The sequence below is a fragment of the Diadema antillarum genome, unplaced genomic scaffold, assembly GCF_040938485.1.
Source record: "Diadema antillarum isolate AM-2024a unplaced genomic scaffold, OU_Dant_1.0 seq00001292_RagTag, whole genome shotgun sequence".
Taxonomy (NCBI): Eukaryota; Metazoa; Echinodermata; class Echinoidea; order Diadematoida; family Diadematidae; genus Diadema; species Diadema antillarum.
In genome coordinates this window covers 1,009,867-1,154,045 of record NW_027272071.1, presented here as the reverse complement: position 1 = coordinate 1,154,045, position 144,179 = coordinate 1,009,867, and the positions used below count along the sequence as shown (strand labels likewise).

Sequence of the window (144,179 nt, the reverse complement as noted above, 5' to 3'; positions counted from 1 at the left end):
TCGTCCGGCGTCCGTCGTGCGTAGTCCGTCGTCCGTCGTCAGTCGTCCGTCGTGCGTCGTGCGTAAACTTTTACATTTTCATCTTCTTCTCGAAAACCCCAAGACTAATTTTCATCAAACTTGGCAGGTAACATCCCTAGGGGGTTAGGAACTCTATTTGTTAAAATGGGCACCATGCCCAACCCAGGGGGCCCCCAGGGGGGCCCAAACCCCCCAAAATTAAGGAATCTGTAAAAATCTTCTCCTCTAGAACCAGAAGTGATAGAGCTAAGTTAATACTATGAGTTAGTACATTGATGACTGTAGTTTCAAGTTTGTTCATGGCAGAATCAGGGGTGCCCCCCTTGTGACCCAGGGGAGGGGGTGGGGAGGGGTTCTAATGGGGCCTAAATTGTACATTTTCATCGTCTTCTTGAGAACCCCATGACTCATTTTCACCAAACTTGGCAGGTAGCATCCCTAGGGGGTTAGGAACTCAATTTGTTAAAATGGGCACTGTGCCCCACCCAGGGGGCCCCTAGGGGGCCCAAACCCCCCAAAATTAAGGAATCTGTAAAAATCTTCTTCTCTAGAACCAGAAGTGATAGAGCTAAGTTAATGCAATGAGTTAGTACATTGATGACTGTAGTTTCAAGTTTGTTCATGGCAGAATCAGGGGTGCCCCCCTTGTGACCCAGGGGAGGGGGGTGGGGAGGGGTTCTAATGGGGCCTAAATTGTACATTTTTATCTTCTTCTTGAGAACCCCATTACCCATTTTCACCAAACTTTTCAGGTAGCATCCCTAAGGGGTGAGGATCTCAATTTGTTAAAATGGGCACCGTGCCCCACCCAGGGGGCCCCTAGGGGGCCCAAACACCCAAAATGAAGGAATCTTTAAAAATCTTCTCTAGAATCAGAAGTTATAGAGCTAAGATAATACTATGAGTGAGTACATTAATGACTGTAGTTTCAAGTTTGTTCATAGGAGATCCAGGGGTTCCCCTTTTGGGGGCAGGGGTGGGGGGGGGGGGGGGGGGGGGGGGGGGTGGTTGGGAAGGTCCAAATGGGGGCCTGAATTGTACATTTTCATCTTCTTCCTGAACACTTCATAATGGATTTTCGTCAAACTTGGCAGGTAGCATCCCTAGGGGGTCAGGATCTCAATTTATCAAAATGGGCACCATGCCCCACCCAGAGGGCCCCAGGGGGTCCCAATCCCCCCAAATTAAGGAATCTTAAAAAATTTGGGCCCTTATTGTACATTTTCATCTTCTACATGTACTTGAGAATGCCTGGTCAAATTTTGGTAGAGCTGTAAATAATTTAGATTAGTGACTGCGTGAAAGGTGAACTTGCGATACTCAGGTGAGCGCTAGACCCGCGGGTCTCTTGTTTGTTTAATTGATATAAATTAGATTATTTCAACTTTTAACCATTGAAATGAATCAATTCTAATGTAGATAAGCTTGAAAAAGTGCCTCCAACAAATTTTGGCAAAAAAAGAGTAGAAAACAAAAGATCGAAAAAACAGCAAAATACATAAGAAATTAACAAAACAATAAAAAACAAAAGAAAAGGATTTTGATTGCGCTATTTTTTTACAAGAAAATTGTTTGATGTGTCTTGAGCAACTCTGACACAAAAATTTAATAATCCTTCAGTCTTTTTGATGGAGTTATAGGTGAAAATATGATTTCATGCATTAATTTGCATAATTGATTTATTAAAAAATATGAAATCAACATTTTTCTATTGTATGACCATGTAATCTTGTAGTTGACATCCGGCTCTATGTTCAGGCAAAATTGTTTGATGTGTCTTGAGCAACTCTGACACAAAAATTTAATAATCCTTCAGTCTTTTTGATGGAGTTATAGGTGAAAATATGATTTCATGCGTTAATATGCATAATTTATTTATTAAAAAATATGAAATCAACATTTTTCTATTGTATGACCATGTAATCTTGTAGTTGACATCTGGCTCTATGTTCAGGCAAAATTTTGCGGAGATCGCGCGATCGGCAGCCGAGATCTGAAGGGGGGGTCAAATTGACCCCCCCAGTAAAAACTTGGTCTCAAATAGCCCAGTTAGAATAGGGTTAAAGAACATACTCATTGGTCTGGAATTGAATGCAGGACCTCATACAGTATCCCCAAGTACAGAGTCTTATTTACCAGGTACCAGTGGACCCAGTAATGACTAGTGGTAGATTCTGTATACTTAACCAACTCATGACCATTTTCAAGACAACTACCCTCCTCCCCCTCCATACATCTACCCCCAGGGGCAATTACCCCTAGGGATAATTATCCCTAAGGACAATTGACAATTACCTATCCCTCGATAAATGGTCCATTGGAGTAGTTGCCATAGGAGTAATTGTTGTGGGGGTAGCTGGAGCCATTCAGTAGTTGTTTGGAGGGAAATTGTCTTAGCATCCTCAGAAACTCCACCCCAAATTGTCATTTACATTGTGTTCAAATAGGTGTGCTGATGGTAATGATGGAGACAGGACATTTGCTCCAGCAACAATTGCCTCGGTCTTCTTTTCTCCAAGGGGTATCTGTATGATAGGATTAGGGTTGTGATAGGGTTCTAGGTTTAGTTTGATGTGAGGATTGGGATTAGGATTAGGGTTATGTTTGTTGTAGGTTTGATGTTTGGCTTTCAGCGTGCAAATATTTCATGGGAGCAAATGTCATGGAACCTGTATTGATTGTCCCGGCATAGACTCATAACCAGACCTGTGTGTTAATAGGACTAGACACAGTTGCAACTTCTTGGGGGAATTCTTGTGTGATGATGCCAGTGTAATAAATGCATAAACATCTGGCCCAGTAGAATTTAAATCTGTCGTGCTTGATATGTGCTGATACCAGTGTATGATTAAGTAGGTGGTTTCCTTCCTTCATCTGTAACCTGTGTACCACTAGTGAATGAGATATTTTTGCCAGTATTGGTCAGTATACACGACCTTTCTCCTCTCTCCTCCTCAGGACGCAACTATCACCATGACAGAGATGACCGTCACCATCACAGACACAGGTCTGTCTCGCCGGACGACAGGTGAGTCCCAGCTGCAACAACTATCACTCCAGGACCCTGTTTCATAAAGCTGTTCGTAAAGTTATGCACCACACAACAAACAGCTTAAATATGGCAAGCCAAGTGGGTTCCTTATCATTGTTAATTTCAAAAGCTAAAGTTTAAATTTACAGATGATAATGATTAATCTTTCATTTTAAAACATGTTTTTAGTTAAAGTAATTTTTGCCCCAGTGTAGATGAAATATTGACGTACAGTCGTTCTTTGTTAAAACGCAAGGGAAGACAAATGGGCACACATATTGGTACTTCATATTCCAGTCATTCATAAAGTCATGCATAACTTTACAAACAGCTTTATGAAACAGGGCCTACTGTAAAAGTGGTTTCTTTCGCGTACAGAAACTTTCGCGGTTTCCATCGATGCCGACTTTTTCGCGTGTGTTTAAATTCGCGGTCGGCAATGATAGCGTTGTAACAAGCCACGTGTTCAAAACATTTTCGCATGATGTTAAATTCGCGGTTCAACCTCAAAGCGCGAAAAGCGCAAAAATAAAACCACCGCGAAAGAAACCACTTATACAGTATTGGCATGTAAAAATTATAGTTGCTGACCACTACCATGCCGCTGCCAGTGTTTGGTGGGTGTGGATATACATCACATCACTTTCTAACTGGGCAAACTGACAAGCTAGCATGTCATTGGGATAAGACGCTTAGTTATAAAATGGGTTATAAAGAATGTAGCCAATCAGAAGTGCTGAAATGAGTCGTGTGGTCTATTTATTATTTTGCTGATGCACAGGAGTGCAAAAAGTGAACACCAAAAATGCATATTTGTGCTGCGTGTATCCTGTGCCAGGTTACCGATTGCTTTGTGCAGCTATATATGTGACCTTGTAGCACAAAACCACAAAAAGTGGTCAGACGTGGATTCTTAGGTAAGGTCAGATTCTGAAAGAGCAGACTTGAGCTTTAAAGTGGTGTACGTGTAATGCAATTTAAATGGAATCTCATAACCTATCTAAATAATGGAAAGAAAACACACATTTTGGAAAAGTGTGTATTGAGGAAAACAGCCCTGAAGTATCTACTTAGGTCTATGTAAGCGCTTAATCAGACCGTGACCTGTGATTGTGTGCAATGAATTGGACAAAATAAGAGAATGTAAAACTTCACACCAACAACAACAATGGAACTGAATTACTATATTACAAAAAAGTGTTCTAGAAAAAACTGCTAAGAACACAATGTCATCTGCATGACCTGTCACAGACCAGCCCCATTGTATTGCAATGCAAAGATTTCCTAGCTGCATGGATCTGCATAGATCCATTTATAAAACAAATAATGCACAGATTTAAGTCCATGATATTAGTAGAGATGTAACACATTCATTAGCTTGATATAACCCCACCTCAATCATATGGCTAACTAGAGTGTAAGAAGTGGTGAAGAACCTCAACATTTTGTACATATCATTTGTAGGAGGAACCACTATCCCTCTAACAACCTAGATAGCATATTGTGTGATTATCCAGAGGAATCCGCTAATTCTTATATTACCCAGCCAAAGAAATTTTAATCAGGTGAACTTATTCAAAGAGTGCCAATGATTAGTCCAATGACAGCCATTATTTCTGTAAGACACACTGAGTTTTGTGGAAAGCTGAGAGAGATGTCTGCATGATCCAAAGAGGCAGATTCTGAGTAGAGAATACTTGTTGAGGTCAAGTATGCAAATCAGGTATGATTCTCATTGTAAACCAAATATTGCTGAGTCACTCTAAAGTAAGATCTCCATGTAATTCTATGTAGAGAGAGAGATTAAGAAAAATACCCACATAACGAAGACAGGCAGGGCAGTCTCACCCTTTGAACTTGTTCCTCCCGCAATTCTGTGAGAGCCTTCAATGCCCTCAAACAGGATTCTTTTGGCCCGTCGACAGAGAATGTACAGGGTGGTAATCAGCCTGTGCAAGCAGTCGAGCGTTGCATGTGTCCTCTTTTCACGGTCAATTGCATGTGCCATCGAACAATGCAAAATATCGTTGGGACGTGACATACAGTATGAATAGAGTGTGCGCTGATGGGCTCACAAATTCTTTTGTTATACACTGTAAGGGCACCCAAATGGGGACAGCGAAAGTCAAAATCTATGAGCTCAGCCGTGATGGCTATGTACAGTGTATGTCTTCATACAAGTCTTATAGCAAAACAAGCATACTACTACATTTGAAAAGTGAATTACATGTAGACCAAGAACTCACACAGTTTTGATACACAAAAGAACAGATACTGATGGAAGTAATTTTTCTGGCCAGCATAACACATATAAACTTAAATTTAGGCCATGAATGTTGACACTCTTGTCTACATTTTGGGAATCTGGTATACCAGGTTCCCATATATGGGTTGATGCCACGGGAGCCTGGTTACAAGGTTCCCGTAAGGAATGGGTTAACTCTTTGTGTGCAGAAGTTTAAGCCCCCTGTGTGCCACATTATTCTGAAACCGCAACGCACGAACACTTTCCTCAAGCATTGTTTTTCACAGCCATTATCTTTTGAAAATAACTTTTTAGTGTTTATATTGGAGTGTTTAAGTGTTTATGCTACATGTAGAAATGCAGTAGAGCAAATTTGTAGGAAAAAAAATTACAACTTTTGCTATTGTGTAAATTTTATGACAAAGCTATGGCTATGATGCTTGTAATGCACTGTGGAATATTGCAATTTATCAGTCGGTTTGTGCGCAGTTGTGCTTTTTAGCGAAGTTGGCAAGCCTTCGACCGAGTCAGGCATATGATGGGGAGGGGGGCTATCACTGTTTAATACTCTAGACCTTGCTCATCATAAAGGGAGTGTTATGTTTGTGTGGATTAAAGTTCAGTGCACATGTGTTGGAAGGATCAGTGTCAAGGCAAAATGCTGCATTCAGAGGTTAAGGCAGTGCATAGTAGGCATGCTACATCACACCTATTGGCTGGCCCTGAAGATCTCCCTTGTAACTCACTGTAACCTCTGTGGTTAGAGTTTGTGGTTTATGACTCAACAGAGCTATAAGGGAGCATGTTACATGTGATTTGCTCACAGTGATTAGCACTGCAGTGAATGATGGTCTAGAGGGAGAGGGGGAGAGGAGGGTGGCGTGCCATGCACAGAATATGTATGTGTGTGTGTGTGGGGGGGGGGGGTAGTATGCCATGTCAGACCACCCCGCCCCCCCCCCCCCCCCCCCCCCATCTACCATTCTTCTGGCTTTAACCCTAACCAGGCCCAGCTTTTTGGGGTGTTCTGTGGCCAGGGGAGGGTTGATTCAACCCCCCCCCCCTTCCCCGAAATCTCGGCCGTCGATCGCGCAATCACCCTGACAATTGGCACTTACATTACCTGTTGCGTAATCTACCTTACTATAGAAGAAAAAAATTGAATTTTTCATTTTTTATATTTTATATTAATTAATATGCATGAAATCATAAATTTTGCTCTAATTCAGAAAATAAAGCTAATGGCATCCTAATTTTGGGTGACATTATTCCTTGTAGCATTCCTAACAATGTACTTGAAAAATAAAATCTGGTATCAAAACTAATTTCTAATGTATTTTATTGTTTTGTGAATTTCTTACGTATTTCTTTGTTTTTTGACCTTTTGTTTTATCATTCTTTTTTCGCAAAATTTATGACAGAACTTATTTCAAGCATAATCACGCTGAAAATAATTGATTTCAGCCTGTGACAGTGAAAATAATCATATCTTTATGAATAAGGTGAGAAAACTCAATTTGCATTTATAGACTTTATACACAAAATCACGTTTTTGAGCCATTTTCGATCTGACAGGCATGTATAAAAGGTTGTGCAGCGTCATAACGGTATGCGCGATTTTCGCAAAAATGGTGTCAAAAGATGTGCGAGACTTGAAAGTTAAAATTCAGCGAACGGCGCAGTCAAAAAAATTCGCGCGGCGGAATAGTCGCGAAAAATGTCGAGGGGGGATTGATTCAACCCCCCCCCCCCCCCCCCCCCCCGGCCCTTTTAGGGTTAATTTTTATCTCACTTGAGTCAATGGATCAGGCATGCTTCTGCATTTACTCTTTGTCCATCTGACATTGTGCATTTTCTGTAGTCTTTTTTTTTTGTGTGTATTTTCATTATGTCTGTATAAGATCCATTGTTCAATTTTACCATAACTTAGGGGGAATTACTGCTATTAGTAGGGCACACAAGGTTTGAGGAAGATGGTTCAGACCGTGTCCTCTATGAGGACCAAGGGACAAGGGCCCAAAGGGCCCATAATCTTTAGATTTCAAAGATCTTTCCAGTATGATCCACAGAGTGGTTCAACCGAGTCATATTGCATTTTTGTACCCTTAGTGATAAAGAGTTTTGATTGAAGTACATGTAGTAGCCCAGTCAGGTGTTCTTCTTTTCGCATAATAGAGACCACAATCAACTACATTGAAGGGGGTAATAAGTCATAGCAAAGTCCAATCCTCCTTTTGCTGAATCTAATGCCCTTTTATGAGTTTCTTCATAGTGTGTTCTGATCAGATTGGGCAAAAATCATCCTTAGGGGTAGGGAGTGTCATTATTGAAAAGATACTGTTCACCATTGTGGCCTGGGAGCAGGCTTCTGAGGGCCATTACACTCTAAATTTCAGTCATCATTCTAACTAGGAAAACTGGTGCATTGTATTCAGATCATGGAAAGAGCTCTGTATTCTACACAATTAGATATCTATTACAGCTATACATGTACTCTTTAAATCCTCTATACAATGTAGATGCCAAATATTTGTGGATGCAGTGCACGCTCACAGCCAAATTTGATTCAAACACAGCATGTGTACACAGTATACGATGCTATGCGTGAGGTTGTGCCATACCATGTGTGCTCTATGAATGGGATAAGAATGGAAGTAAGGTGTGTGTGTGTTTAGGCAGGTGTGTGGTATTTTCTGCTGCTCCTGGTTCCGCTGTGTCTGTTGATTTAGTGACCAGATGTCATTGATGTTGAGGCCATTGTTTTGTGGTATGATTTCTGTTGGTTATCATGATATCAACCCGTATAGAACGAGTTCCAAGTATATTCTCAGGCAAGCATCTGTGGGAAATGCGTGTTGTACCAAAATCAGCCCATCCTCAATGGGTAAAAAAATAAATAAATAAATAAAAATAAAAAAGAGAACAACAAATTGTAGATGGGATATGGGATATGTTCTGTTTTTGTTTGTTTGTTTGTTTGTTTGTTTTTATTTTTTAGGGAGGGGCTTATTGTCCCCGCCGAACGAGTTCGAGCAGGGGACTATGAAACGGGCTCCGTACGTGTTTGTGTCCGTGTGTCCGTCCGTGTGTCCGTGTGTTCGTGTGTGCGTCCGCGTGTATGATCAAAATGTTCAATTTGCTACTTCTCTGTCATTTATGAGCCGATTTTGATTCTGTTTGCTTTGTATGAGAGCACTACATGGGAGCTTTGAAGCTTCTACACAGAATTTCAGTTGTGACCTTTGACCTTGACCTTTGACCTATATTGTACATTTTGCTACAAAATGCTACTCCTTCGCCATTTCTAACCCGATTTCGATTCCGTTTGCTTTATGTGATGGCACTAGTTGAGGGCTTCAATACTTGTACGCAGAATTTTGACCGTTGACTTCTTTGACCTTTGACCTTGATTTTTGACCTATATTGTACATTTTGCTACAAAATGCTACTCCTTCGCCATTTCTAACCCGATTTCGATTCTGTTTGCTTTATGTGATGGCACTAGGTGAGGGCTTCAAAACTTCTTCACAGTTTTTGACCTTTGACCTTTGACCTTGATTTTTGACCTATATTGTACATTGCATGGCTACAAAATGCTACTCCTTCGCCATTTCTAACCCGATTTCGATTCCGTTTGCTTTATGTGATGGCACTAGGTGAGGGCTTCAAAACTTGTACACAGAATTTTGATCTTTGACTTCTTTGACCTTTGACCTTGATTTTTGACCTGTATTGTACATTTTGCTACAAAATGCTACTCCTTCGCCATTTCTAACCCGATTTCGATTCCCTTTGCTTTATGTGATGGCACTAGGTGAGGGCTTCAAAACTTCTTCACAGTTTTTGACCTTTGACCTTTGACCTTGATTTTTGACCTATATTGTACATTGCATGGCTACAAAATGCTACTCCTTCGCCATTTCTAACCCGATTTCGATTCCGTTTGCTTTATGTGATGGCACTAGGTGAGGGCTTCAAAACTTGTACACAGAATTTTGATCTTTGACTTCTTTGACCTTTGACCTTGATTTTTGACCTGTATTGTACATTTTGCTACAAAATGCTACTCCTTCGCCATTTCTAACCCGATTTCGATTCCATTTGCTTTATGTGATGGCACTAGGTGAGGGCTTCAAAACTTCTACACAGAATTTTGACCTTTGACTTCTTTGACCTTTGACCTTGATTTTTGACCTGTATTGTACATTTTGCTACAAAATGCTACTTCCGGCGGGGACATATATTACGCACCGCGTAATTTCTACTTTTCCTTGTTCTGTACTGTATTGATGCATTCTTTTATTATTTGTTGTTTGCATTGATTATTGATGTTTTATGCAGTATACCATTTGACATTGATATCTATCCTGACCAATGACCATCTTAATGGCTTGCATAGATCCATTGTTGTCCTTTTTTTAATCTGGATATTTTCATCTTAGTGCTTGCATTAGGGGTGTTTAAATCCACGCTGAACACACAAACTCAGTCCGTCGCTATTTTCTTGTTGCCTGGATGCACAAACTCTGTTGCTATTTTCTTAGCAACAGTTAACATTGTGTGCATACATCGTAGGTTAGGGATAGGCTTGTCGCATGATGGGTTTGCTGCATCCTGTTGTATTTGATTCTTTTTTTGTTCAGTTTCAAAGTTTGTCCTGTTCTTCTTCCTCCTTCCATGCAGACACCGGAGATCTCACAGGAAGTGATCGGAAGGGACTGGTAGAAGCTCTCCAGGAGTGGGTCAGGGGTCGATCGTTTCGTCAGACCTCGGACTTTTGCTGCAAGGAGGGAGAGAGGGCCAGGCAGGAAGGAAGGAAGACAGTCGATTGGGGCAGGCGTATCATGACTATCATGGTAGCCTTCGCAGGAATGTTCCTACAATTTCCTCTTCTTCTTTTTTCCCTTTTTTTTTTTTTGGTGTGTGTCTGTGTTTAACGATGCATCTTGAGCAAGGCTGGACAATCTTTACAAGCAACCTTGGCTCTGTATCTCTTCGTGTAGCAAACCGTAGCATCTTATCCAAGGCCATGTACTACAGAAGCAGAGAAGAAGGTCGCTGGCGGGAATTCAAGTTCTCAGGCAAATGTTTGAATTGGGGCTCTTACAAATTAATTTCCTGGCCCTTCTGTGTTTACAAAAAGTCGCTTTGTAGATAAATTTCTTTCTTTACTTTTTTATTCTTCTAGGAATTTTCATGTTGAAATGGGTTATATGAACCCAGGGTTGTGGTAGTTCAATCTTAGTTTTTCTACTAACAGGTCAGCTGTTTTGTAGAGATGGAAGCTCTTCTCCTACACAAAATGGTTGATTTAAATAATATTTCCTTATGCCTTCATGGGGCTTAGCATCCAGGTTGCAGGCCTTCAACACCCTTTGCATCTTTACTGAACTCCCCTAACCCTGTAAGTACTGGGGTGTGTTTTTGCAGAAATTACCGTCTTGTCATTAATATGGCACCTCTGAAGTTCACAGCATATTCTTTTATTGGAGAATGATAATAAAAGTATGGAATTACTTGAAGTTTTGGGGATCTGAACAAAATCAGTAAGGGAATTTTGCAAGAATTTGCCAATTTGAAGACAGAATGAGGAACTTCAAGCTCCAGAAATGCATTGGCAACTTGAGAAAACCACTTCTAAATTTTAAAGGCAATTCAGAAGCTGTGTACACTCTGAAACAGAATCAACCAGCTGTAAGTGATCAAAGAGTGGGCTGAAATGAAAGTGAATGTTTTTATTCTTTCTTTATTATGAGAGTGCTAAAAAAGAAAAGAAAAGAGAAGAGAATTAAATGTTGTAATGATAAGAATGAGCACCAAGCTGCAGAATTGAAATGTAGTTCTGAAACATGATAACTTCATAGACAACTTCATGTGTCTAATGAGATGAGCAAAAGTTTACAACAAAGTCGGACATATGACATTGACTAATTCGTGGTAAATTGCCTGTACATAAGATATGTCACCAAGTTTTTCTCTAAATTATAAATCTGATTTGGTTGGCTCATTGACCTTTTTTTTTTTCCTTCTTCTTTTCAAAATGGGTTTGCGCATACCATTTTTGCTGGTGAAAATATACATGATTAAGAACTTAAACAGCAGCTCTGGATTACATTTCAAGCCACATCCTGGTTTCCGACACAGTATAATGCAAGGTAATTCCTGGATTTCCTCCTGTTTTTCTTTTGAGTGCCTTTGACACTAAAAAAGAAAAAAATGGCCTGTTGGGAGGGAGTGTGTGTGCCATAGCCATCACGCAATGAATTGTTAAAGCAGCTTTCACAGTTTATCGGGGAAATGAGCAACTTGCGGTTAGTCTCTTCTGAGACTGTCCAGGTGTTTTATTAAAGGAGGCTGCTGTTGCTTTTCCCTAGAAATCGCCTGTGCTCATGTAATATTACATAATGATCACGCCGAGGCTGCATGATAAGTTTACTATACGGATACAGCTTCAATGTCAAGCCACAGTGATTCTAATTCACTCAAGGCTTGAAAGGGATGGTATAGTATTGGTTGAGGTGAGAATTCAGCTTGTAACTTTTTGCGAAATACTTAGAAACCACTTTATGATATGTTAAAATGCATACAATTTAAGAGGAATTCAAAGTTTATTCGATGAGAATCACTTTTGAAATGGCTGAGATATCAAAAAACAAAGTAAAACAAAGCGGTCTTAATAAAAGGCGGCTCCCACCTTTTATTAGGATCTCTTTGTTTTGGATATCTCAGCCATTTCAGAACCAATTTTAATCAAATAAACTTGTAATTCCTCTTAGAATTATATGTTTTTTCATATTTCAAAAGAGATTTGTCATTATCTCAAAAACTCATAATCAAAAAAACATTGGAAACCTCAAACCCCATCTCAACCAAAACCGTATCATCCCTTGAAAGTGCTATGTGAAAACAGAGAAGGCTCCTGTAATACATTGAAGTTTATTCGAAATTGTATGTAATGTTTGGGACGGGGTGTGTAGTATTAGGATTGTAAATGGTAAGTTGGTGGGTCTCTTTGCTTAACCCTTTTCCTTCTAAAGTCATCAGATGTCATTGGCCAAATCTAAAGACTGCTCACTACTTTATTTATATCAGAGGGTTAAGAAAGTGATCTGCAGATTGCAGAGCAAGGAGATGAATGAGTTTGCACATTAACAGTGGACATTTTGAAATGACTATCATTTGCTCTAATTTACAATATCTGGTTGAACAGGCGAGTCCCATTATATAGATGCCATCGGGACTGGCAAATCTCTTTTGTTGTATAGAAATTTTGCTATAGTTGAACAAAAAAGTTCATAGAATGGAAATATAGAGGATTCATTTTGGCACCTGAATTGATACTTTATCGAAACAAGACTTTCATTACAACCGTGTTCATTATAATAGAAGTGCACTGTACCGCATTGGGCAAATGGTGAGTTTGAAATCATAAAAGCATGATAAGAAAAGTCCTCTTAATATGATTGAATGACAGTGTTACACGATAAACGCTTGGTAATGAGTAGGTGGAACTGAAACTATGAAGTGACAATCGATCACATTGAGTGAAGCCAAACATTTTTATAGTTACCCGGTAGTCGATCAATGCTTTGAAGAGTATGACAGAGCAGATTTGGGAATGAGAGTTTAATGATTCCATCTGGAGCTGTAATGGATTGGATTGATGGCTTCAAGCTGAGATAGGGAACATGATGTGATGTTACATGCAGGAGCGACCCACTGTACATGTTAAAAGAGACCAAAGCCACAGAACTTGGTCACCAGGCCACTCGCTACTAAAATTCATCATTTGTTGTTATTGTTGCTGTTGCTGTTGCTGTTGTTGTTGAATGACACGAGCTCTTGTGAAAGTCAAGAATCCTTCATCTCATTGATGCTGAATTTTAAAAAAAAATTAACCCTATTTCCGCATTCATCAAAATTTTTCATCATATGCTGCAATGAGATATGAGATTATTGAATTTTTCCTTCTGAGAAATCTTGAATATTATGCAGCAAGTGATCAAAACTATCAGATTTTGCTCAGCATTGCCAAGCCATGAAAATAAAGTAATGAGCAAAAAAACGGAACAACAACCCCAAAAACAACAAAACAAAACAGCAACAACAAGTTGTCATGAATGAACAGAATATCTTGTGGCTGCATACAGCAATGGTTGGTTGTGGATTGCATGCATGTTTTGTTTCCCACGATGTCAGAATCCACACTCTCTATCAGCGACATGAGGGGAAACAGCTTTGCCTTGAGTTGATGTTGAAGGCCAAACCTGTTCTTGTCAGGCTATGCTTTGAGGTTGAATGATAACTCCATAGCTAATTGATCTTAATATCTATAAGGTTACAAGTCAGTCCTTGGGAAGAATGATAGACTATAGTTACGTTCAGACGGCAGGCCCTAACCTCGAGGTTAGGAAACCTCGAGCTTTAGCTTCTGCTCCCCGTAACTACGAGTGGGTCCCACTCGATGTTAAAACCACAAAACCGGAAGTTTCAGCCCACACAACAAGGCGTCTATTTATTCTTTAGTCCAACCCTGTCGGACTCGCTTGCAGGTACTCTTTTTCTCTGTCATGGTATGCAGAGATAGCACTGCACTGATGACTTTATGCCTTTATGAAGATATTCGTCGAAAACATTTTTTAGCGTCGGAGAAGAATATAGAATACAGTAGCGAGTTCGATGTGTTCAGTTTCAGAGATCAAGCGCATGGGAAGAAAAGATGATGTTGTTGTGTCGTGCGTCATAGGTTTTTCACGTGTAGTGTATTTGTGGTGTACGTTTGGGAGGTTGACCCGGAAGCAGAGGGAAATTGTGGGGGCTGGAGTTTACGGCGAGGTCACTCTTAACTTCGAGTTCGTTGTTTTTTGTGTCCACACGGTGCTTAACTACGAGTGGGGACCCCCCGCGGCTCGTGGTTAGAGCGCTAACCATAAGATTTCTCGTGGCTCGAAACATCGAGCAAACCTCGAGGTTTGCTAACTACGAGTGCGTCTTCACGGTCCCCAACTACAAGCTCTAACCTCGAAGTTTCCTAACTTCGAGGTTAAGAGCTCCCGTCTGAACGTAACTTATGTCTTTCCCTGCAAATACAGTAAACATGGGATACCAGTCAGTATGGTATCACTTGAATCAAAAGCAAGCCATTTCAAAGTTGTCAATTTAGGGCAAAAGATCTTTTCTAATGAAAAGTGACTATCAATATGTGTTTTGTTTTATTTATTTATTTATTTACTTCGGTTATAGAAAACATGGTTATAGCGAAATTCTCGTTACAACAAAATCGGAATTCAGTTCCCCATATCATCATGTGTATCATCTATATATCTTTGTACATGATACTTTTCAGTTATAGAAAATTACCGGTCCTGAGGGAATGGTTATAATGGGAGAACACTGTATGAATACAGATGAAAATACAATTGTACACGTATATTAACTTCTTTTGAACAAGGGTCCCCATTTGAGTGAATTCCCATTAGCTGCTGGTAAGTTGCAGGACATGGGGATTATCTTCTGTACGAGTGGTCGTCTTACGATGTTACGGTTTGCTTATTGTGTCATGTCTTTGATATAAAAGTACATTCTATCATGATTCATTGAATTGTACAGCTGTTAATGTTACCGTTTAATTTGAATAAAGGATAAGTTATGTGCTCTTATGGCCAATGTTGTGTTTGTTTCTTGTGTCTTTAATCTGGATCAACATTTCACAGTCATATTTTCATGAGTGAGAGAGAGGTTTTGAGAAAAGACATTGCATAGCAGCTTAATTTTGGCAATCAAACAAGTAACATCATGACTTACAATTTGTATTTGTGTCTAGTGATATCTGTAGGTGAATAATAACCTCATGGCAACTTCAGGATCTCAAGGATATCCATGTATTTATTTGTTTTGATTTGAAAGGTCACTGTTAGGGCAGATATAGAATACAAAGTATACATGCAGTTGGACATCAACAAAAATGTTTACACATTCTTTTTTTCTTTACCGATTTCTTATCAGATGATTGGAATTCAATATTTTGGCGAAGAAAGCTAATCTCAGATCCTGGCTTGTATGCATAGATAGCATTTTATTCTAACACATTATTTTTATTCCTGAGAAAACATCACTTGATGTCATCCTTCAGTCTTTACCAACTACATGTATATGTTTTTTAGACTATATACCTTAACTAATGCGCTCGGCACTCATTACCATTTTCTTGGACATTACCTTTTCACTGTACTGTATTCACTTTTCTGTTCTTCTCTTTAAAGGACGAGCTCACCTTCATATACACAAGGACTGAGAGAATGCAGCAATATTAGTGGAACACGTCAATGAAAGTGTGAGGAAAATCGGACAATCCGTTCAAAAGTTATGAATTTTTGAAGGTTCAATGCCGCCATCGATGGATGACAAGACTACTGCAGCTTGTGACGTCACATGCATAGAATAGTATAAAGAAAATATGAAGAAAATTCAACATATTTTCACTTTTCTCACATTATAAAAGAGCACTGACTTGCCTGGAGAATAGATTACCGCTAACAGACGTTAGTAGCAAGTTGCGGGAATGTTTAGGTGTACTTTTTCAAGAAATGACATTTTGTAGAATTCTCTTTATATTCTCCTTCTATTGTTCTACGCATGTGACATACACTGTAGTAGTCTTCTCGTCCAGCAGTGATTGCACAGAAACTTCAAAAATTAATAACTTTTGAATGATTTGTCCGATTTTCCTCAAACTTTCACTAATGTGTGTTCTACTATGAAAAATTGCTGCAGTCGCTCAAGCCACAAGTATAATTATGAAGGTGAACTTGTCCTTTAATTCCCATCAATCATGTTTTCTCGTCTCTGTATATTACTGTATTGTTAATCTTTCTTCTTATCTCTCTGCCCCTTTCAAGAGCAATGTTGTGTATTTTTCCTCCTTGTCCTTTCCTTCTTTCTTTCCTCTTGTCATCTTCTTTCTTTCCGTCTTCCTCTCCATCCTCTACTTTTTCCATTCTTTTCTCTGTCTTCTTTTGTTTCTTCTTTTCTTCTAACTTCGTTTCCCCCTCTCTTCTACTTTTTCTTAGTTCTCTCCTCAACCCCCCACCCCACCCCCCCCACCCCCCCCCCCCACCCCCGATTCTCGGAGACAGTCTCTACCTTTTTTTCCGTGTCGATCCCACCTTGCTTATTATCATTCAAATTAGCTTGCATTATGAGGACCATGTTTTGCATGCAGTGGCCTCGTTTCTTACGTCAACAATGTTATTCTGAGATATATGTCCTCCAAAAGAGATTGATGTGGTGAAAGGACCGTTAATTTCTTATGTACGGGAAGCTTTACAGACGGAAGCCACCACACACGCTTCCTAGTAACAGCGCTGCAAATTGCGGTCCCCTGTGCAATGCCACATACCCATTCAATACTCCCTTTTTTGTGTAATGGATGATAGGTATAGACGTGAGGCCTATATGATTGTGTACATGTTTCTTGACGATGTTTCTTCACATGTTTATGCTAATGATAGGGTCATATAAGGTGATCTGCCCGGCAATTTACACGCTTGGTTACGCCATGGACCGTTACGCAAACAGAGCTATCTGTCACATTCCAGCCGGGAGTGATAATCACGCATTATCTTCTAGGTATTCTGATAAGGATCGTGGTTCGTTAGACCCATTCATAACACAAAGCTTGACCAACCATGTGACAATAATGTATTCCCTTTCCAGACAGAACAGCCTAGTGATCAGTAGAAAACATGACAAACAAAACAATTAAACCGAGATTTGGCGCCAGGAAAAACGCCAAGCTTTGGACTGCGAAACAAAGTATTTATCATTCTACGTCAAGTTGGGCGAATTCAGTTTGTTTCCCAGTCTGCAGACGTAGAAGTAGTACAGTAGCAATAGGTAAGAAGGAGTGGCAGTAGTGCTGGTAGTAGTAGAAGTAGCAGGGGCCGCTGAACGATTTTTATTAAGTGTGTGGTGGGTGTGCGAGTCGATGAGAGGTCGAGGGTCAAAAGAATCTCATGGGGGGACCCTCAGGAACTCATGGGTTTTATGATTTTGTCATTTTCGTGGGTCTTTTTTTTCCGGGGGGGGGGGGGTAGGGGTGGGGAGGGGTGGAGAAGTGTGGAGCCTGCAGCCCCCTCCATCGCTCCGCGGCCCCCTGAGAAAAGTAGAATAGTGTATCATGGGGTAGCAGTTACTACAAGTACGTATACTATACTAGTAGAAAAAGTAGAAGGAGTATAGTTAGAAACAGAAGTGCAACTTAAAGTTGTAGAAGAATTACTTATTTTTGTCGTAGTTGTGGTGGGACGAAGTCATTACGGTGTTGTAATACTGGTAGTTGTAGTGGTTGTGGTGATTTAGGTTTGCTGCTGGGTTGTTTGTTTATATTTTGTGTTTTTGTTTTTGTTTTTTGTTTTTGTTTTACTCGTCCCTATATTTGCACACAATAATTTGTATGCATAATTCATTATCTGTGCTCTGTTTGCTCAAGTACCATATCCGTCACATGGACTTTGTCATAGATGTATTGGGTACATCATAATAATCTCATAAATATAGACTAGTACGGAGGACCCAGCAATATTTGATTGAATTCATGTTCCTGTTCGTATAAAATGCACTTAAGAACGCATATATTCCAGTTTGTGTGTCATACGTATCCAGATATATACCAATATAATACATACTTCAAGCATGCTTTTGTGGTTGTCAGGAGCGACAATTATCAAAAAGAATTGCATGTGAGTTAAATATGTTTTTAGATTGGTCTATTGTGCCCGAAACAGTGGAAATACTTAATGCATTCATCGACCAATATACCACCTTATTTAGATATACCAGTTTTATATGCCTTTTCAATAATATAGCAAGTCTAACGTGGTCCTGACAACTATCTTCCTACGTTAAACAATGTGGCGAGTGAGGAGAAGAAGAAGAAAAAAAATCCGATTCAAGAAATCCATTAACAATTTTTGTTTTGAATAACAGATGTGACTGTAATAAAGGGGGGGGGGGGGGTTAGTTATCATGATCAAGATGGGATTCGTTTTTGTTGATTGTAGTCTCAAATAGTACTTATTGATGACTCTTTAAAAAAAAAAAGAACGGGGAGGGTCCCCTCACTTATAGGTGTCTGAGGTGCGTAATAAGGTTTTTGTTTTCTTTCTTTGTTTCTTTGACTTTCTGGGCTCATTTTTTCTCACTCTAAGCTCCCTTTCACAGACGCACACACAGACAAACGCACACACAGACACAAATGCGCGCACGCACACACATACATCCATGTACATATACACGCAGTGTGTGCACACGCGATCTTACACCCGCACATCAAACGAAAAAAAAAAAACAACGGCATCATAAAGTCACCAAGATTTGACTTTGTGACAAGGATACTAGTTTCTTTTTTTTTTTCTTACAAAAGGGCTTCCATCAATCACCTAATTTTTTTCATATTTTTGGTTGACCGAGGTCATTATCAGCTGGGAACACATGGTTACACAGGCATAAATCAGCATGTGTGTTTGAAGACCTATCATTTCTCAAGAGGACTGATTTAGCCGGAAGTATGGAGCTCTGTTATACAGAACAGGGTATTATACAGGTATAGCGTGCAGGACATGCCAGGGGTGTATAATCTTGCTCTTCCGTCTTAAAACCCATTTTCTGACGCAATTCCTTTCCCGACTTCCTCTTAATTGTGGCTTCTCTTTTTATAGCTAATCACTTTAAAGCAAAAGTGTAGTTTGGGTTGCATTGAAGATTCTTGGTTGCAACTTTTTGCGAGATAATGATTAGAAACCACTTACATGAAATATCAAAGTGCTTGCATTCTAAGAGGAATTAAAGGTTTATGTATTAAATCGGGTTTGAAATGGCTGAAATTTTCAAAAACAAAGTAAAACTAAATGGTCCTAATAAAGGTGCGTCCCACATTGGACCACTTCATTTTCAAATATCTCAGCCATTTCAAAACCATGTTGTTTGTTTTTTAATGAAATAAACTTTAGATTTCTCATGAAATTGCATCTCTTTATTATTTCATAAAAGTCGTTTCTGATTTGTATATCATAACAAGTTAAAATCTGAATCCCCATCTCAACCAACTGTTACTATACCATCCCTTTAAGCCACCCTCGGCAGTTGGTATAGGCTTGTAGATCACGGAAGCTAATCTGACAGCGGGTCATGTATAGAGAATACCAACAAGCACTTTGGCCGGATGTGGAAGCATCGACCTGTAATGCGCCTCCAACTCCACAAGATACTGCCTGATGAATTTGTGTAAAATCTATACCAATTTCTGTAAAGTTTGTTTGTTGATCCTACAACGGTTGCTATCCCAACGATTGTTTCCGTCGAGGCAACGAAAGTCAACAATATATTGTTATGAGTGTTCATATCATACACAGCTGTAGGATTTTTTCCCCTCAGTTTTTGTTTTGTTTTGGTCGTTTGTTTGTTCGTTTGTTTATTTATTTTGTTTATTTTGTTTATTTTTTTTTATTTATTTATTTATTTATTTTTTTTTTTTTGGGGGGGGGGTGTTTTGGTCGTGAAAAGGGTCCAATCACGCATATTACCATGATATAGAAATTGACCAAATACGAGTTTTTAAAGTTTACTTCGAAAGTAACAAATCACCCGAGACTATATTCCATGTTTGATCCTAACTCTTTAATGCACCACATGATATACCTCGTACTTTTGAGTTATCCCAATTTTTATTCTTTCATTTGATATAGAAGTTGTTATAAGATGTCATACATATCATTACTGTATTTATGTATGCCAATATAATTCTGCGTTTGCAATACAATGAGGCAATACTGCTTTGTTATTATCGCACTATGCATACTGTTCATTACCTTTTATATTACCTCTCATTGGCCACACTTATGTCAGTCACAATAAGACGAAGCTTTGAATTTCTTAAAATTGACACCGTTAAGTATAGGCCTATGCTACGAAATTAAAGAGCGAAAAATGTTGAACGCTCTTGCGCGTGAATGCTTCTTTTTTGCGTCTTTAAAATACTTGTCCAACTTTTCGGTCAGGTTTGGTAGAAAAATGTTTTCAGAACTGCGAGTACACCATTATCGATATTTACGTTTGTGCACTCAATCTTACATAACCAAAGATTATTTGTATTGAGAATTTAAGGCTCGACTCCACACCATGTATAGAGTTAAATGTTTTGTAGATGTAGTATAGGCAAACAGAGTGGAAACTATTAATATAAGTCATTGAAATCGGCTAATCAAAAACTATTTTACTCGACTCAATTTACTCGATATCGTCGTATACCTCTCCTAAACCCTCCTTTATTCAATTTGTACACAAAACCATCACAAAACAATCATGTTGTAGTCAATATTTAACCGGCTGCGCATCCTTTCCGGATTCTTGTTATTGAGTGGTTGACGATCGAGGAATATATCATATCATATCATATCATATCATATCATATTATATCATATCATATATCATATAATTTCATATGTCATATCATATCATATCATATATTATATGATATGATATCATACCATATCATATCATATGATCATATCATATCACAATAACATATCATATATCATATCATATCATATCATATCGTATCATATCACAATGTCCTTCCAAATGTCTTGATGGTCAGACAGTAACACATGGATAGAACCTGCTTGGCTGATATTTTTTGCCAAGATCTATACCTGCGAAGATTTCAGTAGTGTCATTTATGATCACTACATTTGCTCCATGTATATATTCGTGCACGTGTGCGTTTCGGTGTATATATTGTAGAGATTTATGTTATCATTATACAATCTTTTTCGTTCTTTCTTTCATTTTCTTGATAATTTGTAAATTGATTTATTTCTTTCTTCATCTATCCATCAATAGTCTCATCCTTTTGTGTGTCACTCATTTTCATTTATCTTTTTTTTTCTATTGATGGATTAAAATGTATTTTACTCCATTAGGGAAAACTATGTCCCACTGAAGTCCTGAATACACAGCAAACAGTAAGGATGAACTACTGTAGGCTACACAATACATCGATCACAGTCCCTGTAATTCACACGTGCACACTTACAAACGTCTATATATCACAACATTCCCTTTACCTCTTTTGTATCAATTTTTTTTGAAAATTTATACATTAAGAAAATATATATTATTTATACACTCATGCATTCACGCGCACAAACTCACGTAACAGACATGAATATTGCACTACTGCTGCACCACCATCAACAAAAATATATCCTGTTGTTAAAGAGCGGAATGAACCATCGTCACTAGGATTCAAACCCCGTTGTATGTCACCACACTGAATATTATTATGATGTTAAGATGTCGATCAGGTGGATAAACCGATATTCTTGTTTGTTTTGGTCCGCAAGTCATTGTTTTCAAACGCTCAATATTTTGCAAAAATAATATCGGATTCAGTTTGAGGCGTGCGGTATCGAAACTCTATACCGCCAAAGCAGAAACTAAAATGAATAAACACACACAAACACACATACGCACACCCACATACACAAACATGTTTATTCCAAAAACTCGTAGGCAAATGATACTTGGTACCTTTCCTGTGCGTGGGCTAGTGTTGAATTTTCATGGATTTCTGTTTTGAATCAATTTGGTATACCATGCATTGTTTTGATGATTCAAAGCGGATTGCTTTCTGAATAAACACGACCAATTCAAGATCTTGCACAAGTTTTGACTCCATCTGGCATGTATCTATGGCAACCGTTTTGTTTACAGTAACCGCATCCAAGTGGGCGGCGATGGGCTCTTTAAACGCTCAGCGAATAAACAATTAGGCTGTGATGTTCTGCTGGAAATCAATTTAAGTATCTAACATTTCTTTGTATGATCATAAGCAAAGTTTTATAAAAAGGCCATGCTGATTTTTTTTTCCTCCGGAACGGTTGCTATCCAAGGTAGATTAAATGGAATGTTGAAGCTGTCTGTTTATTTCTCTGTTCCTCACATGTCAATGACACAATGTCATCTAGACATGAAAGAGGATATAGGCCTTCTTATTTTTGGAGGGGAAAGGAATCCAAACTATCTATATACAGACTAAAATTGTTAATCTCTATTCCATATAGATAGGTCAACCGGTAAATGCTAGGACAGAATATTGTAAAAGGACATTAGGGGTGCCGTGCAATATTATACAAATAGTGAATGGTCACGAGTGCAATGGGCGAAATCTCGTTCCATTGCACGAGTAAAGACCATACACTATTTGTTTTATACAAGGTCCAAGTAGATCTTTTTGGTTGGGATTGTTGGGTAGGTCTAAGTAGGCCTAGAAGTCTATATATGTATGAAAAATATAGCCATACTTACATGTGGATCCACTGCGATTCTCTTTCTGGCTTGTGCTATCAGTGTAGATACAGATCATACACGTACACTAGTACTACGTAGGCCTACATACGCGCATGCATGTACCGCACACGTACACTACGCTAGCTGCATGCGATCCTCAATATGCAACACACAGTACATGCAGTACCGTACAATTTCTCGAACCGTGGAATAGAACGAAAAAATCGAACCAAGCTGCACGCAAAAATAGAACCAAAATTGCACGGCGCGTCGAATGGAGTACTTATTGAATATCACGTCACCAACAATCCTCCAATCAAATTACACGGATCTACTTGGACGTTGTATAAAACAATCTCCCTCCTAATTTAAAAGTTGTTTGTATTATAGTTCTACTCATTTTCTAGTGAGTTAATGTCATTTGTTTTAGATGTTTTACAATTCCTCCATAGTATAAGGTTGTTGTTATTTTTTGTAGTTCACCCAATTGCACTTTTTCTGTTTTCACTGATGTATACATGCCATTTTTACAGTTTGAATCTTTTTATCCCAATATTAATTTCATGTTATGACCCCATGAAAGAACAGCCATATCTTCGTAGACAAGAGCTGATTTGGCGATCCTACCGTACACAGTCATTGCTTGTTTTTTCCCCCTTCCTTTCTTCCATTTTCCTTATGATGTATATCAACTTTTAAGTACAGGGCCTACATGTTCTTCTGTTGATTTTATGTTTTTATATTGCCTGTCATACTTTAACTGTACTCTTTTTGCATGAATTTACGGTGAATGAATAAATCAAATCAAATCAAATCAAATCAAATCAAATCATATCACATAGACAATTGCGTTGACGCAATGTGTCCATTATGCATGTGTTTTCGTTCTCTTTTGACGAACTAGATTTATAATACATCAAATGGATAAGATACATGAGTTCTATTTTTCTCATATTTCAACATTTTAATGTAAAGTCATAGTAATACATCCACATGGGACAAGAGCAAAATGACTTTTTAAACTTCTTTCGAGTCATGTTTTTGAAATCACACTGGATTATTAAATTGGATATTCAGTCTATTGATAGAAGAGTCAAAGACACCGAGGTGATTAGTCGGTTTGTGGAATTCACCTCCGTACTTGAGACAGTCTGTTCCGCTCTTGAGAACCTCCCTCCTCCCTCCCCCCCCCCCAAAAAAAAAGAAAAAGAAATAGTCTCCTTGTTCCAAGCTTTTTTTCTGATAAATATACCAGTGTAATCTTTCAGCCAGTTTATCCCATTCGGCTTTCGTTGAAAGCTGAGTGCATGTGGTGAAATCACGGAAAGTATTTAGACACTTTATTTCTGTCATATATGCATTGAATATAAACTTTTAAACAACACAGATAGATTGCTAATTAAATGACAAAAATAACATAACACAGGCTGGAACTCAGACTAGTTTTTCTTTCTCTCTATCTCTGTAATGCTGCACACAAAAATATGGAGCTGTAAATATGATAATGTTTTATGGGTTAAAGACATGGCAGTGACCTGGCAATTATCAACCTGAGGTCGATCATACCAGCAACAAATTATGTTTTTCTTTCTTGTCGGCACAAAGACAGAGCATAAAGCACACCAGCAATCCATGGTCTAATAGGAATGCATAAATAGTATAATGTAATATCGTAAATATACTATCTTCTCTCTCAAGCTGTTTTATTTTGTAATCAACAATTTATAATATTTTCCCCCGCTCTGGAATAGTTCACTACAACACTACTACGCCACTACACTACTACACTACTACACTGCTACACTAGTAAACATGAAATGTTATAGTGTTAAATCGTGTTGCGTTGTGTATTGAACCCAAAGTTTATAATCAATAATGTCAGAGGAGTGTAGCTAGCCTGCCCCTTCGTGAATGCAGTGAAATGGGAATTCTGTGATCAGCTAAAATTAGATGTTGTTTTGTGGCAGCAATGGTAACTTTGTTTTGTGGCAGTACTGATTTCACACGTGAGAGCAATAAGCTATAAGAACGGTCATTATTTTGTAACTCTAAGAAAAAAATAATCTTCCAAACAGGCCTAAACAGTATACCTACATGGAAAATGACAAACTTCAAAGTTGTTTACATGTTTGGCATCTGAATTTTGACTGATTCATTGTTTAATTGGTTGATTTGTTTGATTGATTTATTGACTGATTGATTGATTGATTGATCGATTGATCGATCGTCGATCGACCGATTGGTTGGTTGGTTTATTGATTGATTGATTAACTAATTGTTTGTTCGTTTTGCTCAAACGCCGCTCGTTGGTCTTTGAAGGTGCAGCATATTCTTATTACGAAACATGAGTATTCCCTTTAAAATTGAAGCACAACATACCCATCAGCTCTCCGATGAGGTGTATGGTTATTATTTTTGTCGAGGAATTTCCTCGTCACACAGGCAAAGTAAACTAGCTTTTATCGAGATGGCAATCTTTATCTTTTTATGAAAGTTAGTCCTATTTACCTAAGTATTTTGGTACGGCAGAGTGACAGGGCGATGACTGATGTGAGCTTTGCTCCTCATTCATTTATTTGCACATAATTATTAGATACAGCATGAAAATAAACGCTGTTATCATTACTTATTTTCTGTTATGGTTTTGGTTCTGGATTTTGTTTTATTTTTATCTTTGTTTTTGTTTTTGTTTTTGTTTTTTTGCTCTGCTGCTTGTTTTTTTTTGTATCGGTATTTGCTGTTTTTTGCGTTTTTTTTTCTTTTCTTCCTTTTTTTTTCTTTTTACTCGCCATACACTCCCTATTCCAATGACGGTATGATGAATGTTGGTTGAATGCATTAAGGCGTAACCATGGCAACGAACACTCTGCAATCGGAAGGTCGCTAAGTAGAGTATTTGCTCTTCAAACAACGGTGATGTGAAAGCTCGAAAACTTTTGCACGTCTGTGTGTGTGTGTGTGTGTGTGTGTCTGTGTGTGTGTGCGTGTGTGTCTGTGTGTCTGTCCGTCTGTCTGTCTGTCTGTCTGTTAGTGCCCATGCCACTGTTGAGAGGGGGGCAGGCTGTTGCCTTTCTCATGATGATGCACTATATTTGAGTTGGCTCACCCCTTCAGGAGATGGAGAGAGAAAAACAAAAAACAAAGAGGACGAATGGCTGGGAAAAGTTCTGTCATAAAGGTGCGAATTTCTCTCCTCTAATGAAATTACATGCTCTCCTGCATGCATGACTCAATCCTTTGTGCTAACCGTTAAAGGGATGGTACAGTATTTGTGGAGATGAGAATTGGGCTTTAATTTTTTGTGAGATACCAAGAAACCACTTATGAAATAGTACAGAGCACACCATTTTTAGAGGAATTGAAAGTTTATTTGATGAAAATCGGGTTTGGAATGACTGAAACATCCAAAAACAAGGTAAAACAAAACAATCGTAATAAAGTGTGGGTCCCACACTTATTAGAATCGCTCTGTTCTGGATATCTCAGCCATTTCAAAACAAATTTTCATCAAATAAACGTTGAATTCTTCAGGAATTACATGCTCCTTCATATTTCATAAGATGTTTCTCATTATCTCACAAAAAATGTTAGAAACCTGAAATGAGATCTCAACCAAAACTATACGATCCCTTTAACTCACTGCTCACGCCTGACAATCGGATCGCCCTGATTCGTCCGATCATACGAAACGATTAAAGAGCCATATTCCAGACGATTTATATAATTTACATCATGCAGTACAAAATTCAATAGTGCAAGGTAATGATTTATGGAATTTATTTAGGGTTTGAGCAGATAAAGCAATACTCTGAATAACTCCCAAACATAATACATTGAACAAGGATAATGACATAGGAGGCTCATAATAAATCCCGCAGAAACGTAGCAATTCCATTACAATACCACTTGCTTATCAAGTTCACCTGTGTAGAAATCATGCATACTTTCTTCTTTTGTGCTGCTTCCTTGAGCACCAAATGTTATCCTCCTTGTCCATTGTGATTTGTTATGAATTTTGCAACCATTCTTTTCCTCGTCCCAATCATCAAAAATTCTGAAACTCTGTGCCCAGTATAACCAATAGTTGTTCAAATGCCAAATTCTGAAAATCATCCGAGGTATTTGTTCTTTTCTACCAATTCGTCGGTAATATGTGGTATACATATTCAGATAGGATAGATCGTAAGTGAATTGCATATTTTGCATTATCCCGAGACTAACAATATACAGACCATTTCACTATTTGAAAATATTAGTGCTTGTTGTATACTTTGGAGGACGTAGAAACAAGTGCAGGATGTATTAGCTCCGAAGTACGAAATGCTGTGATATCGGAAACCGACGGAGTCTTCTGCAACGAGGGACACTAACCCCTTTAAACGATGTTCACTGGGACTCATTACACTCAAATCAAAGATGACTCATCCGGACACCACGGAATACATGTATCATGTTCCAAATGTTGCGAATATATAACCGCAAGCGAAAAGCCATGGCAGGCCGAGGTTTATACCTGCTACCTCGATTTATTCCTCGGGAGCCCAGCCCTCCCATTTGCGTGCTGTCTTCGTCATCATGTGGATTTGTGCCCCTGTGATATTACCTCAAAGAGTATTCATTCTCACTTGTGGACATGAAATGATAAACTGAATGATAATGTGTCCTTAAAGCTCTAGGGAAAATGTGGATGGGTTTAAGAGCGGTATAGAAACTTAGAGAAAGTCTTTGAAAGTGGTGTATGTTGTGTATAGTCTTAAAAACAATGACGATATCATCATGCATGTATATCATATCATATTTAGTTAAGTTCAGCCATAGGTCTATCACTGTTTATATTTGTAATGGAAGACCATAAAAGGTAGCAAGCCAAAGTGAGAATTCATGTAAAAGCATTTATACCCTGCTATAAGTGATCTGCCTGCAAGATAGGAGCATTTTATTGCCAGTATGATTAGATTAGTGTCATTCTTTACCTCCTACGTATTATGATTGTACATAATCTCCTGACACGTTTGTCATTTTGTATAAAGCTCTTCCGCTATTTTAGAGACAGAGAAACTTAAGAAATATAGAAGTGAAGAGAGATATGTTTAGAGCATTATATAAAAACAGCGTTTTGCGATTTGTCGCCGCTCTGCAGTGATAAATGAAACCTCACTCAGTTCAAAAAGAAAACAGCGAGTTAATTGCACCCGTCCGCTGCGACTGCACTTGTATGGTTATCACTAAGTACTCAGTAGTTGTCAAGCTTTTTGTTTCGTGCTGCATGGTGTCCATCTATCCTAGTTTGTAATAAACCACCCCTGCTGTATCGCATCGTGATATGGGGATATCCTCGAACTTTCAGTAAGCTCTAATGAAGAGCATGTAGAGGTACAGCTGCGACTGCTTCAAAGACGGTTGCAGTATATCATGGAGTGGGTGACTCTTTCTCCAGAGCACAACTTCCTTTTCCTTAGCAGACGACAGGGTGCGCGTGTCTTAATTGACCCGTGACAAGGCCGCGTCCCTAGATTTCATTCTGGAAAGGTTTGTGCGTAGCTGCGAGAGCAGGGAGGTGGCGAGAGCTACTGAATAGGGGGTGTAGGACAGGGGTGTAGATTGATTCACCTATGAATAAAGGAGGTATATGATATATGTCTCCTTGATTGACCAGTTAGAAAGGAGCGATGTCATAGGGAAGGGGTGACGTCACAGTGAGGAGGGATGTAATAATGACGGTATTCAAGTGTTTGCACCATGGGTATGAGTCTAGAGCCCTGCCGTCGCCGAATGTTTCCCATTATCACAGTATGTCATTCAATCTTTATCCAAACTTGAGAAGTATCCTGGTATAATTACAAATTAAGCTTTGCGTTTCAGATGTGCATTACATGGACCAAACCATGGTCTGCTAAAGAATCGAGCGTGACTGCTGGACAAACTGCGGCAGAACCAAGCAAGAATCACTCCCAAGTTTAAATCGCCGTATGCTCTTTCAATTTTGACGGAATTTACAAGTATTTTTTCGAAGGTTCATTCTTTTTCTCGTCATAATTATTCTATACCTTCTATTCCTACTAAGGACCCGTCACCTATGCACATACCAAGTGTCATCGATATCACATAAATTCTCTAGATATTCTGTGGACACGCCTTACCCCCCCCCCCCCATTTGTAAAAATAAGTAAATGAATAAAAATAGAAAACTTTCCCTTCTTTTCTTTTTCTTTTTTCTTCTTCTTCCCTGTCTGCCCCCACCCTGATCTCTCCCCATTGCCACCCTCTCCAAACTCAAGTTCAAGTTTCTCAAAATAACCATTAAATCCGCCGTTGTACGGTAGCAGACTGCATAACACAAACAGGTTTTCCCTTTCTTTTTCGACTGTTTTTTTTTTTCTTTTCTGTCACTGTGGGGTTTCTGTTTTGGGTTTTTTTTTTTCATTCTTGTTAGTTATGAGGATATTTGATCAGGTCACTAGATGGGCGTGTCGTCCTCGGCATATCCGAGCACCCTGCGCAGACTCGACATTCATGCTCCAAAACACATTGATAATGACAACCCACATCAAATCGCGTGGGCACATAACGAATTGGGTTTACTCTGGAGATAAGTTGTGACTATCGGGACCTGTTGTCCTCACGCAAACGTTCCTTGCGCCGAAAACTGTAAAAACGCTTTACCACTTTTGCGTGACGCATGTGCCGGAATAACATAGTCGCAGCAGACTACTAACAAAAACGCGGAACGAGGGATCAGACATACAAATCGAGTCGTCTGGCGATTTCAAGCCTCACTCTGTTCAAACCTTCCTGCTCTGAGCTCGCTGAACGTTTTGTGTCTCGGCACTGCTTGTTTTCGGCGCTTTAGCGTAACCCCTTTGCAAGCTCTCTCGGTATACTCTCTTGTGATTTTTTTTAAAGCGAATCTCTTTGCCAAAATGTCGACTTCAACCAGGGCAGCACCGAGTGGGCTCAGGAAAGACATGCAGCAGAAGGTGATTATGACTGGGAATAATATTGTACAAAACTTGGTTCATGTCAGGATCGAGCAAACTTGCCGTATAATGTTCATGCTTACATAAAAAAGGTCATTGTCGGCAGCAGACGGGCTGCACAAAATTATGACGCTGTATGCTTTCCCTTCACGATGTTTCTCTCTTCGGGAGTGTTCATCGTTGTTGTTGTTGTTGCTGCCAAGGGGGGAAATACAGCAGACGATCATTCATAGCCAAGCAATATATTTCAACGTGATATCTAGGAAGCAGCTGTTCAATTGACTGATCTAAAAAAAGAAGAGGGGGAAATGTTTTCCTGCGATCAGCATGTTACCGGAAGTTCATGTATATAGCGGTGGGTCCATAGAATAGCGTGGAAAATGCGTAACGTATGAAGAATGGAACAAAGGAACGGTGAGAAAGTGATGGGGTGGGGCGGGGGGGGGGGGGGTATTTTGGAGCGCCGTCCCTCCCGGCTCCTCCATATTGAAAGGTGGATAATTACATAATTATCGTTAGATGACATCCCTTGCTTTAAAACTCTTCCAAAGACGCAGGGCAATCCATTAACGTTAATGTCATTAGGACCCCTTTTTGTGGGTTAAAATCCTTATAGCGCCAAAGACTAACGTACACTGCTGTATAGTAATATAGTATCGTGTCCACCCTTTTACTTCCCGTGACAATCACTAACTTCCTACATAAACAAAAGTTTGTATTACCAGGTAAAGATGACCGGTAGGAGAGTATTTTGATGTGAATTTGATACTGATGTGTATCGATGTTCTCCGGCTGGTGATTCCAATCATTCCATGCACTGAGCCAGGTTAAGACCACGCATGTATTATGTACGGAACAGCCACGCCCCCGTTAACACCAACACCCAATCGATAGCACGATTCCATAACGAGATAGTCCTGCATATGCTACATGACCGAGCAAACTCAGAGATCACAATGAACTGAGTACAAATTAGTATACGTGTGATGTACTAGTACTTCTGAGTGCTGTGATTATTCACCATTGTATTCGACTGTACAGACTACTTTCTAAACTACTCGCTCTAGACATGCTCTCTCATTGCGAATATTATGATATGTGACCAATCCGGCGGACAGTTCAGGTCTTACTGTCTTGTCCCAGTCGCGCTAATTTAACTCTTTCCTTACCAAAGGTAGTGTTTCTGCGTGAGATATCGCCCAAAAAGTAGATCCAGGGAGAGAAAGAGAGAGTTGATGCGATTGCCAAGTTAATTTTCTCCAACCTTCACCAAATTTTACGCCTGGAGATGCTTATTATGTCGAAAATTTTCACCCATTTTTTTCTTTTCTTTATGGAATATTACGTTAGAAATTTGATAATTTTAATGCCAATGCTTCGTGTGTCTCCCAGATAGTCCGAGACCAAATTTTCAATTCAGAATGTCCAAAATAAATCACATTGTGAAATCTCATTGTGATCACAAACGTGGTCGACTGACAAGTGAATTCAACATAATTACGATTGATTCTCCCTTGAAGCAGCGTGATGTATTTCAAGATATAAGTTTGTAACTCTATAGATCGTTGATTTAAAACAAAGAGTGCTCTAATACGTAGTCAATGCATAGTCCTATAATGTCGATAACCCGTTGTGAAACAAACATGTTTGTGCTGGAGGATAATATTTGCGGGCTGAAATATAACACGTATTTCCTGTCAAGGAATAGCTCGCCTGCACTGTAGGCTTTCGCAGTGTGTGAGTGTAGACGGTAAACGGTATAGATATACTTATTCCTGATCTGTTCCGTGTCTGCACTCGCAGACAGGGTGGGGAAGTGAGGGAATGGGGGGGGGGGGGAGAGAGGGAGGGGTGGTAAGGGGGAAGGGAGTGAAACTTGAAGCGACTGATCCAGAAGTTCATGATCAAGAAATGGGTTTATTATATCATCCGCCATCTATTAACCCAGAAAATTTCAGCGCGTCAAAAGTAGAACGATAAAGAATAATGACGTTACTCTACATAATTATATACGGTCGGAACTTCAAAGTTATGATAATTGACTAAAAGAATGCACAAATGCGCGTTAACTCAATTCTTCGTCATAGGCCTACATAACCGTAATATCATTTCCTGATGGGTCACGAATTATGGAGGCTAGATATTGAAATGAAATTGAACGAAATTTAAAAGAGGGGGAAAAGAAGACATAAAAATGATTATATTGCGGTTGGTTAATGTATAGTAAACTATAAAGGAATAAGCAGTGAAAAAAAAAACAGAACAAAACAAACAAACGATAGAGCTTTCCGAAAAAAAAACCCAAGAACATGGCAGTTCAAGTAGACGTTGACATAGAAAATATTAACCAAACTCTGTCTATCTATCATGCATTGTTTTGTGTTGTTGACTGCATAGTTTGCTGTTCGTAATTTCCGTTATGGGTTGTTTTGTGTCGTTTTTGTTTGATCTTTTGTTTTTAACCATTGACAACGAAGAGAGTCAATTCGATGAGATCCTCTTCACATTATGATCGATGTGTCATATCGCCATCTTTTGACCATATCGTACACGTCTGATCCAGGGCGGCTAGCTAGAGTCCACAGTTCACGACTCAATCCAAAGTCTCGTCGTGATCATTGACACTTAGCATATTTTACAGAGTATAATATCAATAGGAACCTTCACCCGACCTTGTGAAAACAGCGTGATTGCGGTTTCTGTATAAGTACCTTGAGAGTAATGGACATTATTACTGTGTACAGGAATTATTGTGATGCCATTGCACCGCAATGCTGATGGTCGACGATGAATATTGTAGGCCCTATATGGTGTTCATAACTGTTATCATTGTCATCATCATAAAACATTTTTTATTGTATTTGTCAATGCTGGTTGAAGCTGCCAAGATTATACAAATACATAAAACATCAGAGTGTACGTCAAACAAGTGGGCATAGGGTAGCATTCCAAAGCAATGGAATACCCTGCTGGCCCTCGGCAGTGGTAGCCCCTATTATTATTATTATTATTATTATTATCATTATTATTATTATTATTATTAGTAGTAGTAGTAGTAGTAGTATTGTTGTTGTTGTTGTTGTTATTATTATTATTATCATCATCATCATCATCATCATCACCATCATTATCATTATCATCGTAATCATCTTCATTATCGTCAGCAGTGTTAACCCAAACCAGGTCATCATAATTAATGTGATTGAAGTTTATTGTAAATAACAGCATCTGCCGTTAATCATGTAGTAAATCAGAGGTTGCACATGGGATGTTGCACATGTTGTGATGTCTCCATAAATCAGATTTCTTCTACTTCTAGTACGACATTTCCATACTTTTGATTCAACATTATTTTCCGACGAAAAAAGGAAAGAAATAAAACATTTTGCCTCATGCTTCAAACACCATAATCTCATAGAAAAAAGCTTCCAGTTCAAAAACTTTGCGGAGTTATGAAAAGATCTGCAGCGAGATGCACTTACTTAATTTAGTATGAGATGATTATCACATAGAAAAAGTATTGCATTTCACATTAGATTTCTGTGTTTTGTCTATCTTAATGAACAGAGAAGCAAAAAAAAAAAGGGGGGGGAATGAGTCGGACATTCCTGCAAGTATATTGTTATTGAAATCAAACAAGAATAATTAAATACGTCATGTGATTGTGAGTTTCCGTTTCGAACGGAATCCATTCGTGACGCTTGTGTGTCGTCCTTTGTTAAAAGAAAGTTTTATAGATCCGTGAAGGCAGCCACTGGAATAATGATAATTATAAGAGAATTTAAACTATTTTGACGTCAAGTGAACAGAAGGTGTGTAGAGGTCTATTGTTCAGCCAGGACGGGTTTGATATGCTCTGGCTTATAAGGGAGCAGGACGTCACTGTCAAAATATCGAGAGAAGTACGGAATGTCAACGGACCGACGCAAATACCAAACATGTGAATATCTAACATGTGAATCTCCGGAAGTTTGATGATAAAGCACGTTTATCATACTGTGTGAATGACAGGAATGACGTCATTGGAAAGGAATGCACAGGGTAGGGAACATTTGCGAATGCTGACTCACGCCCCTGGGGTCAGACAGCGCAACAAAAGAGACCAGACAACAATACGCACGTTTCATCCGCGCCTGAACACCGTGTCGGCTGCCTGCCGATCCGGTGGCAATAGTGAACCCCGCTGTATCTGCACTTGACCTCGCTGTAAGATCGCATGACCCTGTTCTGACTTCGAGAGGGGGCAAAAAGCCCTTTTTTTATCCCAAAACCTTGCACTGCGTTAAGAAATCGTCGGTGTCTGAATTTTTTTATGTCGAAATCCAATTCGGTGATCTTTCATCCTCCATAATATTATTATTCATCGCAACAGTTACTGTAGTAGAGCTTACATGAAACTATATATATCTACACACCAGTGAGGCAGTATAGCTTTAAGCCACCTGTCGAATATATAATTCAATAACACTCGACATTCAATGACACATTGTCGCATTGAGTCCCACTACGGCACTTTATTTGGTTTTTCATGCCAACTAACATAAGGCCTAATTATTTGATATAATGGTTGACGTTCAATCATTTTGATATCTCTCATTAAACTCCTTGATGTAATTATAAAAGTATTGAGTCGAGACTCACTTGCGTTTTCCTATAAAATTCCACGAAAATGATGTGTCAGGCTTTTCGCATAATTATAACTTGTGGTCCTCTCGCCAACCAAGACGATCTGTCTCCAGCACGAGTGGGGGCGTGGTCTTTTTACTACCAAAGAAATTTCTTCTCATCGAAGACATGTGCGATCGCGCGCTTGCATGCTGTGACCACTTACGAGAGAGCCTTCTGTGTAGGCTACACACTGGCTTGCCCCCGTGCACCGCAAACTGACGTACGAACTCGGTGAAGGTATTCACAGCCCTCCTGCAGGCCGAAACTACCTGTTGTGACACGAAATTATCGACAAAATGTCTGGATACAGAGCACAACCCAGTGGAATAAATAGGGATAACCAAAGAAAGGTAATTTTGTAAGTCAGTCCTGTTTGTGAGTTAGAACGTCACTATCGCGTTAGATTAAAAAACGTAAGTTTAATCCTGTCGTTATCTGTACTTGCACTCAAGGTTACTACCTTGCTCGTAGGCAGAGCGCTCCCGTCTCATGTCATGCAGCTCTCGCGTGCGATCTCCCTTGCTGTGCGTGCGACAGCACTCCGTAGAATCCCACAGGTTTCCGTTTGACGAGCAGAAATCGTCTTTGGCGCGGACCAACAAGACAAAACGTGCGGAGCTGTGTAAGTTCATAACATGTCACGATAATAAACTTACTGACTCCGGTTGCAATGGGTATCCCACAGCAACAGTCGGAAGAACCACCTGCAGAAGTGATTTTGGATCCCAATGCATAATGTCTGCGCCATGCCAATCAAATGGCGATAAATGCTACCTGTGATGTGATGCGCCATGCTCTTGTTATCTCGGATTCAATAAGGAGTACTAGTATTTTACAACGATCGAAGCCCCTATTCTATGGATTGAAGAATCGAGTACAGCCCTAGACTCCCTAGAGTGTATATATCTAGTCCGTGCGATCATGGAGCTACAAACGTGTAGCTCCGTAGTGTGATTCACATACATGATACAGTATTATGCAATTTTACATCATTCCAGGGCAAAATCGTATGCCTCATTCCAGTTTGGTAAATCAGTCTGCGCCGGTAAATTGTCAATGGAATTTGTCTCGCAAAATGCACGTTGCATTGCTTGTATTCAGTCATATGTCGATCCCATTTTCAGTTATATGCTATCTCCTATATATGCCCTTTTCCTTTGGGCTTTGAGAATGAAAAAAATAATATGAAAATCATGCAGAGAGACACACAGGGTGAAGGAAATTTTGAAGGAAATATTTAGCAAAATGATGTAAACTTTACAGGCAAATTGTGCAAACCATGATAAACAGTTGTGAATGTTGGATCAATTGTAATTTAGGAATCTAGTCCTTTTTCTAATTATATCTGTCTCATTTTTGTCTGGAGTGGTTCAACCCTCCTCCCCCCCCCCCCCTCCAGAAATAAAATGATGTTTTCACACTTTCCAGACATATTCATGTCTGATTTTGTTCCTGTGAGTACAAAACATAAGGAGAGCCAGGAAATGCAGTGGCTCTTTATGGGAAAAAAAAAAAAAAAAGATTGTCAGGTGAAGTGCACATTTAAGATTACTGCCAGATTTTGATTATGTCCTGTGACCTTTCACACCAGAAGGTAATAAAACAGAGTTGGTAAAAAATCTGAATACACACATGGAATCACATCCATTCTATAGCATATTCCTTACTTCTGCTATGATATGCCAATCATATTCCTGTGCAGATTGAAATGTGGTGGGACATAAATATGAGGTGACCTCTCAACCTGTGCTGACCCCAGGTGACCTTACACGAAGTCTGTCTTGTCAAGCAGCCAGACAGCAGCTAGACATGGGAACTCTGTCTTGTCAAAAAAGGGGGACAGGAAAAGGAAAAGATGGGTTATAAGCTCATATTTCCATGTGGGCTAGCCACCTGTCATCACTCCTATAAATGTGAGGGGATGACTGGAGATCTGAGGGCAGTCTGTCCTCCCTCCCCCTTCCCCACCTTTACTAGTTGTCTCTCAAGATTTTAGCCAAGGAATATTTCAGCATGAACTTAGGAAATAAGACCACTTATTAGATAATGATAATAATAATAATAATAATAATAATAATAATAATAATAATAATAATAGTAATAATGATAATAATAATAATAATAATAATGATAATAATAATGATAATAATAATGATAATAATAATAATAATAATAATAATGATAATAATAATAATAATATGATAATAATAATAATAGTAAGTAACACTTATATAGTGCTTAAAGGACAAGTCCACCTTCATATACGTAAGGATTGAGAGAATGCAGCTATATTAGTATCTCAGTACACATCAGTGAAAGTTTGAGGAAAATTGGAAGATCCATTCAAAAGTTACGAATACTTTAAGTATCTGCGCAGTCACTGCTGGAAGAGAAGACTACTTCAGTGTATGATGTCACATGCGTACAACTATATAATGAAAATAAAAACAGAATTTCAAAAAACTTTACTTTTTGAATAAAGTGCACATTTCTTCGACTTGCTACCGATGTATGTTAAGGGTAATATTATTCCCCCTGCCTTCTGAAAGAGAGAAGTCGAGTGTTCTTTTGTTCTGCAAGAAAAATGGAAATATGTTGAATTTTCTTTATTCTTTCTTTATAGCGTTGTACTCATGTGACATCACAAGCTAGAGTAGTCTTTTCATCCAGCCGTGACTGAGCAGAAACTTCAAAAATTCATAACTCTTTAACGGATTGTCTGATTTTGCTCAAACTCTCACTGATGTGTTCTACTAATATTGCTGCATTCACTCAACCCACATGTCTATGAAGGTGAACTTGTCCTTTAATGCTGATGAATATAAAGTAATGAAAGATAGGGTCTACTTGTGTAAAATCCCTCCACCCTCAAATAGACACACACATATATCCCTATTGTCTACATGTCATGCACTTAGATATTCACATAGGCCTATCGAAATACATAGCAAGAAACATTTTGAAGATATGATTACACACGCACATCGATAGTGTGTATCATGATTTATTATACTCAGATTTCAGCCATATCATGTACTGCTTCTGCCTTCCTGTTATACCAGTCAATTTCATTGATCACCTATCATGAATTGCATGAATCATCAATTTGTAGCATTTCTTCTGTATCTTTGTCCTGTTCTGTCATGCAAAGAGTGAGATGCCGCAATCAGAATGGTTGCATTTTTTTTTTTGCCTAGAGAACACTGTTGTATTTTTATATATCAAGTTTCAGTTGTATGCTGTTTTGCCCTTATGAAAACATTCTATTTTTCTGTAAATACCCATTATTCTGCCACATAATGCATGAGCATCTTCTCTGTAAACAATCATGATCCATTCTGAGGGTGGCAATGCTGGAGAGGCTGAAATAATTTCTTGAAGTACCGTAGTTAGGTGCCTAATTCATCATTTAGGCCTGTGTGGTAATAGTGATGAAACATTTGCCTTCAAACTTTTCTTTAAAATCTTTAAAAATCTAATTTCCACCTTTCTTTCTCTTGTGTATTGATGTAGGCCTACATGTATGTTATCTATTATGATAAACTGATATATATTTGTGTGTATATGATTATATTTCAAGGCTGCAACTTTGAAATTTTGAAGAGATTTTCAAAAATTTTTCGAAGGGCATCATTTAAATATCATTTAGGCTAGTTTGAGTTTGAATGCAAGAAGCGCCATTTTCAAAGTTTCTTCAGTAAAAGGTCATCATTGAATAGAAAAAATAAAAATTTTTCAGTGATCCTGCACTCATCACATAAAAAAGAAACATTTGTGAAGATATTAACATTATCACATAATATATTTCAGTTATTTTCTTTTGTTTCAGCAGCTTCAGTCTTCAATATCTGAAGTTGATCGAAATGGATGTTATATATTGCATTTAAACTCTTTCGTTTCTATTCATGAGGACTCTCTTCATTGTGATGGTTAGCTGTTGAATAGTATTGTAGGACTGATAAACGGACACGCCGCTTGGTGCTGGCAAATCTTGCCACTTCACATGATTGCAAGATAGCTGAGTGAGATGCAGCCATAGCAGTATGAGATGCGACAGTGTAATGAAAACTGCACGAAGAAGGTATCATGGCGATTGGCCACTTGTCCCCGCCTGCATGGATGAATGTTTACACCGGGTAATCACTCGAGCAGACGCCAAGAGGCAGGGAGGTAATTGTGGGCCAAATTTGTCCCCATAGATTATGAAAATGTGGTGAAAGTCTCTGTCAATGTCAAAGGCCTCTGGGTTTTTGCTGCGGCTAAATTTGCCGAGAATTTTTGTGTTGCGACACATCCCTAATCAGCAAAAATATTATGCCTGCTCTAAATACAGTTGAACCTCCCTTTATCCGGATCTCTCTATTATCCGGACGCAATCTCGCCGTGATTTTTTTAAAAATAATTATGGGAAGAAAGGGGGATTCCCAACTCCTTGAGAACTCCTACCCAAACACACATGAATTACATATTACTTCCAATATGATGAACATACATTGCATCAAATTTCCTTCCAAATTGCTTACCTTCAGACATTTCAACATCCCGAAACATCCCCAAATGTAACAATGAAAAGGTTGCAGTATACACATTACTACATGTGGTCAATGGGCTACATCAGTACATGTGTATGTATATGTACATGTATAAAGCATTGAGTCTCCCGTATCCGGCCAAATCCCTTATCCGGATGAGCCCCGGTCCCGACTTGTCCGGATACGAGAGGTTCAACTGTATATGATTTGTGAAAGGCATATACTGCTTTGCCTGAAGGGTCATATATTTTTCATTACAGTCCAGGCAGGTTATAGTTTGAAATAAGAGATAAGAGAAAAAGAAGAGACTTTAGGTTTGAAGAAATCAGCGACATTATTGCGACAGAAAAGGAATACGAGTGGGGTGGCATCGATCAAATAAACCGAATCAAATCACTGTTTTGATATAAAACTGCCATCAGGTTGCTAGTGTTCAATAGCAACATGATTACTGCGATAGCCATCAGATACAATGATGTTTGTAATTATTTGTAGTTCTTTTGTAATTTTTGTTAAAATTAGTAGTAGTAGTAGTGGTGGTGGTAGTAGTAGTAGTAGTAGTAGTAGTAGTAGTAGTAGTGGTAGTAGTAGTAGTAGTAGTAGTGGTAGTAGTAGTAGTAGTAGTAGTAGTAGAAGAAGAAGAAGAAGGAGAAGTGGTAGTACTGTAGTAGTACTAGCGTAGTAGCAACAGTAGAAGTAGTAGTAGTAGTAGTTTAGTTAGAGGTATTAGTGCAGCTATTATAGTTAGAGATAATATTACCATCATTTTTATTATCATTGTCTTCTTTGTTACTATTGGTGGTGCTTTCAGCACAATAGTGGTTGTCATCTAAATATTGTACTAAAACCTGAAGTGACAAGTATTTCCATTTTTCTCTTTATTGTGGTGTAACAATCTGACAATGCTCATGACATTTGGCAGTGCTAACAAAATTGATGTCCCATTGCTTGCAACCCCCATTGGGAAGGGCACCTACTCTAATTACTATAAAGTATAATTCAGCCTTTTTTTCCAGTTGGTTCTTTTGCAACTATATTGTGCTCATCTGGCTACTGTAGATGTGATTCTTGTTTTGTTGATTTGTTTGTTTGTTTTTTAATGGGAGAGTAGTAATGCAGAAGAGGGATATTAATGGTGAGTGGACAGTTGGACCGTTGTCTTTTTGTGAGTGATCGAGGGCCCCTATATGTCTCGTGTGTGAATGCATTGGATCTCATTCTCGGTTGAACTGCCCCAAATGACATAGTCATTGTCCATCAGGCTATGGGAGATAGGTCAAGCGTGGTATCCCTTTGTCATCATGCAGGTCACTCAGAAATATGTGGATTACCCACGAGGCATGGACATACCATAAAACCGATCGAGCTGAATGCCTGTTGAGAGTCCAACTATTTGTTGATTCATCGCAGGACAAATTTATGTCTACTTACACTGCAATATATGCACTCATTATAAAAGGGACATTTCTGATTAATCATAAGGTATGGAAAAGTAGTGGTGGGTTGGGGGGGGGGGATGTTCCTAACATTCTCTCTGCACAGAACAGGTTGTTTTTGTTTTTCTTTGTTATGAGAGTTTTTGCCAGTTTTTGTTGTTTGAACAGTTGGATTTAGCTACAGAATTCAAGTTGCTTACTGTACAAATCACTGTAGTGTTTGATTTGGTGTCAAGGTCTTTCGAAACCTTTCATAAGAACAGCAGGGTTTTCATGCTGTATTGAAGGTTATTACTAGAAAAGAAAATAGTTTATTGATGGCTTGCTCAAAACAGGACAAGGCCAAGTGCTTGCCATTTTGCTGTGTCACCTTGTAGTTTTGCATGTTTGCAGAAGAACAACACAATGGCTGTAGGAGCCTACATGTAAGTTGAGAAAATGGTGAAAACCTTATGCTCCTGAATTCCATCAGATTCTGTCTATTTCATCTATAACATCTTATTATCCCGAGTAACATGTGACACACCCTGAACATTAATTGTTCAGCATTCCTCTATGCAATCTTGCAAGCTGGGAAAAGCTCACATAATCATAATAGTTTCCATAGCAGACAGATTTTTTGCAAGCCTCCTACTGATCTCAGTTCATTTGGGACATTGAATAATGGAGATTCATCTCTTAGTTTGACGTGATCAAATATTTGACCTCATTCAGGTTCCTATTTTTTTCCCCACCCTGGTGTATAGGCCTACTCTGTAAAGTGCAAAACTTTGCCCATGTCAGGAGTTCATATTCAGAGTGTTTTCCAGGGCAAGGAGAATAGAGTGAAGAGCCACTGGTTATATTCTTTGTGAGCGCTGATGGGTCTGTTTGACAAAGGTGGTGTCTTGCTAGTCTTCTGTGCCAGACACCAACCTTGAAAATGCCTATATGTGATTGAATATAATATCTTTCTATGTCTAAGGAAATTTAAAGGTCATACTTTATTTGAATACATAGTGCAATGAATCAATTTGCAACAGCAAAACATATTGACTTTGGGCTTAAAACCTTGCAAAATATTTTCCTCCTTGTCTCAACAAGAAGGTAGGCCTACTAGTCACAACAGTGTGGTCTGCAGTTCGATTAAGTCATGAAATTTCAGAAGTATCATTTTCTGGAAACTATTTCATGCAGTTACAGGTTTTACCATCAATATATAACATTTCCAGAAAATTTTGTTTTGTTGTGTTTGTATGTATGCTTCGATTTGCAAAATATTCAGCGTACGATGCCTGAGCTGTGTCAATCCATAATATTGCCTATGGCAAACAATATTCGACGTGCAATTTCTACCGCATTTTTTAGTCATAAGTGCTTTGCTCATTTACAAAATGACGGTAAAATCGTTGAATTGAGGGTGCTAAAAGATGACAGCAAGGTCTGAAATATTACACTAACCTGTGACAGAGATGTGATATTTGCACGCTGGCATTTGGGGCTATTTGTACTTCGGCTGCACACTGCAGGTGTGTATATCATGTTTTCATTCCTCTTGAGATTTCAGGTGATAGAAATGCATGCCAAATAGGCAAAAGGCTACAGTGTATGTCTATCCTCTATCTCTCTCCCTAATTCTTTCTGTGTGTGTGTGTGTGTGTGTCTCTCTCTCTTTCTGTTTAGCTATCAATATATCTATCTCTCACCCTCAATCTCTCATATATATTTCTCTCTCTCTCTCTCTCTCTCTCTCTCTCTCTCTCTGTCTTTATCAATCTACATGTATCTATCTCTCTTTTTCAATTTCTCTTATATGTCAATCTCTCCCTCTGTCAATGTACCTCTTATCTTCAATCTCTCACATGTATTTATGTAATATATATCTACATGTATATCAATCTATCTTCTAACTTCAATCTCTCACATACCCATATATTTCATATATAGGCCAATGTGTATAAAATATATATATTGATTACTCTCCATCTCATATATTCATATCTCTATCTCTATCTCTATATCTATCTCTTACATTCAGTCTCTTGCGTGTATATGAATATATTATCTCGCTCTCATGTACCGCAAATTCTCTCTCCCTCTCTTATCTCTATTTCATTTCTCTCCCCACTTCTACTTATATGTGCTATTGAAATCATAATACCTCCTCCCCCACAGAAATGAAGTGCTGGTGATCTAAGGCAAATGAGGTTCATTTTGATCTGCGTGATAATAGATATTCTTTCCAACACAGTGCTTATTGCATGGAGGTATGATTGCTATTTTTGTCAACTCAGAGTCAAACAATATACTGGTAATGGTCCATAGATTTTGAATAGCCTGAAATTACCTGCACTGCCATGCTCCAGCGGTGATTTCCACACTGATTGTACATCAGATTGCCAATTATTGATGGGGTGAATACCAATGTGCTCTAAATTTATATTCCATATGGCAAGATGAGGTTGGTTTTTTTTTTTGTACAGTAGCCTTTAAAAAAAAAATCAATTTGCTGTCAAATGAGTGATTTGTGATTCCACTCCTCCACACCCTCTTGGATTCTTTGAAATCGAATGAAAATGGCACAATAAGCAAGGGAATGTTTGTGCTACGATTTAATGTGGATTTTCCTAAGATACAGCCTTGTCAATGTATGTAGGCCTACATCTTTTGAAATTTCCGTGCTGATGAGTGTTGTATTCACAATCCCTGACAGAGACAGTTCATTAAACTATAGATTACTCTGTCACTTCAAATATGCTAGCAAGTTATTTTTCGTGTAAGGGATCCCATGGTCCACTTTTATGATAAACTGAGCCATCTGCCCAGGGTGGAAAGCAAAGAAGTCCTCATGGCAGTATGGTTACAGGACAGAGTAGGCTTGAAATAATATCACTTTTTTTGATGACCGAGACTCAAGAGTAACATCCTCCAAATTTTGGCACTTTTCCAGTTTGTGTGAGGACTTCACTGTAACCCTGAGAATTCTGAATGACTTGTATCAAAAGCCCTGAAACTGGAAATCGATATTTCCCTCGCATTGAATGCGCGCAGTAGGCTATACTAATACATATATCTCGAATGTTGAAGCACCAAAGCAAGACATACTGAACATAGATTCTAATACTATACAAAAATAGGCTTTTGGCATGGAACGTTAATTGATTGATGCCCATGTGTGGTTCACCTACCTCAAGAAATGCTATACTCCTTAGTTTCAATAGACAGAGCCTATTCATAACATTTCAAGACATCACCTTCTCCACTCTTATACCATTTCTTCTGTGCAGTATACGTGTATTTCACAGACTGTAGCGTATCTTGTGATATCATCTTTCTAGTTGCTTCCTGTGACCATTTTTTTTTTTGTAACCCCCCCCCCCTTTCCACTGTGCTTTTATCTGTCTAAAATGACTGAATAGCAAGAAGCATTGGATTACTCACCACATTTGTGCTTTGTCTTTTTCCAATGATCATAAGTAATAATTGAAATAGTTCAGTGCAGACATGTGTTATGTGTATAAATATCAACAATGCAAAACATGAAATACAATGGGGCAATTATACCTCATTCACAAAATATCCACTGGGAAATATTCAGAGGATGTTTGACCAATCAGATTACAGAATTCATGATCACACAAAAGATAAATGTTCCTTGTTACTTTGCAAGTAGTCTCTCAGAATGCAGCATAGATCAATTCTCAAGAACTACATTTTCTTCATTGTCATCACCAAGATCATCTTCATCATCATCATTATCATCATCATCATAATATTGCAGACTGGATTCCAATACACTGCAAAGCCACATTTTTCCATTACCATCAAAGCTGCGCTTGTTCTTGAATGGGCTTTGCATATGGACACAGCCACGAAAGTGAAAGCGAATTAAGCACATTATAATGACAAACCACCATTTAGAAAGGAGGGCAACTACATACATGTAGTCTTCAAGTGGATTCCTTTGAAAGACACACATCCTTATAATGCTTGCCAAATGATGTGTCTAGTGCCATCTTTGCTTCACAATTTCCCCGCTATTAAAAAGGTAATTTCCCTATAAACGGACTGTGCATACACCACACTCTTCCTTTCACATCTCCTGAGGTCACTACCAGTATTGCATCATCCTACACATCTCAATCTATCCATCCATAGACGTTAATAATGTATATTTGTAATGCATACATTAGTGGTGTATGAATAAATTTGTATTAGAAAGAAAGGTAGCTTGATCCTGCAGAGTGCTGATTCCTTCTTCTCCACATCTTGTTTGGCTCCAAAAGGGGCTGTCCCATGTGATTTTTAGTCGCTCTGGAAGACAGTGACTTCTATAGACAGAAGTGGGGGAAGGGAAGAGGGGTCGAATCGGGAGGGCGTTCTAATTTCGGGCTCGGTTCCTATTCTTGATCCTTTTTTCCCAGGCTTTCCCCAAGGGTAGCACAGAAGGATCTGTCTGCCAGGGATGATTCATAAACCCAATCAGGCTCTTGAGTGAGAGAGATGAACCACCTCATGTTGATAGACCCTACATTTTGTTAAATGAGCACAACTAGCTTTACGGGGATGGGAGAATACAATATCGGAAGAGGAAGCAACTCTCCTCTGTCAGTTGCAAAGCAGATGTGATTAGAAGCTTTTTGCTGGTGTAATGGACACTTTAGGGGCAAGTTAATCAGAATAACTTTAATTAATTGGTCGCTAACACTGCACAATTTTGCCCTGACTACAAATTAAAACAAAACAACAACAACTGAGTAAAACAACAAACTCACAAGAGTTGATTCTATTCACAGCTTCACTTACATTGTAGGTACCTACATGTAAAGACCCAACAGCAAAGGAATACTACAGAGTGAGAAGGCTGGCCCAATTCAGATATTTTTGAGAATATAATGATGAATGAAAAATGAATAATAATGAATTGATTTATCATTGTTCATATCTTAGTTTATCATCTTCATTCTGCCTTACACATAGCGAACATTTCTGCTATCTTCCATTCTTAGAAACATGTGGGAGAATGAATGAAGAGGTGAAAAATACATTTTCATTGTGGCGTTTGGTGTAGAGGCCTCCATTATGGCGTTTGGTGTAGAGGCCTCCATTATCATGTTGTTTGGTGTAGGGGCCTCCATTATCATGGTGTTTGGTGTAGAGGCCTCCACCATCATGGTGTTTGGTGTAGGAGCCTACAAATTGCCAAATGGATTTCTATCTAACCATATCCACATGGTGTTTGGTGAAGATTGGGGCCTACAAATCATTGAATGAATTTCTATCCAACTAAAGCGTATAATCTCTGTGGTCTTATTTGGTGTAGCAGTCTAACTCACTAAAGGGGACTTCCCGCAGTCCCCATTCACACCCACATGTTGATTAGGTTGAAAGCAAGGTATGTGACCTGTGTGTTTTATTACAGGTCTGTACCTGTTTATATGCAATTCCGGTGGCCATGGTATGATATTGATATGATGCACACAAAATAAGAAGACTGCGTTCAAATGAACTCCAAATGGCTATACAGGCCAGAAGACATAGACTGTCATTTCAAACAGCCTTTAGTGTCAAATGATTACCCTGCTCCATCACCTCTTGAGATGAAAAACACCAACAAATATCTAGCCTTGGATTCAGACCATAAAGATAATTTAGTTTGATAGGATTTCTTTGGAATTTGTATTGACTGCTCATAATTTGAACAATACTCTATTGGACTTTAAGTTCACTTAAATGGAGTGAGATCATACAACCGGAATAGTAAAATTTATAGAAACAATGGCCTTGAAGTGAAAAAGTTATGGGATTGTTCTGTTTAATGTTTTTATTAAGCATTCTTAATTTTTGTTTAGTACATACTATGAGATGATGTGATTGGCATATAGGCCTATACAACCTGCTATCAATAGCCAGGTCACAAATTCTTACTATTTTTTTCTTCTTTTTTTTTAAATGAAAAGGATCATTTAACAATAAATGACATCCATAGAAGCTGATTTTATTAGACCTATTTTCAATAACTTAGCAGTGCTGTCTCTCGGGCAGAGGTGGTTATAGTTTATGATTTGATAATAACATTATAGGTTATATCAATATGATACCATTGAATGTGCTGTGGAGTCAGGAAAGAGATTGAGCAGCTGTTGATTTTTTGTTTTTAATCTAGATAAAGTTTTGCACTCAAAACCATGTTGAAGCAATGTTAACAGAGAGAGGGCTATACATATGAATGAAATTGGATCTGCGTGCACACAATACAAAGAGGCCTCCTTTACATTATTCCCAGTCCTTTGCATTCCTGGGGCTTCCAAAATCCACTTGGGAGTCATGTTTTGTGAATGTAAGGAACACCTCCATTTATTTCAGACTCTTTTACATTGTGACGTAGAGATTAGAGACCAGTTTATAGGGCCTAGAGGACAGGACAGAAGATTGGCCTACTTTATCACAATAGTCACAAAAGATACGAAAACAGCTCCCAAACTGTGGAGCTGCATTTCACAAGTGCTGCGTCAGTCTGCAGCTTGAGTTTCTAGAGGTCTGAACCAATTTTTAGACTGAAAAACAGAAAGACATCGTTTATTTTCATCTAGTGTCAGGTGGGGATGGCTGCAGAAGAGAACATTCTTGTGCCTTGCCTTCTGACCCCTCACACGGTGGAGTGACCCCTGAATGGGGTAAAGGTCGCAGGATATGAGAATTCCTCTGCGGCTTGTCATAAAAAAATCAATATCTCCCTGTAGTGTGTTCTCAGGCTGTAAGTGTATTACAGTACAGACAGAATGGACAACCCAGGTTTTACATCTTGGTCCCTGAAGGCATTGTACTCAAAGGTTGCACTTCTATTGCTGTAAGTCAGATCCAAGCCCAGCATCTTATCATCTCAAAGAAAGAAATGAACTTGGCGATATTGGAAAGAGTAGCATGTTTCAGCTGATAGTCTTACACTTTCAATTTCTATGTGAAACACACAAATGGCACAGGATGTAATGTATGCAAATTTGGTTTCTCCCCAACCCCCCCCCCCCAACCGCCTTCTTTAAATCAAGCTAGGACAGTAGCCAATCAGTGGCGTTCTCTGTGCTGTTATAAAAGTGAAAGCAGCATTCTGTGGCACTGAATCACTGTTTACAGACAAACAGACGAATGCAGGCACGCACACACTCACTCCCATCACGACCTATATGTGTAAATATGTGTTCATGAATATATTGCATGTAAGAATGCATTATACGTACCTGTGCGTATGTCCACGAAGGGCATGTACATGCATTTCATGTACACTGTACGTGTATGTGTGTGTGTTTTGTATGAATAGTTGTGTAGGCCCTATGTGTAGCCATGACAGTGAATATGAAGGAAAAGAGAAAGAGAATCAGTAAGATGCTTTATATCTTCTTAAAATTCACTATTTCGTACCCTAGGCCATTAGGCCTAAATGGTATTTTCCCTAATTGGTTGATTCTGTCTCTTAACATTGCTTTGGATTGCTGTTAGAAAAGTGGATTTTAAAGATTAATTTAGCAACGATGGGGCCTATATTACAAGTATATCAACTTCAAGCGAGTGCTGATTTGCAAGTACTTTTTATTAAGTTTTAGGAAGCTACAAAGAATAATCTGTTTCTAATAGGTAGGGGACCTATATGTTGTATGGTACACAGCATTTTGTGGATGTCATTTATAGCATTTTATCCATAATGAAACAGCTTATAGAGTGGAATTTGAAGTATACTCATATATTTATAAGCATTATTTTCTTTAAGGAACGTAGTCTAGAGAAGATATTTGTACATTTCATTTTGTATTGTATGCACATTGTTAGGGCCTACTTATTACCCTATCAGGGCAACTCCTTAGGGTGGGTTTTCATGGAGCACGCGAACGATTTGCGAAGGACGCGAATGACAAAATCCAACATTCGGAAAAGTTTTTCTCCGAATGCGTTCCGACAATGAAGCCGAAAACTATTCTTGCGCAATTTGTGCGAAGTTTCCACGACGTATGTGCGAATGTCGTGTGTATCATTGCTAAAGTACAGCATGTTACGTACACGAAGAACACGCGACGGAAATGCGAACAACGAAAAATTTTCAATAATCATGGGATAAAATGTACCCAAGGAGAGGTGGAAGCTGTCTTTACTTGATTTTTTTCTTTCCTCTATTTCTCCTTTCTTTTTCTCTCATTTTTCTATCGTGTGCTTGCCTACATTTTTTTTTCCTAGAACCTGTCTCCACTAGTAAAGCATTTGATTTTTTTTTTTGCAGTTCCTCCAACACATAATCTCTTATAGTTCAAATGAAATTTTTCATACTTAAACTTAGTATAACGTGTATTCTGCGATATTTTTTTTTTGTATATCAAACATTTCTGTCACTTTGCTAGTCCTTAATTTCTTTTGTTACTGTAGTTGTTAATAATTGTTTGATGTTTAGATGTATGCTACAATTTTTATTTGTAGAAAACGTATAGGTCATACATCCACCAAATGTGCGCTAAACGTTCGCGAGAATGTCTCAAAAGGTACGCGAACAGTTTGCGATTACGACGTAAAATGATCGGAAAAACTTCGCAGATTTCGCGTAACATACGCGAGACATTCTCCAAAGTTTCGGAGTCTGTTTGGGGTTTCACGAACATTTTGTGAACATCGCGCGTGTCTTGCGAAGGTCTTGCGCATATGACGAGGCTTTAAAGACACTTTCGAGAACAATTCACGAGCAAATCACGACCAAGTGTGCGGAAAAGGTTCGCAGAAAATTTCAAACTTTTTTGAAATTCTCGCCGAAGTAAAAACGACATTCGCGAACAATTGACGACGTTTCCGAACCCTCACGTTCGTTTGGCGATCTTTTGCAGACCAAAATGCGAATGCCGGATTTTGCCATTCGCGTCCTTCGCAAATCGTTCGTGTGCTCCGTGAAATCCCACCCTTACTGTATGCACAAATGCCCACAGTGCTTACTATAGGCCTATAAGTTACCTAATAGATTTACGGGATGTCCTAAGCCAAGCTTAAAAAATAATAAGAATCATGTTGAAGAATGCAGATGTGTACAGTCCTGTAGGTCCCACATCTATATCATGTGCATAGCAGTACCCCCCCCCCCCCAACACACAGACACACACACAAATAGGTTTACATTGTATATGCAAAACAAGTGAATAGTGCTGTGAAAAAAAAAAAAAAAGTAGAATTATGGAAGGAGGGAGAAAAGGGGAAGGTTATCACAACTGAAACTATGCTGTGTCTTCTGTGTATATGTTTATGCCGAGAGCTTTTTTCTGAGCAGCCTTAAAGGGCAAGTTCACCGAAATATGATATCATATAGGGCCTATGTATTGAGTGAATGCAACAATATTATGTTGTAGTAGAGTAAATCAGTGAAGTTTGAGGAAAATCTGATTTCAGTTGAACATTAAAAAGTGACGAATTTTTTTTTTTTAAGTTTCGGTGCCACCATTGCTTGATGAGAAGACTACAAGAGTCTGTGAAGTCCCCGCAAAACAATGATAAAAAGAAAAAAGAAAAAAAGACTTCTGCAAAATGTCTTCTATCTAGCACAATGAAAGAGCAATTGACTTACTTTTTTTCAGAAAGCAGGAGAAATAATATTACCTTTAACATATGAAGAGTTTGTTCGCAAAAAACGATATTTAAAGTCCATATATGCCAAATGGAGATATTTGCAATTGAAGGTCAAGAAAGATAAAGAGAATGATAAGAAAATTTTTTCTTCTTTTGACCATAACTTCAAAAATGAACCTTTATATGTAGTGACCAATATATCATTTAAAAGGTATTATTTTGTACTTTATGACAGAGACCGTACTTCAAAATCTTCTAAAATGGACTTATCGGTTTTTGCGAACAAACTCTTATATACATGTCAGGAACAAGTGAAAGGAATGTGTACTTTTCATGAAAGATGAAATTTTGGGGTATTGTTGTTTTATTTTCTTTGTACATGCACAATGTCATCTCATCCAGTGATAGCAGTAGCAAAACTTAAAATATTATAACTTTTGAATGAATTGTCCAATATTCCTCAAACTTCACAGATATGTTCTACTAATATTGCTTAATTGTCAACCCATGTGTGTATTTGGAGAAACTTTCCCTTTAAAGGACAAGTCCACCTTCATATAAAGGATTGAGAGAATGAAGCAATATTAGTAGAATACATCAGTGAAAGTTTGAGGAAAATTGGACAATCCCTTCAAAAGTTATGAATATTTTAAGTATCTGCGCAGTCACTGCTGGAAGAGAAGACTACTACAGTGTATGATGTCACATGCGTGCAACTATATGAAGGAAAATAAAAAGAGAATTTCACAAAACTTGACTTTTTGAATAAAGTGCACATTTCTTCGACTTGCTACTGACGTGTGTTAAGGGTAATATTATTCCCCCTGCCTTCTGAAAGAGAGAAGTCGAGTGTTCTTTTGTTATGAGAGAAAAATGGAAATATGTTTAATTTTCTTTATTCTTTCTCTATATCGTTGTACTCATGTGACATCACAAGCTATAGTAGTCTTTTCATCCAGCCGTGTCTGAGCAGAAACTTCAAAAATTCATAACTTTTTAACGGATTGTCCGATTTTGCTCAAACTCTCACTGATGTGTTCTACTAATGTTGCTGCATTCACTCGACACATATGTATATGAAGGTGAACTTGTCCTTTAAGGGGGCAACGTGCGTCATGGGCCGAGACTGCTTCATCAATCAGAGACAACCAATTTGGGTGCAGAGAATCCCCCTGTATTTTTTTTTCTCCCCGTCTTCCTGGAACCCTCCTCGAGCCATTACCACTTAAGCGAGGAGTGAAAACCACTGGCTGTGCCCTCTGTACTGTAGTTGGAAGGTTCGAGAATATCGGGGCAACATCGCAAAGAAATTTGAGAGCATGGTCTTTTTAAGTAAGACTGATGAATGTCTATAAAACTGAATGCATGCTGCCCTGTTGCTTTCTTTTGTAGATGGTGCTATTTCGTATATTTTAGATAATTAATATCTTTCTTTTCTGGCGAGGTTTTGAGATTTTTAAGGTATTCTTTTGATAGTCACACCTCAAGTTACAAATGAAAGGACAATTCGTGAGAATGTGCTGATGTTTTATGGTCCCTAAAAGTTGTGTAAACAAACATGGGCACCTCTTCATTGTTGAACATTTTGAATGATTGACCTAGTGTATGCCTCAGAGCCGTCTTTCCTTGTGTTCAGTGTTAATTAATAACACCTGTAAGTACCGGTACAAATGTACACACATAGGGCATACATGAATTGTATTCTTCATACATACTGAATACAACATCTCTGGTACTTTAATATGTGCATATGTGTTTAGGCCGACATACAACATACATAATATTCGCACATTACATTCACACATGCATATGCACAAGCATACACTATGGAATCCAAGGTCATCAGAAGTCTTTGGCATCAAAGACTGTAGAGTTTCATTACATGGAGTGAGGTATGTGAGTGGAGGGGCTGTGTCAACTACTAGTAGCACGTGTCTGAGCGTTTGGCCATTTTATATTGAGAGAAACAGTGTGCCTGTGTACTAGATAGAGTACGGTCAATATTTCCTCATTAGAGTTGTAACACAGGAAAGGTGTAGGCTTACTCTGTATAGTAGCGAACATAGGTTGATAGACATAGTAGACTTATGCGGCCAGCCTTTTCAAGGTGCTTTTTATGATATGATAGAAAAGGATCATAGTCTACAATGATTTTTAATTGCCTGAATATGCACAAGGCATATGTAGGCCTACAGTGTATTATTCCTGAACAGTTCATTCTGACTGTTTCAAGAGTCTGACCTTTATTAGCAAGCTCTCCACAAAGGGCTGTTTATAATTCTATGCAGATTTATGGATATATTTTTTTTTCCTCTACAGACCTAGCAACAAGCTTGTCTATCTACCCGTTCATACTCAAATGCATTCAGTATGTGGAAATGCCCAATGAAGTTTTCATGCCTTACATAATTGCTTGCAGAGCAAGCCTCAAGACAAGCTTTCTGTTTAGCCAAAAACATGATATGGTATCTATAATAGATTTGCACAAATTTTCTCAGAATGTTAGTAAATCTGTCTATTACAGGAACATTTTTATTACTAGGTCTGTTTAAAGAACCTGCATTATTTGACTGTGTAGATATTATGTTGGCATGATTCTTTAAAAAAAAAAAGAATGTCTTTCAGAAGCGTACTTGACTTTGAATCATGATTGGATGCATTCGCTCTGACCGACTCAGTGCAGTCGGAGGAAAAAGAATGATATGGTCTGTTAGCTCCAAAAGTTTTGCCCATTTCACAGTTGAGTAGCCATTTGCATCACACACTTGTCCTTGAAGAGATGTGATATGCTGAAATCTTGTGAAATGAAAAACATTTATCGTTTCCATCTTAAACCATGGAAGGCTGCTTGTGCTGTTAGAAAACACACCCTGAAATATGACTAAAACATGAGCAGAATGAGGGGAGCGGGACACAAAACTGCAAAGCTAGAGATCATTAAATGCACCAGCATGATCATATTACATTAATGGGCTTTTTTTTTTGGGGGGGGGGGGGGGTGGCCTGTAGAATGTTTCAGAAGTACAATTGTACATGTACATCAATGGGGAAAAAAGATCCTCTACCCTACCAACTGTCTGAAAATTGTAAAGATTTCATTGAACATTCGCAATTGAATTGCTTTTAATTGAAAAACCTGTTTTGGAGCGATGCACATCAGTCTGCTCTACAAAAACATTGCTTCAGGGTCAATATAGGTACGTGGTTAGAAGTTCCACCTGCTTCGAAAAAAAAGCAGTTAAACATCTTTGCCCCCATCTCTTCATGTACCTATGACAACTTTTAATTCAAGGGATTTGAAAATATGTATCTTAAAACTGGAAGCACTTCAAAAGTTTAATCCTCCACCATAGCCTAAGGCTTAGCAGGTTGAGGGTCAGGAATGGCACAGAAATAAATATGCATTATAATGACATAATCCCACAATAGTAGAAACTCTTTCCTTTAAAAAAGGTCCTCATTCCAGATCATGGACTAGATCACCCCCCCCCCCCCATTCCTAAACACTAATCACCTGTCCTCCTTATGGCAACAGACTTACTTTGAAAATTTCATCAAAATCTGTTCATAACTTTGTGATTTGCGATAAGATTGTCACAGCTAGGACAGACCAACAAACGATGGCTTTTAAAAACATTTTATCTCCTTTGGTGGAGGTGAATTAGTCTCAAGGTTATAGAGAGAATGAATTCTGTGAGAAGTCTTATGATAAATCAGTCGCTCTAGGCATCTGTTTTATTCTCTGTGTCTGAACATTGATGGAATGATATCCAGTCAAATAGAGACTCAGTATACCAAACACCATACACTTGGCAGGTTTCGAGGACATCCAGTGTGGTACACGTATGTAAATGGAAAGAGAGATTTCACCGGGTACCACGCCCAGTGCTTGAACACCGGTGCTTCGTGCTGACCTCATATAGTTTGTCATACGCTCTCTTGGGGTTTGAGAGGGAGTGGGAGCGTGTTTGAGTGTGTTTGAGCTGTTGCCATGGTGATTTTACTCGTCATACAGGTCAGGGGAGTTTGGTTACAGGGAAACTCAGAGCATGGACTGGTAGAACAGGATATCCTCATGTGGCTAAACCATTCACTTGGCTGCAAAAAGTGTTTTACATGAGCACAAAAAGAAAAATTACATGAAATTTAATCGTGTGTTTGGATGGATGATTATGAGCGGGAAATATTGAATGTCATTGTTGGAGATAGCAGGATATAGATTGGTAGAGGAATAGATACATCATGACAATGTTCTGCATGGTTATGAATTGCATATTGATTTTTCTGCCTGCTGTATGAGCCATACTATACTTCAGCTTCTTCTTTGGTGAAATCTTTAATCTCAGAACAATTATACAAATTTGTAGCCCTACTTTGCTAAATATGATATTTGTTACCAAGGATGTCAAGAATGCTAACCCATTCTGCACATGTCAAATTTAAGAGGAAAGTCTAATTTTGATAATGTTATGTTACAATAAAATTTTTATGAATTGATTTATCGTACATTTATCATTGTGCAGTATATGAATGTATCTCCCTGAATATGAAGTCTTTCATTTAGCCCTAACTCATTAGGCACAGATTAACAGTACTTACAGGTGTATATGTTATGTAGGTAGGCCTACTGTTTAGCTCATATTTTTCAAAGAGGGAAAAATTATGATAAATTTTACATGAATTTGCGAAAAAACTGAGCTACTTGATCCTGTATGTAGTAACACTGTCTTTAATATTGGGTGAGCATGGAGCTGGTAAAATGTTTGAAGTTAATGGATACAAAATGCATGATGGGATCTACAAGCATATAATCTTTTTTCTTTGTCTTATAGTATTCACGATCTAGTAAACAGCATGGTGATTTTTGGCATAGATAACTTTGCAGTGACAGCAAAATTTTCCAAATTTTGTTTCTTGATCATCCTTTTATTGAAAGACGTGAATTAGCAACCCTCTCAGCAAAATTTGATGCTTTGTCTACTACAGGCAACTCCCGTTATAACGAAGTGCTCAGGACAGGCAGTTTGTCTTTTGTTATACAGTTCAACCTCGATTATCCAGCCTCCTTTTATTCGGAAATCTCTATAATCCGGACATGTTCACACAGTGAAGGACTTTTTTTTTTCATCCAAAAATTGAGAGAAAACATTGACTTTAACATCTTTTCATGGATCTATTTCACTAATTTCATAAGATGTGCATGATAGGTTTCTCAATATCTTATGAGGTAAAACATGTATTATTTTCACATAAAGATATACTTTATATTTGTGAAGAAGGGACTACAATTTTGCGCAGGCTAGCATAGATTACACCACGGTTGCGGGGTACGCTACCTGCCTAGCTGCCAGTGCACTGGGACGGCAGTTTGGACAGCAGCTATATACATTAACATTGTGTCTCCAATATCCGCAGAGACTCCAACCCCAAGCACCTTCTGATCTGGAGATTCTCCCGCCCGAAACCCCTAGCAAACGGGAGACTCCTAGTTGATGTGTGCGAAGCACGAAGTTCCTAGGGTTCTAGATGTTCTTTGGTGCTATCTAAGGCTTATTTTTTCAACATACGATAGCAATAAGTAAGAAATCCTTTCCACCGGGAGACACAGAGCCAGGGCGGGAGAAATCAAATCTCAAGTGGGAGAACGGGAGATTTTGCAAAAATGGGTTTTCAGCGGGAGATTTCCCGTCGAAAACGGTAGAGTTGGAGTCTCTGTATCCGGCCAATTCGCTTATCTGGATGAGCGCCGGTCCCTACATGGCCAGATAATCGCGGTCGAACTGTATCAAAATTTTGCTATATCAGAACATGTTAAGTGTATAAAGATATTTAGATGATAATTTTGGGCCCTGAATTTTACCTCATATCTGGAATTTTGTTATAACCATTTTTGTTATAACAGGAATACATTTGTACATGTAGAGCCCGTGTAATGTTCCCCAATGTGTTCATATACCCTCTCTTTCTGTTCCTCTTTGTCTTTCAAAACCAGAGGGACCAAAAATACAGCGTTGAGGATGAGATAAAGGTGAGGGGATGGATTGAGAGTCTCCTTGGAATCAAACTCAAGAATCAGAACACTGGAATGGCTCCATTTGCAGAGTGCCTCAAGGATGGCCAGGTGTTATGCAAGTGAGTGCAGTGTCTTAAGGTGGAAAATCCAGTCTAAATATGAGTTAGTCTGATAGGAAAGAGTAAAATATTATGAGTTCAATGGTAAAATTTTGATCAAAATCGGATGAAAAATAAGAAAGCTATGACATTTTGAAGTTTTGTTGTTTTGGAGGGAAACAGTCTCGAACAGTCAATATGAATAATATGCAAATGGCAAAGTGAACATGTTATTCCCTCGCAACGTACCATATAGTTTGTACATAAAATTGTGAAATTTCCAGTTTTTCATTCAAACGCAATTATGCATTAGGCTCAAATCCTCGTATATCTAACTGATCACTATTCTGAAGTTATTCAACCAAGAATAACGTCATGTTTCAGACATCATGACAGAATCGTTGAATTTTCATCATTTATTGAACATAATCTATGGAAAATTGTGAGGGTATGACATGGTTAGCTCACTCATTTGCATATTCATATCAACTGTACAAAAAACTGTTTTGCAGAAATTAGCAAAACTTCAAAATGTCATAACTTCCTTATTTTTCATCCAATTTTAGTCAAATTTTTTCTGTCGAACTTGTAAGATTTTACTCTTTTTTATCAGACTAATTTATATTTGGACTGGATTTCCTCTTTAAACCCTTCAACTCCCATTAAAGGGAAGCAGTCCTGAGATTTTCACTGTACTGATAATTAAGAAGAGTAAAAATTATAACCTTTCACCAATTTATACGCGTGGACATCAAAAATTGTCTCCGTACACGATTTTTACAAAATAATTCCTGCAAGCGATCGTGTAAGAGCCTGCCAAAAGGTGCAACGTCATTGATGCCTTACTCTCAAGTTGACAGCCGTGCATCAGAAAACCAATTTAAGTGTTCAAAATGATCATATCTGATTTTTTTCATAAAATGTGACAATATGTGGTTTTATTATTTCAAACAAAATATTTCAAGCTTATTTATTATATACAATTAATATAAAAATAAATAGTAAACATGTATTTATAAATAACTAGGGATGACGAGCAGAACACCGCTGGAAAGAGTTGTGCATCGATGACGTATGACTCTCCGCCAAGACTTGCTCATTTGCAGAGTCACACTTTTTTAACCGAAATGTACGAGCTTATTTGGTGATTTGAAAGTTTGTTTTTGATGAAAGTAGTTCATTGGAGGTACCAACAACAACATATTTTTTTCAAATTTCGTGAGGACTGCGTCCCTTTAAACCACATCACCATGATATGTTTTTATAATGATTTTTACTATTACTAATTGGATTACAGTTCATTATTCTGAAGGTACATTCATCTAAAATTGAAATAAGGTTCAGTTATTGTTATAATTGATGTTATAAACATTATGTCATTTTTAGTTTTCGTCATCATAATGATGCAGGTATAAGTGTTGGTTCTGATAGTCAAATGTGCTTCTAAAATTGAAATAAGGTTCAGTTATTGTTATAATTGATGTTATCAACATTATGTCATTTTTAGTTTTCATCATCATAATGATGCAGGTATAAGTGTTGGTTCTTATAATTAAATGTGCTTCCAAATAATAATAATAATGATAATAATAAGGTCTTATTTACCCAGGGTAGCCTCTTCAGTGTTGCCACTGCTCTACCAGAGGGCCCTGCCATTATTATTACCCTAGTTGTTGTTGTTGTTGTTGTTGTTCTTTTAGATTTGTGGAGCTCTCTGCCGGGTGGGGAATTTGCTCCAAAAAATATATTTATTCAAATACACCCTTAAATTCAATTATAAAAACCTACGCTACTTCTAATTATATACAAAAAACCAATCACATTTATTTTTGATATTTACAAGTGATATATTTACATAGGAAGGAAAGGGGACAGGGTTTCGGAAAATGATGTCACCTGCCTACTCCTGCACCGAAATGCAGGGATACACCGTTTACCCTAGCATTGCTAGGTACCCATTTATACACCTGGGTTGAGAGGGACATAGTGAGTAAAAACATCTTGTCCAAGGACGTAAGCACTGGGCGGGATTGGAACTCGGGTCCTCCCATTGGGAGTTGGGAGTCTTATCCACTATGCTACAGCGTCATGGAAGGTCAATAATGATGTCTTATTTTTTCCCCCTTGATTGCAGTCTAATGAACCACCTCCAGCCAGGTGCCATCAAGAAAGTCAACACTCAGAGCTTTGCATTCAAACAGGTAAGGCAATGTAGAGTGGGATAAATGGGCAATATCTTACACCACATTTTACACCACATTTTGTACTGAATATAGGTAGGTATGCCAAGAGCCCTTGAAAGGATTAGAAAATGAAGAGACAAATCAGAATATTGAAAATGCTATGTGTGCACCACACATATATACAAACATTACCAGAGAAATGCTTTAGATGCTAATCCTAAGATTTTGCTCTGTCTGTAGAGTTTGTCATCTTTTTGAACAATGGTTTGGATTAGTACGTCAACTCCACAAAACCTGTCATGTGTTCATGAATACATCATACTGTGATTTACCTGGCATTTAATGGCATTAGGGTAATCCATCCCAACCCCCCCCCCCCAAAAAAAAAAAAGGATTAAAGATAACAACAAACAGAGATGTTTTATATTTGTATAGTAAGCCAAAAACCTCAAACTTTGGTATCGTGATTCTTCAGGTATGAGAGGAGTTGCATTACTACTATTCATTGACAGCCATTCTGATACACATCTTTTTCATAGAATTAGAAAATGCTTTTTACCTATGTTTGGATATTCTACATTCATGAAGGCAAGTGAAATGCCTAGAAACTTAGAGGTGCATTGGATTTCCAAAGTCTAACTTAATTGCAGGGTTCTTTTTCAGGGGCATGCTAGTAGTAAATTTAACATCTCTTCCTGAGCTTATAAACAGAAGAGCTCTACTAAATGTAGATTTTAATTCTTTTACTCAGAATATACCAAACATTGCACTAATATTGCCCTATTAAAATATACCAAAACCTCTTATAATGATTGTTTTTGCACAGGTACAGTGCTCTAACACACATTGATTCCACAGCACTTTACAAAGTTGAAGTACAGGAAAATCAGTTCTGTGGATGAATCTTTGCTTGTCTTGTAAAGACTGCATGTTGAGGGTACAATGGGGATGTTTAATGGAAGCTGTAATTCCAGAGATGAGTTTTGCAAGATTAGAGAACATGTTCATCTCTTACTGTTGATGTTCTTGATGCATGGAGGAGAATCCTGTCTGCCAATGAACAAAGATCTGGTTTTGCAGACAGATTTTCCCCATGTGTCGTGGGGAAAGTCCTACACCCCGGGACCTTCCCCTCCTAAAGCGTAGTATGGACACTCAGGAGGACTTTTCCCCCTTCATCCCCAAAGCAAGTCGGGTCTGGGGACAAAATTTGGAGGGGACACGATAGTGACCTTGCAGTTGTGGATCCAGAGAGGGGCACACACAGGGTGCGCGCTCCCTCTTTATTTTTTGCTAAACCAAAGGAAATAAAATGGAAAAATGGGGGAGGGGAGTGTGCCCCCTTTCATTTTGTAAAGGCGCCTCCCCTTTACGGAGGCACCCCTGCCTTGAGCTGTAATTGATAGCGCCCAGCCGTACGTGTTCATAATTGTTCATCAAATGGCAGTGCTAGATCACCCCAAGCCTGATTGCCGCCACAGCTCGGGGACAGTCCAGATAGCAGTGTGGACGGTCAGTCGTAAATAGGATAAGATCTCTCCTGGCTGCCGTTGTGACTTGGGTCTAGTGTGAACGCGGGAAAGATGACAGAAGACTGCAGAGAACTAGTGGGATGGGGGCTTGATTATGCAAACGCTTGGAAGCTATTACAGTAGTTAGATAGTCCACATTGTTTCGTGGGAAGTCAGTAAATGCATTTCAGCAAGAGGGATATGATCTTGTTCCTTTGCTTTACATACAGATGCATTATGAAAGCTGCTGTACCTACTGTGCCTTTCTGATATTTATACCTCTGGTGCTTTTGTTTTCTTGCTGTATAAACACAGATGGAAAACATCAGTTCCTTCCTGAAGGCAGCGGAGGCCTACGGGGTGCCAAACTCCTCCCTCTTCCAGACGGTGGATCTGTACGAAGAACAGGATGTTGGGAGTGTAAGTGCGACTTGCCAACATAGAACATTGACATAAACAAGCCCCCTCAGTTTTCCTCTTTTTTTTTCTTTTGTCTGACTTTTTTGGTCTTCAGACAGGGAGTTAATTCAAAGCAAAATCCAACCAACCTCTGATCACACTGCATCTGTTTCTTGTTTGGTCGCAAAATAATTTCCTTTGAGAAGTCACTGCAGAATCCAAGCTACTCTGTGATTTGTTTCATTATTTCAAACGTCCTGACAATGCACCATTTTCTACGGATAAAAAAGAAATGTGTTTTTCTGAGAATGGGTGCACAAAACTTAACTTTATTAACTGTAAGTTCAAGAGAGCCCAAGGCAAGATGTAGCGTGCAAGCCTACATTAAAGATTATGTATCAGAAAGTGGCAATGAATTAAACTTATCTCAGTGTTGACTCCCTTTAGACCAGAAACTTTTGGAAATTTCAATTTATGAAAGTAAAATGCACATGAACACTCTTGCTTGCACATCTGACACTGAATGTGAAAAGGGCCGTTTAACTAAAGCTCACCAAATTTTAATGCGACAAATGCTTCTTGTTTTACAGTATATGACATGTCACCTTCTTGGTAACACTGTAATATCTTTGTTTGTTTTTGTTGTCACCCCTAACCCCCCCCCCCCCCCCCAACACAGGTGGTCAACTGCCTTTATTCATTAGCAGGCCAGGCCAGGAAGAAGGGCGTTAATGTTGAGATCGGTATTGCCGTCCAGGATCCAAACAAACGCGAATTCTCAGAAGAGACCCTCGCTGCCGGGAAGGCAGTCCTCAGTCAGCAGGCTGGGTTTACTGGTGGAGCCAGCCAAGCCGGGTCGGGAGGGTTTGGCAACACTCGCAAACTGTGAGACCCGCCGCAGCCTTCCTTCAAGAAGGATCAAAACTCTACTCTCATTGTACATGTGTTTGAGTATGCATTTTACATATGTACAGGCCTAGTTACTAATTATGTTACCTGAGATAGGACAATACTGCTTCATCACTCATACACTTGCGGTTATGTAATGTGTGTTTTTCTCTCATCTCCAGTGTTTTTTTAATGTAGACATATAGCAGAAACGTTCGACAGCTCACGACGTCAAAAAAGTTCCATCACCTGTAGCTAGTAGGAGTATTTCCTCTATTTGATGAATGGTTTTTGAGTCTTGAATAATACACTAGTGATTGGAATCTGAGGATAGGAATCTATGAAAAGGTGGAAGTACTGCGATTGGCAAGTTTTATTCTTTTCGGAGACGCTCGTCAAGAAATCATGCCTACCTTGGGCCTTGCTTAATTATCACCATCGGCTAGCCAGCCTGCTAATCATTTCTTGCCATGGCAGTTGAGCGAGGTGTGGTGGCGCCTCTATTGATGATTTTATTTCTTTCTTTCTTTTTAGTTGATTGCTTTATTAGCCATTATATCTAAGCTTAGGGGAGAGGGTCAATTGCAGCAAGCATTACGTGATGCATATCAAAAAGAGAAAGAAAAAGAAAAACGTCATCCATGATTCCGGAGACAGAATCTCCAAAGTAGACTCATTAATTGTAAAAATAGAAAAGTGTGGCACTCAGCTGTACGATTTGAAAGGTATGCTGGCAAACTAATCTTTTTGCATGTGATTTTCACTCTCTAAAGATTATGCATGTATTCTAAATGTACACCCGAATGGCACTGATGTTGGACAGAAAGAAAGGTTAGACATTGAGTACTCTCTCTGTAGGATGTCTACCAAGAAGTCTAGTAATAGTCTGTTTTTCTATTGTTTGTTTTCTGTATTGTTGTGTTTTGTTTTTATTTTGTTTTGCTGCAGCACACTAATAAAACTTGGCTTTATAGTCACCTGTTCAAATAGTTAAAAAACATTCTGCAACTAATTAGATACATTAATATGAATTCATGCAGCTCTATTCTTTGAAATGTACGAGGTACATGTACATCTGGTTGATTTTTCAGGTTTTGTTGGAAGTGTGCAAACTGCAGGTAGATTAGGGGTCACTGGCTTTGATACAAAAACTCTCAGTCACATGTGTAGTCTCACTTGTGCACATCTCAAATAAACCCCATTCCGTATCTCTTTTGTTTATCAAGTATGTACGACAAGGCTGTGTGTGAGCACTTAGGACTTAAATTTACATATCACAATTTGTTATTATAAAGCTATCACATATGCTTTTGTTTGATCTGTCTGTGGCTTAGTCTTTAATAGCTGCTGATAAATATAATATGATTAGATTTCTTTATTTTCAGGAAAACATTTCTCGCTTTTCCTTTCATTGCCTTGGCTGTCTTGTTGGTAGCATCACAGTTTATTATGTTGATGTCTTTTGATATCTATCTATTTCTTTTTATGTTAGGTATACTGTTTTCAAATAATCAGTGTGACAATGTTTGAATTAATGAGAAATCTGCCACTTTAATATTTTTATTCTTTTTCTGCAGAATATATAATGTATACAGTCGTGATTGTACTGGTTACATCCATACGGTCAACCTTCTGTAATCATTGTCGGTGTTCAATTATCTAGCCCTGTAGTGCACACACAAAGTTTTTGTTATACTGTTTTGCATTCCTACATGCACCTGATTTTAGGCAATTTCATTGGCTTTAGTCATTGTACTCTCAATTCCACTTTACCTCAACAGGATTTGTCCTAATCATGCGATTTTGCCGTCACAACAAATACATAAATCTGTACCATAGTACAGCAAGCCGTGTTGTACTGCTGGCCCAATTAATCAGTAATCCGCTTCATGCGGTACACCAATAGTGATATGGCAATGAAATGCTCTTTGCTACACTAGTATCAATAAAATGGTGTTCCCTCACTGCTTTTACTCCTTCTGCACATTGCAGCATAATTGATTAGATGATCAGAGAGGGGGAGCATGATTAATATGATGACATTATAGAAAAATCCCAACCTAATGTTGTTTTCTTATCTTAGACAAAAGAATTGTCGGCACTTTTGAGTGTTTTGTGAGGAAAGAGATATGCAGATGTCTTTTGTGAAATGAGCATTATTGATATGGTTAGGCCAGTAATAGGATTATAAAATGACATCATGAAGGGTATATAAAAGCACAGGTAGTGGCTTTGTGGTGTTTGAAGTCGTATTTAAAAGCATGGTACATCATGTAGCGAGAAATGTTTTGTGTTTCATGAATTAGTCGCGTAGAATGTTATAAGCATATTATATTTTTGATTATTTACACTTCTGCTATCATCTCTGCTGAATACCATTTTACTTCACAAGGCATGAATACAGCTTGATTGTATATATAATTAAAAAAAAGTAAATGTTCTTGTCTTTGAATGTAACTCTGTGTATTATGTAAGCGATGCATTCATCATTGCATTCCATCACACCAAGCCGTACTTGAAGCTATTAAAGTATGCGCACTGGTGCAAAGACACCCAGCATAGCTTGCAAATAATCAGATTTTGGTTACTGATTATGCCGAGAAATCCATCTCTTCATGACGAGAATTTTCAAAGCATGATTTGTATGATTATGTTTTAAGATGTGAAAGGTTGGTATCATGTATGCTTGCTGTTTTTAGTGAAGGTTTGATGACCCCCAACCAAGGAGGTACTAGGCAGCCTATTAGTACCTCCTTGCTCCAACATTCCATGAGTGATTATGGATTGGAAGATTGATTGGTTCTGCAATTCCACACAGATGTCTGAATTTCTTTCTGTCATCAGTTGTCTTACATTCCTCAACTTGGCACCAGTTTGCACACACTCGACTGCAACTGCAGCAGATGAAACTGCATCTTTATTGTCAACACAAATCCGATGCATAGAAAGTATTGTGTATATATGCAATCTTCCCTAGTCGACATGGTTTTATCGCTGGATTGCAGCTTGTGCTCTGGCTAACCATTTGTCACAAGAGGGCGTGCTTCAGTTATTCCATCCCCATGCCTAAATCTTGAAAGCAAGTCCAAAATTGTAGAGGGAAGCAAAACTGCCTTGAGCATTTACTGTGGGAGCAGAAATAATGGCAACAAGGGCAGTCAGACAAAATTCTGAGCACCTTGGAATGACCGAACCATCTTCTTTGTTTATCTGTAAAATCACATGCTTGGTTGTTAATATTGGTGTCTCGTACAGTAAGCTCAGTATTACTTCCGAAGCCAAATCATTCATTCCCTCATTCGTATAGCAAGCAGTCATTCCTACCGTACATGTGTTCAAACCATGAGCTTATCATCATCAGATAATGTATTGTCATGCAAAATATACAGCATATAATTGCAGATTAAAAATACATTGTACTTCATGATTTCTTGTCTTCCACCCAAATTACCAAGCATTCTTGCTTTCTAGTCACAGGCTGTTGAACTCATATGCAAAACCAATGGAGTGAAAATGTTCTGTTCTGTGGAGACTGAATAAACTTATTTAAAGAGCGAGGTCAGTTTTTCGGTGATTGTTGTCATATGAACATATAACTGATTGACTTGTCAATATGGCTGTTCCTGCTGTATGTATTTGTAGCTATGGGTGCAGTACATACTTAGAAATATGCACCACCCAGCTTAATTCTGACATATTTTGCAGGGGGAAATGTTAACCCATACCATTGCAGTGCTATCATTACAACAGCCTCCACTTCTGTGCCACTGACTACAGGTGAGCAGTTCACACATCATATTACTCCAAGGTGGCTAAATTTTGATGGAAAGTGGCATTTACTGTAGTGTTAAATACAAGGAGTGAATACATACGTGAAATGAATAAAGCTGTATCTTGAGGTGAAGAGTGTACAACTGAACAATTACTTTTTCCCCTTGTTCTTTCAAGCATTCAAATGGGTAACCTGTCCAAAAGGCTGACATGTGACTGAATGTGTGTGTGTGTGTTTGTATTTCTGTTAAGTCAGACATAGATGGATATTACAGATCAAAATGCACATAATTATACAACATATCACAACAAACTGATTAAAAACATCCAAACAAACCTAAAAAAACCAACACATGGACAGCACCATTTCAGATGTGTTTATGCTTGACATGTCTTCCTATAGGGTCCATAAACAAAGTGAGAGGGGAAAAAGGAAGGCAAGAGAAAGGGAAAGGAGAGAAAAACTTGAGTTTGTTGGCAATAACCGATAAGTCCAATTTTGAAGATTTTGAAGTACAATGTACAGTCTCTGTCATAAAGTACAAAATACTGTAATACCTTTTAAATGATATATTGGTCACTACATATAAAGGTACATTTTTGAAGTTATGGGCAAAAGAAGCAAAAAATTTCTTATTATTCTTTTTATTTTTCTTGACCTTTAATTGCAAATATCTCCATTTGGCAAATATGGACTTATCGGTTTTTGCGAACAAACTCTTCACTTCTAGAGGTATGTAGTTTGTACGTCTTACTTGGCCTATTTTACATACAAACAAAAAAGAGAAAACATGAAATTAAAGGGGGAATTTCAGAACAGTCAAAAGCTAGTCTGAAAAGAAGAGAGCAATCATAATTAGCAACCACAGCAGTGAAAATTTGAAAAAGATAAACAAAGATAAGGGAAGTTGCAAAATTGTCAGGTTTTGCTAATTTTCTCAAAAACAGTATTTGACCAGTCAATCAAATCAGTGGTCGATCTCAAATCCTACACACAGTGTTTCACTGATCATTATTTTGATGTTGATCAGTGCCATGAGTAACCTTGTTTTAAACTTTTATAGCAGGGGAATTTAAATTTTGTCATGTTTTTGTATTATAAACGTTAATGGAAAATTGTGAAGTAATGACATCATCAGCTACTATATAACACATTTGCATATTCATTTCAACTGTTAGATAACTGTTTTGCAAAAAATGGGCGAATTTTAAAGAATTCATATCTCAATATCAATATCTCAATAAAAAGTTTCCCTGTCGTGCTCGTAAAAATTTGGTCTTTCTTTTCAGAAGAACATTTAGGGGGCCTAACTGGTCCAGAATTTCCCTTTAATTGTAAAGTTGTGCGTGGGCGTGTGTGCCTTTTTGTGTTTGTCGTGTTGTTTGTATATCAAAATGATTGATCTATCTATCTATCAAGTGCAGAGATAATAATGCCTGGTCTTATGCTTGCTGCATAAGCAGAATTTGAAGGCAGATCCCCCCCCCCCCCCCTCACCCCATCTTTTAGAGAGTCAACAGACTGCCTAAGTAACTCGTTGCCTTTTTGTCAACCACGGGCCAATTTATTACTCTGGATACAGACAATGAGAAAAAATGATTATCAAACAAAACTAACAAAATTAGTGTCTGCGTCGTGATGAATTCCGAAAAGCCTCGCTCTAAACCTTGTGATGGCGCTGTTCCATGTAGGGGAGTTCGCACAACATCAAGCTGTAGGCCTAATAGTAATGCAAATCTGACGTCATGATTGCATCACCGACAGTGTTCATGAGTGATGACTGTTCAAAGTCACCAAATGAAATCAAAGAGTGAACTCATTAAAAAATTAGGGGTGGTGAGGTGATCTGTCAGAGACAAGCCATGCCCAGATCATACTTATATCGACGGAATTCTGCGGCATATGGCATACTTCGGGCCTATCATGCAGCTTCAAAATGTTTTCTGAGAACAGCACTATGCCAAAAATGCCGTAATAAACTTGTATTTTATAAAGTCAGACAGCCATATGACTTTCTTGTTTAATGATGTTGTTGCTGTTGTTGTTGTTGATGATGATGATGATGATGATGATGATGATGATGATGATGATGATAGTAACGATAACGATGTTAATTATGATGATGTGACGACGGAGATGATGACAGGTTTTTGCTCGAATGTCATGTTTCTATTCAATTATTTTTCAAACTGGTTATTTCTTGATAAAACATAAAGGGTAGAGCAAATTTATTGCTAAGAAGAAACAATAACGTACAAACAAACAAAATATTCTGCTGTAAAGGCATTGTTGATTGGGATTAACCAAACAGCGTATGGCGTTTAATTCCAACAAAAGAACAAAGATGAAAGCGTCTCTTTACAGTTACGAGACTACGGAATTCAAAGATAGAGAGAAAAAAAACCCTCTGGTTCCATTTCATTAACAAGAAATACATGCAAGCTGTTATATGATTTCTTGCTGGAATAACGAGTATCATGGAATTGACAGGAATCATGCATGCCGATTGGCTGCAGTTCCAAAAAAAAATTTGCCATTCTACTATGCAAGAATTGCTATCATAACATCCTTTACGAAATGGCACCCTTGCCTATGAAAGAAATCTACAGTACTATTCACCTCGCTACTTAAATGCCTAGAAATACAAATCTGTTAGGCTGTATTGGATATCACAGAATGAATAAGTCATTCTAAAGATTACTGACTACAGTCTTTGGAGGCATTCTCTACGCCTGTTAAGTGTACCATAATTCTAAAGTCTGGGCTCGTATTTATTCTATAGATAGCACTCATACTGAATATGTAAACAGGAGTTAATTTGCAGCCTGGTTAATAAATATGCGATTATTATGTATTAGAAAAGGACTTTGCAGTCAAATGATACCGATTAGAAAAGAATTTGTTATCCACGAAACATTGTGCGGTTACATTTGATGTATATTTTACCGTTTCTTTTGCAATATGAAATTTTGCACTTCAGTGCGACGTGTCACAATTATTTCTACTGTTACTTAGATATTGAATTGCATCGAAACTACATCTGTTGTAAATAACGACAGCATATCCATAATAAGCTCTGTAAATATGTTAGGTCGATCATGTTAGTCACCATAGTGTAATTTTCAGTCAGAGATGAAATCTTAGACCCGAATTCACGAAGGTGGTACAAATGAAACCATTGTTTAAACCATGGACAAAAACCATGGAGCGCTAAGTGTCGCATGGAATATTTTGTTACGAAATCAGTCATTTCGTCGATGAAATGATTATTTTGTTACGAAATGACAACATTTTGTAACTAAATTAACATTTCGTCCACGAAATGATAATTTCGTTAACGAAGCGGTCATTTTGTAGACGAAATGACCAATTTCGTACCGAAATATTATGTGCGACACTTGGCGCTCCATAATTTTTGTCCATGGTTTAAATGGTTTTATTTGTACCACCTTCGTGAATTTCGGGCCTAATTGTTTGGGAGCCAAATAATTTTGTCATCTGCATTTGATTTCATTCATCGGGGCCTATTGGTCCAAAGTCGATTTTTCTGATCTTCATGTTAGTCCAGCTAGTATGAGTTTCTTTATGTCACATCAATGTATTATTTCAATAAAGGGCCATAGATTTGAATGGCACTATAATACATTTAATATTAAATGGCTGCTAGTTCTACAGTTAAAACAACAACCAAAAATATCACATAGGAAAAAGAAGGCACAAATAGATTACTTACCTTTAAAAACACCATATGAAATTACTTTACAGGCATTTACCCCTTCAAACTGAGTTTTAGTAAGTAACACAACGACCGAGAATAATAGAAGCAGTTGGTTCGTGAAAATGCATCACGGTTTTTTTTTAGTCTAAAAAAATCTATTTCTCTTAGTCTTTCGATAAAGCAAGCAAACAAACAAACAAACAAACAAACAAACAAACAAACAAACTACTACGAGACTGAACACACAACATTATAGCGTGCAATGTGTATTAAACCTAAACTCAAACTCAAACTCAAACCGTTTTGGAACGACAAAGAAACCTCGACTAAATACACTAAAAGTGGAAAAGAATTCCGAACTCTACGTATATCGTAACCAATCATTACGTATACATGTACTGCGATTATGAAATGCAACATGAATTGAATTCAAAATAAAAACAAAAAACAAGTAAGTAGATTAGTAAGTAAATAAATGAATAGATAGATAGATAGATAAATAGATAAATGAATAAATGAATTGATAGATTGATAGATAAACAAATATATATATATATATATATATATATATATATATATATATATATATAAAACGTCCTCCATTCGTGTAGAATCTCTTTGCCTGATGCAATAAAATAGAAATGGACTCCTGGTAAAAGATTTTGCTTAATCAATGTCTCCCAACGTTGAAGAAGATATACAGGAAGGAAAAGAGGAAGGAGAGAGGGAGAAGAAGGAAAGACAAAATAAAACTGATATCAAAAAGAAGATAGATGTAGAGAAGAAAGACAACAGAGAAAGAGGAGATGGACAAGGAAACATCTGTCTTAGGCAAATATGTAAATGAATAAATAAATAAAAATACATCGACAAATGAATGAATAAATAGATAAATAAATGAATAAATGCATAAATAGATAAATAGATGAATAGATGAATGAATAAATAAATAAATAAACAAACAGATAAATGAATGAATAAATAAATAAATAAATACATAAACAGATAAATATATAAATAAACTCAACAAGAAAACAATCATCTATATCTCGCTGATCATGCTCGCCATGCTACTGGACGAAGACGTCGATGTACTCCGGCTGGTCTCCCTTCCTACCAATCTGTTCGTAGATGGTGGAGGCTTGCATCGCCTCCTTCTCCCTCCTCCGTCTCTCCTCCTCCTCCTCCTCCGCGATCTTCTGGCCCGGCAGCTTCCACTTCTCCTGGTCCGAGTAACCCAGCGACCCCACAGAGCCCAGCGGCATGGGTCGCGATGGGAGCTTGGGAGGCACGGGGCTCGACTCGGGGCTGGGTCGCTGGAATATGCTGAGCTGATTCCTGAAGCCAGACTTCTTCATTTGTTTTGCACCGTCTTTCCTCCGACTATATTGACAAAACGAAACAGGTCATACACTATAAAGGCCCACAGTAACTGAAATTCGTTAAGCATTTACTGTTGGAATGCTCTTGCTTTTATTTAGAAGTAACATGTCTCAGTGTGTGATGGCTTGATATTGGATAAACATTTTACTACTTCAAGATGTTTTCAGATAAATGCAGAGGATCCTTTGCGTTTTATCAAGTTACAGAATTAATTATACGTTATAATTATACAACCTATATTGGCACTGAAAAAAGGCGTCGAGTTATATACTGTGAGCTTTGATAGAGGAAGCATTCGTGATTTTTCCATAATGCTTACAGCACTATATTTAATAATGTGTGACGTATCATACATTTATTTCGTTTGTCTCGCCTCCTCAGCCTCTTGATATTTATTCGTGTGCTTATAAAGTATAGCTGCTCAACAGAACTGTGTTAAAAGCAACGCAAAACTGTGCTCATGTAGAGAATAAAGAAATCTTTAATATATTGTTGAAAATACAAGTCATAATAGAATTTGCGCGTTTATGTGTGTGTGGGGGGGGGGGAGGGGGGGGGGGGGCATATAGCAGCACATCGGCTATGCAAGCATCCCTTCATTTGACTAAAAAAAGACGGACATGTCTAATTACCGAAGTAGGCGATAGAAGAAGAAAGCGATGATGAGGAGGATCACGAACAACCCGCCACTCACGCAGGATAGCGCCACCATCGTTGGGGAAAAGTACTTAGTGTGGGCCACCGTGCTGTTGACAGTGGTTGTAGCTTCTGAAGAGATGGAAATAATGCGAATCACAGTCTTGCGAGATGAAACTCAGACTTTCAGTGCGTCTTTATTTTTTTTTTCAAGATTCATTTTCTCATTTTGTTTTGTTCAACAAACTACTGTGGAAAAAAAAAATCATTAGCATTATAAGAATTCTACGGGGATGAAAGTATAGTATATACCCGAACTCTATTTACAAAATCCACGTTTATCTACAGTGGCCCAAAATTTTGGAATTCCCTTGAGAAAAATATAAAAGATTCCATTAGTTTGAAATCATTCTCTAGTAATTTAAAGAAATATTTGATTAGCTCATATGTACCCCATGATTAGTTTGGCTGTTTGGAATTGTTGTTCTTTTTTTCTTCACCCTGTATCGAGAATGTTGACCTGCCTTCGCTCTCTCTACTCCCCCTCTCCCCCTCCCGCCCTCTCTTTCCCTACTCTCTTCTGTGTGTGCACAATGTATGTGGATGCATACATGTGTGTGTACGTGCGTGTGTGTGCGTATGTGTATGTGGGTACGTGTGTGTGCTTGTGTGTATGTGTATGTGTATGTGTATGTGTGTGTGTATGTGTATGTGTATGTCTATGTCTATGTGTATGTGTATACATGTGAAAGCGTATACACTGTACTTCACTGTAACCATCCGATTTGATTGAATGAAAACTATACTTTCAATGATTAGCTTGTACGGTACATGTATCGTTGTATTGTGTTATAAAGTCATATATAACAAGGAAAAGTAGAAATTACGCTGTGCGTAACATATGTCCCCGCCGGAAGTAGCATTTAGTGGCAAAATGTACAATATAGGTAAAAAATCAAGGTCAAAGGTCAAAGAAGTCAAAGGTCAAAATTCTGTGTAGAAGTTTTGAAGCCCTCACCTAGTGCCATCACATAAAGCAAACGGAATCGAAATCGGGTTAGAAATGGCGAAGGAGTAGCATTTTGTAGCCAATGTACAATATAGGTCAAAAATCAAGGTCAAAGGTCAAAGAAGTCAAAGGTCAAAATTCTGTGTAGAAGTTTTGAAGCCCTCACCTAGTGCCATCACATAAAACAAACGGAATCGAAATCGGGTTAGAAATGGCGAAGGAGTAGCATTTTGTAGCCAATGTACAATATAGGTCAAAAATCAAGGTCAAAGGTCAAAATTCTGTGCAGAAGTTTTGAAGCCCTCACCTAGTGCCATCACATAAAGCAAACGGAAGTGAGATCGGGTTAGAAATGGCGAAGGAGTAGCATTTTGTAGCAAAATGTACAATACAGGTCAAAAATCAAGGTCAAAGGTCAAAGAAGTCAAAGGTCAAAATTCTGTGTAGAAGTTTTGAAGCCCTCACCTAGTGCCATCACATAAAGCAAACGGAATCGAAATCGGGTTAGAAATGGCGAAGGAGTAGCATTTTGTAGCCAATGTACAATATAGGTCAAAAATCAAGGTCAAAGGTCAAAGAAGTCAAAGGTCAAAATTCTGTGTAGAAGTTTTGAAGCCCTCACCTAGTGCCATCACATAAAGCAAACGGAATCGAAATCGGGTTAGAAATGGCGAAGGAGTAGCATTTTGTAGCAAAATGTACAATATAGGTCAAAAAATCAAGGTCAAAGGTCAAAGAAGTCAAAGGTCAAAATTCTGTGTAGAAGTTTTGAAGCCCTCACCTAGTGCCATCACATAAAGCAAACGGAATCGAAATCGGGTTAGAAATGGCGAAGGAGTAGCATTTTGTAGCAAAATGTACAATATAGGTCAAAGGTCAAGGTCAAAGGTCACGACTGAAATTCTGTGTAGAAGTTTCAAAGCTCCCATGTAGTGCTATCATATAAAGCAAACAGAATCAAAATTGGCTCATAAATGACAGAGAAGCAGCAAATTGAAGATTTTGATCACACACGGACGCACACACGGACACACGGACGGACACACGGACGGACGGACACACGGACGGACGGACGGACACACACACGTACGGAGCCCGTTTCATAGTCCCCTGCTCGAACTCGTTCGGCGGGGACAATTAATGTATTGTAGTAATGTAACGTAAGTGAGGGGACTGCAATCTACAAGTTCGCTTTTTAGCAGCCCCTCAATTTCCATTTCCATGAAGTTCTTTTAAGAACCAATATGGCAATATGTATTATTATGTTCCAATATAATTATGTAATCATGTCAAAGTGTATTACCTGTGTTTGATTGGAAATGAAAATAAAAAAACATGCATGTGAACATGCATGTGTGAAATGAAATGAAATTAAATAGTGTCAGACGGAGGATAAATTGCAATGAGCAAGAAATGCCAAAAATATGAACGGATTTATCGCAGAACGAACTAACTCAATTTTGGTTTAGAAGAGATATTTGCGAATATAAAGCTGCTAAAAAGTAAGGAAAATTATTTAAAAAAAATACGGGATTACTTTAATTATAATTTCAAGTATTTTATTCTATTATGCTACACGTGAGGTATCTCTGAAAAGGTTTCATTTTGTTCTATTTGATGATGGTCTTGCTTTAAAAATGTTTAAAAATGGCGGCCTTTTTACTGTATAAAGTCAAGGTGAATGTAGGTGATGAAGAAACCGATTTTATAGAAGAAGAAGAAAGAATATTATGGTGTATAAATTAAGAGAGAAAGGGATTTTCTATAAGTCTGATGTTAAACGTGACGTCCGCGTTCCCTGCTTCCACAGAATAAAACAAATTATATCTTGAGTTGTGCAGGGAGAGATCTACACAGACCTGTCTCATCCACGATCGTCACTTCCGTGGTCTCGGGAATGGGACGCGTCGGCTGCTGGCACGACCGGCGATTATACATTGTCCCGTCGAAGCATCGCATCTCGGTCTCGGCCTCGTCGTAGCCCCACGTCGGAATCTGGTCGAGCGGCCTCCCACGACATCGCACAGATGTTCCGTGAGCGAGGACGACTGAGCCATCAGCTGTCTGTCTTGGGGTAGTAGGGGGTCCGTCCGTCTCACAGCCGGGGGGAATCGTCACGTTAACACACATTCCTTTATGATAACATAAATGACAAGTATATGAGGAAGCATGTTGTACATGAAGTCCATTCTCATTCATTACCCTATGAGACAGAAACACTCTCTTCATCTTTCTCCTGCACGGACCGTATCTGCCTTCAAAACAATAACGATACGACAGGACACAGATTCTGGAATGACCTGGATAGACAAACAATCCAATCTCATCTCTCAATTCATTTAAGCTTAACTCAAATCCATTTTTCCGAATCCATACCTAAAGCAATTTCTTATTATCTTCCTGGGCATTCTACATTGTATGTGCATACTTTGCATTTCCGTCATTGCATCTGACTTGATCATTGCCATTGCCTCGCTTGGGTGATCGAACGCCCTTAGTCTTTTTTTTCTTTTCTTTTTTATTCTTCTACGTTCCTTTCAACAGTAAATTTCATGAAGAATTCATCTCAAATTAGCATCTGGGAATCTACGCCATACAAGCAGTTATGCTTCTATGTAGATTCCTCATATTTCCCATGTCCTAACTTGTCTTGTTTGCTGTATTTGACAATTCACTCATTCAATTTCTTGTTACGTTTATGGTTTATTTGTTATAACATGGAATACGGAACAATGAAACAAACGAACAAACAATAGAATAGGCTAAATACAACGAAAATCAGTTGAACGTGTCACAACTTGTTTGCTGTTTGTTCTTTTGTATGGATGTTTAATTGTATAATGGATGTGTAGGCTCATCTGCATACATAAATTATGTGCGCATGTACACACGATGTTTATTTTTGCATAATCACGTTTTTGTGTCTTAATTTGTTCATATGCATATATTGAACTCATTACGTCCAAGTACAAGATGCACATCATGAAATCATGCATGCTTGAGCCTTGTCCGTTTCCGGTCCACAAAAAAAAAGAAAAGAAAAGAAAAGGAAAAGTAGAAGGGGAAGACTGAAAAAGAAGTATACTATTGACGTTGTTGTTGTTTTATCCCTGTCAAACTCACGTTCGATAGCTTGTTTCTTTGCTCTCTTATATATAAATATATATATATATATATATATATATATATATATATATATATATTTTTTTTTTTTTTTTTTTGTTATGTGATTTAGGTTGAGCAAGCACGGAGACTTACGGGCACACAGCAGGTCGTTGTAAGCAGGGAACCACTCCCCTTCTACACACAGCAGTCTTTCGGGTCCCACAAGAGAATAGCCCTCAGCGCACTCGACCCGCAGGATGGGTAGGACGATACCCCCCGACACATCCTCGGGGTTCATTACACTCACTGACACTCCCTCGATTCGCCGAAAGATTTCCTCATCTGGGCAGTTGCCTGCATGATATGCATAGAAGATGAAAGCCTTAAATTAATGACCTCTTTTCCTCTCTTTCCTTCACTGTGTTTTGTTTCTCTCTCTCTCTCTCTTTCTCTTTACAAGAGAGGTTGCTTGTGTTCGTTTGTCCGTCTGTTGGTTTGTTTGTTTGTTTGTGTAGGTCTGTATGTGTTGTGCACCGTTTATATTATGTCTAGCTAATTGCTTTTTGATGTTATTTAGTCGTTTTGTCCATGAGGAGACTGCAAAATACAAGCTTAGCTTTCCAGCATGTCTCCTCTATTTTCTGCAACTTTAGTTTTAATTCAATTTTCATTTGCTTTTTTGATGCGTAGTATTGTTAACTTCACGTATTTTTCTTTGTTACTACATTGTATTGATGTTGTGTTATTTTGTGTATGAAAATGTCGTTGGAAATGAAATAAATGAAATGAAATGAAATTTTAAGTTCCTTTTTTATTACTACTGTTTATTGTGTATTGTGATGTGATCTATGTATTCAATTTTTGTAAAATACTTATATCTCTTTGTGGGTCATGGGCAAAAGGGAATGAATGAATGAATGAATGAATGAATAATAAATGAATGAGTGAACGAATGAATGAATAAATGAATGAATGAATCGTCTTCTACAACTCTTCTCTATTAAATCGCGCTGTGCTCTGGTGTCTTTATTACCTCGAGTTTCCTGGTTTTGACCCTTCATCTCCTCTTCCTTCTCCCTTTTCTCTGTCTACTGTGTGACTAGTCTCTACCTGTAATGCATTCCACGCTTACTTAAATTTCCTTTGTCTTCAATTACAGGAAACCTGTTTCATGTTTGTTATGTGTCTGTATGTGTGTATTTCTTTTCTGTCTTATTTTTTTCTTTCTTTTTTTCAAGCAATTTGCCGAGTGGTAAGTAATTAGATATTCTTTATGGCAAACTACAAGCAGTCCCCTCCATTTCCAACAACTTTCACTGCTTTTTGTCATGAAATTTACAACATCGTATCTCAGTTCATAATTGCACAGTTTTTTTATGGTGCATTGTTGTGTTATTATGTATATTCTTTATCTTATAATTATACTTGCTGGAAAAGAAAATGGAAAATGGAAATGGAACGGAAAGCAGAGATGAGCATAATTATACTTCACTCACTGGCTTACGGGTTTACAAGACTGTAACTGAATATTTCCACGGCTTGTTTGAGGTTCCAATTTAAGTCCCAGATTAATGACTACAATGTCGCAGCATTAATATGCCCAAAGAAGGCTATAAAAAACAAATCTCATTAAGATCATACACAAGATCAAGTTCAAGTTCAAATTTATTTCCGTTTTTTTACAGCAAAAAATACACATCCCACTTTCTTTAGTGACAGAAATAATGCACTGGAATCGAGTAAATAACATTAAATAAAATTTACAATAACGATACTTGTCGGGAAAGGAAGCTCAAATCTGAAACTGTAAAACAAAACCCTTACCGATATTCATAGGTCGTTTTCATGATTGTCATTCAGCTCTTGTACAAAATTGTTGTTATACTGTGCTATTGGAGTGTTACCAATCAATCTTCTCGCTGAAAAAGCAATAATTATGCTTACGTTCGCAGCACAGATCTCCAGGGGAAGGGAACCACTGTCCATCTATGCACTGCAGAGTGCTAGAGCCAATAAGAACGAAGCTTTCAGCACACGTGACATGCACAGTCTGTCTCGCCTGCTGGCTTGCTAGAGTCGTCGTTGGCGACGTCTCACCAATGACGAGGTTAGGGATTCCTTTGAGAGCATCGTTTTCGCAAAGATCTAAACCTCACGAATTAATCATTAGGTATGGACACGTCATTTGTCATTAATTTGATGCCATTAGATTTCTTTTGTTCATTGTGAGATTGACAACATTCTTCCTTTCCTTCCAGTGCTACTTTTAATCCACTGCAAATATTGCAAACTTGCAAGTATAGGCTAAAACTATCACACAATGAATTTTCTCCCCAACGAACAAGATTTGATTTGACGGCCTTATTTTGAATACGATGTCATAATTATTTTGCAATTGAAACACTTTTATTGCTTTAGAAGGTCTTTAACATCCAAATATGCACACACAACTCTGTGACCTATTGACGATTCCTTCGTTAAGTTCTGAAAAGCTTTGGTTGCCCCGTTAATTGTAATATCTATCACATTCCAAGATTCCTCGAAAGGACTGACAAGCAATATTATTGACAATATAATTTCTTTGTATTTTAAGGTAACACTCAATTTAGTATACTAGTACTGCAAAGCAAATGATATAAAACAAGAAGTAGTGTTGATTCCATCAGATTATTATTAGTTACAATACGACGTTCCGTGTACACTGTAAGTGCTATATACAAGAAAGAATATGGGGCCAAGATCAGATCAGGCTCATTCATTCAAACTGCACTTATTGAAGGAACTACTTCAGGGGGGTGTTTCATGAAACTTTTTGTCAGTGATTTACACCGACAACTGTTAAAAGCTACTGAAATCCTTGCGTCTGATTGGCTGATAGCAAATTTGTCGGTGAAAACCTCCGACGAATTCGTTGATGAAACGCCCCCGGGTATGCAGTGCTGTTTCTGTGTATCGGTACATCGATTACAAAATTGATGAGATGAAGTGTTTGGATGTTTCATGAATTTTTTTCAGTGTCGGGTCAGACCAAAAAGATGAAAGTTAGGGGGGAAAAAACCAACCTTCAATGATACGGAAGCGCGAAACAAACATCAGCGTGAGTGAGCACTTACTTCCGCAACGCAAGTCATCGAGGGGCGGGAACCACTGTCCATTCACGCAATGGAGAACGCTAGAACCAATAAGTTCGTAGTTCTCAGCACACGTGACCAGTACATTTTGTCTCTCCGGCTTGGTTGTTGACATGGTGGAGTTGAAGATGAGGTCTTTCCTTCTCTCTAGCTCCTCATATCCACACGGAACTATTCACAAGACAAATACAAATGATCAAAGCGTCTTGCATTCTCGCATTCAGTAAAATTTTTACCATTGTATCAGTTCTATTGATTACTGGATATGGTGGGAGTCATATCGTCTGTTCTGCCCAGTCGAGTCTCAGAAAAATAAAATACACTAAACATGAACAATCAGTCGGCTTTCAGTTGCTAACCAGTCTCTTACTCTCTTGTGGACTTTCAACTGTATTTAGATGTCTGTTCCGTACATGCCAACTGCAGCAGGAAGATCGCCCCATGCGGTATAATCGTGATATAGTCCCCACCATAGGCCCCACCGCAGTGCGCGTGCACCCGCGGACTAGGGTTAGGGTATAGGGTTAGGTAGGGTTGTATTTAGTACGGACACGCAGCGGTGGGGACTATATCACGATTCATGCTAACAGTGGTAAACCGAGGAGGTACAAGGCGACTGCCTCATTGGGTATAGTAATTGATTACTGATCACTGCCAGTTCATAAGGTCATGAGGTCATTTGGTAACAAGGATTGAGTGTATGCGGCTGCATAAGTGAAAACTGCGACAATGATGTTTGCGATTCTCGGAACTTGGTAACGATCGGGTCCATCCTTCGAAAACCCCTTCTCAGAATTTCCCAACTCCTCAGTCAAACATGCTGACAAGGCTTCTCTCAGGTATTTCTGTTGTCCACAAGTCCGCGTTACCCAAGGTAAGGTCCTGGGGGGGGGGGGGGGGGGGGGAGACGGACAGCATGAGATCCAGAGCCGGAGATGAGGAGGAGAAAGGAAAGTCAAATCTACCTGTGCTTTTCCTATCAAGGGAGATAATCTCGATCGTATCCTTGAGAGAGGCATGGTAAGGGCGCCACCACCACTAACTCAACACAATCTTGACATCAAGGAGCAGGAAAACGGAGGAAGAATGCCTCAATGATTCAGAGGATCCGGTAGAAACAGGATTCCTCCGTTATTGGGAAACGTCTTGGTGAACTCGAGAGCCCTCTAGACTCTCAAGAGTTCTTTTTACCTGGTCAAGGCTTTTGTCATGTTCCAAGTTCATCTGACCGGATGTTTTATCCACGAAGTCCCCCTCGATCGAGGTATATAGGAATGGGTATTTGACAATGCTGATGGGGAAATGATAATGGGGCTGGTGATTCCAGGGTAAGTCCAGCTATGATTCTGACAAATCTTCCTGAGAGCTTTCGTTAAAATAGAGCCGATTAAAAAGAAATAAGATAAATTCAAGGAAGATAATGGAAATATTTCACGTAAAGTTTGCAAGCTCACCTTGGCAGTAAAAACTGTCATAGAGAGGGAACCACTTTCCATTCAAACACTCCAGAACACGTGACCCAATGAGGGTGGTACCGTTTGGGCAAGCGACCTCTACGATGGTTTGCTGTGAACCGTTGTCATAAGTGGTCTTGAGTGTGAAGATGAGCCATGGTTGTTTGGTGAAATTGGCGATGGGTGGACTGGTGCAGGTCGCTGAAACGAAAATTATACATGAGAAAAACTTGACCAGTTCATCATGACTAGTTACATTTTACTGTCTAACCCATAAAATCCAGCAAACCACATTTCTACATTATTGGTGTAAGACTGTTGTATCTTTTTATCCATTTATCATTATTTTTTAATTCATTGCTGGTTTTCCAAAATGTAGAATGAAACTTTCTCTTTCCTGTAGGACCTTATTTGGTCACATACCACTGCTCATATCAGTTGCAAAGTTATCAAACTTCTCTTAATCGTTCAATAACGGATCTTCAAATTTGGGAACACGCTTCAGAAGTTCCTGTTTCTCTCTAAAAGTCGACACATTTTGTAAATTCCTCGTTGATTTTGTGCAGACTTAGTATAATTTTCACCAGTTTCATCACATCTTTCTCCAACCTAGGACACACAGCGGAAATCAGAGTTGCCTATCTAACGATGAAAAGATGCTAATTGTTACCATGGTTACAGAGAAATTTGTCCAGGACCTGATGGAGAGCCTGTTCCGATATGTTACTGGTCCTCTGGGAGGGACCTTGGACCTGTCGTGTTGGAAAGAACACAGTGTCCCACAGTGTGTTCACAATAATTATGTTTGCATAGTCGACTGTGTGAAAAGATGATTTCACACTATGGTGTGGTTTTTCACAGACAATTCATATAGTATTGTTATGTTTCACACTGTGAATTCATGATTCACAATGCGTTCATGATTCACAATGTGTTCCAAATGTTAAAACGCTCGAATTTAATAGTGTGAAGAGATTTCACATTGTGTTCGCAATGTTTTTGTACTGTGTTCACATTGTGTTTCACACTGGGGGAACACTGAGTTCTTCCCAGTAAGGTGAATCGATTGATTTGACCATAATTATAATTCAATTAAGATATGAATTCTTGAAATAGATGAAACATATTGATATAGAGCATTATTGCAATGCTAATTTCCACTGCCACTATTGTATAGAGCACTGTTGCAACAATAACATTGTCAGTCAGACAAAAATTATCTATGATAAATATTCTTTTGTGGAGTATATCGAGTAAAATGTCCTGGACATTATTTCCAATAAAGCGGGTCATGTTCGTTATTCCGAGGGTTCGTTATTTCGAATGATCGTTAATCTGAAAACGAAGTAAGGTTCGTTAGTCTATTCATAAAAATGTAAAGACGGTGTATACCAACGAACCTTCGGAATTATGAATCTTATCGTAATAACGAACTTTATTTCATATTCGGATAGCGAACATTCGGAACAGCGAACCTTATTTCATCGTCGGATTAACGAACCTTCGGAATGGCGAACCTCATTTCATCGTCGGATTAACGAACCTTTGAAATAACGAACTGTAACTTGCTTATGTTTACCTTCGCAGTGGAGAGTGTCAAGGCTGGGGAACCACTGTCCATCCACGCATTCTACAAGGTTTGAGCCAACCACATTGTACCCTGTAGAACAGTTCACCACGAAACGATTCCACGCGTTGTCGGGCTCCGTCACGTTTACCATAGTGATATTACGAGCCTTGAGCTCTTCAGTCGGCAACACGCACTGTGCTGTAGAAAGATTAAATGACGCGCAAGTTTCACTGCAAAAGGAGTTATCTCAATTCTTCACAATTTTACATATCATTTACGAAAAAAAGCAGAAAAGGACAACAGGAAAATGTAAGGATTTTTTTTTTACTCATAACTTCGACTATATATTCTTTGTTATGTGAGAAGTGGTGTATCTTTGGAAATATTCTGTCTCCTTGATGGACTTATTTTGAAATGTAAAAAAAATTAACGCTTTACCTTTTTTATGCTTTTACTATTAAACTCTTCAACTGTCTGCCTTTGTGACGAAAAGGGGTGCAGAAGTTTCGGTAAAGCAAAATGTCACTGATGCTAATAACTTTGATGAAGAAGTGAAATCAAAGTAACGGGTTGGGCGAGGTTTTTATCAAAATCAAAGACGAAGTAAGTCAGCTGTTCTATAAAATTATGAAAAAATATGAAATAATTATGCTTAACAGTAATGAAGACTTTTTTTCTGTGTATGATTATGAGCTTGTGTCTCTGGTATATAACCTGTCTGCAACAGTCTTCTTGCTATACGATTCTTTTTTATTTTTTATTTTTTTTTGGGAGGCCGATCGCATGTAAAATTCTAGCGTATCTGCCAGCCCAAGGACGTTGTGTTATTTGGGAACGTAGGGGTTGAGTCTCTTGCTGTAGATGATTTTCATCATTTTATAAGCCGCAGATGATTGCAGTTGCCATGGCAACAGCCGGCGAACGACCTGTCAGCTGCGATATTTTTCCCCATTGTTGCAGCAGTAACTGTAATGATTGCAGCTTTACAACAAAAACTACTACTTTTAAGTGATTGCACACCTCTTTCATGAAGAGGTCTCCCAAGATTTTTCGCAAGTAGCCACTGCGATCTTTACTCGTTGTAGATGCAGAGTGTAACGCAACTACACTTGATACACAGTATAATCTACCATGTCTATCATGATCGCATTAATTTATTAAAACCGTCCATGCTTGCAAGTAGAGCATTATTATTATATTGAAGCTCACTTCTCGTTTGACGTATAGAAGATTATACCTCTTCAAAAACTGATTGATGTTTTGGATGATGAATTTTTCAGTCATCAATCTTTCTGGTCATTCAAGATTAATTTTGTAAAGAGATTCGTCAAATCATTTGTTCTATGTTTTTATTCTTTTCGTTTCTGATATGAGGTTTGGTGGTTTTTTCAGTCTCTTTTTGATGCCAGATCAACTTGTCTGGATACTCATCAACTTCTGTAAACCCCTCATCTGCATTTCAACACGAATGTCACAAACAAGCTCATCTTTATATGCTGCGAAATATCATTGACATTACGAAATTCATGCAGAAAGTCGGAACATATTTCAGGAGTGCCTTATGACAGTGTTCACTTTCTCATAAAATGCTTTATCAACAATAAGTACTTTAAAGCATTTTGCTCCTAATATTTGTATATTGTCTTTTACTACCTCAAAGCTGTTAATGTAAAACGTAAAAAACGGTTTTTACGGTTACCTACCTTTGCACGCTGGCTTTGGGTGGTTCCATATTCCGGATATGCAAGTGAGAATCGGTTGCCCGGATATGTGATATCCATTGTCGCAGCCATATTCGATCAATGCGTTGGCCGGAAACGTTGCAAGCAAGTCTCGATATCCGTTTTCAATCTCACCCGGATCGTGACAAGAACCATCTGTTGCAAAAACATAGATAATTCCTCCTCTTTATCATCTCATTTTATTTTGCAATCAAGTATATACAACAACATACATCCGATAGGAAGCAAATGCATAATTATCACGATCGAAATGTATGGATCATTATATGTATAACGTTACATTGAGAAAAGATACTTTACATCTAGAAGGCGTGGTCGATGGTGATGTGTCAAAGGAATAGCGAGAACTAGTCGATGAAGCACGAGTTGTTGCATAGTTCGAAAAGTCATATGAATTGATCATTCAACATCATGGCCCCATTTCATAAAATATTGATATGATAGCAACTCTTGCTGGAATGGCAATTGTCATGGTAACGAAAGGAATCCAGCTTCCTGATTAAATGGGAAGTTGCCATTCCAGCAAGAGTTGCCATCCTATATCTTTTATGAAACGGGGCCCATATATTCATCAACTCCTGTCATGCATATTATATATATTCGTGTCTGTGTGTGTGTCTGTATGAAATAGAAGTATGATGGCAAACGGTTTTAATTATCATTTAATAGATGTAGGGTCTAAGTTCAAACTTGGCAGCCAAGATTGATTCCAGAGTCACTACTTTGGCTGGTATACTTTTTCCATATAACTGTCAACGATTATGTCAGCTTTCAACGTCGCAGCTCACAAAAACTAGAAAATAAATGTGGTGCACCATAAAGCTCGGATCTCGACCAATTATTATTTTTATTAAGATTAATGATATAATATAGGGCTATCACTCCATACTGCTATATTCTTTGTTTATGGCAAAGATATGAACATCTTTAACGCGCACCAAATGTTAGAAATTATTACTAATCGACTGAATTCTTTATTAGCTAAAGTGTTAGAATAGTCTCAAAGTAAAAAGCAAACTATTATTCAACACCGACAAAAGTGATATGCTCCATTTAGAACAGCAAACAAACACAAGAATATTGTATTTGTTGCATTCATCAATTGATACTCCCTTACTGAAAAATATACTCCACACAATTCTAAACAAAATTTCAACTGGAACAAACAGGCGCTAGTAATCAGGTAATACTAAATATTCAGAGAGCTGCATCGAAAAACGCCGAATTGCTCTACAAATAAAATGCTATCTCCTGCACTGTTCATTCTTGGAATTAATTTCTCATTTACTCTTTTATTTCACCGTATTTGGTCAAATATTTTGTAAATTATATATAATTAACATTATTTGATATTGTAACTTTTTTCCCAAATCGTCATGCTATTTCATTCATGTTTTTCATGACTGAAGACAGAATGATAGATATATGTCTATGTGTTATACTATACGCTCTTGACATCGAACGCTCTACACGAAGATAGCCTTCACAAAGAGTATCATAATCCATTATCATATACATTTATGTGTGTGTGTGTGAGTGCGTGTAGTGTAGTGCACCTTCTTTTCTTTGTTTGTCAAACGTATACCTACTGTCAAACTATAAAACAAATGAATACATTGTTCTTTACCTTTGGATAAGTGGAGTTACACTTAAGCTCAATATTTCAGACAGAAACACTGAATGGACATCGTGCAGTACCAAGAGCAGGCCCTGTTGTATACAATCGGAGCGTCATGGCTTTACACAACGACACCTTTTGGCACTGGTTTGCATTGAACGGATCGCGAGGGTATATAGTGTCTCAACTTGGGCAAATAAAGGCAAGGTGAATTTCATCTAACGTGTTATTATCTGATGGCCTTCAGCGACAGTATGATATAGATATCATCATACGAGAATAGAGTATTAAACCCAGAATAAGCACAGGTGGTACAGGCAGGTTCTTTCACATGTGTGGAATTTAAGGATGCTGATAAATTGAAATAGATAGATGTTTAACAAACAGATGGGGTCTTTGTTCCTTGACTCGTTTAGAATCTTTTGCTTTCCTGTGAAAAACACTGAAGAAGACGAAGACAGTAATTAATGTAATTAAAGACAAAATTAGTAATCAATTAATGAATAATTTACTCATTACACAAGACGTTTCCATGCTATACAAATGACGGCTGCCCATTTGAATAAAATGATAGCAACGTTTTCAATTTTTTGTAAGATTACATTTACTGATTACTCTGTAAATTCTGTTTACACACGTACTTTTATCATTCATACAATAAGCATTTATGTGTATTCGTGTATATCGTCATTATGTAATTAACAATACATCAACCAAGACATGTTTAGATTTACAATTATGTGTGGTCATAATAATATTATTACCACATATTATAATGTCAGTTTAATCATGTCATAATATCAATAGTAACTCAAGTTTGTTGAAAATCATTTTTTTTTATTTCAGTTATTGTCAGATAATCAATTAATTCATGATCTGTCCGAATTCTGGTTGTCTTTACCCCTCCCCCCCCCCAAAAAAAAAAAAAATTGAAGCCATCGCGACGTGTCAAAGGAAAGGCGATCACATTTCCCTACCATTGGATCACCATTGGCTACCAATGGCACTCCCGAACATTTGACATTAATTTTTGAGATTTGAATTTTGAGTTTTATCTCCCAAACAGTGATATGCATATAAATAAAAAATAATGAATAAGTTTACATGACATTGTGTAACTTAACTACATCAACATCATGCATCAGCATTGTAATCATAATTATATGCAAATATTGACAAAAAAAAAAAACCCTCTGGTATAGTATGATATCACTTCGTAGAAGTTACATTCTGGCGCGGCATCTAATATGCCTGGCGGTGTATGCGCACCTACTTCATCCACCTTGCAAATCCACGTTGGTATTTGCACACAAAGAGAACTTCAAACATTCAGTCGAGGTTTGATAGGGGAATATATCTGTCTCCACATTCAACTACTTCACGCAGGCGTGATTAAATCGGGTCAGGCATGATTCTGATGTCCATTTGAAATACCTTTCTATACGCGGTGGGCTTACGAATGTGTTGAAATACGGCCTTGTGATAGATAACGGCCTGAGATGAGTTTGAGAAAAAAAATCAAGGTGATGCATTCATAATTATTGCTAACTGAGAGTTTATGTCCGCTTGTATGTACAAAAGTCGGTAGAGTTTTACTTTGATTTTAAATGATGTTTTTTTTTTCTTCCGTTTCTATCGGAAATACGTTTGACTTGAAGTGGAAAATTGAGAATTACGTTTTTTGGTTTATGCGAAAGCTGCATCACATGAAAACATAAAATTCGCTTTCGAGGAATGTTACATATTATTTCATTTATCCCCCATTCACTTTTTGAACAGTATACTGTGGATTGATGAACAGTGCAATTTGTACATCTCGAAATTCACTGGAAGTTTATAGATCTTTATAGGTTCTTATAAATATGTTGATAATGGTATTTTTGCTGCAATAAAAACTTCCACCTGAGTTAAAAAGATGTTGGGGGAGATCTTATGGCTTAAGGAGTAGAGACGAGATGGACAGAAGCCGCCAAATTTGAGTCTCACATCACATCGTGTGTGGGAAGCTTAAAAAAAGCTTCAAACCTTGAAACGTAATGGCAAAATGATATTCGGAGCACAGACAGACGCACTAACACTGAGACACAAACAAACAGACAGACAAATAGACAGGCAGGCACACACACACACACACACACACACACACACATATGTATATAATGTATACTATTTAAATGGATATTTTGGTCTTAACACTGGAGATATGCCGAACTGGTTTAAAGAAGGCAGTCAGAAGGCTAAATGAGATTATAAACTGACGTATGCAATGCAAACAAATCTAGATCTACAGACACATGCGACAGAGGGGCAAAATTCAACGATGAAGGACAGTTAGGGAGAGAGAGGGAGGGAGGGAGCACAAGCGAGTGAGAGATAGGAAAGAGAAAAAAGGGGGCAGAATGAATGCGTTTGCAGTCTGTCTCTGTCATCAGGTGATGAGTATGTAAACATGACCAAAAAAAAAGTAATTACGATACTTTGCCCATCACTTTCACTTTTCATTGCCTGCCGTTGTGGCGGTTACGCGTCATTTTCATTCGTGCTGTCGTGATAGGGAGTGCAGTGTAGCCCCAATTTGCTATTTTCACCATAGCTTAAACTGGAGTCAATCAGCTTCATGATGCATTACATGGCTGCACGCACACGACACAACTTTTTTTTTTTCTCTCTCTCTATCTAAATCTACGTCAGCTTATGAGAAACGAATGCCCCTTAGAGTTGACTTGGATATTTCAAATAACAGCTGTATGATAGACATTAAAACTATAGAGCTCCTACAAAACATCTTAATTAATTACATTGATGTACCTGGGTGAATGTGTGTCAGTCAAGTGAATTGATAAACAGACTGTTTATATCAATGTTATCATTGTTGTTATCCTTAACAGTCTCGTTATCTTGATAACAAATGTTATAAAATGGGTTCAAGAATGTAGCCCATTGGAAGCGCTGAAATGAGTCACGTGTGCGTGCATCAATTTCTCACTAACATACACGGCCTGACGTCACAATGTTTACACTAGCAGTGCGCACTCAATCAGTTGTTACAAGTGCGTCGCGCGCTACTACACGCGCTGTCAATCCTGTAAACAACTTCTAGTTCGGGCTGCCGGCCGGCCTTTCTTGTGCATAACATGTGTGGCGTACGTATACTCTTATACGTACAGTATTATGTGCGGGAATTCCGAGTGCGACGTGCGTAAATGTTTGGAACGAACATCTTCGGACATCTTGATTCTTGAGCGAGTGCTACATGACCCACAAAGGTACATGAAAAATGCTGTTAGTTTTCGACCCATTTTATAAAACAAATGATGCGCAGGATTATTTCGTAACGCACTCTATCCTGTGCATCATTTGTATACTAACACATTTCTTTGTCTTAGTTGGCGAAGAAACATTCTACAATGGGTTCAAGAATGTAGCCAATTGGAAGCGCTGAAATGAGTCACGTGTGCGTGCATTAATTTCTCACTATAACATGCACGGCCTGACGTCACAATGTTTACACTAGCAGTGCGCACTCAATCAGTTGTTACAAGTGCGTCGCGCGCTACTATACGCGCTGTCAATCCTGTAAACAACTTCTAGTTCGGGCTGCCGGCCGGCCTTTCTTGTGTGCATAACATGTGTGGCGTACGTATACTCTTATACGTACAGTAGTGCGTGATTTCCGAGTGCGACGTGCGTAAATGTTTGGGACGAACATCTTCGGACATCTTGACTCTTGAGCGAGTGCTGCATGTAGCTGACTGGTATTGACCCACAAAGGTACGTGAAAAATGCTGTTAGTTTTCGACCCATTTTATAAAACAAATGATGCACAGGATTATTTCGTGGCGTTAGTGGAGATGCAGCTTACTCTCGGGTATTTCCAATGTAGTGCATGTAAATCACAATTGTAAATACCCTCGACTCGAGTTCGCTACATCTCCACTAACGCACTCTATCCTGTGCATCATTTGTATATTATCACCATTACAAACAAGATAGTGACGACAACAACACAACATCTCATTGGATCCACTGAATTGAGAATGACATTATTGTTCAGTAATGGCGTCAGACAGATTAGAGGGTTTATTGGATGAATATCATGACAACGGGGGAAAAGACATTCCGTATATTACAATGATACACATGTGCACGTGTCAATCGATAGTTCTGGAACGGGGTAGATTTTCAGGCAAGCAGGAATTTACGATGTAGTAAACAGACAGCGAGCTAGAGAAGGAATCAAAGACATAGGGAAGAAAGAAAGAACATCATAACAATAGAAAAAGAAGTGAAAGAAAACTCAAGATGATGGACAAGGCTGTTGTGCCCATTAAGCTACGAATGATTAAATTATAGATCTATAGATATAAGATTAAGTTAATGAACAGAATTGATTATGATAGAAAGAAAAATGAATAATGAGTGTATGTATAGAGATAGGGGAAAACACAGTTTCTTTTTTTTTAATGCAGGTTGTTTTTAATATCCATGCAAGCTGAGAGTTTTGCAATGACTGAGTTTATACGATTCCCTTTTAACAGGTGATAACACATGCATGGACTATTTACCGCAACTGTTATTAAAAGCCAACCCCGGTGGTGTTACGGTCCGACAGACAGACACATGAATCATTCCAAAGGAAATGGTGATCACGATCCAAATTAAGTCTCCAGGAAGACAGGGCATCGTCAAAATGGCAGAGAGGGATATTGTCCAATGATAAACGTTCTGCTAAGTATTTATCTTCCTTTGGCTTCCAAAAACGCCGAGGTCTGCGTGTAACTAATGCGCATCAAAATGAAATGAAATGAAATATGCGGCTGTATCGAAAACAAGCACTCCCTTCTTATTAGAGATGGTAGTTATCCCACTAATTTCTTTGTCCTCCTTATGGCGCGAGAGCGAATCGATTCATGTCGCAAAATGTTAACCATGGGTAAAAACGGTGGAACGAGAGTGATACAGAAACACTGGGATCAACTTGGCACATATTGCATCAAAGAAGACCCACTACTTTCCTCATGATATTGAGGGAATAAATGAAGTTAATGTGCGATACAGATCAGTACTCGATCACCCAAGTCTGACAACGTTAGAGTTGAGTTGTCTATCATTACTGGCTCGTGTTAGCCCGTGTCATGTATCCACCGTTAATGGCGTCTCCTTACAGATATTAGGGTGTGTCGCTGGGACTTCATTTCTGAAATTATGTTTGCATAATCTGTGCAAATGTATTTTGAAACTAGGTTTCTCTATGCAGAGAGAATTAGCGAGAGAGAAAGAGATAGATTGAGAGAGAGGGAGAGAGGACAGAAGGGTAATTACAATTCAGATCAAACATTTCTAAAAACGCCTGTCGAGGCCTTGCATGGACCTGATGTACGTAAAAAATTCATATCTTTATTGCTATCAGGCAATATGTTACGATAAAACCTAGATCGCTCTGTTAATGTCTTTTGTTAGTCTAAACTCGAATATTTACGCTTGAAGATGTACATCAAGAAAAAATTGACTCAACTTTTCCATAATGGTAACCCTCTCCAAAAACAAGACCATGATTTTGCGATATGAAATCTGGTTGTAGCGGAAGTTTTAAATGAAATCTTTTATTTGGAGATGATATGTTGATACATTTCTGCTAAAGGAAGTTTGACGTTATAATTTTGAGCAGGTAGACAGTGCACATTATAATTATAATGATGTACATTTCCCTCCGTGTATACAGCATTTAGTAGACGAAAGTAACACTGTGCCATGATACAGATACAAAGATCACATCAGCAAAAGGTAACGGTTTGATGTGATGTTATAACCATGTCCCATCCTTCAAGCTACGAGCATCTGCCACATCTTATTTCCAGCTAATAAAGAAAAAGAAAGAAAAAAAAAAGGATGCCAGTTGTGGCAAGAGGCATAGTAACTTCAGACTAAAACAAAAACAAACCAAAACAACAACAACAACAACAACAACAACAACACACACACACACACACACACACCTGATGAATATTATGCTCACATAAGACTAGATTTACTGATCAGTTAATCGCCTTGATTCATGACCGAAACGCAAAATTCAAGTTGAGAGTGTATCAAACTTTTAAACGCAGATGCAATAGAGTTTTTGTAAGCTACGTTGATGAGCTATCTCAATACTAAAGAGTTGTGGAAAAAAAAGAGAGAAAAAGATGAGGTTAAAAATCAATGGTGATCAAACACAAGCTGGGGAGGAGGGTGTGTGCTTGCCTGTTCTCTGTCCCTGGCAACACGAGACAACTTAAACAGATACAGACAGCCGTTAGGTAGGTTAAAGCAGATACTGGGGTGTAAAATCCAATTTTAGGAGAATGCTGTGCAGAACTACAGAAGTCCAGGAAAAATCATATATCAAAGTATCCACTGAAATCAAAGAAAAATATTTGGACTATTTTTTCACGCAAAATTTGGTAATGCATAGTTAATTGTGTATGCAAGTAGGCAAATTGTATTGGCAGTTTCAACTAGATTCAATAGAATGAGATACTTTAACTATCTTATTCCTCCCTTATCATTACACCTCCCCTTTATCGCTCACTTTAAGTTCGTATGACTAAATACTGTGTATGAATAATAAACAAAAGAGTCAGGATGACCAGAACAATTTCCTAAGACAGCGTAAGAGAATAAATATATCTAAATGTAAAATGCAAATTTGTTTCACTTGACATTTCGGGAGGAAATATCATACTGCAGCGAAGCTCGCCGTTTGAGTGTGAATGTCAAATAATGCATCACGTCAAGCTCACACATCTCCATCCACATCCCTCTCCACCTGATACCCCCCCCCCCCCATAAAAATACATACAAAATAAGGGGAGGAGTGTAAATAGTGGCTGATACTTAACGGATGGCATCAGTCAGATTTCAAATGTCGTTGGATCCACGGGAACGCTACGAGAAGAATTCCCTCGCGGATTGCCATGAAGTTAACCTCAGCTTTGACGCTGCTCCTCGGGGCTTCGGTGATGTCGCTGCTGCAATGGAATGGGTACAGATTCCCAACAGGCGTAGGCAAGTTGATAAATATATGTCATGGAAATAGTTATCTCAGATTTTGGATCTCTCTTTTTTTTAGTAAAGATCTTCAACAATTTCTGTCGTTCTAAGATGCCATTTGGTATACGAAAGCTTTTGGTATGTACTTGATTGTTTTACATTTGTTATTTTTAATGTAATAACATTAAAAATACCCCTGTCTTGTACTAGGATCTAAACAACTGATATTTTTCTGTAACATGCCTTGGTGTCAACTTGCATTTTCACGCAAGCAAGTCAAAACTTTCGTATTGCAGAACGAAATAGTCAACATGAAAGGCAAATGTTAGGTTGGGAAGCTGCAATCAACCACAAGTTACTATCTAGAAAAACATGACTATATTCTTGACAATGGGATGATATACATTTTCCTTTAGTTTAGATAGTATATGCTTGCTTTCCCTTCCTCTTTACACGACAAGTCTACTTTAAATTTAGTCAAGGTGAAATCTGCTTATTGGCCTCCTTCTCCACTGAGGACCTTCAGTGCAGATGTCTTTACATCAAAACTTAAAATTACTTTAATTTTGAAATAGTTAAAGGGACTGTACAGTACTGGTTGAGCTGGGGATTCATGTTTTGAACATTCCTAAGTGAGATGATGAAAAGCCTCTTATGAAATATGAAATAGCATGTAATTCTAAGAAGGATTCAACGTTTATTTGATGAAAATTGGTTTTCAAATGGCTGAGATATCCCAAAAAGTGCTAATAATAAAAGGCGACATGCCCCAACTTTATTAGTATCTCTTTGTTTCACCTTGTTTTTGGATATGTCAGCCATTTCAAAACCGATTTTCATCGAATAAACTTTTGATACCCCTTAGAATTGCATGCTCTTTGACATCTCATAGAGTGGTTTCTGAATATCTCACAAAACTTTAAAAGCTAAATCTTCACCTCGACCAGAACTGTACACACCCTTTAAATACAGTGTGACCTGAGCATGCAATGTATGTATATATATATATATATATATATATATATATATATATAGATAGATATAGATAATCATTATCAAGATTATTGTGCATAATGATATTGTATTGGAGAGCTAGGTCGCAAAACGAGTTAACTTTATTCATGTCAACTTTAGCTGTTTGCGATTTGACCTGCAAAACACGAAGAAAATAAAATATGGTTTCTTTTTATAATGATTAAAAAATATTCCTGTTTGTGTAACAATTGAATTTATCAGAGGAAAGGTTTAGTTGCATCTATTTGATGGACTTATTTCAAGCCATTTTAAAATGACGCTTATTAAACCACTTATGCAATCAAACTCTTATGTAGTGCCAGTTTTGTACAGTTTTGCATCTATCTATGTTGTCTGTGTAATATACGTATAGGGGATATAGTCACTATCAACTTGCCAATATCGTCACTTCGCAGAAATGAAACCATGTTTAATTTGGTAAAAACCCGTCATAGTAACAGAAAACAACTTGAATTTATCACTTTCTGTGTTTCTAGATCATGTGTTCATGATCTTTTCATCATCATTTTTTATCTGCATTAATAGTTAATTCTGCAATTTTTAACGTGAATGTCAGATGCGGAGCAAGAATGAGAAGAATGGTATATAAAGAATCCAGAAAAAACGTATTAGTCAGTTTATAGTCTTTTATGTAAGAGCTCTCAGTCTATTCAGAAAAAGGACTGTAGTTTGTCCGGAATAGGTCCTACTCTTTAGATTAGTGCACATGATCAAATGAGATAAGTTATATGATTTCTGGAAAAAAAAATGCATATAGGTTCGATTTAGTGACATGGGGATAGGCGAACTTTGATGCCTTTTAGACCAGTTCCCTTTGAGAATCTAACAGATCCATACACCCTGAACATGACCGTGAACCAAATTTTTCCCATTGATTTAAAGGGACGGTGTAGTTTGGGTTGAGATGGGGTTTCAGGCTTCCAACTTTTTTTGGTAAAATATTGACAAACCTCTAAAAAATGTTATAGAGGATACAATTCTCAGAGGAATTGAAATTTATTCGATGAAAATTGGTTTTGAAATGGCTGAGATATCCACAAACAAAGAGATCCTGTTAAACGGTGGGGTCCACTTTTTATCAGGACCACTTTGTTTTGCTCTCTTTTTTTTTTTGATATCTCAGCCATTTCAAAACCTATTTTCGTCAAATAAACTTGAATTCCCCTCAGGATCGTATGCCCTTCAGTATTCCATGAGTGGTTTCTAATTATCTCATAAAAAATCAAAATCTGAATTCCCCATCTCAACGAAAACTATACCATCCGTTTAATCACTTTTTATATCCTAAACATATTTTGCCCCTCTCGACAGCATTATTATGTGGTTTTGTATATGGATGTATAGTCTTTTCAATACCATATGAAAATCCATTGACCGGTTGGAGACCAGCTGAAGTATGCGATGCAAACAAATTATTCTATTGTAAATACAGCGGCATAGTTCATAATTACATCTTCAAATACAAACTTGTCATAAGGGTTATCTATCCACAGAAAAGCAAGTCCGTTGTGGACAGATACCTCCCTTATATGCTTCTCCCATCCATAGTTTGAAGTTTGAATAATTTGAATAATTTGAATGATTTTACTCCCATCCATAGTTTGTGTCTATACAATTTTTGTTGTTGCGATGTGATGCCAGAATGTCTCTGTTTTTTCCCCTTTCTTTTTCTTTTCTTTTCGATAAGTATACAAGATGTATGATTTGCACATTTTCTTTATTTTTTCCTTCTCTTTCAAGGCTGTCGTATCGTCAAGCTATATGCTTATTTGACGACAGTCTTCTGCATTCACACTCCCAATACATGTACCATAATTCAGTCAGATCATTTGATTCTCTTTATCCCGAGTGGTTCCCAATTGACATGTTCTCTTATTCTTTTTCTTTAATCCGTGCACGTATATCTCAGTTTTATATTCGGATGTACACATTGTATGTTCTATTGTCTTGAAAACAAAAAGAAATGACTGTATTTCATTTGTAATATATATTCGATGCAGAAAATTCATAATAAATTCACTTGAATTTGAATTTGAATTAGTTTTTTAAAATCTGTCCAGGCTTGAAGAGATCGTATAGTTTCGGTTGAGACCTAACTTCAGGTTTCTAACATTTTTGGTGAGATGAGAAACCTGTTATGAAATATCACAAAGCATGTGATTTTAAGAAAAATTCAACATCTATTAATTTTAATGAAAATTGGTTTTGAAATGGCAGAGATAGCTAAAACAGAGCGATCCTAATAAAAGGTGGGTCCCACCTTTTATTACGATTGCTTTGTTTTACTTTGTTTTTGGACGTCCCAGCAATTCCAAAACCAATTTTCATCAAATAAACTTTTAATTCCTCCCAGAATGGTATTCTCTAAACTATTTCATAAGTGTTTTCTTGGTATCTCGCCAAAAGTTAAGAGCCCAATCCTCATCCCCACCAATGCTATACCACCTCTTTAATTTCCGTATTAATGCAAGAAAAGAAAAATGTGTCTTTAAAGAACCTGCAATGCAAACGCATGTTTACCTGTGTTGATTTATATAATGCATTCTCTTAGTTATGTTAGTAGTATTTGGAAGCACGCTTTGCTCGGAACAGGGGAATACACGATCCAATGTCTTGTGTTATTCATATCAGTAATTTCGCAATGATTTACGTAACAGATTATGTCATCGACAGGATCTTGGTCTAAAAGATTTTTTTTTCTTTTTACAGATCCAAGTAATCTAATGAAAAATATTAAGGAATTATCATAAGATACATAACATATAATTGAATATCATTTTGGCTACATAAGTGATGATCAGGGCATAAGGCCCTATAGATCAACTCAGGTCAACATGCATTTACATTGCATAGATCCTTTATCAGTCTTTGCAATCACTATACAAAGTACAACAAAATGGAATTGCCTACTGATGTGCATGTAAAGATTCTGAAAGAAATACAAGTGTGACACTGTTTGGTTTTTTTTTTTTTTGGGGGGGGGGGTTGTAGTGAAATATGAGAAATGAATTAATTTCAAATTTGTTTCAAATACATGAACTAGTCAAAGCGCAATTTCTTTACATTAGTGGATAAGACGACGTGCTCTCAATCTCTGGGTTCCTTGTTCTAGACGTTTGTGGTGCTATGGTGGCTACTTAGGATAGAACTGATACCAACTCTAAACTTATCAGACATGTTTTTTCTTCTTTGCCAACGGCACAGATACAATAAAAAAAAAGTGGGGATGGTAACGTATTTTATCTTGTATTTGCTTGGTATAATGCAATCGAAATCAGACATTCACAGCGTTTGTTTTCACACTTTTATCATCGAGAATTATTACATTATTTGTTATGTCAGCACCGACAGAAAGTTATATTAAAAAAAAACTCACTCATGATCTAAAAGAAGAAAAAGAAGAAAAAACTTTTACAGTGTTGACACTGATTGCACAGCAGCGATGCAGCTTTGGAACATTACACAGACGTTGTGAAATTGATACGGCACTTGAGGTGTTGTACACTTGCTTAAATGCGACTATTCCGAAAGGATGAGCGATTATTATTTCTATTGATTGTTGTGGACATCGCACGGAAATGGAAGAGCAAGGTTATCAGTTTTTGCTGCCGCTAAATACTTGAAGAACTGAAATGTAAGTATGTATTGCAGACGAGGCGGTCAAAGATATGCAGAGATTTGCATGCACTGTTTTCAAACGCCACATGGTGTATGCCACTCGTTTGACTTAATAAGCGGAGATACATCATATTTGCAGTAACATTGACTAGTGACATCACGGTGTGGCAACCCGTGTCAAGCACCGTGGATTTAGTGAGGGCAAATTTACTCGGTACGACAGCGAGGGATGTGAAAACAGCTCATGGTGGCGGAGACATTGTTTCATGAAAGGACAATCATCAGCCTTTCGAACTTGGTAACGTCAAGAGCGGCTCATAAAACAGAAAAAATTGGAAGTTCAGGACTTACGAAAGATGTTTAATTTGTGTCCAGTTTGGATCGGTTAAACTTTCCTCCTATCTTAACGCAAAAGATTTGTGACAGACAAGTAATAATAATAATAATAATATCCCATACGCATCAAAGCTGTCTTTGATAATCATAGTCAGGCTGTCACCTTTTTCATTCACATATAAGTGACATGTTTAAATCAATCGGAGATCGCAGCCATCAAATAGCTCATTCTCTCCTTAATGCGATCCCTCACTTACTAGTCTTTACAATTCCACTGCGTCATGTGCTTGACTGAATTAGATTAACGGTCACCATCTACATAATAACGTGTACATAGGAGTGATAGGTAAATGTTATATAATCTGGTTATTTATTGTTCGAATGAGTAACAAAATACGCCTTCAGGCTCATTCGATTCTGCGGGTGATGCACTTAGTCTAGTGGGATTTGGGGAAAATATGACTGTTAGAGGCATTTTTTAGTAAAAGTTGGGAACCGGTCTATTTTGTATAATTCAAGTACGCTGAATCCAAAAATTCCGGTTCCCAAGCGGAATTTTGAGTCTAAGAGCATCTAATTTGCATAAACAAAATGGCCGCCAATTCATTGCTTTTTAAGGTGTTTCGATGATCTAATTTTCATAGCATCTCCCTAGACATGCGGAAATAGTAGTAATTTCAGAAATTAAGGTGCAAAGACAATATCTAGGTCATCATTTGTTCATAACTTTCACTTTTATATGCAAATTAAGAAGTGAAATATGCAAATTAGGCGTTGCCGCTGATACAGTAATGCATTACCGCATATATATGCACATGTATAATACCTACGTGTTCACTTCTGTTTTTAATCATTTTAACAAGTTAGTTACCGGGCAAACAAAAAGTACTTTGTGTCGCCGGAGTCGAATCAAGATAAATCAATTCAAAAGAATTCAATCAATTCAAGAATTGAATTACACTTATGCAAATATCTATTCATATTGGTACACAAGAGGATACATAACTGGCAGGATTCTAGATTCTACAACGCATTGCTGCAATATATGGATCTGAATCATAATTCTGAAGATAGTTGTCATTGTATCAAGACCGGTTCACGATTCCTAGTGCGCTAAAGAGATACAAGAACCAACCTTATGTATTAAAACAAAACATGCATCTCATTTACATAATAAATTATGCAAATATTTTTCCATTTTCTCGACATATTTTCCCCTAAAACGAAGTTCTGCTATTAAAATGTACCTTGGCGTAGAGAAAAATATAGATATGCTATCGGTCAAACAAAGTGTTCATGGTGTCATCTGAGTCCGAGGAAAATCGAGTGTTGGAATCAACCAATTCAGAATAAAAAAATGAATAACAATGTTTGTAATAACGTATGCAAATTGGTACGCAAGAGGCTTTACTACGACAGGCTTCGAGATTCTACAACACATTGCCGCGATATATGAATCTGAATCATTATAGTTATGATATCATTTTGTATACATACATATATTTTGTGATAAAGGAGACACAAGAAAAAAACACAGTTATTAGAAATACCCCAATAATCTAATTTGCATATAGATTATACAAATTTTCTATGGATATATTCCCTAAAACAAAGTCTTGCTATCAAAATGTACCTTGGCGTACTAAAATACAGCTAAGATATCGGGCAAACACGTTGCACATAATGATGTCGTCAGAGTCCGAAGTAAATCAAGTACTGGAATCAGTCAATAAAGGAGAACTGAATGATACTAAAATGAAATATGTTTGCAAATTGATATTCAAGAGGCCGTAGACCAGGCAGGTTTCGAGATTCTACAACGCACTGCCGCAATATATGAATATGTTTCATAACAGTTATAACAATATCAAGACCTGTTAATGATTCCTGGTGTGATTAAGAGATGCAAAAATTAACTGCAACTAGTAAACAACACACATCTATTATCTCATTTGCATAATAAATTATGCAAATATTCACCCATTTTCTATATGCATATTCACCACCAAAACAAGGTCTTGCCATCAAAGTTATCGAACAATCACATCACTATACATTACTCTATGGATTAGTGCAAGGTCGCTTTTTCCACCCTGTACTTTGTCGTTTTCATTGGATAGATTGGTTTATAATTATTTTCAATCTGTTGAATTTAAAATCAAGTGGCAACTTTCATAAATCTCGTCATAATTTATGGGTTTTTTTTAATCTATCTCTTCACCCACTCTGCAGGCTCAAGCAAAAAAAAAAAAATGTAACAAAAATCCTGGTATCTCGGACAGTGTCGGAAACAGAAACGTAGAATGAACTTTGTAATTCTAGTAATCAACACCTTTATAATTTGGCTGAAAAGAAACATAATCTGAGTCAAAAAGTCTATTTCTCAATCGAGCTAAATTGATCTGCATTCATGCAAGGTTTGCATCATCACATTGTTGCTAACATGCACACACTGCTGTACATCGTAGGCCTAATTTGTGACATTTGCATCGAAATGTTCTGCAATGCTTTCGCATGCACATGAAATCACCTCAAGGCAAATTTGCAGGATTGGAGCTAGATAATAAAATCAGTTGTACAGGCTGTAGATCAGATCAAAACGTTCCCATCCAATGTCTACTGGTGAAGAAAGATCAGGTCTGGCACAGTGAGCAGGATTTTCTTCCTTTTTTTATTTTTTTTTAAAGATACTGGAGTATTGTCGTTGGACTGCTTTTCGAGCATCCAGTATACTTTTGTCGGTAAAATGGCCGAACATATTTTGTATCAAACGAGCTTGTGTGATGCATCTTTTGAATCGAATATAAGTTTATTCTTATAAAGACGACTGATAACAACCATGTTCTTGGAACCCTTTAGTTTTTTTCTCGTACAAGCAGCATCCTTGATGATTGTGAGTCATTGTGAGTGCTACTGTCAGTATCAGTCTGGCAGAAAAAGCACAACTCCAGTATCTATACGGAAGAAGGCCTCCTTAAGGTAGCTATCGGATAGATGTTATCTCTCAAGGGATCAAAAGTAACTTCATGTTCGCAAGGTAATGGAAAACCCAGGTCCTCCATAAAAAGATCCATATCCTTATTCTTAGGCAGAAATTCAAGTGACAATGTGGATATTCAAAAACTATACTTGATAAGCCATATAATGAGAGGCAAAATGGCGTCCATTTACGTCTGATATGAAGTGGAATCATCTGTATGTAACATGGTTTCTAATGAGTATTCATTATTCCTTATTTCTTACAATCTACTGGCCCATAAAGCTATAGAGGCCTGTTTGCTAAGAATGTCATTTCTATGATCTGATATCAGAAGTCAGACAGACAAGGGAGCGTGGCGTCGTCCAGTTAAGAATAAATTGAAATGCATCATACTTGGTGGTTATCACTGGCGGCATGTTATCCAAGTATACTGAAAACAAAAACAAAAAGGAACAGGAAGGTGTAAACCCCTTATTTCGCAGATTGCACTGGCTGATGCAATTTCAGAGTTCGAACTGTCTTGGAAGTTGACTAAGTTACATTCTTATAACAGATGTAGAAGGATATAATATAGGTGGATGTGTGCCACACGTCTTTTTTTTTCCATTTCTTCTCCCTCACTGCTATTCTAACATCGTTATTAAAGTTTATCATGATAAGGCGCGGTCAGAGTGGTAAAAGATCGCAAAGTTTAAGATCGCGACGTCTTCATGATCTTTTGTTGTCCGGTCACACTGGCAAGAGATCGAGAAGTTTGGAGAGGACAGCATTATAAAATGAAATATCCCTAGTTGTAGTGGGAAGTTTCGCGGAAAGTTTGCAGTCACACGCACTTGAAAAACTTCAAGATCTTAAAGACTGCGATCTGAAACTTTTCGATATTTTGCCAATTTGGCCGCGCCTTTTGAGATCTTGGAGATCGCGATCTTAAACTTCTTGATCTTTTGCCAGTGTGTGATCGCGGCTATTCTACAAACTTAACTTTCCAATGGATCCTTCTCCAGTGTTATATATCTAACGGACTTGCAACATAATTTTGTTTATTCATTGGGGCATCAGTAATGTTTGTTGTGACATTAAAGGTATTTTTCGTCGACTTGAAAAAACAAACCAAAAAAAAACAAACACCACTTCATAAGACAAAATAGAATAAAACCACCAATCCATTTCAACCTATAGACGAATGTTTGGTATATATAATCATATGTTATCTTTATTATCATATATATATATGATTACCATGTTCTGGTTAACTGGGAAATAGAATTTCCGTGCTAATGCTATAGATTTGCATATTGGAACAATACAATAATGGATGTTGCATATGAATAAAATGGCATTGTTCGATGACATCCCCCCCCATAAAACGTTGAGTCATGATCCGTGTAGAGAGAGTTTTCATCAACTCGTTTTGCGATTATCAATGTACTAAAAACATATTGCATGATATTAACAATTTTATGGCAATATTGCAGCTATTTTGTATATATTGTGCAAATTAGATTTTAAAGTTCATTCGCTTGAAAAAGACCCGTTTTTTGTTTTGTTTTGTTTTTGTTTTTTTGTTGTTTTTTTTTTGTTGTCTTTTTTTAGCCCTAGCTCAATCATTATTGGTTAAGAATCGGGTTCCTTACTTGAATTCTTTAAAAAAATCCAAAAGGACCATTTTAAAGGATTTGAAAAATAAAATTTTACCAGGGTATATAGACTATTGAATGAACTGCATGCGCATAAAACTCATGAAGCCTGCATATAATTTGCCTACCGATACAATACATGTATTTGCATTTATTTTGATACCACTGAGAAGGGATTCAGATTTCATCTAACCCTCCAAACCTTCAAGTGTATATATCTAATATTCGTAACATCCCTCTCAAGAGAAAAAAAAATATAAAAAATCTTCCAGTGTTAATATATATTTATCTGCATATTTCAGTACTAATTTGCATAATTATGAAAGAAATATATTATTTAACACCTGAGAAACGTTTATCCCTCAAGTTACTAATTCCATTCTATGTACATAGATTTCAAATCACTTTTTTCCAGCTCGTTTACAAAAAAAAAATAATCTAGAAAATGCGTGTCTGGAATTCACAATTTCTGTGGCTGGGCAGCCATTTTGTTTATGCAAATTAGAAGGTCAAGATCGGTGAATTTTGCTTGGGAACCGGAGTTTTCCTAACCCTCAAAACCTTAAAGTTTACATCTTTATATAGTGTTTAACTTGCCTCTCAAGAAAAACATTGTAACAATTACTCTTCCAGTGTTAATATATATTTATCTGCATATGTCAGTACTAATTTGCATAATTATGAATAGAATATACTATTTACCATCTGAGAAACGTTTATCCCTCAAATTGCTACTTCTATTATATGTACAAAATATCAAATCACTTTTTACCAGCTCGTTTGCAAAGAATTTCTAGAAAATCCGAAACTGAATAACTGACAATTTCTGTGGTTGGGCAGCCATTTTGTTTATGCAAATTAGATGGTCAAGATCGGTGAATTTCGCTTGGAAACCGGAGTTTTCCTGACCCTCAAAACCTTAAAGTCCACATACTTAGTATTTAATTTGTCTCTCAAGAAATAAAAAATGTCAAAATTACTCTTCCAGTGTTAATGTATATAATGTTATCTGCATATTTCAGTCCTAATTTGCATAATCATGAATAGAATATACTTTTTGCCACCTGAGAAACGTTTATCCCTTATAAATTGGTAATTCTATTCTCTGTACAAACATTTCAAATCACTTTTTCCAGCTTGTTTGCAAAGAATTGCTAGAAAATGCGTATCTGAAACTGATAATTTCTGTAGCTTGGCAGCCATTTTGTTTATACAAATTAGATGGTCAAGATCGGTGAATTTCGCTTGGGAACCGGATTTTTCGGATTCAGCATACTCAAATTAGGTAAAAGAGACCGGTTCCCAACTTTTACTCAAAAATGCCTCTAACACCATTTTAGAGAGCCCTTTTTCAGAAATCCCAATAGACTAACTGACAGATCACCCTGACCCTATTTTATTAAAAAAAAAAAGTTGCTATATATGATAGCAACTCTTGCTGCAATGACAATATGTCATGTATGCCATTGTCATCTTCAGTATGCGGAGGCTGAAAGCGTAGGAAATCGCTATAAGGTTCTCCTGTTTGGTCAACAACACTGGAAGGGGAATCTCAAGTCGGTAAGCTATTAAGATAGCACACTGAAGAATTAAACCATGCGAAGTCCATCTTGGAATTAGGCATAGCACAGCACTGTTGAATTCAGAAAGGAGTAAAGGGCACCAGTCTACAGGACCAGGACCTGACTTTTAATATAACAGTTGGTCCGGAGATTTGGTAGACCTATACAGTTATTCTGAAGGGACCTGTACGTCATAATCCACATTACTTCCACACATCAACGCAAATACGTTGACTTCACAGCATGCACTGTGAAGATGCTAAACAGGTCTTACCTGTATGTAAGTATTATTAGGCATGTACATGTACTGACTAAACAGTTGGGAATGCAGTATGTAGGCCTAGTTATCTGCCGTGACCTAGGACATAATAGCTAAGACACACCAATCAAAATTATGAATATATAGGCCTATGAGTTTAAGGCCTATGAGTTTAAGGCCAGGTTAAAAAGTCATCTCTTGAAGTAATGTATTTTCTGTTTGAATTTCCTGTATGCGCGTCATTTTGTAATGCGCAGTATAGAGTATAGTATTATAGTAGCTGCGCAATATAAATGTCCTTTATTATTATTATTATCATTATTATTATTGTGTGCGTGCGTGCGTGCGTATATATGCCTGTGTATGTCTGTCCGTCCGTCTGTCTGTCTGTGTCTCTGCGTCTGTATTTGTATGTTTGTGTTTGTGTGTTTGCTTTGTCGTGTGCTTATGGTATCAAAAATTAAGATAAGTAAAAAGGATAAAGAACTTAGAGCATTAATGCATTCATATTATTGTTATCGTGACCACAGATGCTTTTCCTTGCGTCGATAGCAACATAACCTTTGACCTGCAAGACTTCTGCAATGGCGTGACTACCTGTCCTCTGGGTGATGATGAACTATTTTGTGGTAAGTGAAGTTCTAGCAAAAAGAAAAAAAGAAAAAAAAACCCGATTTTACATTTGACGTGTAATTTTGATGATGCTTAATTTTGTCCTTCTTGCTTGATTATTTTTTTTTCATCTTCTTTAGACATCAAAAGGATATTGAAGTGTCTAATTACGAGTGCTATTTGTTATAATTTTTCCCAATAAAAAAACAAAAAACAAAACAAAACAACAACAACAACAACAACAGTTGACGAACTTCCAGCAAGTGTCAGATGTCTCAATCATTCAGCCCCCGGTATCAACCCGTACAGTGTATGCGACGGCGACGCAGACTGTGTGGATGGGAGTGACGAAATACTCTGCGGTGAGTATACATACAGGTCCACATAAATTCACCGTTTTCATCCGTGCTGACGTAAACCAATCACAGTCGAGAGCGCAACTTTCCTGTTCAGTAGCAATGTATATTTCAAACAGAAAATCTTTGTTATTACGAATGTTAGATATTCCGAAAGCTCACAAATTCCATATACACCAAGTATACCACACTGTAAAAACATCGGTGTTAGATTTAACACCACGGGTGTTAAATCTAACACCGATCAAACTTCAATAAAGAACCACACCCACAGGTGTTAAAAATGCACTGTAATGGTGTTGAAAAGTGTTCACTTGACACTTCGTGGTGTTAATTTGACACTGTACCTGGTGTTATTTTGACACTGTACTGGTGTTAATTCAAAAATGACACCACATGGTGTTGATTTGATATTTGTTGGTGTTAATATCAAGGTTTAACACCCGTCCAGCTTCAATAAGAGACCACACCAGCTGGTGTTACTTTGGTGTAAATTTATTTTCACATTTTTTCAAAAATCTAGTACTTTAATGTAAAATTCTTGATCGTCTTGTTTAAATTAAAAATCAACAAGAAGTGCAGTTACTAAGAAACTCTTCAAAAAACAGTTTAAAATTTGGAAATGACACCCGGAGGTGTTAATTTAACACCATAAATGAGCACCGAAAATTTAACACCAGCTCGGTGTTCACTATTTAACACCGGACTTTTTGCAGTGCAGGATGTTCCTCAATTCGAAAATGAAAAAAGGGGATCCTTAATCCGAAAATATTTTTGATGTTATTCCGAGAATTTGGTATCATTAAATGTTCGGTAATCCGAATATTTAAGAAATAAGAAAGAAAAAATAAATCGTTATTCCGAAGGTTCGTTAATTCGAAAACGAAAAAGATGTGCATGTTAACGAACTTTTGGAATATCGATTCTTTTTTATCAATGAACCTTCGGAATAAAGAATCTTTGAAATAACAAACTGTAACCATTTGAGACGGCGATTCTTACGGGTTTATCTACAGTGTTTTGCATATTTCTACCCTGTAAGACTCTCGTGTGTCAAGAATTATAAATTATAAAATGCGATTGGTTCAGACTGACATTACAGCAGATCTCTACATCAATTCTTGGTCTTCTTCTCTTCTGTGTTGCAGAAATACATTTCCAATATCGCTAGGCTGAATTCACTGCTTCCAAGGGAATGTCTTCAGAGTGTCCTTAAAACTGTAATTCAAATTCAGCAATGCTCACTTTTGTGTCGAAATTTGCATTCTTTCGTTCGAACTCTTGACACATAAGCAGATGACCTTCGATCTATACTCATTATGCAATCATTTTTTCTTGAAAACAATGTTTACAGCAAGTCTGGTATTATTGTCTAAATGATGTTCCAATTCCCATAATATTTCTGAGAAAAGGTGGACATGGTGGATGGCTTTACATTTCTGTATTATGTCTGCTAATGAACGTTTGTTTTCCGGACATAAACCAAGGACTTATAGATGGGATTTACGGCACTGTTATACTGGAAACTCTAGAATCAATACTCTATCATATCTGTCAGAAGTATTTTCAACAGTGTTGGAAATACGATTATATATTTTTTTCTTCCAGATGAACTCTCCGTCTGTCCTTCTGGCTGCTCCATATGCTCTTTAACAAGGGTGGAGTGTGATGATATAAATGTTGAAATCGACAACGTTCCCTTGAACCCCGCTCTCCGCTGTTTGTAAGTTCAAACGCTATGAAAATTTCCGATTTTAGGCTTCTTGTTACTGTACATTCTCACTATTCCTTCCAGAAGAAAGAAGTGTCCATAATGATATTCCACGACAAAGTAGTAGTTGGTATACCAAAGTCTGGCCGAGCCGTGCAGATGATGCTTGTGTACAACAAGGAATATATAGACATGGCATCATCATGTCGCCCAGAGCTAGCCAAACATGTACTGATGCATCACCGTGATAACAGAAAAAAAGTCTACACGCAGATAACGTATATTACACAAGCTACCTTCACACTCAAAATCTATTATTTCATTTCTCCTGAAGCTCTCCACCCATATTTCCATTTCAATATCTTAACATGAAAACGTTTAAAATAGCGTTGCTCACGCTGCTCTCTTGACTGTTTCAGCTTCGGTTTATGACAAAGTTTACAAACTTTGAACATGTAGGTGTTTGGTTTTTTTCCCCCGTTTCAGGTACATTGGAGGAAATTCCAGCACTCTTGGAGATCTTCCTTTTGTTCCGGCATCCTACCCACTCCTGTTAATTCTGTGGGTATTCTAAGTATTCTGTACGGGAAATCCGAATACATCTTTTTTTTTCCGGGGGGAGGGGGGAAGGGGAGATGGGGTGGTGGAATAATCTTTATTTTTTTTGTTTCCTTGTTCGTTTGAGTTATTTCATTTTCTTCATTGCTTACAAGTAAATCAAAAAACAATTCATTTGTGAATTGAATGTGCAAAATTTCGAACAAAACAAAATTTGTTTATGAATTTGTATATTAATTTGTGTATGACATGTCTGTGTTTATTTTTTCTTTTTCTACTTTTCCTAGGCTTAAAATTGTTACGCTACATTCCGTTTCTAATCATATACACCCAGTGCTGGGATTTTCTTCTTTGCACCTCTAAAATGTCAGAAATTGATGTCAAAGACGTGCTTGTTTGTTGTTGGTTTTTCGTCAGGAAACATTAAGTTAAATATACACTCTATGTAAGTAAAACAGCTTCAACTTTGCACCTTAACTAATATCACGCTGAAAGCACATTTACGGGTGCAACTTTGCACCTTTCAGACCAGAGAGATACGAAATTTGCACCTTTAAAGGTGCTCCCATTGTGACACTATATTGGCAACTTTGCACCTTTCAGATCAGAGAGGTACGAAAGTTGCACTTTTAAAGGTGCTCCCATTGTAACACTGGGAAACTTTGCACCTCTCAGATCAGAGAGGTACGAAATCTCCACCTTAAAGGTGCTCACATTGTGACATTGGGCAACTTTGCACCTTTCAGACCAGACAGGTACGAAAGTTGCACCTTTAAAGGTGCTCCCATTGTGACACTGGTCTGAAAGGTGTGAAGTTGCACCCGTAAAGGTGCTCTCAGCGTGATATTAGTTAAGTGGTGTGACATTGGTCTGCACTTTTAAAGATGCAAAGCTGAACCTATTCAATATTCATTAAGATTAAGTGCTTATTACAACGTTCTTCATACATCCTGGGGCAATTTAATCGATTTCACTTCAATACGGTAGTTGCTTTTGCGCTCTGAAATACCGTTCCATCACAAGCTTTATGCCTGCATGTGTATATACTCAACGTTGAAGTGTTAGAAAAAAATGAAGACCATTTCCTGTCATTAAAACAAAGCTGCTTGTCTATTTCCAAAAGTATTTGGTGCTGCACGTATAAAGGTGATGATCACTTCCATAATCATTATCACGAACTATCTGATCATAATCATAAAGTCATCACGATTTGTCTGTTTTCTCCTCTTGCTACAATTTCATGTCATGTAGGGGGATTTCGGAATTCGATGTGACACTGATACGGCAGGAGGCTTGGGGTGGTCTGACTCGTCTACAGTACATGTAGGTGTGCATTATGCCTTAGCGATCTTAATGAGGATCTTTAATGCAATCGTTAAAAAAAGAAAACTATGGGACTCTCTGGTGTAGTACATAAGCCATTCCAATTATGAGTAGCGGGTTTTTCTTCCTACTCCCAAGTGCTTTCATTCGTTTACAAGATACATTTTTCCCCTCCTCCCGGGGATACGAAAGGGCAGGCGGCAAAATGGCGGCAAAATGGAAACAGAAGACAACCTTTGAAGTACAAAACCTGCTAACATGTGTAATACATAAAGATATGCAAGTCTTGTACATTCGTACTATATCACAGAAGAGCTGAGGAGCATATATATATATATATATATATATACATATAATATATTTCTTATCATTTCGAGTTTATGTTTTTCATGAGATCGTGACGTGAAGCTTGAGATGATTTGTACGAACAAAAATAACGGTGACAAGATATCACTGTGAGAGAACAAACACGGAGTCAAATCGAGAAGATGAGTGGATGAGATGTTAGTCAAATCTATATGGGATCGAGACAAAATTCTAAATCTCGTTGCGTTCTCCTTCCGGGTCACCGATGTAAGTCATTCGTGAAAATTTCACCCGAAACGTTCAACTGACTCGAGTCTAGAATTAAGCGGTAAATCGCCTTGCTTTTTCTTTCTTCCTGCAGGACAGTGATGTACACCACACTGCACAGAATTGAATGCGACACCTTCGACAATATGACCGTCTTAACTACTCTGTAAGTGACGATTTTTACTTTCCGAACCATTTGTGCTTTACTCTAATCGACAACACTTCGTCGTGTTTTTCAGATATCTTTACCACCCGGATTAGACTTGGATTTTAGAGCTTGGATTCGAATGATAGGTTGATTAAAGGCCACCGCACACTATGCGACTTTCGGTCGCACATCTTGGGCGACTTTGGAACTGAAATAAAAAAGCGTGTATATGCTGAAGCTAATAGGTGTGTTTTATCTCGGATCAAACAGACGAGTCTGCCAAAAGTCTGTCAGTCGTGCGACCGATAGTCGTATAGTTTGTGAAGGCGTTAAGAATTCTAAAGATTGTTCGATCGGGATCACCTGAATATGGTGGATAAAGAGACCGAAGTCACATCAAGTATCAATATCAGACCAGAAATATCTTTGTAGCTAATAATGGTGCAATAGTACCTGGAGATGATAAAAAATGCATATGAATATCATATTATATTAAGATAGTAGTGTGAATCTCATGAGCTATAATTGTGTTCCATTGTCTATTCGGTTGACTGAAACTGTTTCAGGATCATGAATTATGAAAGTCATTTTTATCATATCGTTTTATCTTACAGGGACCTGTCTTCTAATCAACTTCAATCATTCGATCCAGAATGCACAACAGACTTAATGGGCCTGGAGATACTGTAAGCCTTTGTACTTCCACCCAAATCTTTTCTAAAGTCTGTTTGCAGCAACAATTCACTACACGTAGAGCTACATTCCACGCTCTTCACAAATCTTTCCTGGTCATTCATATATCAAATAATAATAATAAAAGCAACAACAATGATATGAATAACACTAATGAAATAACAACAACAACAACAACAACAATGATTATAAGATATAAAGGTATTGGTGTGTGATTGTTAACATCATTCTTTTCCCCTTTCTTAATGTAGGAATAACTTTTGCAATCTTCATTTTATCTGGTATACTCCATTTGTGAGCGAGAGATTAATAATTTGCACTAAGTGATCTATTATTTGGGGAATTATGTTTTATAACAACAAAAATCATCAATTCTATGTCAACCTGGACTAAAATAACATTTAAAGAACATCTCTGGGCTATCAAATGAAGACGTTTGTTTTTCTGTGTTCACGCTTTAAAGACAGATGCCTATGAAATATTTTTAGGATGAATTATGACTTCTATAAAGGGCAAATCGTAAGAATAACAATGATAACTACTTCATGGAGTATATAAAATCAATTTTTCTTTAAAAGGAAAAATACACATTCCTTTGACCTGTATCGTTGTGATAACATGACGTCATAAACTGTTACAGACTTATCATCCAGCGATGTCGGCTTCAATAAATGTTTAAAAACTTAATAACTTTTGAACAGACTGTCCGATTTTCCTCAAACTTCATCGATGTGTATTATATCAATACTTCTACACTCCTTCATCAATCCGCATGTATATTCAGGGAAAATCCCATGTAATAATCATGATGATAACGAAAATTTCATATATTTTCTCGATGGCTTTTACACTGAGATCACTGCATCATATATATATATATTTTTTTATTGCAGAAGGCTTGCGGAGAATCAGATCACTTACTTACATCCTGATGTCTTTAAATCGTTGCGAAGACTTGAGACCTTGTAAGATATCTGTCGATCTTTATTTGATCACTGCAATAATCACACGATTGAAAGTGTCGGCTTATCTTTTATAGCATCCATATTTCAAAACTAGTGGTTATTGTTAATGAAACAAAATATCGATTTTCAATATCCTCTTGTTTTAGAGTAATATGGTGAGGAGCGAGGAGGGATGTTTGGAAGTTCATATGCTTGCTTATGTATTCGTTTTGTGCAATAAGAGACGGGACCTCTTGCACAGTCATGTTTAATCGTTACTCCGCTAAGTTATCCCGAATTGATTCTAATCATGCAGTAAGTGAAATGCGATATAGATCAGGTTTGATAAGAACTCCAGCTAAGTGAACAATCATGATGAAATGATTGTCTATACAGTATAGTATTATGATGAAACCGAGACATTCGTTGAGAAGAAGCACTAAAAACGTTTGAAAAGAAGTACATGCATACATTATTGTGTGTGTGTATTTTTTTTTCTAGCAACTTCTCTCGACTTGATATTGTATCGTTAAATAATTTATGTCTCCTTTAAATTCAAATAAAACACGATCAATCCAGTAACTTCACATATTACAAAATATCAATCTTTACTATCACATATAGTAATTACACAGGTCATGTCAAAAGTTGGACATCTGTAACATATAATGACATCTTATCTTTACATTTTGAACATTTTGAGCATCAGTAGATGAAGAGCTGCAAGAGCCATTATTTCATTTTTGTGATCTTTCAATCAATTTTAGAACCTTAACAGACAACAGAATACAACGTCTTGACCCTGGAATGTTCACTAGTATGCAGGAATCGATATTGCGATTGTAAGTATTCCTTAGTCTTTACACAATTCAACACCTCTGGACCTGATTGAAGTTACTTTCTGATTATTCAGTGAACATCAAAATTGATGGAGTTTGATTTCAAAGAATTAAAAACTAATGATTATGCATCAAGATTACGCATTTACTTAATGTAATTTTATGATTGTTCACACGATCACATATGATAATGTATGATCAGGTATGTATTAAGTTGATATTAGCAAAGAATATGCGTTTGTTAATAAGATAAAATTCATGAATTGAATTAGTTCATGGATGAAATGAGATCTTATAGACATCGAAAAGGAAAAAAAAATACGAATAAAATGATACGCACTATACAGTCTGAGACTGGAGAGCAAGATTACTTTGAATGATACACGTAGCACACACTATAGAGGGATTGTATACTGCCTTTTTCAAAGGACCTTTAAAGCTTAAAATTCGTTAATCCAAAGGTTCTTTTCTTCAAAGATTCATTAATTCGAAAATGAAAGGGGATTATTATTTCGAAGGTTCGTTATAATCCTAGAGATGTTATGAAGGTTCGTCATTCCGAAGCTTCGTTAATCCTATATAGAGATGTTATCGTTTTTCGGATTAAGGGAAATAATAGGTATAGTGAATTTGTATGTTTTGGAATCATTATAATACTCATAACAGAAATTTATGTCATATACATGTTTAAAGTTAATGTAACTTTCGTTAACAATTCTGTCCGTTTTAATCTCCCCATTGTTTGGAGTTCTTTCTGAAATGATATACAAACTGTCATAGCTACATTTAGAGATATTTAAACATTCTCAAAAAGTATTTTCCAGATAAATACTGAACCTTGTTGGATTTTTTCCTTCACATTTTCATATGATTGTTACATATCTATGTTTTTATTGTTGTTGTTTGAAATTGTAAAACACTCAATGTGCCTCTATAAGAGAACTTATTTCATACAAGGCCTCAAGACTTTTCTCTAGTCCTCTTTTTCATTTCCATGAACTGTGTGATATTGCAAATGTAAACTCTAATTTTGTTTGTCTGCAATATGACATTGATCTCATCTTTGGGTTCTTTAGAACCACTGATCTTTCACTGGAATGCAGAAACGATCGAATGAACGAATGGAATAATAACCTTTCGGAATAACAAACCCTATTTTCATCATAATGATGAACTAACCTTCTGAATATTGAGCTTTACCTGCTTACTTTATTCAAACAGAAATATCAACGAAAATCACCTGACCAATCTTGACGTGGGGCTGTTTACTGGACTTCGAAATTTGAAGATTCTGTAAGCGAAATTCCTCATTCTACACTGTAAAAAGTCCGGTGTTAAATAGTGAACACCGAGCTGGTGTTAAATTTTCGGTGCTCATTTATGGTGTTAAATTAACACCTACGGGTGTCATTTCCTAATTTTAAACTGTTTTTGAAGAGTTTCTTAGTAACTGCACTTCTTATTGATTTTAGATTTAAACAAGACGATCAAGAATTTTACATTAAGATACTAGATTTTTGAAAAAATGTGAAAATAAATTTACACCAAAGTAACACCAGCTGGTGTGGTCCCTTATTGAAGCTGAACGGGTGTTAAACCATTGATATTAACACCAGCAAATATCAAATCAACACCATGTGGTGTCATTTCTGAATTAACACAGTACAGTGTCAAAATAACACCAGGTACAGTGTCAAATTAACACCACGAAGTGTCAGGTGCACACTTTTCAACACCATCACAGTACATTTTTAACACCTGTGGGTGTGGTCCTTTATTGAAGTTTGATCGGTGTTAGATTTAACACCCGTGGTGTTAAATCTAACACCGATGTTTTTACAGTGTAGGTTGTAGAAAATAAAATCACCTCTGCTGATGATTTTGCAATATATTATATATCGTTATTCATAGACTATAATAAGCAAATGTACGGTTTCAACGGAGAAATATTAGCTGCAGATTGGATGATTGTAGAAAGTTGAAGCACTTATTTTTTTTGTGATGTCTGTAGGGCCCTTGAGGTAAATTTTGGTAACGATAATACATTTCAAGACGTATTGGCAACCATCACAAACTTGAGTGCGTCTTTGGTTTAGTATGTTTGGTAGGGAATTTGCAACCACTTATTGTTCTTACGTCAACTTCAGTGCAGAACAGGTTTGTGATAATGATATATTATTTTCCACAGAAAAATTATATTATCTGAACTTGATTAAACTGAATGTGTTGATGTGCAGGCGCGTCAAATTATCCCGAAGGTGCGTTGGTTGTTTTAAATTGCTTCTGCTATACGGACAGGCAAAAAACAAACAAACAAACAAACAAACAAAATCTATTTTGTGCATTTTTACTCTCTATTGACTCTAGTTCTAATGCTCAAAACATCAGAAGTTGGATTTCTCGTCATCATTAGCACATTTAAATTTGTATCTTCTTCTTACCTTTCATGGTCTTTTCATTCTTTTTCTTGTTTTCTCTACTCCTCTCATTGATGTAATAGATTCTACATTAACTCCTTGATTCTACTTCCTCTTCGTTCTTCCTAATTTCCTCCCCTCCACTTGTTAGTGCTTGGTCCTTTTAATAAGAGACTGTAGGCCTATCTGTTGTCACTGGTGATCCGAGGTGCATTCGTTTTTAATCCAGTCAGTGGCAATACTCTTACTGAGTCCTGAACAGATTATCATATTCGCTAATTCACTCTTTCTGCATTGAAAAGAAATCTGTGTCTCCTTACCTGCAAAATGGAAAGTGTAGTCACTTGAAAAAAAAAAAAAAAAAAAAAAAAAAAAACATTTTTTCAAGAGGCCTAAAGTTCATGTCATACTCTTAGTAGCCTTACCATCCCAAGAATACTATTTGAATGTTTTATTGATATCCCTCAGAACGTATGAATCTGACAGTTCCGGTGGTATACGATTTTTTAAAACTAGCAAGTTTTGAGATGTAATATCATATCTACATGTAGTGTATTTTGACAAATAGTGATACCACTATAGTCAGCCATTTTGATATAGAACATGTGACAAGTAATGTGGAACGTGTTGGAACACGTGAGAACATACAATGATGTTATTCTCCTCTACCGAAAAACTGAAGACGTTCACCTATACGTCCCTTCGCCCCACCCCCCCCCCCCCAACACACACACACATACACACACACGCCATTTTACATTGCTCTCTCGGTTCAAATGTTAGCATTTAGTCCAATTTTCCTTGTTGGCTACTGTGTCTAGAAGCTTAAGTTTGCCCGATAGCAATAATATCCTTAGAAAGTGTAGCATAAGAGCGACTATAGAATTTAGAGAGCTTCCAATCATTATTACGCAATCGATCAATTCTTCCTTGTGATTTGATTCAGGTCTATAGCACAGAACAATCTTGGAAATCTGGAATCAGGAATCTTCAAGGACTTAGAGTCATTAGAAAGATTGTAAGTTGCAACATTTTCCGAGAATTCTGTCTAGTCAGTGCACGTTCACTCTTCATTTTTTACTGAATTGATGGATAACATACCTACCGACAAATTTTAGTCAAAGTCTGCCCAGCACGAAATACTGACTGTTCTCTATTTCTCGATGATCAGGTATATGAATGAAATTGGTTTGACAGAACTGCACAGCAGTCTTCTCACAGGAATGTACAAGCTGAGGTATCTGTAAGTATGAATTAACAAACTTGCGTTCTCATATTGTCTGTGCATAAACTTCTTTTTTTCGCATGTCTATGATACACATAAACATGATACACATTATACATACACACACGCATATATATGCGTGTATCTTAATGTATCTGTATCTATACATAATTTCTTGTCAATATATGAACATTATTTAATAACAATTCGTGTTAAACTATTTTGCTTGTTTCAAGAGCGTTCTTTCATTATATAGTAGGCAGTACTATAGGGCGTTGAGTAACACAAGATCTATAGAACTCTTACTTTATTCATTGCATTTTTCGACTACATTTTACCTTCTTTATGAGATGAATCAACGACAAATGCCCCGAATGGTTACGTAAGGTGATGTAAAATTGTCTTGCGCCATAATTTTCAGACTATAATTTTCTGTTAATGAGCAATCTTTTTGGTTGTAAACACACGTTCATATAACACTCACTGTTGCCAATTTGTGTCAGTAATATTGAATCTTTCTGTTTCCGCGTGACAGAATACTGAATGAAAATAACTTGACTCGAATTGGAGCCAATACCTTCGTTGGTAATCCACAGCTTTTCGGGATGTAAGTATTACCTAGATTTTTATTTACTCTATTTTCGTGAAATGAAGTGACTGAAATCTTCTCTTTCCTTCGAATAAATGTACTAGTAAAGTATTCTGCTGTTAATCCATTGTAGCAACTTCCTCTCTTAACGTAATTGTTTCACTTAAGATGCGTAAGAATAATCATTATTGTATGATAAATTTGCGTAATGTACTGTCTTTATGCCCATGTTGAAATCCTGTATTTCCTTATTATCTCCTTGGTAAGGAGGTACACCTGCAATGTACTTTGGTCTAGGCGTTATACGAATACGTATGTGTGATTCTTTATAGTTAGGCATATTATACATATATTATGATAGATTATATTATAATTGATATGACATACAAAGCAAGATGGTTAAGTACAACATAACTGACCACTTTTTGCAAGTATCGACTGATACAAACGCAAGGGTATGATCGGAAAGGATATGCGATTTGCAGATGATAATGATTATTTTTACACGTTAACACACGTCTTTAGTTGAAATTGGTATTTTTGTCCCAATGTAGATGAAATATCGGCTTACAGTCGTACTTTGTTAAAACATAAGGAAAAAAAATGATCACTCATATTGGCACTTCATACTCCAGTCGTTCGCAAAGCCGTGCGTATTAAACTATCAAACATCTTTATGAAACAGGCCCCTGGTACGCAATTAATAGTGACGTCAATGCTATAATGATGTTTTCTGCATTTTGTTGTCCTTTCACAGAGCATTCATAGGTAACAAAATATCTGAAATTGAGAGAGGAGCTTTCAATGGACTCGAAAGACTGCTGTGGACGTAAGATTGATATGATTATTCTGTACAATGACGGTAATTGGGGTACATAAGCAAGTAATGTCAATCTCGAATGCACCATGTTCGAACAATGAGTAGGTCAAATGACATAATATTAATATTCGAACTGATGTCATTGAAGTCATTTTGTCAAATAACATTATTTGCCATTTCTTGAGATCTCATTCCTTTATTTGTTTCTCATAGAAGGGCAAAAATTTGTAACCAGGTTTTTGTATCTTTGTATTTGGTGAAAATGACAAACTTTGTTTTAAAGCAGTCAATGCAGGGTGAAATCTTGCTCTAAAAGACAATTAAATTTGATACAATGATACACATTAATAGTTCAATAAGTTTGAGTCACAATTCCCATAAATGTGTGTACATTATTATATTACATGATTCTCTGACATGTATGATATCATGATTCCGTTTCTTCGTATTCAACACATAGGCCTAAATAACAACGGAGTCAATGAGCTAAAAGCGGGTAGGCATAATTCGTGGATTTTTTTTTAATTTTTTAGAATTCATAATCTGTTCTTCTTCATCAGTGACAGTTTGAAAACAGGATGATTCGTGACACATATACATCCATATAATTTCAATCAATTTCATTTTAAGCATTTATGATATCACAAGACTGTATGTAAGTACAGTATAAGAACAATAACAAGCCAATTCTCGTAGTACACAACCCAATAAGGCTAAGGAGGGGGCGTATTAACAGACGTTGCACGTATATAGTGTTACGAATAATTATAATAAACCTATCACATTGGTTGTGCCCATGCACGAGTGATTCTTTGAGGTCTTTGCATTCATAGGTATCTGGATTCCAATAATTTAACATACCTGGAGGCTGCATTTTTCATCGGACTGTCGAAAATTTCAGAAATGTAAGTTTCGTCTTCTTCTGAATTTTTTCTATCTACTTTCGTTTACCCATCTCCGAGAACATCCGTGATTAGGGCATTGAATTGAAAGGGTATTTTATTGAGTAATGTCCATTGCAGCCCGCAGGCTGGATTGCAGACATTTTACAGAAATAAGCACGATACTATAAAATATGTACAAGATTGTATAAAATACATAGAATGAAAAATGAATATCAATCATATTCGTCACACAATATCAACATTCAAAACAAAAACACAATTCCCATTATACATATACAATTTCTAACATCACTATTCTCATTACCATAAATAATCACGATTACTTTAAAAATATCTATAAATTCATCTTCTTTCTCATCTTCCTCTGTTTTCCTTTTTCCCTTCTTTTTGTTCTTCTTATTCTTCTTTTTCTCTCTTTTCCTTTTTTTCAGCTTTACATTATCCAACTTTCATATTTTTATACTTCTACCTCATTTTCTTCACTAACAATATCCAAAATTGATTATCATTATCATAACCACACATTTGATATCATTACAACAAAACCACCGTTTACAAACGTATTACTCTTACAACAATCAATATCACGTTCACCCCCACCCCCCCCCCCCAAAAAAAAAATCCTATATATTATTGTTACTTAAAACATTGATTTCAAATTTTAAAACAATTGGTCAAACATTCAATAAAAAAAAAATCTTCATATATCACAGATCACATAACACAGAACATAAGAAGGCAGGTATTGCACTATTGTGTATGGCAGTATTGCACTGGCTGAGTCAGAAAAGTTTGCCTGAGACTTTAAAAAATGACACATGGCATATGAGGAAAAATGAAAAATTGGAAATGAAATCAACAATGAACATAAAAACATATTCTGTGCTTATTTTACATATACTGGTTACTTGCACTTGTTGATGCAGAGGTTGTTATAAACATTTCTCAAATACTATATGACAAAGATATGTATTGCATTCATGTCATTCATCAGAAAAAAACAAAACCTTAATCACTTACAACATTACATTTATATCAAAAGACTTGTTAAAACATAAAGCAGAAAAACAAAACTTCACATATCACATGATTCAAATCATTAAAAAAAGACAGACAAGCGTGCATTTCAATCAGACAAAAAAGAAAAAGATTAATACTAAAAAAAAAAAAAAAAAAAAAGCCGGCAGGTGAGAGAGAAAGAACATCCTAACTGGCAAACAAACAAACCATATGTTTGCATATCAGAAAAGGACATAAAAAAAAAAAAAATCTGTTCTTGAGAATTGGATTTCTGTCCCTTCCATTTGTTGGTGCAGGTGGTGCTACAAACACTTCTATCACATTAAACTCGGTTACTTTAGCACATGCACACACTCTATACCGTATCTACACACGTACATGTATTTAGAAAGGATCCTAATTTACAATGTGTTGTTAAAAGATACACCATAGGCAAGCACACGCACACCCACACACCCCCACACACCCACTCACACACACACACACGCACACACACACACACACACACACTCACACACACACAACATAACTATTCATTTAACAAGCGAATTAAATGAGGAATAGCACTGGTCTTATGTCTTTCAGTTCTGTACCGGACAGTGATGAATTTCTGTTTACTTCTTGTATTGTGTGAGTGATTACGGGGTGGCGGAAGCAGGTGGTGCAACTTGGAGGATGGATCCAGGAGGGTCCTCGCGAAGGACACACAGAGGTCTCGCCGCCTGTCACTGAGGGTGGGGAGGTGCAGAGTGTCCCTAGCGTCTGAATAGCTGGAATAGCTTCGACCAATGATGATTCTGCAGGCTCGCTTTTGTATGCGCTCAATCAAGTCAACCTGTTTCTTGGTGAGAGCCGCGGCCCAAACGGGAACAGCGTATTCTAGAATTGGTCTAACGGTGGACAGATAGACTGTTAGGAGGTCAGCTGGGGGGAGGCCATGGAACTTAAGTCTGCGCAGAATGAAGAGTCGACTGTTGCCCTTGCAGACCATGCTGCCGACCTGGGTGTCCCATTTCAAATTTGATTGGATGAACACTCCTAGTAGCTTAACAACTTTGTTGTTCTCCAGCACCTGGTCGTTAAGCGTTATGATGGTTGGTGGTGGAAGCGCCCTTGCAAAACATATATCCATGTTTGCACACTTCTTCAAGTTAAGACGCATGTTACTATCAGTTGCCCATTGTTGTAGTTCCATTAGTTTATCTGGCAGTGAAGATTGGCTGTTGATATTCCGACATTCGACCACCGTTAGGTCGTCCACGTATTTGTAGTGTCGGGTATCAGTAGGCGCGGGGCTCACCTCGTCGTTGTTGAAGACGTCGTTGATTAAGGCAGCAAAGACAACTGGTCCTAGCTTCGTACCCTGCGGGACTCCTGACGTGAGGATACATGGGTCAGAGAGTGTGTTCTTGTACTTTACTCGCTGTTCTCTGCTACACAAGAAATCTGCGATCCAGGCGACGTATGACGGAACCACTCCCATATTGATCAGTCTTCCAACGGCGACAGTGTGGTCAACGTGGTCGAAAGCTTTAGAGAAGTCAGTTAGCAGGAGAGTCGAAAGGGAACCAGTGGTGTCCGCGTGTTTGTGCAATGTGTCCAAGATGTTAACAAGACAGTGTGTAGTAGACACCCCCTTCATGTTCCCATATTGTGCTGGATCTAGCTGGGGGCGCATCATACGTAATGTGTCACGAGCCACAAAGTGTTCTGCCACCTTAGCGAAGTGGTCTGTAAGGGCGATGGGACGAAGGTTGCTGATTGTAGCGGGTGACGATTTTGGAATTGGAACAACATTGGCTCGTTTCCATTCCAAAGGCACTTCGTGATCGCCGTAGGAAGTGTTCATGATGTGTGACAGGGGACGAGAGAGTTCATAGGCGAAAAGCCGGATGAACCTAGCAGAAATCCCGTCAGGGCCACAAGACTTCCGCTGTTTGACATGATTGAGTTGTGTGAAGACTTCATGCGGTTCTACATGGAGCGGTGGCGGTGAAGGTAAGTATGCGGGCAAGCGCGATTTGTCAAGCACAGAAAGATCACCACCGATTGACGCGAAGTGCTGACATATAGCGTCACCGATAGCTTTATGGTCGTTCGGGGCAATATCAGGGACAGTGATGCTCATCTTGGGCGCATTTCCAGACAGCATTCTGATATGTCTGAACCATTCACCAGGAGAAGATTTCTTTAATCTTTGCACTCGATTGGCGTAATTGTTTTTCTTCGCTTTGCGGATTTCTCGTATCACTTTGTTTCTCAGTTGTCTCCATAGGAACTCGCGCTTTTCGCTAAATGCTCTCTGTCTTTTGGCTATTAGGGACTTGATAAGAGGAGTGATCCACACTTTGTCCTCACTATGCAGTTTCACTGACCTCTGCGGAAAGTATTTGTCGATTGATTCATGGATTGTTTGATAGAAGGCCGAGCACTTAGCCTGTATACCGTGCGCATCATACACCTCTGACCAATCGTGGTCAGATATCCATGTTCCGTACTGACGAATGCTGCTATCTGGCATGGGCCGCACGAGACGTTTTCGCGTGGTGTTGCTCCGCTGAGTCTCGACAGTTGGCAAGAGTAGGACGCAATTGTGGTCGCTAAGTCCTATGGGTGGTATGATCTCTGCTGGACGATAACTGCTAGATCTGTTTGTGAATATCTTATCAAGGATGACATCACCGCGAGTGGGTTGGTCAACAACCTGGACGAACGCGTTGGACATGACTCCGCTGAGGTCCAGGTGGTTAAGGTCACCCATGATGAAGACCGCAGTATCGGGTTGTTTGGTTAGAATAACGTCAATTGTAGATCCGATATGATCAAGGAGTGATGCGGCAATTGGGCTGCGGGGTGGGTAATACACTGCTCCAATGACTATTCTCGAGGAAGAGCGAGGAAGCCGATGAGGACGGAGAGCAATCCACAATGTTTCCATACCATCAGGAACCTTGATGTCTTCTAGTATCACCCCATTCAGCTCTTCCTTAGCGTAGACAGCCACACCTCCTCCCCGGCGATCTAGCCGGGGTCTGGAGAAAAGATCGTAGCCAGGGATGCAGTGAAGACTAGCAGGTTGGTCAGACGTGAACCAAGATTCCGTTACTGTGGCAATTTCAATGCCGTTGTTATTGAGGACGACGCTCAGCTCATCGGTTCTATTGTTCATTGACCGAGGATTACACAGTAACAAAGACGGTAGCTGGTTTTGGTGCCTGTGCACTGAAGAAGAGGTTGCTATGGAAACCAAGTTGGCATGTCGGATAGCTCGACTGGCGCGGGTTTCAATGGCCGTTGCACTTTTAATGGCCGACACTCTCTCTGTCACTATTGTTTGAATCTGTCTCTGCTTATTCACACCAGCGCGACAACCACGTTTAGTTGATTTGGCAATATTGAAATCCTTCAACAACTTCCAAGTTTCATTTGGTATTTTTGTTTTAGGCAAGTTTCGTCCAATATTGTGCAATGCCTGCAGTGAATATTTCATGAGCGAGGCCATCGCTATACAGTGTTCTGGGATGGCGCCTCGTATATCGTTCGTGCATACGGTACAACAGGTACCGAAAAGACACCAAGGACGATTCACACAGCGAACACGGCAGAAAAATGATTATCAAAACAACTTACTCGAGATGGTCTTTGGTGACGTGCAAAGTCCTCCTACATTATCCTTGACATATAATGACATCTACACAGGAAATCCACTGAGTCACAACACTGGAAAACGGGCAAAAAATTGTGAAAATAGATTGCAAATTAGGAGCGCCAAGGAAGGTGCGCTTGTGCTGCCGAGGGCGCACTACTAACTAAGGGCGTGTCGTGTGTAAGCTCTTTCACACCTACGTTTTTATATTCTCTCTAGTAATTAGAACAGTTTATTTGTTATGCCAACAATAAGATTGCTGTCTTGTTGTTGTTGTTTTTTTTAAGTGCGTTTCATATTATGTTTCGCAAAGAGTGGATGACCAGGGTTGATATCAGGGGTTCTGTTCGTTTTCCCGAAGGCTCATTAAAATTGAAAGATAGTGAGTACTAACGAACATATCTATTTTCGGATTAATGAACCTTCGGAACATTAAACTGTCTAGACGATTAAAGGCAATAATGGACAGACCATTCTTTACATCTTGCAGAAGACTTGGTGTCAACGACATTGATGACATCGAACCGTGTACATTTAAAGGATTATCATCTCTGACAACCTTGTAAGTGACGAGAATTCTTTTCCTCAACCATCCATCCGAAGATCGTTTCCTCTGTTATATTTTTTTTTCAATTTGTGGATGTAGGGGAATATCCAGAGATAAACAAACACAACAGAAAATGAAATTTACACGACGAAAAAAAATACACTGTCACTTGATGGTGAAAATGGCCATGCTCAATATTCTCATTTTATGCCACAAGACAGAGCAGGTGCAATCGGCTCTGTATTAATATCATTTATTTTCCGGTAATACACGTAATATATAATATGAAGTCATATTACACCGTTTGACTACATCCAGTGCTGTATAGTCTGGCCAGCTGCTAACTTGGAACCCATGTTGTCACTCAGCGTATTATGCGTTAGACTGGCACCGCGAAGATCACGGGACCAGTTTTGACCAATCGCATGCTTCAAAACTCATAAGCCGAAAACCGAGTTGGCCAGACTCTCTTTATATATATACGGCACTGACTACATCTATCTTTCCATCCCCATTCCAGGAGTCTGTATAACAACAGTCTGAAGGGAATCAAGTCAGATACTTTTAAGTGTCTCACTGCAGTCGAAGAATTGTGAGTACCGCTGACGAAAAAACAAAAAACAAAACAAAAAACAAAACAAAACAAACCCTACGTTTTAATCTACCGAAGATAACTATAATATTATAGCACTGAACCACTTTTCAATATAAATGTACGAGGTATTGGCTTATTGTAAAATTGTGTTTCCTCATAGTGTTATTACAAAGTGTATTCTTATGCATCCTCTTTCAGAAACCTGAGCTTCAACCCAATATCAGTCATCGAGGTCGGAGCATTTGATAACATGACGAATCTGCAAATATTGTGAGTAATTTGAACTTCAAGGATGTTCTGACTCCTTATTTCTGATTCATTTTTTTATGCGATATTGCTGGAATTTGTAATGCCGTGTCTTCCGACTTCCTCTTTCATGCCTTTTCCATATCGTTATGAAATGTATGCTCAAATGAAAAGTGCCTGTGGTATACATTAATATTGTGATCCTGTTAAATGTTTTAAAACGATTTTACGGAGTTATCTACCTTATTTGTTTTTCGCCTCAGACATCTTGTCGGATTGGAACTAGATGACGTAACATATGAAACATTCAGTGGTCTGCATGCATTAACCACTTTGTAAGTATGGTCCCCCCCCCCCCTTCCCTCTCTTTTTCTCTCTCCCTCTCTTTTATTCGCCATCCGTATAGATATTGTGTGTGTGTGAGTTTTATTGTGTACCATACACCAAAATCATTGAGGACTACCGCCAAATCATTGTCGCGTGCCTTCTAAAAATTATATCATTTTGTGCCTTCAAGCCCTGACTATAGACCTTAACCCGCTGCCTTAAAAAAGACAACTCGCCATAGACGAAAAGGACAAAAACAAAGAAAAAACACCTCTTATTGATTGTTTTGTCATGGAGCCACTAGCTCTATGCCTTGTTGGTAAATATGTTAGGCACTGACTACCCCCACTATGGCGTATAAAATCAAGTATTGAACATGAGAAGGAGATTGAATGAATTTACCGTTTTTACGATTTTACCTAAATTCACTGTGATGTTAACTGAGATAACTTTCCTGTATCCATTCTAAGCCGCTGAGCCGATAGTTATTTCTCATTGCTCCTGCTATATATTTCGAAATACCTTACGTTAATCATGTCAATGGAGTAAAGAAACATAATTATGTTGCTGTAATAACAATTTAAAGGCAACTTTCATTCTGTACTTTGGTGGGAGATATCGGAGAAGCAAGTAGTTCGCCACTGAGCCAATATATACTAAAGTAACTATTTTGTGACGGCATTCTCAATAATAAAAAAGACATGATACTGCAATAACACTCTCTATTCATATACACATGTATGTTCAAAATAATGTGGAAAGCAACGGAACAAAAATATCATCTCATCGAAATTTAGTTTGTACACAATGATCAGTTCTTCTTTTAAAATGGTATAATTTTTTATCTGTTAGTTTCTTGTTTACTCTTAAGGTCTGAAGACCTTTTTCAAAATATTGTGGAAAGCAACGGGACAAAAATATCATCGCATCTAATATATACAATGATCAGTTCTTTTAGAATGGTATAGGTTTTGTATTTATTAGTTTTCATTTACTCTTGAGGTCTGAAGACCTATGACCTAATTGTGTCTGTATGCCACTGCAAAATAGTGTGGCGCTTTTTACTACAAAGTCTTTACTAAAGGTAATTGTACTGATCATCTATAGGTCAACAGACGATTACCGGCTTTGCTGCATCTTTTCGAACATCTCTCGGTGCTCGGTGATCCAACCTACCCCGTTGGACTCCTGCTCGAGACTCATGCCACATGGCGTCCTGAGAATCGCCATGTGGATCATCGGGTTTGGAGCCCTCATCGGCAATAGTATGGTGATCATCTTCCGGTTCCGCCATGACATGACCCACCGCAAGGGCGTCCAGAGGCTCTTCATAACCAACCTCGCCATCGCCGACTTCCTCATGGGCGTCTACATGGTCGTCATCGCTTCCGTCGACGTCTACTACGGCGAGCACTATTTTCTGGTCGCCCCTTGGTGGCGCGAATCGAACCTCTGTCGTCTGGCGGGGTTCATCGCTGTCCTGTCGAGCGAGAGTACGGTATTCCTCCTAGCCCTCATATCGCTGGACCGATTCATCTCCATTTCATATCCCTTCGGAGCGGCGAAATTGGGGTCCACGTCCGGACGAGTCAGTCTTGCCATTGTTTGGCTACTTTCCTTCGCTCTCAGCTTTGTACCAATCATAGTCGGTGTATACTATACAGATTTCTACGGGTTTTCGGATGTATGCGTCGGGTTGCCATTCAACACCAAGTCCGTACGAGACGGCTTTATCCATTACTATCCGATCCAAAATGTATACACCTTCGTTGAAGAAAATGTCGAACGGAAGGAGCCATATTGGGAGTACTCTATCGCCCTCTTTCTTGGGATCAACTTCGCCGTGTTCATTTTAATTTCCATCTGCTACGTCATCATTTTCATTCGGGTCAAGAGGTCGTCCAAGATTGTTGGCGCGGAGAGCATGAAGCGCGAGCGCACGCTTACATTCAGAATGGCGCTGATCATCGCTACGGACTTCTGCTGCTGGATGCCCGTCATCATCATGGGGCTCATGTCCCAGATCGGAGCCGTGGACCTGCCCGCCTCGCTCCACGCTTGGGCCGTTGCCTTCTTGCTGCCCATCAATTCGACATTGAACCCTTATCTCTACACTTTTGTGGCAATGTGTGGCCGCAACAAAGCCAGCGCCAACAGCGGAAGATCTGCTACCAAAGTGACGAAGGTGTCAACCATTTCGAAAAGTGTTCAACTCACTCCTATCGCTCAAAATGGAGAATAAAGCCCCCCCCCCCGACATTCACGTTATCGCGTGACGATACCGACTAGACATGCTAGAGACGATGATGACCAAATAATGTTGTAGATCCTTATGATGCTTACAGCTCCCCTTTGAAATATTTGATCTTGATATAAGTACTCAAATACATTTTGACGAATTTTTGATGATTTTAACGAACAATATGAAATCCCCTCTCCAATCGCAGACAAGGACCGTTTTACATGCAAGTAGGTGAATTGCTACACTACAGGCACCCAAGATGGAATATGCACCTTGACTCTCATTTGTGATATCGCACATGGCGCACTATTTGAATGTACACTAATTATTGTTATCATTATCAGCAGCCAATATTCGATGTTCGACATAGTTCTGGCAAAATGTTCGCATTTACAAGATGTGCCAAGATACAGCTAATTGCAAATCAAACATAGACAATTCAAGAATATTATATCATAAATCAAAAGAAAACAGTCATATTCGCAATACGCAATATGCAATTACATACGCTCTTAGATAGAGATTGCTTTTCTGGAGAAAAGTGTTCGTTAAATAGAAAAAAGAAAGAAAATTACGATTTCTTATAGATATTTTAGAGTTAGTTCACAAAGACATGAGTATATAATGGCTACCTATCTGTCTGCAAAACACATCAGGGCATGCTCATATTTGGTTTATCGCATTGTGCGTTGCGTTGATTATTGTACATAATTAGCTCTTCCCCCTTGCAGTCTAAGGGGGGGGGTGTTGCAAGAAAGTTGCAATTAATTGCAAATGCAACTCCCCAAAATCTATTGCAAATTCTGCAATTAATTGCAAACTTGCAATTAATTACAAGTTACAATCGATTCTGTTGCAAGAAAAATGCAATGATTGCAAGCTCCCTTCTTGCAAACTTCCGATTGCGATTGATTGCAAGTTGCAATAGATCTATGCCGTAATTTGCAATTATTTGCAACTCAACTTGTTACAGATGAAAGAACACTTTACACGTGCCTAGGTCAAGAAAACGTTATACAATGTAGCCAGTGATGTATGTAATGTGCAAAGCATACGCGTAGATTTGTTTCCTCGGTACACCTAATCCTAATAAATCATATTATTTTGTCATCTGTTCGCATACCGCCATGTAGGACATATCATTGATGTGAATTCTTTTTTTTGCCGTCTATTAAGCAGAGCATGCATTTTAACGAAATATGCGATGTTTATGTATAGTACAAAGTATAGTTACTTCGAATAAATCACGATTTTGCTCGTGCTTGTAGTCTGATTATATTTGTCTGGTTACCGTGTGACATGCATCAGTGTGTGCAATGTGTCAGGCTGCAGTTCGACTTGAAGACTGGATGAAAACGATTAACAAAATGAAAACACGTATGACATTAGTTGCCAATATCAAGTACACTGTACCAACAGAGCTCAATAGATTGTCCATTACAATGGAAATTCTGCTGATAAACATTCATGTATAGCAGCTATATTTTTGTGACAATAAAAAAAAATGACTTCATTACGTCGTATGAAGTTTGTTGTTTAATTGATGATTAGTTTATCATGTATTTTGTGGGATATATGAATACACCACAGGACATTTTGGGTGCACGTCACGAGACCGACACCCACGAGTCATACAGCCCACCAGTTATACAGCCCACGAGTTCGACATCAAGTAAAATAAGCCCAGGAGTTATACGGCTCACGAGACCGACACTACGCACAAAAGGCTCATGAGACCGACAGTAAGCAAACAAAGCCCACGAGACCGACGCTACGCATACAAGGCTCACGAGACCGACATGACGCAAAAGAGGTTCACCAGACCGACACTAAGCAAAGAAGGCCCACGAGACCGACAGGATGAACAGCGCCACCTATCGACCAATAAATTGTATAGGGTGTCCTGATACCTGTAAGAGCGTAGGAAGATATGAGAGATGGAAAAGAAGAGTTGCCATCTCCGGCAGGGTGTTACCCCATCAGTTGCCCCCCCCCCCCCCCCCCCCCCGAAATTATCAGGATCTTTAATTGTGTTTGCATGGGTGTGTGTTTGTGAAAAAAAAAATGAACAAAGTACAGTAAAAGTGTGTAACAGATCTTTCCACAATAAACCTGCGAGGGTGTTGATTTAGTATTAATAAAAGATAAAAAATAACGTAATCCTCTATTAAGGTAGCGTTAGGGATTCGAAAAAAAACCAGATTCATCCATGAAAACAGCTATTGTATTTCACGATAAAATGTACTGTTCGGAGGAGAATAACACAAGCCACAAAATTGAGGTGAATCCCTGCCATATAAAACGTTTTAATCAGTAGAATTACATTATAGTTACAGAGAAAATTACAAATAGATCTTACTACAAAACGTCAAAGCAGGAGGGTAGAATATCTAAAATAGAATAAGCAACTAGCGAATCGGGAAAGAGAAGAGGTAAAATATATATCTTGTCCATCTTCTAGCTAAAAACTGGGAAAGCATATTAAAAATAGCACGATGGCATTATCAAAGCTCTAAAATTAATCCATGCATCGTTATTGTCCTCTTTTAAATTCATTTGTGTTTTTGTCTCTTTTTGGGGGGGATGAAGAGTACTAATTCTTCTATTTTTTTGGGGGGGGGGGGGCGGGGGCATGAAGAATACAATTCAATTTTTCTACTTGATAACAATGTCGCTCCCTGACACACTTGCCCCCCCCCCCCCCAGAAGTATGTAGAAATACATATTTGATGACGTTCATAATCATGTAGATGGTCACCATCTTTCAATTGATAGCGCTACGAAATTAAACCCGCCAGTATGTTATTTTTCCGTTCATGGAACACCCTGTACAGGTGATTGACATGTAGATGGCGCTGTTTATCCTGTCGGTCTCGTGGGCCTTCTTTGCCTACTGTCGGTCTCGTGGGCTTTCTCTGCTTAGTGTCGGTCTCGTGAGCCTTTTTAGCTTAGTGTCGGTCTCGTGGGCCTTTTTTGCCTACTGTCGGTCTCGTGGGCTTTCTTTGCTTAGTGTCGGTCTCATGAGCCTTTATTGCTTAGTGTCGGTCTCGTGGGCTACGTTTGCTTAGTGTCGGTCTCATGAGCCTTTTGTGCGTAGTGTCGAACTCATGGGCTGTATGACTCCTGAGCCGTATAACTCGTGGGCTGTATGACTCATGGACCTAATATTGATGTCGGTCTCGTGGACCGTATGACTCGTGGGTGTCGGTCTCGTGGGATGCTCCCGACATTTTTCTAGAAAGTCATGCGCATGTTTTCAGCCATCCCCGTCGTCAATCTTTGACGTTGAAAACTTACTACTGGACAGTAGCTAATAGCAGGGAGAGAAAATAATGAAAGTTTTATATGTCAAATCATGATAATCATCCAAGAGGGTATACTCATATAGTAGCCCCTTCTCTGTTACCATTGCTCTTCCAGAGGGCATTGCTACTGTGACCAGCTCAGCTATAGGTATAACTATTTCGAAAAATGTTTTTAAAATTGGCTGCGATCTGGTTGGTCATTATCGTGCATTGATATTGACAGATCCACACTGAGCCATGCGTCCGGTAAAATCCGAACGTATGGCTCAAGCCTTGTTGTTGTACCAGACGCATAATGGGGGAAAAGGTTGAATTTCATGAATTTACAATTTTGTAAAACGAATGATGCACAGGCCTACTTCGTGGATATGTGAGAACTGGATGCTCTCGTTCAACTTTGAAAACAGTCTAAAACCCATGTTCCAAAGTTAAACTCATGCGTCCAATATCCCCGATCCACTCTTTCCTGTGCATCACTTTGTATTATTAAGAAGACGCCTAGATCAAGTTAATTATCTAGTTCTATTAGATGCGCTCATGTACCAGATCATTGCTACTGAGACTGGTCTTATTTAGAGAGTTATTCGTGACCACCACGGTTGCGGGTGGAGGACGATGATGCATGGATGTGGAGTGAGAAAGCAGTTAGACAGAGGAGTGTGTTGGAATGAAAGAGAGGAATGTGGATCTCTAGGAGAAGTAAGGAAAGGGGAATGGGTGGCTGGACATGGTGAATATAGCGGACGACGTGCATGGCTCTTCAACGAGGAATACTTGTATATAGGCCAGCGACCATGGCACCATGGCAGCCTGACTTCCGTTCCGTTGGACTGCGCAATGCTTACTGCATGGGCATCAGACCGCTGCACGGCTGCTAAGGAGATTCGAATCAGGGAGCTCATGATGGATAGTCCTTAACCCATTCCATGCTGAATTCTGAAATACCCATAGACTAAATACACAGGCCACCAGGTTCCCGTATGGAATGGGTTAATCTTAACCATTGAACCACAACAGCTCAGTGAGGAGTTAAAAATGGTAGATAGTTGGAGTAGGGGTCATGATCCGACCAGGGGCATAGGCCTATGAAAGATGAGTGTACCTGGGATGTTTCACAGAGAATTGAAGTCGAACTTAAAAGTTAAGATTTACTTGAAATTGTGGTATGCCATCGGTTTCTCTTTTCAGTTTATCTTACGTTTTCAGAACTCTCTTCAAATTGTTATCAATATACAGAAAAAAAATCCTTTGTTCCTTACTTATTTTGTTAATCAATGCCTGGATGAAAAAGCCTCCAAAATTTCCGTTCTTCTATGAAAGTTAGAATATTATTGAAGACACACACAGACTACCATCAAGTTGCTCTTAAATCTTAAGATTGACTTATTTTTGTGTGTGAAATCCCCCCCCCCCCCGAGTATATTATGACTGAGGAGCTCCTTGGTATGACGTGTGTAGGGTTGATTGCTGACCGTCCTGGCGTTGGGTATAGTGAACGGGATGGATAAGAGGGGAGAGGGCTGAGCGTATTACTAGAGAGACGGTTGGTGACGTCATTGCTTGCAGGAACCTTGTGGAATACAATACCAACAAAATATGATCAGGGGTTCATAATCTCGTAGAAAACGAATAAAAGCGATGACGACAAGGGGGAGTGAGCAGTGGTTCGGGACGAGGATCGGATTTTGTTGGACTATACACAACTTGAATAAAATCACAATAGCCACCTGCAGATCTCGGCGTATTATTTAACAATTTATGTCAAAGTAAATATCGTGTGAATGCGATCAGGCCCGATGTCAGTACAAAATACAGTGATGGATCAAGACGAGGGAGCACCGCCCCCCCCTTTATTTTGTTGTAAAAAAAAAAAAGAAAATGAAGAAAAAAAAGGGGACGTGAGCCCCCTTTAAATTTGTTATGGAATTCCTGAATCCGCTCCTGAAATATAGTTTCATGTTTTGAGTCGGTGGGTTTTAATTGAAAAGCGAGTTGCACTCGTTGTCCAGTGACTGGTCATGTGAAGTGGAGCGCATTAAGTCTTTCATTATCGTCAGGAACTTGTCTGAGCTTAAAAGTCAGCGGCCCTCAAAGGGTTAAATGAAATAAAAATGCTCGACAGTCATTGCGTGAAAGTAAGACCGAAATTATATTTATTGATTCTGATGTTTCTAGGATCGAATTGGGTATTTGAATCCTTGATTGTCATGTTGGTTTTTAGATCACCTGAGCCGAAGGCTCAAGTGAGCTCTTGCGATCGCTCTTCGTCCGGGCGTCCGGCGTCCGTCGTGGGGTCTAAATTGCACAATAAAGTTCATATTCTTCTTGAAAACCCCATGATGAATTTTCACCAGACTTGGCAGGTAGCATCCCTAGGAGAAAGAATCTAAATTCCATCAAATGCCCTACCTGGGGGCCCCCATGGCAGGGGCCCAACCCACTCCCATACAGTAAGGAATCTTTAAAGATTTTCTTTTAAGACCAGAATTGATTGAACTAAGTTAATATAATGAGTCAGTATATTGATGACTGTTGTTTCAAGGTTGTTCATAGCAGAATCAGGAGTGCCCCCCCCCCCCCCCCCCCGACCCAGCGAAGTGGGGTGGGATGGGTAAAAAGGGGACCAATTGAAGTGTACGTGTTCATATTCTTCTTGAAAACCCCTCGATGAATATTCACCAAACTTGGCAGGTAGCACGCCAGAGGGTGAAGATCTCAACTTATTCTACAGGGTACCATGCTCTCCTTGGGGCCCCTGGGGCCCAATTCCCCCCCCCCCAACATTAAGGAATATTTGCAATTTTTGTCCAGCCCATGCACCGGAGGTGAGGGGAGACTAAGGGATCGCCTGCGGCGTCTGTCCGTCCGTCGTCCGTCCGTCCGTCGTCCGTCCGTAACGCTACAAAAACTTAAAGTACTTTGTACTGAGTGCTTCAATGTCAATCAAACTTGGAGTGAAGAGTGTTTATGCAAAGTTACACATGCTAACAAACAGGAAGGTCACCTTAAGGTCAAAGGTCATAGGCAATATTAAGTTTTTACGGCGCGTTTCGATTATGGCTCATAACTTTTGATTGGTATGTCCATTTGTGACCAAACTTAGATGGTAGGTGTCCCTTGAGGAGTTGAAGGTCACCACAAGGTCAAAGGTCACAGTATTGGGTCAACAAACTTTTAGGGACCAATGATTTTTATTTGTATAGTCATGTTTTTGATCTCTGTAATTTTGTTTGATGTTGTCTAATAAAAATTGAAAGATTTTAAAAAAAAAGTTTTCCTGGCGCATCCCAGTTTCGATTATGGCTCATAACTTTTGATTGGTACGTCCATTTGTGACCAAACTTTAATGGTAGGTGTCCCTTGGGGAGTTGAAGGTCACCACAAGGTCAAAGACCACAAATAGGGGTAAATGAACTTTTAAGGGCCAATGTTAAGTCTTTACGGCGAGTTTTGATTATGGCTCATAACTTTTGATTGGTACCGGTATGTCCGTTTGTGACCAAACTTAAATGGTTATAGGTGTCCCTTGAATAATGAGGAGTTGAAGGTCACCACAAGTTCAAAGGTCACAGACAGGGGTCAACAACTTTCAGGGGCCAGTTAATGTTAAGTTGAGGCATTCACTTGCCAATAAATTATCATCTCACAAAGATATAAGCCTACGTGAACACCCCACCATTATTAATTACTGCCAATGACATATGAGGTTCAATTAGAGGTTCAATCATAGTTTATTTCCAATCAACGAAAATCAAAAACATAGTACAATGTATACATGTCATTAAATGATATTGTTCAAACGCTTGCAAAAGATTCATGTAATATACGAGACAAATTATAGAACAACATATATGTACAATAATAAAGAGGAACACTGTACAAATACTACGTGGGCGAGCGGAAAATAAATTCGATCATGGAAAATAGTGATCCACTAAAAAGCAAAGCTTGTCGGACGTGGATCGCTAGATAAATAATGAGTGAATGATATACTATTCTATAACAATATACATGTAGTTATTTTGAGATACACAGGTCGGGAAAAAGATATAGAATACCAATGCTATAGTGCCCGGACACTGTTCATTGAACCACGTGTACCGGGAAAATATGACAAGGACAATACATTCGTACACACATTCAATTACCCACACGCATATACACTGTTGGACGCGAGACAGTACCGAGAGGAGAGAAGACGGTAACAATACAAGTCTACGAAGAACAATAGACAGGAAAGGAAAAGGAGAGAAGAAAGAAGAGAGGTCTGCACACAGAACACGCCAAGTGCTGCGACATCAGGACAGGTGAAAGCTCAAGCATAAATTATAGCAATTTAAATTATCTGAGATTATAAGTAGAAAGTAAATGTTTTCTGAGTTTATATTTGAATGTGACAAATTTGGGGGAATCTTTTAAACTATTATCTAAATTATTCCAAAGTCTGGGTCCGGTATAAAGAAATGTATTTTGGGCATGTGCGGTTCTCATTAACGGAAGATGGAATTCGTCGGATCGTCGCGTGGGATAGTTATGAACATGACTGTTTCGATGAAATAAATCGTGGAATATTTTAGGTAAAAAGGTACTGTTGTAATTAAACATAAACTGACCAAGTTGAAACACATACAAATCATTTACTTTTAATATTTTATGGTCAGAAAACAAAGCATCTGTATGTTCTCGGGTATGTAAATTAAAAACAATTCTAAGCGCTTTCTTTTGCAATAAAAGAAGTTTATCAAGTAACATCTGATAAGTATTACCAAAAGCAAGAATCCCGTAGTTTAAATAAGGGAGTATCAAACTAGAATAAAGAGTTAATAATGCAGATGAAGAAAGATAATATTTTAATCTATTCATTACGCCAATGTTACGTGAAATGATTTTACATATATCATCAATATGATTCCTCCATGAAAGCTTATTATCAACGCAAACACCAAGAAATTTAAAAGAAGAAACTTCTTCTAAGGGAGTAGTATCAAATGTTATATTGCCTGGGAGGCTATCTAAAGAATTACTAAAAAGCATAACTTTTGTTTTTTGAATATTTAATGACAAATTGTTTGCGTATATCCATTGTATGACATTTATCAATTCTTCATTGACTGTTCTTATTAAGATATTTGGGTCAGGGTGGGAAAAAAAAATTAGAGTCATCCGCGAATAATATGAATGATAGTTTCTCCGAGGATCTATGAAAATCATTAATATAAATAATGAATAACAATGGGCCTAATAAACTCCCTTGTGGAACACCACATGCAATTGTTTTACTTTGAGAGTCAAAGCCGTTGACATGTACAAATTGGGATCTTTCTGATAGGTAACTCGTGAACCACTCCAAGGCCTTTCCACGTATTCCATAATGAGACAGTTTAGTCCAGGCTAGGCTCCATAGAAAGTGCACCTAACCTTGTTTTTTGATATATACAATGTTTTTTGATGGTTTCTTGTCAATTCGAGGGTGCTGATTCCAAATCCGATTGATGCCACTCGCGTAACCTTGAGCATTTTCGGCAAAATGCAAAAATCCAAAATGGCCCCCAGATATGCTAATTTGGCCATGATAATCCGAGTTATGTCAATTTTATGAACAATTATTCCATCAAAGTTTTTTAAATTTTTATTCCTTGAGTAATTCTACTTGCACTTGCAAGAAATTTTTCATTTGAAGAGGTACATTTAGTATTTTAAGCTTATTTTCAATCCAAAATGGCCGCCACTCCTATACTCATGTACTATAAAATGGCAAAAAATATGCATAGAAATAGAAGACGAATTTTCAGTCACATACCTACGCTTTTATCAAATTTTGCATGTGCCATGCAAATCTGATGAGTGCCACTAGCAAAACAAGCCAACAAACAAGTAGACAAACAGAAAATGTATTGTTTTTAGGTTTATTATATTCTTCTTAATACAAAACTTCAAAATGGAAGCCACTCATATACCCCAGCACAATATGAGCGGCAAAGTGTACATGGAAAAAAACAAATTTCCTTTTTTTTTTCTGTCACCCAGGTACACTGTTTATCAATTTGTGTGCTGATTATGAATGAGAGGATTGTTACTAACAAAAGCTTTTTTTTCCTTGATGCGAATATCCAGATTTGCTACCTCAATCTGAATTTCTCCCAAGAAATCTGGAAAAACCCACCAAAGCTTGAATTGACGCCAACATCAAGATCGTTTATCAGGAATTATTAGACATGAACAATTTGATACTTACTTGCCTTGAGTGTTCAATATCATAATATTCACGATGATTTACTGAATTAAAAGGCTGAATCCTAGATGATGACACAATGAGATTTCCAATTACCTGTCCTGTTCTACATTATCTAAAAGCGATATTATACAAACTTTTCAGTCCCCTCACCCGAGAAAGAACATGAAGAAGGGGAAAGTGGAAAAAAGGGACCACCTCACTTCCTGTTGTCAAATATTTGAAATGAAAACAATGCCCAAAAGTTTTTCATGTTAACCCAGATGAACTATATATGGTAGATGAATTCTACCACCATTTTATTTTTCTGAGTGAATGTGTTTGCGTATGATGTCAAGAGAGACTCTGAGATCTGTACAGTGCTGCCTCATTCTGAAAGCAGTGTTATAACAACTTCACACTGCTTGTCTTTAATCTTCAGCACTCAGAGACTCCAACTCTCCAGCTTTCGACGGGAGATGTCCCGCCCCCGTTTTGCAAAATCTCCCGTTCTCCCTCTTGAGATTTAATTTCTCCTGCCCTGGCTCTGTGTCTCCCACTTGAAATGATTTCTTACTTTGTGTGTTCATATAATTTTTATGTTGAAAAATAAGCCTTAGATAGCACAAGAGAACATTAAGAACCCTATCAGAGATTCCAGAGCTCAAGCGGGCCCTGGACCCCGCGGCCGCAGGGAACTTCGCGCTCGTGATATGCGCTTCGCGCACATCAAGTTGGAGTCTCCCATTTGCTTGGGGTTTCAGGCGGGAGAATCTCCAGATCAGAAGGTACTTGGGGTTGGAGTCTCTGAGCACTTGCAGATTCAGGATTGCTCTAACCTAGGTAACCAGACCAGCAGTTTTAGGACTCTGAATGATGGCCTCCTTAATGGTGGCTGTAAACAAACTCCACTAGAGCTCTTTTTACCATATACATGGTGACATAACATTCCCTTCACGTAGGAAGTTTCCAGATGATCTTGCCTTTGCGTCTCATAGAAAGTCCTTGAATGGCATGAGCCTAGTACTGACCCATCTCAAGACAATAGAGGAGTTCTTCACGTTCTGGAGACTTTGCCCCAACCTTTATAAGATTATCATCCGACTCATGCCTTCCATCTTAGTAACCACCTTGCCAATGCTATGTTCAAGGTAGCCCTCTGTGGCAAGCCTTCCAAGCATAGGCTAAGGAAGTCTACCCTCCTTCACTGGAACTCGATCACTCTCCCTCACGCTGGAAGGAAAGGATGGCAAGTGTCACCAGTGCTGTCAACGCATACCCTGACCTTCCAAACGCGATAGAATGGGTGCATTTCATGAAGCGTTTTGTCTGACAATTTTGTCTGACAAATTTGCTCTCAGCTAATCAGATGCAAGGATTTTTGTAGCTTATAACAGTTAGTCAAAAAGAAAAGATCTGACAAAACGCTTCATGAAATGCCCCCTTGAACAATCTGCCATCAATGCGTCTGAAATCCCACAAGCCTATAGATTTCCCTCCCGTAACTTGAAAGCTTTGACCCCAAAACCGGTTGGTGAAGATGCTGGTCTGATGTCATCTCTGACACCATCTAAGTTACATACAACACTGTCTCTGGCCTGGCAACAAAGCCATAGTGCTTCAACTGGTGGTGATCAAGCAAGTCTTCATGTCTTCATTCTGTTTCTATGGCAAATAATCGCCCTCTGACCCCTGAGGAAGTGCTGAACATCACCAGATGTGGTTGCATTTAAAAGAATTGCAGGACTAATATGCATCTTTAGCCTGAGAATTCTGCAAATTTGGGGCTGATGTCACCTGCTGCCAAACATCCAATTAAAGGATTCTTTAAAGACAATTAAAATGACAGTTTTAGTTTTAAGACAAGACTGAATGAGATCATGATGTCAAAGTGTATATTATCAGGGAGGTGACACCTCCCTGATATTATGAACACCTGGGAACTGTGAGAGAACTGAAAGAGGTATCTCACATTGCTCCTTGGTTGATGTTTAATGAATACGGTATTGTGTTTAGACAGTTTCGTTTATGCCTTTACCAGTTTTTGTCGTTGTTTTAATTCAAGAAGAAAATCAAGTTTGCTCTATAATATCAAGGCGGTACTTCTAAATTATATCATATCAAAGTGATGGAGGTTATGATCCATTTCAAACTCGTCGCCCCCCCCCCCCCAACTCCTTGCTGGAAAAAAAATCTACAATGTAAAGGGTTTTTAGTTGTGTCATTAATGTCCGGTATGTTTTTGTCTGCAACTATGTATCTCTGCACTTCCTGTATAGGATTTTTCTGTACTTTGTTATAATGGTTTTAGGGGAATGTATAAAGATTGACTTTCTAGCTTCCCCTCCATTTTCAACATTATTTGATAAATACCATGCATCGAGGCTTCTTTATATATTGTGTTGGTATTACATTTTTATATTCAACCTGCATGTAGAATATGATGGTATATTGATTTCTTGCGAGACGTTTGGTGAACTTATATTCGCTGTTGAGACGAAATGAAATAGACAAGAAATTGTGTTAAACATAGTAAGGTTTATGAATATTAAATGCTCAAATATACATGTAGGCCCTCTATATTGTAAGTGACACCCAACATATTTGTATTACACATGCAACATTTTATGACAGCGTAGGTACGGGACTGGAAATACAGTAAATTTGTTCTATATTCCATGCATTATGTTTTGCCATTCATATAGTACATAAGCATAGGAATGGCGGCCATTTTGAATAAAAAATGAGCTTTAAATACTAAATTGACCTATATGAAATGAAAATTCTCTTGCAAATGCAGATGGAGTAACTCTAGGAACAGAAATGTACAAAGTTTGGTGGAATAATTTGTCATATAATGCACATTATTATGTTTATCACGGCCGAATTAGCATATCTGGCGGCCATTTTGGATTTTTGCATTTTGCCGAAAATGCTCAAGGTTACACGAGTGGCATCAATCGGATTTGGAATCAGCACCCTCGAATTGACAAGAAACCATCAAAAAACATTGTATATATCAAAAAACAAGGTTGGGTGCCTTCTAGCCTGGACTAGTTTGGCGAGTAGTATTCCGTGGTTAATTGTGTCAAAGGCCTTGGAGAAGTCCAAGAAGATACCTATTGTGTGTGAAAGTGTGTCGAGTGCGTGTGTGACTTTGTCGATGAGGGCAAGTAGTGCGTATGTTGTGCTGTGATTTTCCCTGAATCCAAATTGAAAGTTTGAAAATATGTCGCAGGTTTTAAGAAAACGTACTGTCCTGATGTAGACTATTCTTTCAAGAATCTTAGAAATAGAAGATAATAAAGATATGGGTCTATAGTTATTGACATCATCCTTCTCCCCTTTCTTATAAATAGGAATTACTTTCGCAATTTTCATGCTATTTGGCACATGGCCAGTTGCAAGCGATGAGTTGATAATATGTACTAAGGGATCCACTATTTGAGGAATTATGTTTTTTATCAAATAGTTGTCAATTCCGTCGTGGCCAGGACTTTTACCTTCTTTCAAATTGGCAACAATCTTTATTATTTCTTCTTTATATGTTGGGTCAAAAAAAAAATAGTTTTGAGTTAGGTGTATCTAAAAAATCACTAAAAGATTTACTAGAAAGAAGAATATTTTGAGACAGATTTTTTTCCAATTGAAGAAAAGAAGTCTTTAAAAATTTCAGCCATGTCAGCGGGAGTGTTGCTGGAGGCATTGCCCCACCGAACTTCAGAAATATTAGATGAATTGTTAGGTGTATTCATAGCATTCTTTAATGTTTTCCATGTGTTTTTAATGTCATTTTTATATTTGCTTATCTGATTAACATAAAAAAACTTCTTCTGCGTACGCAATAATTTGGTGAGTGTGTTTTTGTATGAAACATATTTTTTCTTATTTTTTCAGTGGGATTACATCTATATTTATAAAACAAATTATTTTTCCTATTTATAGATCGTAATATAGACTGGGTTATCCACGGGAGTCTTGGAATTTGCTTATATCTATTTTTTATGTTACGCAGGGGAATATGGTTATCGATTTCGGAGGTAAGAATAGATATGAAATAATCATAAGACAAATTGACATCGGTAGTGTTGTATACAGAAGACCAATCGAGTTCTTTTAAACTGTTTTGGAGACTTGTAAGATTATCTGCAGTAATCTTACGACGCTTATAATAATTATTTTGTTTATTCAGTTTAATTGGAACCTGAGCAAATATAGGAAAATGGTCAGTGATGTCTGAGAGGACGATACCAGACTCAGGAAGTGGAAGAACATTACAAAAAAATGTTGTCTATGAGGGTAGCCGATTGGCTGGTGACACGGGTAGGCTTGGAAATTAATGGTAAAAACGAAGCAGACATTAATGTTTCTATAAATTCTTTTGAACTGTTTTGGGAGTTACATTTCATGAGATCGATATTAAAATCGCCCATCAGAAATGTATCTTTAATAGATATCATGGGATTTTGTACTAAATCCTGCAAAACTGTCAAAAAATCATTCAAATTCGACCGAGGGGGCCTGTAAATTACACCAATCATAATGTTTTTTCCATGTGGATTTATCAATTCAATAAAAAGGGATTCGAGTACATCGCTCATAACACTAATCTCCTCATGTATAATATATTTAAATTTTTTCGAGATGTACAAACCAACTCCTCCACCAACTCTCTCATTTCTATTTCTAAATACAAATTCGAATCCGGGTAAAGAAAATAAATGACTGATATTAGAGTTCAATCATGTTTCTGTTAGCCCTATGATGGAGCAAGATTTATGATCTGGGTTTTCTAAGAGTAAGCGCAACTTATCAAAATTTTTATTGATACTGCGTATGTTAAAGTGAGCTAACAAAAATGTTTCATCAACTGTATTCGTGATCCTATTTTTATACTGATTTTCGGTCAAATAAACACACGATGGACTCTGGACTGGATCATTTGAGTCAAAGTTATATTCAAATTCTTGTGCTGAGGTATTGTATTTATCGGATATGTAATCTTCATATAAACTGGAGATAATATTTGCATGATCAGATTCAGAGTGCCTTACTGTGTTATAAAATTCATCATTATTCAAGGAATTAAAAGCAAAATTTATTGTGTCAGCCATGGGTTAGAATATAAAACATTCGGGAATTAATAACTGGCCTCCCGCCTGGTCCTAACTCAGCAGCTACGTGGGGGTATGCAGACCTAAAAGAAGAAAGGAAACCGAAATGCGTACAGAAAAACATGAAACACAGACAAAACAAGGAAACGAACATGAACACAGATGACACAGAATCAGCATCGTTGCGGATGGTACACAAGGCCATGGGCTCGTATACAATACTTAACATGAACTTATTTAACAAACGAAGACGTGTGCTACACGTACTAGGCAGCGTCCACGAGCATATTAAATTTCTCGACCACTTAATGACAAAATAAGGAACCAGTTATTGTTGTGGGTTTTTTGGTAGTCGGATCGCCTATCCAAAATAACTAATTCTTATACCATTGGGATTTATAATCAGTACGAACAATAAACGTATATCAAAGTAATGCAAAAACACATACACACAAAAATGCAATTCCATTGTTATTGTTAAAATTTTTCATCAAACTGATATGCAAATACAAACAAAATTACCCAAACTACGAGTACACAATGTGTAAATACATAAAATAATAGATAGCCCAATCTGTCTCACTGAGTGAGTACCCTAGATAAAAGAGCGAGGGAGGGAGGGAGAGAGAGAGAGAGAGAGAGAGAGAGAAAGAAAAAAGTGAGTGAGAGGGGGAATGAAAAGAGAATCTAGACAACAAATCTTGACGAACTGAACAAAACGGCTATGCAATTAACTTATAACATTCGTGGGTATACATGTGTCTACAGGTGTGTGTGCGTGCATAAGAAGGCAAAAGCAAAGCCGAGAATAGATGAAAAAATAAAGGCGTGTTGTCACCTGGGAAAAATGTTTACACAATTGTTACGTCTTTACACTCTTGCATAAAATAACGTTCTGACAACAGAACGCCTCCCAATCTCCAGTTATTTTAGATATGTTATGGCTTTGAATTTTAAATAACTAATACATTAAGACAACCAACGGCAGTCAAGGGGCCAACATCACCTGGTATGATACAATAAATTGCCATAACTATCCATGAGTATAAACAGCACCTATAAACAGGCCCAAGTAAGTATACACTGCAAAAACAGCGGTGTTAGATTTAACACCACTGGTGTTGAATCTAACACCGGCCGAACTTCAATAAAGGACCACACCATCTGGTGTTGAAGTAACACCGTCTCTGGTGTTAAAATATCCAACACCCATGGGTGTTAAAGGGTGTAAAAATATACCAACACCAGCCTCGGTGTTTTTTCAACACTTAAGAGAGTGTTAAGAAGTTGACACCATAATGGTGTTCATTTGACATCCCAACACCAGTTATGGTGTAAGTTCAACACCCGTGGTGTTAAAATATACCAACACCAGCTTTGGTGTTGCTTAGATTATTGATAAGTTGACACCATTTTGGTGTTCTTTTGACACCCTTTAACACCAATGACGGTGTAACTTCAACACTATTTGTTGTTAGAATCTATACCCCAACACCTGTCATGGTGTTATTCTAACACTTCAAAGTGTTATAAGTTTGCATTATTTGGTGTTTATTTGACACCACAGAAGTGTTGATTCAACGCTTCAGAGTGAGAAATAAATTCCAAGTGATGCCAACTTATTAACAATTTGAAGTGTCGATACCTCGACATCATTTCACACTCTCCACATTCAATCGCACAAAATAACACAGTAATGTAAGTAGGTGAAAGACAGTCACGTGCTACTAGGTTGATCAAAATATTTAATAAATTCTGTCTGTCACAACAAAACACAATAATTCTATTACATGTAATGAAAGCCTCATCTCTACAATATAAGTATCAAAATGGAATACCTTTGACCCTTTCAGTTGGTTCTTTGATTATCTATGCAAATGAGATACATTATGGCTATTGTAGGCTAAAATATCAAATTTAAATACTCACTCTGAATACCTTTGGCCTTCTTGGCACTATCAAGTTGAATTTTCAAATGAAATTGATACTAGTATTATATCTTCTTGGCTCTATCATTCAAATGTTCAAATTGAATTGCCTACTCAGCTGTATAATTCAAATATTCAACATAGATCATCCAGTCTGGTTGTAAAATGTTAACATTAAAAAAAAATTATACTCTTTCTTTTGATCAATGCTATTGCAAGTGACGATACAAGCATGTGAAATTCGGATCATTTAAATATTCAAATGACACACAGAAGGCCTTCTTGGGCCAATATTTTCAACTCGAACTGGATGTAATTGATATAAGGTATACCCCCACCTAAAACTTAGAGAGTTAGCTCAATTCACAATATTCTTGTATGCCTTTTGTTGAAAAAAAGTACAATGTAACAAAAGTTGTTACCATAGCAAGATTACTCAACAGTGAGATCAGTGTGCGACTCATTTTAAGATTACACTGGTTACATGAGCGAAACCTCAAGTCAAATGCTAGAAAAATGAGGGAGCTCACCCAATTCACAGTATTTTTTGTTTGATTTTCATTTCAAAAGATGGTTGCCATTACATTAGCACTCTGTGCAATATTTCAGGCCAGATGCTCAGAAACTGAGGGAGATTGCATAATCAACTGTTGTGTAAGTTTTTAATTTGAAAATGTCACTGCCATGATAACACTTTCTTTGACCGATACAAAAGATGGCATTTGCACATTAGCGCACTACAGTGGTCACGTGCCAAATTTCAAGTCAAATGCCTAAAACATGAGGGAGTTATGAGTCAATCACAATATCTTCGATTGCTTTGTATTAAAAAAAATAATAAGTTAGCATGGCAACGCATTGTTTAACATTGACGAGAAAAGTGTTTTGCACATCTAGAATTTATCTTGTCACAATATATAGGTGTCATATCTCAAGGTTATTGCTAAAAATTGAGAGAGTAAGCTCAATCCACTTGTAGTTTATACGATTCTCATTACAAAATACCATTAACTTGACAACATACTATTTGACAGTGACGAAAAATAAAATTTGCACAGGTACATAATACAGTGATCACATGTGCCAAATTTAAAGTCAAATGCTCAAAATCTGAGGAAGTTAGCTGAATCCACATCGTACTTGTGGATGATTTGTATGAAGGTGCTGTTGCCATGGATATGGATTTATGACCCCCACAAAAAGTGTCTTGCACGATAACATATTATCATAGTGACCATATGTATCAAATTCAAATTTAAATGCTAAAAAAAAAGAAACTAAGAGAGCAGCGTGATCCACACAATTTTGTATGATTTGTTTAAAAACTGCAATTGCCATGGCAACAGATTTCTGGACAATCGAATTTCAACAGAATTGATTTAAAACTGAGTAGCTTGATCCACATTCTGTATTTGTAATCTTTATGAAAATTTGATGTTACCATGGTAATGCATTACTCCATACTGACACATGTAAACTAGGACATGTAAAAATTACAAGGTCGTTGTTCAATGTCATCTGGACTAAAGGTAATCACCTCCTCATCAAAAACTGTCATCGACTAATGAAGAGTACTGCTTCATCAACTGTATATCATCAGTCTCTATCTCGGTTCCTCCATAGAACTGGACTTGGAGTATCTTCGCAGTTTCATTGTCACAATGATGATTCTTCAAGTGTCTTCTAAAACCATTGAACGAATCAAATTATGTCCGTACACAGGCCCCCTGGGTGCAATTTATTGTTTGTCCATCACTCAGTCCATGTTCGTATGGCAAACAGTGAAAAAAAAAGCAGTTTCAGTGGGAACTCCTAAAGAATGCATCACTTCATTATCTATTTGAAAGTTTAGATCTCGGTTCACGAACTCGGGGTAATTCCGAATGTCCAAAGGTTGATGAGAGGTTTTGCATACCGTAGACAAAACACATAGTTAATGTGCTTTGAACAATGTGTCGAAGGCACTCTGAATGATATCACCAGGGCATGGTAGTACCAAGTGGTCAAAATGAAGTAATATTGGTACACATGTATGTTATCCTTCTGACGTCCTCTGTCAAGCAAGCTGCATCTTCTGATCTTCAAGCAAGCAAGCTGCATCAAGAGCTGCATCTTCTGCTGCTTTCCCTCTTCAAGTGGTGATCAAAACTAGCATCAGGCTGAAAATGTAAGGAAACAATGAAAAACAAACAGACATTGTATGAATCTATTACAAATAAAAACTAGACAAATTTGACTGTGACCTTTATTTCGATCCCATAATGCAATTTGATAGACTCAGTCATACATAGGCTTAACACATTTTATTCACATTTATGATTATTTTAACAGATTTCAACTATCACACACACGGAGGGATGGACTACTCAAAACCATAACAATTCAGGCACCACTTCTTGGCATAGGATAATAAATGGATCTTATTCCATTTTACTTAAAGATCACTATGATTTCACAATTAAAACTCCCTTATACCTATTTTTTCTTAAAGAAGCTTTGAAATTTATCACTTTTCTCTTATTCGTGACTGATCAAAAAGCAACTTCAAAATTTTAGCCTACATATGGGGAAGACAATCTTTAAAGTTCAAGGATCGACTTTGAAGCATTCACGAGTAAAGTTCTCGTCGACATCAGGACATAACCCTGACAAAGGCAAGTGCGCAAAAATATTCACAACATCCAAAAAAAAAGTTAACCTGTGAAACATTGAAAAGCAAGTGATCTTAATAAATTACATAGTCCAACAACACAAAAAAAACCCAGAA

At 37.9% G+C, this 144,179-nt stretch overlaps 4 protein-coding genes across 7 annotated transcripts in view; 3 read left to right on the top strand and 1 right to left on the bottom strand.

The window, feature by feature from the left end:
- LOC139707990 (pre-mRNA-splicing factor 38A-like) overlaps positions 1 to 10,125 on the top strand; it is a 39,992-nt gene extending 29,867 nt beyond the window's left edge. The window contains exons 8-9 of the mRNA XM_071619981.1: positions 2,980 to 3,049; positions 9,981 to 10,125. Of these exons, the coding sequence (XP_071476082.1) occupies positions 2,980 to 3,049; positions 9,981 to 10,005 (95 nt within the window). The 3' untranslated portion in view covers positions 10,006 to 10,125. The remainder of the gene's footprint in view (positions 1 to 2,979; positions 3,050 to 9,980) is intronic.
- A 19,103-nt stretch (positions 10,126 to 29,228) lies between these two features.
- LOC139707995 (myophilin-like) lies at positions 29,229 to 64,478 on the top strand. Of its 2 annotated transcripts, none has more exons than XM_071619988.1 (5): positions 29,229 to 29,623; positions 55,822 to 55,961; positions 58,075 to 58,141; positions 59,950 to 60,054; positions 60,713 to 64,478. In XM_071619988.1, exons 1-5 carry the CDS (start codon positions 29,567 to 29,569, stop codon positions 60,920 to 60,922), a joined length of 579 nt encoding a protein of 192 aa, XP_071476089.1. In that variant the 5' UTR covers positions 29,229 to 29,566; the 3' UTR covers positions 60,923 to 64,478. The 2 variants fall into 2 exon arrangements, with proteins under 2 accessions (XP_071476089.1, XP_071476090.1); XM_071619989.1 differs by lacking the exon at positions 29,229 to 29,623 and adding an exon at positions 34,418 to 34,641.
- A 4,999-nt stretch (positions 64,479 to 69,477) lies between these two features.
- LOC139707994 (coagulation factor XIII B chain-like) lies at positions 69,478 to 89,193 on the bottom strand. Of its 3 annotated transcripts, none has more exons than XM_071619985.1 (10): positions 88,625 to 89,193; positions 82,403 to 82,576; positions 80,709 to 80,897; positions 79,130 to 79,330; positions 77,658 to 77,846; positions 76,489 to 76,695; positions 74,698 to 74,898; positions 73,299 to 73,571; positions 70,427 to 70,562; positions 69,478 to 69,794 (listed from the first exon to the last, which is right to left on the bottom strand). In XM_071619985.1, the coding sequence occupies exons 1-10, from the start codon at positions 88,740 to 88,742 to the stop codon at positions 69,482 to 69,484; spliced, it is 2,001 nt and encodes a 666-aa protein (XP_071476086.1). In that variant the 5' UTR covers positions 88,743 to 89,193; the 3' UTR covers positions 69,478 to 69,481. The 3 variants fall into 3 exon arrangements, with proteins under 3 accessions (XP_071476086.1, XP_071476087.1, XP_071476088.1); XM_071619986.1 differs by having other exon boundaries at positions 76,489 to 76,689; XM_071619987.1 differs by having other exon boundaries at positions 76,489 to 76,662.
- A 17,761-nt stretch (positions 89,194 to 106,954) lies between these two features.
- Positions 106,955 to 124,854, top strand: LOC139707979 (uncharacterized). Its single transcript, XM_071619971.1, has 16 exons — positions 106,955 to 107,078; positions 107,746 to 107,817; positions 108,414 to 108,485; positions 109,386 to 109,457; positions 110,204 to 110,278; positions 111,497 to 111,568; positions 113,639 to 113,710; positions 113,864 to 113,935; positions 114,453 to 114,524; positions 115,264 to 115,335; positions 116,160 to 116,231; positions 121,388 to 121,459; positions 121,965 to 122,036; positions 122,238 to 122,309; positions 122,549 to 122,620; positions 123,720 to 124,854. Exons 1-16 carry the CDS (start codon positions 106,996 to 106,998, stop codon positions 124,852 to 124,854), a joined length of 2,229 nt encoding a protein of 742 aa, XP_071476072.1. The 5' UTR covers positions 106,955 to 106,995.
- Positions 124,855 to 144,179: the final 19,325 nt, after the last annotated feature.

Coding starts and splice junctions, on each gene's coding strand:
- LOC139707979 (XM_071619971.1), top strand. CDS start 106,996: ATGTCATGTAGGGGGATTTCGGAATTCGATGTGACACTGATACGGCAG. Junction 113,936..114,452: donor ATGTACAAGCTGAGGTATCT/GTAAGTATGAAT, acceptor TCCGCGTGACAG/AATACTGAATGAAAATAACT. Junction 122,037..122,237: donor CTCACTGCAGTCGAAGAATT/GTGAGTACCGCT, acceptor ATCCTCTTTCAG/AAACCTGAGCTTCAACCCAA.
- LOC139707995 (XM_071619988.1), top strand. CDS start 29,567: ATGTCGACTTCAACCAGGGCAGCACCGAGTGGGCTCAGGAAAGACATG. Junction 29,624..55,821: donor GGAAAGACATGCAGCAGAAG/GTGATTATGACT, acceptor TTTCAAAACCAG/AGGGACCAAAAATACAGCGT. Junction 58,142..59,949: donor AGAGCTTTGCATTCAAACAG/GTAAGGCAATGT, acceptor GTATAAACACAG/ATGGAAAACATCAGTTCCTT.
- LOC139707994 (XM_071619985.1), bottom strand. CDS start 88,742: ATGCCCTGTCTTCCTGGAGACTTAATTTGGATCGTGATCACCATTTCC. Junction 76,696..77,657: donor CGATGACTTGCGTTGCGGAA/GTAAGTGCTCAC, acceptor TTAATTCGTGAG/GTTTAGATCTTTGCGAAAAC. Junction 70,563..73,298: donor GACGATCGTGGATGAGACAG/GTCTGTGTAGAT, acceptor CCATCTCTTCAG/AAGCTACAACCACTGTCAAC.